This window comes from Hyperoodon ampullatus (genome assembly GCF_949752795.1).
Source record: "Hyperoodon ampullatus genome assembly, chromosome: 7".
Lineage (NCBI taxonomy): Eukaryota > Metazoa > Chordata > Mammalia > Artiodactyla > Ziphiidae > Hyperoodon > Hyperoodon ampullatus.
In genome coordinates, this window is record NC_136920.1 from 5,081,985 (window position 1) to 5,222,767 (window position 140,783).

At 57.9% G+C, this 140,783-nt stretch overlaps 2 protein-coding genes across 2 annotated transcripts; both read right to left on the minus strand.

Annotated features, from left to right (window-relative positions):
* Positions 1-580: 580 nt before the first annotated feature.
* Positions 581-42,811, minus strand: CARS1 (cysteinyl-tRNA synthetase 1; the record flags this gene model as incomplete). The annotated part of the gene is made up of 27 exons (XM_079709458.1): positions 581-894; positions 1,473-1,556; positions 1,953-2,012; positions 4,474-4,541; positions 5,087-5,167; positions 10,869-10,950; positions 13,077-13,145; positions 13,643-13,832; positions 14,006-14,103; positions 14,484-14,587; positions 14,673-14,802; positions 15,067-15,195; positions 15,607-15,719; positions 19,135-19,256; positions 20,877-20,965; positions 21,153-21,293; positions 32,102-32,251; positions 33,098-33,196; positions 33,613-33,709; positions 34,457-34,545; positions 35,430-35,521; positions 39,581-39,829; positions 40,333-40,421; positions 40,513-40,574; positions 40,747-40,853; positions 41,038-41,356; positions 42,692-42,811. The coding sequence occupies 27 exons, from the start codon at positions 42,809-42,811 to the stop codon at positions 760-762; spliced, it is 3,168 nt and encodes a 1,055-aa protein (XP_079565584.1). The 3' UTR covers positions 581-759.
* Positions 42,812-69,765: 26,954 nt separating this feature from the next.
* On the minus strand, positions 69,766-100,280 carry OSBPL5 (oxysterol binding protein like 5). The gene is made up of 21 exons (XM_079708548.1): positions 99,789-100,280; positions 98,461-98,543; positions 91,823-91,903; positions 91,449-91,550; positions 90,120-90,323; positions 88,653-88,737; positions 86,467-86,638; positions 85,880-86,072; positions 83,732-83,916; positions 83,037-83,118; positions 82,341-82,439; positions 81,810-81,906; positions 80,728-80,826; positions 76,549-76,646; positions 75,977-76,066; positions 75,749-75,885; positions 75,126-75,315; positions 74,767-74,889; positions 73,106-73,244; positions 72,556-72,658; positions 69,766-70,871 (listed from the first exon to the last, which is right to left on the minus strand). The coding sequence occupies exons 1-21, from the start codon at positions 99,922-99,924 to the stop codon at positions 70,733-70,735; spliced, it is 2,637 nt and encodes an 878-aa protein (XP_079564674.1). The 5' UTR covers positions 99,925-100,280; the 3' UTR covers positions 69,766-70,732.
* Between the last annotated feature and the right edge of the window lie 40,503 nt (positions 100,281-140,783).

Below are 140,783 nucleotides of genomic sequence, written 5' to 3' on the forward strand. Positions count from 1 at the left end.
CATCGCGGGTTCTCGCGGATCTAAACTGGCCCCGCGCTTCTGCAGGTGGAGCCGGTCCCGGCTTGCTGCCACCCTGCTCCATCCAGGCCTGGAGCTCCAGTGGGGATTCTCAGCCCCGGGAGTAAGAATGCGAATGCGATAGCAGGGTGGTGAGGCCACGCTCCCCTGGCTGGGACCTGGGGACTTCGCTGCCCTGTGCTGCTGAGATCCCCCCTCCTCCCATCTCATCGCCAGCCGTGCTGAGCCGGCCCGCCCGCCCGCGGAATCGCTGTGGAGACAGGGCGCCGAGCTGACCCAGCAGGACCCGGGCGCTCAGCCGAGCAGGCTTTGTGAGCGGCGCCAGCGGGCTCTGCCAGTTTGAGCCTGTCTTTTTCCTACTCAAATGCCTCCGAATGTGCCTACACAGCAGAGATTAGCCGATAGCCATCTGCACGGGGGCAGGGTTGGGGGCGGGGGGGACAGTCCTCGGCTGAAGCCGCTCAGTGGCCTGAGCTCCTGTGTCGTGACCCGCTGACCAAGCAGCCCGGCCAGGCCCCCTCAAGCGCTGACCATGCAGGGTGACGGCAGACAGAGCCCGGCCTCGCATTTGCAAGATTTTATTACTGACGTTTCAGAGCCGAAGGTGGCCCAGACCTCTCCGGATAGAATCCTTAACTTAGGCCCGGAGGAGCACTGTAAACACGCCCGGAGCTGGGGGCAGAGTCCCCGGGGCTGGGGGAGCTGCTGCCCCCGGTGGGGTGTAGAGCCTCGGCCCCGCCTTCACGGGACGCTTCCGTTCTGAACCAGCTGCAGGTATTCCTTGTGCAGCTTTTCCTGTGCCTCGAAGAGCTTCTTCAGCTTCTTGGCCTGCCCTTTGCTCAGCTCTTTGCCTTCCATGTCGTGTGTAGGCAGACCCTGAAAGGCGAAAGCACGGGCGGTCACCGCCCACTGACCAGGCCAGTCCGCCTGCCCGGCATCCACTCCCCGCCACGCTCTGGACCCAGTGTGTGCTCCGAGGTGCCTGTCCTAGCCTCTGGGAAGCGATCATCCTGGGGTGCCCCCCTGCCTGAGGGGTGAGGGGCACCGTTCCCCACCAGGGTCGACATGGTTCTGATACGCGCAAATACGTACAAGACCAGTGAGGGAGGCCTGAGGGTCTCGAGGCCAAGAGGCCATGAGTAGCCACGCTGAAGAACCCCTGGAGCAATGGGCACATCTGTGCCATGGCCCTTCTGGATTGTCTGTGGGGTGAGTCCCTGCAAATCCATCAACCGGCCCAGGCCACGACGCCTGGCACCAGAGCCGCTGGGCCGCGGTGAGGGAGGGGCGGCCCCGGGCACTGGGCTGCACGTGCTGGACCTGAAATAGCCCCACATAAGCCCGCCTTCCTGCAAACAGCACCCTGGACAGAGAATCTTCTCAGCCAAGTTTGAAAACCCCTGTCATCCCAATTTAATGGTCTAACAACGTTCTGAAAAGAAAGGATTTCTTACGTTTTCATCGAACTTGGAATACTTGTCGCTTTCTGACAAGAACATCTCGCTGGGCGGAACCTTCATCTTGGCCAGCCTCGCCGCCTGGAACACAGACGTGGGGTCGCTGCTCCAAGCCCGCGTGGGGACCCACACCCGTGACCCCGTGTCGGCTCCCACCCCAGCCCCCAGGTTCAGGGAGCGACAGCTGGGCAGAGGGAAGTGAAAGGAGGGAGCCAGGTGTTTTCTGCAGGAACAGGGGGACGGCCGTGCACGCAGCGCAGCAGGATCAAGGCCACAGAAGCCGTCCTGGAGCTCGCGGCCACGTCTGTCCCTGCCCAGGGCTCCCGGCCTCCCTGGGGCACTGTGTGACGGGGTGAGGGGGCACCGCTGGGGATGGAGACAGACGGGGCGCCCGGCTGGGCCCCAAGGAGGCACAGGGGGCAGGGCATGGGGTCAAAGTGCGTTTCCGCCAGGAGCCCTCCCCCAAGCAGACGTTACTTCCTGCTCTTGTCTCTTCCTGGCGGCCTCCTCTTTCTTCCTTCTCTTTTCTTCTTCAGCCTGGGGGACAGCAAACGCCCCGTGAGCTGGAGCTTCCCAGGCCCCTCTTGGGTGGGAGGGGGACAGGACAAGCCCCCTGCTGTCCCCCCGCCCATCCCTGTGAGATGGGCTCTGACCCAGCCCTGCTCTCGACGCGGGGCGGTGAGTGGACACCACGCATGAGGTCACCTGCTGCACAATCAACATGAAGAAAGAACCAGACCTGCCCGGCAGCGGGGGGGCTGCGGTCGGGTGCGGGACCAGGGACAGCACGGCGAGGGCCAACCCTGAGGGGCCCAGGCACCTGGGGAGGGCGGGAGGGGGGCTGGCTGGAGGAGACGGGTGGGAGCCAGAGCCCACTTCCCACCAGGCCGGCAGCATCCGGGCAGGAGGCAGGGAGGGAGGGAGGGCCTGGGGGCTGGGCTGGGTGCCCGTGAGGAGGGGCCCGAGGCTGCCTCGGGAGGTTTGGGCTCGGGCCACCATGTGGACAGCGTGTGCCCGGACAGGAAGGAGGAACGGGTTTGGGGAATGAAGGTCACGCGTTCCCTCTTGGATGTCTTGGGTTTCGGGTGCTTCCTGGCCAAGCGGAGCCCCCAGGTAGGTGGCTGGACACAGGAGTCTGGGCCAGAGAGAACTCGGGGGTCACAGGCACACAGGTGGCAGAGGGGCCCTGGGATGGGGTGAGGTCACCTGGGTGGAGGGACGCCAGAGAGGCGGGAAGTGCGGGCAGTGCAGTGGGGGAAGCGAAGGGAGGGTCCCAGAGAGCAGGGGTCAAGGGCGGGGACCCCCCAGGATGCGCCTTGTCACCAGAGAACCTGAGCAGAGCCGGAGGGGTAGAGGGTGGACGGAGGAAGAGGGACCCGGCACGGAGTTCGGGAGGTGGGACGACAGGTGCCAAGGGCTTTTGCTTTTCCACTTAGAGACCAGAGGTGCTTATCCCGCTGGGGGAGCAGAAGACAGCCTATGAGGCCATGGTCCCAGGTGCCTCCGCACACGGGGGTTGGGGTGGGATTCCCTTGGCTGGAAACTCGAGCTACCGGAGGGAAGGTGTATGGCAAATCCCTCCCACAAAGGCCTTGCGGCCAGTGAAGACATGGGCAGGGGTGGCCGATCCGAGTTCACTGCCCTGTCTTTACGCCCCGGGCCGCCTGGGGGGAGAGCGGGAGTGAGCCCCACGTCACCTCCGGGGAAGGGCCGGGGCGGCCCACACGCTGCGGTGTCTAAGGATGGGGAGAACCCGACCCAGGGGACGTGACACCAGCGGGGGTGACCGAACAGGATGGAAAGCGGGGGAGGGGCCGAGAAGGGCCTGGACGGGGGTCAAAGCCCAGCTCCCGGAACCTCGCACCAGCCTGACTCCAGCCAGAGCTTCCCTGGCACCCGGGCTCCTTAATTCTCATGCTCGGCCCCTCCTGGCGTCCACACCAGCGTCCATGGTGCCCAGGGCCAGCCTCGCCACTCTTCTCCCTGACCAGCCACCCACCCGTCAGTTCTCCTTGTGGACACCTGTCGAGGCCCCTTCCCAGTCTCCCAAACTCCTCTCCCCGGGGTCTCTTCTTAAGGCCTCTCGGGCCCTGCACCCAGTGAGCTGTGCCCAGCAGTTCTGACACGTACTACGTCTGTTCCTGCTTCTCTCTTTCTATGGGACGCTGAGGTCCCCGAGAGCAGGGACTGTCCCACTTCACGGAGCCCCCGGCTCAGCCCTGCTCACGGAGGCGTAGTAACATCTGAGGCATGAGAAGGACTGTGCTGGGGGCGGGGGTGGGTGGAGGTGTGACTGTGACACATTCAACCCCAGGACAGGGAGACACCACTTCAGGTGAGAGCGAGCTATGGCCACACGTGTCAGCTTCGCAGTTTAGCAGAGGTGAAAAGGGTTCCCTTGCACTCCGGGCCCTTCACCAGGAGCTGGATCTTGTTGTTGTTGTTAGAAAACTGCCAAGTACTTAACTGTCTAGTCTCTCCTTCTGACGTTTATAAACACTGGCACTATTTAATAAGAGTATAAATGCTAACTCCTAAAGGTGAAGTATATAAACTCCAGTGATATTTACATTTTCAATAAACACCCAGCTCAGGGGCTTCCCTGGTGGCACAGTGGTTGAGAATTCGCCTGCCAATGCAGGGGACACGGGTTCGAGCCCTGGTCCGGGAAGATCCCACATGCCGCAGAGCAACTAAGCCCATGCACCACAACTACTGAGCCCATGAGCCACAACTACGAGCCTGCGCTCTAGAGCCCATGAGCCACAACTACTGAAGCCTACGCGCCTAGAGCCCGTGCTCTGCAACAAGAGAAGCCACCGCAATGAGAAGCCCGCGCACCGCAACAAAGAGCAGTCCCCGCTCGCCGCAACTAGAGAAAAGCCCGTGCGCAGCAACAAAGACCAAACGTAGCCAATTAAAAAATAATAATAAGAAGAAGAACTTAAAACAAAAAACAAATAAAACACCCAGCTCAGGTCACTGCAGTTTTACTCACCCTTTTTTTCTCTTCTCTCTCTCTCAGTAAGGTATCTCTGTCCACCAACTTGACCACAGTGGGCAGTCCTGAAAGGCCAACAGCCGTGAGACGAGGCCGAGCCCAGCGCTGCCCACACCACTCCCACCCACGGGGCCCCTGAGAGAAGCCGGGGCCTCCTTCCTGCTCGCACAGGTCAAATGTTAATTGTGCTGTGGGGAGGCCTTGCTGCTCAAGACCGAGCACCCAGGAGGCATAAAATAAGACACTCATCTGTGTGTTTAAAATCCAATAATTTTCGTGCAGCCCAAACTCCCACCAAGTCGAAACACAAGCTGTGAAACTTGCTGACGATCCACATGACACAGGCTGCCTCCCAAGTGACAGGCCATGAGAAAAGGCGGCCAGTGGCCCCGCAGAAACAGGGCCGCCGGGCAGTCAGGCCGCAGGAGAGGAGGTGCTGGCAGTGACACCCAAGAAGGTACAACTACAGGTCCCCTGGGACCACGCATCACGGGGGGTTCACCACGTAAAAGACGAAGCGTCCTCAGACCCATCCCGGGGTTCTTCCTCTCAAAAGCAATCTCCACCCTGTGTCCCTCCCCCGACCGGGTGTCACGTCCAGAGAACCCACCTTCATGGTCTTCAAACCGCACTCCCAGCTCAGGCAGGACGTCGTCCCGCAAGGCATCGCTGAGCTGCAGGACCTCGGGGACTGTGGGCAGAGGAAGCGGTTCGGTCCACCAGGCCCGGAAACGCCCGGCCCCCACGGAAGAGCGCCCCCCTGTGCCTCTGGAGGGGCTGGGCTGCTCCACTGGCCACAGACACAGGAGAAGCCGAGACACGGACGTCGCAGCCACTGGTGAGCCCAGAGCAGCCCCTGGACCCGTGGCCTGTGCACCGGCTCAGGGCCCTGCTCAGAGGCGGGCACTGACCGCAGAGGCGCACGGACTGGGCAAAGCCCTGCGGGCGGCAGGCCCAGAGGTACTAGGATTCTGCTGCACAGAAATGAGCTCCCCGGTCACTCGGGAAGGCGCGTGGGAACGCCGAGCCCCCGCGGCCCTGGCAAGGCGATCCTGAGAGAGGCGGCTGTGTCCCACCGTCCAGGGCCCCAGCCCAGCAAGGGATCAGAAGGGGCCAAAGGCCTTGGGGTGGGACCCACGCCCCACCTCGGCAACACTCTGCCTTGGGCAGTGGCGCTCCCGGCCAGCCTCGCCCCAGCCGAGGGAAGTGGCCACCCAGAGCTGGGCTTGAACGGGCAGCGGCCCAGGGAGCCTGGCCAGCCCACTGGCTTTGAAGTGCCTCTTCCAGGAGAGACAGCACACACGAAGCAGCCAGGGTGGGCAGAGCTGAGCAGACGGCTGGCGTGGCCTCTGGGCCTGACGGGACAGGCCCTTCGAGCCTGGACAGTGCTAACCTCTGCACCGCCTGGTTAGGGCCGGTGAAGGCCCAGGAGCTCGGGGGAGCCTGGGATAGTCCTGTAACGGCCACCACGGACGGCGCCCAGGGTGTCTGATGCCCAGCCAGACCAGGGAGAGGCCAGCCCGTTTGTACTTGAAGAGCCCATATGGGCTCAACCCCAACCAAACACGTTCGTGCAGACGTCAGGAGAGGCTCACCCAGACATTCCAGCTCTGAGACCCTGACCTCAGGGTGAAGCAGATTCAGCCTCGGGCTAAGAACTGGGCCAGTGGGAACTCCTGCTGATGCCAGCAAAGCAGACCCCTCCTGCCCTGCCCTGTCCCTCCCCGCAGCACTGACCACGGCCCACGTGGTCACTCACTCACCTGTCCTGTCTCCAGTGTGTCCCCAGAACCCAGTGTGCTCACGCAGCACTGTGCCGCTGCCCCACAGGTCCACTCACGGGTGAATGAATGAATGGACGGTGACCCACACATCTCAGGGGTGCCCGAGCCCCGGCCACACGTGCAGCCAGCCGCACAGTCTCCCGCTTCCCAACGCCAGTCAAGGAAAAGCCCCGTTCCAGCCCCGCAGCAGGGCTGGTGGGACGAGGCCCTTTATATTTGGTCCCTCCCCTCATTCTGCCCCTCGGGGCCCCTCGCTCAGACGAGTCCCCCCAGAGCCCTGAGGAGACCCCAGGGCACCGGCCCAGGCAAGTGCCCAACGGACGCCTGCTCACCATAACGGGCAGGGAAGCAGGCTGGCCCTGCCATCATTGCCACCAACTCCCCTCCACACCCTCAGGCCCAACCCCGCCTCCCCTGGGGCCCCTCAGGTGCCATCCTCTAGGTGGCCTCCACGAGGCTGAGAGAGCGACCCTCACCTCCATCTGAGACCTGCTCTGGTCCACGGAGCTCAAACTTGCCCCCAGGATTTCTTTCCAAACCTTTTTCTTACTTTAGGAGCTGGCTTTCTCCTCCACCCTCTCCCAACGTACATTTCTGAAAAGGGTCTAGTGCCCACAATAAAGAAAGAGCTCCTACAGCTCAATAAGACAAATGACCCAAATAAAAATGAGCAAAGGGGGACTTACTTGATGGCGCAGTGGTTAGGAATCCGCCTGCCAATGCAGGGGACATGGGTTCGAGCCCTGGTCCGGGAAGATCCCACATGCCGCAGAGCAACTAAGCCCGCGTGCCACAACTACTGAAGCCCACACACCTAGAGCCCGTGCTCTGCAACAAGAGAAGCCACCCCAATGAGAAGCCCGTGCACCACAACGAAGAGTAGCCCCCGCTCGCCGCCAACTAGAGAAAGCCTGCGCGCAGCAACAAATACCCAGAAAATGCAGCCAAAAATAAATAAATAAAAATAAGTAGACTTATTTAAAAAATTATTTAAAAAAAAACAAAAACGAGCAAAGGGCTGAATAGACAACTCTCCAAAGGAAAGGTTCAGACAGCCAAGCGGCTCGTTTTCACTACTCTTCAGGGAAAATGCAAATCAAAGCCGCAATGAGATTCCCCTTCACACCCACCAGGACGGCTGTTAACAATAATAGACAGAAAATAAAAGGGGCTGACAAGGATGTGGAGAAATTGGAACCCTCGCGCACCGCTGGTGGGAATACATAATGGTTCAGCCACCAAGCAAAACACTTTGGTGGGTCTTGAAAAAGTTAAACACAGAATTACCGGATGATCCCACAATTCCTCTCCTAAGTGTGTACCCAAAACAACTAAAACAGGGACCCGACCTGATGCTTACACATGCATGTTCACAGCAGGTTCACCAAAGGTGCAAACAGTCCAAACACCCATCAACGGCTGAATGGATAAATGGAAGCGGTATACGTATCTGGTGATTATTCTGCCCTAAAAAAAAGGAAGCACCGCCACGTGCTACAGTGTGGACAACCTCGAAAACATTCTGCTGAGAAGCCAGAGAAAAGAGGTCACACACTGTGTGACTCCATTTATGTGAAATGCCCAGAACAGGTCAATCCAGAGACAGAACACAGGTTGGTGGTTGCCAGGGGCTGGGGGAGGGGGCGTGACCTTGGAGGGTGGAAACATGTTGGGACCAGAAGGAGATGGTGGCTGCACAACACTGGGAAGGCACTAAGCGCCACTGAATGGTTCACTTTAAAATGGCCAGGTTTACGTTACGTGAATTTCACTTCAATAAGTTATTTTTATTTAAAGGGAAAACCCCAGTTGGATACTTCCGAGGAATTCAATAAACCAACTCTTAAACATATGGCACAAAGGTCTCAGAACAGCTAATGCAACCTTAGAAGAAGAGCACAGACGGAGAGCTTGCCTCCAGGGTGGGGTGGGGGGAGAAGCCTGTACATGGAGACAGAAGATGCTGTCCCCCACCCCGCCCACCTGCCATACCAGCAGGAGTGAAGCCAAGGCTTTTGGGGTCTTCCCAATGCTGTGCAAATCCGGGTCTGAAGTTGCGGCTACTGAGTCTGGGGCTGGGATGGAACCTTGTGCAGGGCCCAGACAGGCGCAGAGGCTGCCCCGTGGAGAAGAGGCACTGGGACAGCAGTGGGGATGGGCGGATCTGGGTGGACCGGCTCCCAGTGGTGGGTGCACAGAGACGGGGCGGCTGGTGGCTGGCAGGGCCCCTTCTGGAAGGGAGCAGCTGCACCACCACGATGGAGCCCAGCAAAGGAAAACAGGTTTCCCTGGACGTGGGTCAAGGGGGTGACCTTCCCAGGGCACCTGGCAAAGCGTGCTAGCCCCGGGGACCTCACAGCCCTGCAGATGCCAAGGGGCTCTGACTCCAGGCTCTAGAAGGGAAGGAGCGTGTCTCTGTGTGGCCCTCTGCTGGACGCCCCTGCCAGCACTTCCCCGTACCCTGCAACTGCGGTCCGCACCCTTCCCCGTGTGTACTGTCCACAGAGCCACAAGGCTCAGGGCGGGGCAGCCTGCATCCATCAGGGCTGGTTACTGTGGGGCGGGGCTGTGACACAGGAGTGGAAAACAGATGGGCAGTGAGCAGGGAGACCTTGTCGGGCGCAGGCTTGGAGATGCTGCAAAAGGAGACGGGACCCATGCACAGATGAATGGATGAGCAAAATATGGTCCATCCACACAATGGAATGTTACTCAGCCTTAAAAAGCAAGGGAGGGGCTTCCCTGGAAGGGTGCAGTGGTTAAGAATCCGCCTGCCAATGCAGGGGACACGGGTTCGAACCCTGGTCTGGGAAGATCCCACATGCCGCAGAGCAACTAAGCCCGTGTGCCACAACTACTGAGCCTGCGCCCTAGAGCCCAAGAGCCACAACTACTGAGCCCACGTGCTGCAACTATTGAAGCCCACACACCTAGAGCCGGTGCTCCGCAACAAGAGAAGCCACCGCAATGAGAAGCCTGCGCACCGCAACGAAGAGTAGCCCCCACTCGCCTCAACTAGAGAAAGCTGTTGTTGTGCAGCAACAAAGACCCAGTGCAGCCAAAAATAAAATAAATAAATTTTTTTTAAAAAAAGGAAGGGCCTCCTGACCCAGGCTGCAACGTGGATGAACCCTGAGAACATTACGCTCAGTGAAATAAGCGAGACGTAGAAGGACAAATGCTGTCTGATTCCACTCACATGCGGTCCCTGGAGGAGTCACATCCACAGAGACAGTAAGTAGACGGTGGGGATGAGGGGTTGGGGGAGGGGAGGGGAGTGAACGTTTAACGGGGACAGTTTTTTGGGAAGATGGAAAGTTCTAGAGATGGATGGGGGTGATGGTTCAAAACAATGTGAATTACTTAAGGCCACTGAACTTTACACTTAGAAATGGTTGAGGTGGTAACTCCTACATTGTGTATATTTAACCACAATAAAAAAACAATGACAGCTAATGACTACCATCTCTCCAGTGGCAGAGAGGCTCCTTCCCCCGCGCTGGTCTCCCAGTCTGACTGTGTGCCTGTCCCGGCCCTTCTAACTTCTTCCCAATTTCCCAAGCCTCTCCTGGTCACACACCCACATTCCACATCCCTGCTGGCCAGGCCTGAGCTCTCTGGCCAAATGGACTGTGGGCACTAAAGGCGAAACCGCTTCTTTCTTCTCTGTCGGTAGAGCCCTCCTGCTCTGCCGGCCCTGGGACAGGCCCCGGCCCGCTCCCGCGCCGTCCCCGGCCACGGCCAGATCCCGCCCCGTCCCGGGGCCTGCCCACTCCCCCCTGAGGCGCAGCTCCTCTGGAGGCTCCCTGACCGCCTGTCTGACCTCTGCCCGCTCCACCCTTGGGACACCCTGCCCGGATGATCTCCAGATGTGACTTCTCATCACACAGGGGACTGGGGGGGTGGGCACAGCACACCAGGCAACGACGGTGGCGGTCTGCCCCAAACCCCAAGTGACCCCAGGCGAGGCCTCTACCTTCCAGGGGCTTCGCTGCCCACCTCTGTCGAATCACGAGGATTAAAGAAGCAATGTGAGGACAGCAGCTGGACCAGGCCCGGCGCCTTGCAAGGTCAGTTTTAGCCGTGGCGGTCACTTGTGAGTCCAGACCACCACAGTAAGAAGCAGACTGCCTGCCTGACGCCACTCACTGCCCGCTTAACAACTGCTCAAAACTGGCCCCAAAGACAACACGTTTGATCCCAGATCATCCCAAGTCCCCAGGGCCGCTGGCGAGGCCCCGAGCAGAACCTAGAACTGGCCCCAGCAGAGGCTGTGCAGTCACCACGGAGCCTCAGTGGGGCAGGGACGAGGACACCTCCAGCCCTCACCCTGCAGACGCCCCAGAGAGCAGAACCGAGTCCCCACAAACAAAAGAGGTGAGGAAATGCTGGCCCCTCACAGTGTCCCCAGGCTCCGCCCAGCTGCCCTGTGGGGACACTTGGCGTCTAGACGTGTGTATGGCCACCATGACTTGATTGGGTGGGGGGGTTCCCTGGATCCAGTGATCAGAGGCCAGGGACGCCGCTCGTCACCTGCAACACCCAGGACAACCTGCAGCAGAGGACGGGCCAGGCGTGCCCAGGCCATGGAGCGCGTGACGGCCTCACCTCTGTGCTCACGGGCGACCCTTCGCACTCCTTCCCGGAACTCCGACAACACCTGAAGGTACGGCATGACTGTGGGCTCGAGCTGCGGAGAGAATACTTTGGGTCACTGAGAGACCAGCCGCCCTCGTGTTTATGAAGGACAGGGCCCAGTACACGCGCCGCAGGGCAGGGCTGCCGAGGGACGTGTGGCTGGCGGACGCCCCGCTGTGACCCACATCCAGGGTGCACGTGCCCATCCCCAACGGTCGGCTCATGGACACGGGGGCGCCCCACGTGGCGGCACGGATAGCACAGTAAGAGGGTCCCCTTCCCCCCAGCGAACTGAGTCCTGTGGGCGGCCCCGCCCAGTGGCTCACAGAAGCCCCTTTGTCTCAGGCAGACACAAGGCTGTTAAAAGCTGTTAAAAGCCCGTCCCTAAGGCGACACTGGGCGTTCCCAGGAGGGATGGTTTTCTGAGGCTGAGGCCATTCCTCTTGGGCTGGGGCCTCCCTTCCACTGGGGCCGGCACCACAGAGCCCGGCCGTGCTTGGGTCCGACCTGAGGCCACACACACGCCTGTGTACCATCAACTGTCTGCTGTCCACACGCACCCTCACGTCTGCGCAACACTGAACCACCCGTGGTGACGCAGAGGCCGCCATGGGACGCAAAGCCCACTGGAAAAGGAAAACCCAAGAGGGCGAATCCAAACCAGAAAAATAACAATTTTATGGAAAACCTTTTTTGTTACATCTACCATATTTTTCCACTAGACTTTTGAGCAAGGTCTCTGTGCCTCTTAATTAAGTCATTCGGCAGCTCAGTGACCAAAATCCCAACGATTAAATGCAAAGGCTGGTGAGGCCAAGCCCTCAGCGCGGCCTAAGCCACTTCAGGACCAATCTTGCATGCGTGGGCTGAGGACACGCCTACCGCCCGCACACGCACACGGCCGCAGGGGAGCCTCGCTGCGGGGAGCTGGCCAGCGTGCCTGAGGTCGGCCTGGAGGAGGGTCTCAGGCCGGCACCCCCAGCGGCCCAGCTGACTACACTACCCGAGCACGTGCTGTAGACCGCTCAGTGCTAGGTGGTTCAAGACCTGCTTCTAAAACAATGCAGGTCTGGAAGTAAATCTGTGAACTCTGAAAGGCGTGACCTCGGGCCCATCCTTCGGCCCAGCCGGCACCCACCACGCTTCTCGGGGCCACATATTCCAGGCAGCTGTCTTCAAAAGGCGTGCGAAGGTGGCTCGGGGGCCAGAAACACCAGGCATCCGATGTTGGACGCATTTTTTTAAAGCTCAAAGGCAGACTTCCTTTAACCGAGGTGTTGCTAGTGTGTGTGTGTTTCTCCTTAAAGAAAATACACGTCTAGTACTGCTTACACGAGCAAACAAAGCAACCGCGTGGGTTTCCTTCCTTAAAAGTACCAAGTACCACAGCAACAGCCACTTCCAAGGCTGACAAGGGGCCCGGGGACAGCGCCTGGCATTCTGTTTTCTGGGGTGGAAGCCGGCTCCTGGGGAAACACCCCTAAACTCCACCTGCAGGAGAGGGTGCCTCACACCGTCCCTCACTGGGTAACAGGACTTTTAAAAGGTTTTGCCTTTTTACTTTGGACTTGACCCATTACGTGTAAGCATTTACATGTGTCTTCTAACGAAATACTTAAAGAGCGTTCCTGACCAGGGGAGGAGGGCGAGCACGTCTCAGATGAACCTGAGTGTGTGCCTGTCCTACGTGATGTTCCTCCCGCAGCAGAAACCGTGTGTCTGCCCGGATGCCAAGTACGAAGGAGACACCGACAACCACCAGCGAGTTTTCTCACTTGCACGGACCCACGGACAGACGGTTCCACGTGTTGTCTGCCTACAGGTGCACACGTGCCGGTAAACACGGGCACGGGACTCCTGATGCCCTGCGGCCATAGTGATGCCCATGGCCGTGGTGATGCCCGTGGCCATGGCTCAGATGTCTGGGGGCTGAGGACCGTCCCATGCAGCCTGGTCTCCTGGGACCGAGCTCACAAAGACAACCCAGTGGTGGTGAGGACGGGGGCGGACTGTGCCCAACTCCCCAGCCGGGCTGAGACTCGGCCACGTGGGGCTCAGGCTGCAGGGGCCCAGGGCAGGCTGGGATCTAGTGCTGGTCTCAGATGCCCCAGGAGGGAACACCAAATTGGCGGGGTGGCCAGCAGGGAGCTTCTCTGGGCCCAGGTGTGCTTTACTCACATTGAGGCTGGTTCCAGGTCCTCCGATGGGGAAACCCAGGGAGCTTTCCTCTTCTATGGCCCCGAAGATCTAGGGAAGAAACAAGCATGCAGGACAAGAGGTCCTGAGAGATGGCAGGCAGGGACCGGTCCTCGAAACACGCCGCTGCGCCGGTGGGTTAGGGGTGGGGGCGGAAGTGCCGACGGCCTTGCCGGGTGGGGAGAGATGGAAACCCAGGCCTGGGTGCCCCCGCACCTGCCCCAGGACGAGGTCTAGTTCCTGCTGCCCCTCCGGCCCCTTCCCAGCCTGAGCCGCTGGACCACGGAGCCCCCTGCAGAGGAACCGGGACTTGTCAGCATGAGGCGGGTGTGGTGAACAACATGTTAGGGCCACTTGTGGGAAAAAGCCCTTGTGCTTTTCAAACCTCCAGACAGGAGGGGAAAAGCTGAGGCAAACAGGCGAAATTGCTCAGAGCGTGGGCAGGGGCGGGGGGCTTGCTGTCTCGGGCACAGGCGCGGCAGGACCTGAGGACAGCGCGGCTCCCACGACCCGCGGGCCAGCACTGGCACCATGGCAGGGGGGCTCACCTTCAGCATGTGCGTGAGGTACCGGGCGATGCTCTCCAGCAGGGTGCGGTTGGGCCTCCTCCTCGCGGCCTTCCGCGCTGCCATGTAGTGGTTGCACTGGCCGACTAGAGCCCGCATCTCCTCCAGGACGGTGCGCGTGTCGACGTTATCACAGAGCGCCTCGTGAACCGCGGCCTTCTTGTCATAAAAGCTGAACGGGAAGCGGAAGAGGAAGGCGGGCGGCGTCAGACGGACGACCTTCCCGGGGCGGCCCGTTCTGAGTGTGGCTCTGCACGAACGGGAGGGACGGCGCCACCGGCCTCCCCGCTGGCGGGCGTGCTGCGGGGACCGCCCGTGTGCCCCAGAGGGAAGGCGCCGCCTCACCTCTCGTTCAGCTCTGTTTCCTTGTCTTCCCACTTCTCAAACTGACCGGCTACCTCGACGGGGGCTCGGAGGAGGTCTTTCACATTTAAGAAAAACTCCTAAAATATGAAAATTCCTTTTAAGAACATTCAGACCTTTCCATCCCAGAGAAACCTGGGAAAGAGCCGTTCTACTGACGTGCCTCCACTGCAGGTGCGATCTGAATGTCACACAGGTGTAGGAAGGGAAGGGAAAGGTTTTCCTGTGAGACAAGTGGCTCCGGTTTCAGCCTTCGGGGCCCCTGAGGTGCAGCCAGCGGGTGGGGCTGAATGAAAGGTGCCACACGTGACATGAGGTGTCTTGGGAAGGTGGTGTGGAGCTGGCCTCCCCCCAGAGCTTAGTGGCCTTGGCCGCGTCCTGTTCCTTCTGGGGGACGCGGGGAACGGGCACCACCTCCCCCTGTGCTGGACCAGAGCTGCCTCGGGGGGGCGGGACCCACGTTCAGGAGCTTCTCGTACTGCAGCGCCGACTCCATGGTGTTGGCCGAGTAGTCCAGCGCGTCCTTCCACGAGTGCATGAGGAAGGCCAGGCGCAGCTGCCGGGCTGGGGAGAGAGGCGCGGGGCTCCTTACCTCCCGAGCGGCTCCGTCCCCGCACCTCCGACAACAAAAGCGTCCACGCCTCTTTACCTGAGTGCTTCTTCAGCGCGTCTTTAATGGTGACGAAGTTCTTGAGCGACTTGGACATCTTGCAGCCGGCGATGGTCAGGTGGCCCGTGTGCAGGAAATACCTGACCCAGCAGTCGTTCTCAAAGTAGGCCTGAGCGGACAGGGCAGGTGTGGGGGTCAGGGGCACTGCTGCGGGCTGGACAGAGGGCGCCGGCCGCTTTCTGGGGACCTGACATGCTGAAGCAGTGCCGCCAGGTGCGAATCCAGGCCTGTGCTGCCAAGGGCCGGGCCGCTCACACGCGAGCCAGACTTAATAATGCGGTTCAGAGCCCCTGCCGTGGAGGCCAGGCTCTGCTGGGGAGCCCCTCGCCGCCCCCCACCGCCGCATGCCCAGGACGGTGACCTCGGCCCCTACCTCCGACTGCGCCAGCTCGTTGTCGTGGTGGGGGAAGCGGAGGTCGAAGCCCCCTCCATGAAGGTCCACTGAGGCTCCGAGGAGGGTGCCCGCCATGGCCGAGCACTCGATGTGCCACCCTGGACGCCCCTAGGGACCCAAACGTGGTGAGCGCCCTGACCGCCCCGTGACGGGCCAGGACTTGCTCCCCTGTCCACGACCCTCAGAACCCCTGAGCTCTATGGGAACGAGGGTCAAGTCCCACACACGAAAAGACGAATGGGGCCCCAGGCTGTAAAGGTCACAACAAGCTTCGCGAAGGCCGAGGAATCCCCCGCTCCCGACACCCCTTCCCGCAGCTCTGGGCCACCAGGACTGTTGTCACAGGGGATGTCGGAGGGTGGATCTGTCCCCTAGTATCCCGGGTCAGAGACTGTCAGGACAGAGGGGCCTCCGAGGCGGTCCAGTGCCCCCACCCCAGCCATGCAGCGGAAGACGCAAGTCCCAGGAAGGGAGGGAGGTGACGGCCCCAGGCCCGGGCGCCCCATCCCAGGTGCTCACCTTTCCCCAGGGGCACGGCCAGGATGGCTCCCCGGGCTTGGAGGCCTTCCAGAGGGCAAAGTCGCTGGGGGACCGCTTCTCACTCAGGCGCTCGGCCGAGACGCTCAGGTCGCCTGCGGACACAGGGGAGGCGGGTACTCGGTGGATGGAATTGTCTCGGTCCAGGGACGATTCAGGTACTTGTTTGTTCACTTGGTCAAGCACTCCTTCAAGTTGACTGTGACCAGATTTTGGAGTTGCCCAGGGTCTAGTTACGAAGCCCTAACTGCAAGCTCAGAAGCCATGGCCTCACGAGTCGGCGTCCAAGGGCGACGACCCCCACACCTGGACCTGCACCCCCCGCCTCCACTGCCGCCCCACCTCGGCCCCTCGTCTAGGACAATGACAGTGCCTGGCCCAGAGTGTGAGGCGCTGTTCTCATGGGCCTGCCTCGGGGACCTGGGCTCGTGCAGGCGGGATCTTGTACTAACACCCGGCGGGCCTCTTGGCAGTGGTTCTGGGGGGCATAAGGGCGACCAGGCTGCTGTGTGTGGCCTCCCCAGCCTGGAGGTGGCAAGTCAGGACACTCGCTCATCCTCCCGTGTCCGTACGGGGCAGTTGCGGGAAGGAGGCTATGGACCAGTCTGAACCCAAGAGCGAAAGGGAGCACTGCTCCCGGGGCCAAGTTCAGTTTTTTTGGGAGATCCTCCCCCTCTCCCTCCCCACACCCCCGTGAACACAGACGAAGCCAGCCAGAAAGGGAATCCACGGACGGCCCCACGGGAGACCTCCACAGACCACGTGCTGGGGCCGTGGACACATCAGCCGCCTGAAAATGAACACCCACTGGTCAGCCCAGCCTGCAGGCAGAGCATCCCCGAGGGGGGAGGCAGGGGGGGCTGCTTGCTGGGTGATGGGGCCTCTGCCCGGCACTCAGGCCCTAAAGGGCCTCACCAGGGCGCCTGCTGGAAAACTCCAGAACAGGAATGACTCTCATTCTCCTGTCCAGGCTGCAAATGCAGGATGACTGGAAGAAGGCCACTTTGGGAGGGACACAGTGCGGACGGAGGCACCGCTGAACACAAAGACTGGGACGGTGAAACAGGCACTAAATGCAGAATACTTGGAAAACACGACAAAGAACCAGGAAAAGGTGCCACAGTTGGAAACGCAGGGATAACTACTATTAACATGTTGGCGTCTTGATTTGTGGGTTTGTGGGGTTTTTAATCCATGTAAGAAGAACAGAAGACACATCCAACAAACAGGACAAGCGCCACCCTGGTCTTGTATCTATTTTCTCACCGTGCGCATTTTAACCACGGCGTCGGCGAAGGCAGTTATTCAAAAACGTAATCTGACCTGGCGCCGGGACCTTCTCTTTTACCCGCCCTTTACTGGACAGATAACTGTACCTTGAGGCTTTAAACTTTTCTTTATAATGAACACAGTTACTCACAAATGTATCTAACTTTAAAAATTAACTTTGAAAAATTCTGTAACAGAGGATCTGCTCTGTCTCACACACCCTTCCCCCACTCTGCATTTCACACAAATGTCACTACCTGCTAACACTTGCTATTTGCTCCTGATTTTTTAGGGAAGAGAGATAAACCACACGATCCCTCTGCTTCCCCTCTTGGTGTCATTTCTGGTCCCCTGACATGGCTCTCCCACCGTGAGCCCCATGATCTGAGTGGTCTGCCTCTGATGCCTGGCCCTGCTCAGTGGCCGTGAGTCTGAAACGCCGGTGGGTCGGATGGTCACACTGTTAAACTAACTCGGTCTGTCTTTCCTCCATGTTTCTGTGTCGTCCTATTTTAGGTTCTGATATCTCTTTAGAACAGAGCCCTTGAGGTAAAGATACTTGATCAAAACGTATGAACATCGTACAGTCATACGTTGACGGCACTATAACCTGTACGGTGAAGCTGCCTTTGTGTCCTAACAAAGACTCTTGAGTCTGTCTAAGGCCTGAAGTCTGGGGAGACTCTGTCAGCAATCCAGGACTTCAGTTCAGTCCTGGACAGTGTCTCCTCCAACCGCAGCCCGGAAATTCACAAGTCTGCCTGGCCGCTGACCGTGAAAGGGCATACAGACAGAAGTTTACCACCCACTAGACGCTCTAATTGTTTAATATCTTCTACAACGTCTAATACATCACATCTTTACAGCTACCTGTCCATTTATCTTCACATTTTGAAAATATGGACATAAGGCTGGTATATACTTACGCTCTAAGTATACCTAATGGTGAAATTTAAATAAGGACAGGGACTTCGCTGGTGGTGCAGTGGTTAAGAATCCACCTGCCAATGCAGGGGACACGGGTTCAAGCCCTGGTCCAGGAAGATCCCACATGCCACAGAGCAACTAAGCCCGTGCACCACAACTACTGAGCCCGCACGCCACAACCACTGAAGCCCACGTGCTTAGAGCCCGTGCTCCGCAACAAGAGAAGCCACCACACCGCAACAAAAAATAGTGCCCGCTCGCTGCAACTAGAGAAAGCCCACGCACAGCAACAAAGACCCAACACAGTCAAAGAAAAAAAAAATCCTTTATCTTAAATAAATAAATAAATAAATAAATAAATAAATAAATGTAAGGACGATAAAATGCGAAAACTGTACCCGTGGTTAAAAAAAGATGAACATTTTTATGGCCAAAGTGCCTCCCAGAAACGCTGGTGGATAAACAGCATGTGTCCGGCAGTGTGAGAGCAGCCCCTGCACTGCTCCCCCCGATTCACTGAGGAGGTGAAAGTAAACACTTATGAAAGACAAGTAGAATCCCGCCTGGTCCAGAAAAGGCACTGTGTCTCTGTTTAAAATGTTTGAATCAAGATGGGCCTGGGGCTGTCGTTATACATGGTCACACTCGCTGCGCTGAGAACACAGCCGCTCTGAGCTGCTGCCCGAGCTTCTCACGGCAGGACAGCCCTGCCCACACCCACAGTCTGGACTTCTGGATACGGACCGGGCTTCAGTTCCCGCCAAACTTTTCCCACAGCCGCCTTACAAGTAACAGCTGCTCGCTCCTGCCCTGGGATGGGGGACGGCCCTTCCCCGCCCAGTGCCCACCTCCGGCCCTACTCGTGGGATCGGTAAGTAAACCATCTCGTGTCTACTCCCTCTCTGGGTGTGCTGCACGCCTTCGACCGGAGCACCCTGGGGTTTTCCCTCCACAGGCTCCCTGCTGCCCCGTGTGGGTACGTGTGCCCTCGTTCAGCACCGTCTGATTCCTCTCCACACACCCGCCTGCGTGTCCAGCACAGCCCACCCGACCCTTGGGTGCTCTGGGTGCTGAGAGATCAGCAAAGTCCAACCTCATGGCTGAGGCCCCGAGGTCTGTACGCTTCTCAGGATGGCACTGCAGCCACTTACTCTTCTGTTTCTTAAGTAATAATATATTTCAGAGGCTTAGTGTACAGAGCTCCTAAAATCCCTTTAGGTAAAAAACCACGGTCCCCGTGAACCTAGGTGACCCCGATCGTGCGGGGTGAGGCCGCGGCTCCACTTGGCTCTGACTTCGAGCCGGTCCGTTTACCTTCCCCCTCCTGCAGGGCTTTCTGATCCCCGACGGCCTCGGGCACCAGCTTCCCGTAGCAGTGTCCCTCACTGTTGGCAAACTTCACCGTGTCGAAGTAGACGGACCCGTTTGAAACGTAGCTGGAAAACAAAGCCATTGGGGGAGGTGTGACGAGGTGCTCACGGGTCGGCCTGGACACCCGCAGGCCGTCGGGGCATCTGCTCCAGCCGCGAGCCTCCCCTGGTTTGGCCACGCTGCAGGGCGGCCAGGAGGCTGTTCAAACAGAGCTGCTGTGTGGGCTGAGGGGCCGGGACAGGGACTCCACACTCCCCGACAGCCTGTCCCTCCGCCCTGCCCCTAAGCTGGGTGTCACCACCCCGAGTGCCGCCCTTGCCTCTGTCTACACGCCACCACCTGCCCGGCCCGCCAGGCCCTGACTCCTGGGAGCGTGGGGATTACTCCAGGCCGGGATGCCCTGTCTCCTCTCGCCGTGGCCCTGCCCATGTCGCTCAGCTGGGCAGTCTGGAGTTGCCCCGCGGCGACCGTGTGACGTTGGGGGGCGGAGGGGGTGCAAGGAGCTGCTGTCCTTCACTAGAACCCACGGCCTGGTCCCTGTGCCGGGCGCTTCCTGTTGCTCCAAGGCCCCCGCCCGCCTCACCTCGCGTGAGGCGGGTGGCAGCTCTCCTGGGTGGGGGCCTGGCATCAGCACACAGACGCCTGGCCCCCGTCCACACGTCCACTTGCTGCCTGTTTCTGAAAACGCTGACTCAGGGACGTGAAAAGCGTTCCACGCAGGCAGATGGTGAGGACGGTAACCTGGGGCCAAATCCCGGCCCGGCAAGGATAAAGCCCACCTGCCTTGGGACCCGACACGAGGAAGACTCTGAGTGCCCACACCATGTGGCCTGCGTCTCCAAAGACCTGGAGGTGCCCAAGGGCAACAGTGTGCTGCTTTGGGGACCTGGTGACGCGTGGCCTTAACTGGGAGCTCCCCAGTGGACCAGGGGCCAGGTGGTACCTACAGCATCTCTCACTGTAGTCCCCAGGGCAGGCCACGGGCCCGGGCAGAGGTGCTGGCCAGCCCCTTGGGCGGGGTGGCCCCAGGTCCTGGACTAGGCCCCAAGCTGTATGACCAAATCTGCCGGGGGCTTCGGGGACAGGCTGGGTGTAGCCAGCACCACCCTCTTGCTTCCCCTTCCTGCCTGGAACAAAGACATGGCCTCCGTACAGCTAAATAGTTGTTTGAACGGCCGCAAGGAAAACCCAGAGGGTTCTCTTACAGAGCAACTGGGAAGCTGAGAACCCAGTGGCACAGAGGAAAGCGGCCGCCGATCAGGTGAGGTTACGGCTCAACTGTGTCCTCCAAAGCCACATGCTGGAGTCCCGACCCCCAGCACCTCGCAGTCTGACTGTATTTGGAAAGAGGGTCTTTACAGAGGGAATCAAGTTAAAATGAGGCCATTAGTGTGGGGTCCTAATCCAGTACGACCAGTGTCCTTATAAGAAGAGATGGGGACACAAAGGGAGGGACAAGCGGCACATGTGCACGCACACAGGGACCCCTGGAGCTGTGCGCTGACACTTCTGTGGTTTGAGCTGCCCGCTGCGTGGTGCTTTGTAACGGGAGCACCAGGGCACCGCCACCTTGAGCAGCAAAACCGTGCGCTTCCCTGATCCTGGTCTGGAGCCGGAGGAGAGCCGCTGTCCCTGGAAAACCTTCCTGGAATGCTGCGCAGCCCTGAGCAGGGCCTCAAGCTCACCCGTAACCGTTGTCCACGATCTTCTGGACGAAGTCCACGATCTCCGGCACATACTCACTAACGCGGGTTAGGACATCTGGAGGGAGGACCTGGGGACGATGACAGTCCTGGTTCAAGAAGAGCAGCAGCGCTGCTGGCGCCCAGAAACCACGCCGCCCCCCTCATCTTTAACCGAATTTACTTGCAAAATGAAATGGTCTGGATCCCACAAAGCCTTTTGGTCATGGGGGATCCTCAGCCCAAGACAGCAAGGTCAAGACAGTTGGCGACACTTACGTTCAGGGCTTCCATGTCTTTGTGGAACTCCGCTTCCCAGAACTTGGGCAGTTTGGAGAAAATAGAATTGTCGCTCACTTCACTGCCATGCATGGAATCCAGCCAGTCGGAAAGCAGATCCTTTGCTTCTTCCAACAACACCTGAAGAAAAAAAAAAATAGAATATCCGCACACACGTGCAAGTTTCACGGGCTCACAGCTGGTGCAGTCAATCTGTGTCAATCAAGGCCTCGGATGCACAGACGCGGACCCAGACCCAGGAGACCACGGTGCTCCCATGGATGGCCTGGCGGTTAAGAGGCCGGAGTGTTCAGAGCTCTGACCATGTCGCTGGAGGGTCAGGGTGGGCTTGGGGAGGCCCAGCAGTGCAGTGGGGCTGCCTGGGGCAAGGTGGGAGAGCACGTGGTGTGGTCACCCACAGCCTGAACACCTGAGTGCTCGATGGGAGGGTCACAACGGGAGGCGGAGCCACGGTCCCGTTGGGAAGTCTCCAAGGCCACGCCGCCCTGCCGGCCACATGCCATCGACCAAAGGCCCCGTGTCACGACCACAATGGTGCAGCATGAGTACGAGTCGTGTCCTGTCATCGCAGCACTCACGCCACGCATAGAAACGTCCATCTGAGACGTGATGTGACAGCATCAGGGCTGCAGCCCAAGTCCCGAAGGCCAGGGGGACCTGGAGCTCTGCCCTGGAGGAATCTAGTGTTTCTGCTCATTAACCGGAGCCGACAGAGACGTGGGGACAGGCAGGCGGTTTGCGGTCCCCTGGCAGGGGTGGAGGCAAAGACCAAAGGGTGGAGGGAGAGGGCGCAGGGAACCTGGGCGTGGAAGTGGTGGCAAGGGCACTCCTGTGGCAGCTCCCAGACAGAACAGAGCCACTCATGTGCTGCTGCGCTGGGGGGCAGCAGGGGAAACCTCCCAGGACCAGGCTGGTGCCCAGGGGCAGGGCCTGCCCCATGCGGAGGGGCAGAAAGCCCACCCCTGCCCTCGGGATGACACAGATCATGACCAAGCAGAAGAATGAGATTCCAATCAAACCAACTTCTAGATAATTCTTGGGTTTCGAAACAAGAAATCAAAATGGAAATAAAAAACCATTCAGAAGCAGATAATGTCAAAATACGTGGAAGTAGCAAAAATGATACTTAGAGGAAAATTTATGGCCTCAAATGCTTAAACCAGAAAATGAGCTGAACTCCTAAGCTGCCACTCTGTCCCGACAATGAGTGAAAGGCTGTGCAACTACTCCTCTTAGATCCGTAAGGGAAAGAGGCCCAGGGCAAACTGCCGCCCCGAGAACTGGAGAGAGACGGGCAGGTACAGAGAACTGCCACTTACCGGGGCAGAAAGTGCCTGGGACCCAGTGACGGGCAGGGAGGCCGGAATTGAAACTGACCACCCGGGGCTTCCCTGGTGGCGCAGTGGCTGAGAGTCTGCCTGCCGATGCAGGGGACGCGGGTTCGTGCCCCGGTCCGGGAAGATCCCACATGCCGCAGAGCGGCTGGGCCCGTGAGCCGTGGCCGCTGAGCCTGCGCGTCCGGAGCCTGTGCTCCGCAACGGGAGAGGCCACAGCAGTGAGAGGCCCGCGTACCGCAAAAAAAAAAAAAAAAAGAAAAGAAACTGACCACCCGCTGGAGGCTCAGTGTGGACGAGTCCGAGATCAAAACTCCAGGGCGACCCAGCCTTTGGGGCCCCACAAATTTGTGAGATTTACCTCTAGGAGCCCTGACGGTTACTCACAGTAAATATTGGAGAAAAATCCCCTCATGCTTCCGGCCGGGGGAGAGGAAAAGGAACTGCCCTGAAATATGACAAAGCATTCTGCTCCTAACAAGGCTGCCCTCAGGAGGAACCAGCTAACCAGAACCTAAGCTGCTGGGGTTCCAGCAGAGCCTCACTGACCTGGGGGAGGAAAACGTCCACCTCCAGGCCCCTCCACACGTCTTGTCCCATCTAAGGGGGAGGGGAGGAAAAACTGAGAAACACCTGTAATGTTCACAGTCCACGGGCACAGGCCACTGAAGGACTGAGACCCATCACAGGACCACAGAGGGCGTCCTCCCCACACCTCGCCACACGACTACTGACGGCAGCTCCTTCTACCCAGTGCATCATGTACTAACTATCATGAAAAAAAATCACAAGGCGTACCGAAAGCCGAAAACGCCACTTTTCTGAAAAGACAGAGAGAGCATCAGGACCAGACGTGGCAGGGATCCTGGGATTATCAGACCAGGGATTTAAAACAACCATGACTGATATACTAAGGGCCCTAGTGGACAAAGCAGGCAGCCCGTGAAAGCAGGTAGGGAACGTAAGCAGAGAGAAGGAAATCCCAAGATAGGACCAAATAGAGATGCTAGAGGTGAAAGCGCCTAAATGGAAATGAAGAACGTCTCTGATGGGCCTGACTGGACATGACTGAGGAAGGAGTCTCTGAGCTTGAGGAGATCTCAGTAGCAGCCTCCAAAACTGAAAACCAAAAAGCCTTTGTTCTCAGAGGCTGACAAAGAAAAACAGAACAGAGATCTCACTTGTCGCGACTAAGACTCGGCGCAGCCAAAATAAATACATACATACATACATAAATAAATAAATATTTTTTAAAAAAGAACTGTAAGACAATATTTTTTTTAAAAAACCAGAACAGAGTATCCAGGGGCTGTGGGACAACTACAAAAGGTGTAACATATGCACAACAGGAATACCTGGAAGAGGAGAGAAAGAAACAGAAGACATATTTGGAACAATGACTGAGAATTTCCCCAATTAATGGCAGACACCAAACCACAAATCCAGGAAGTGCAGAAAACTCCAAGCAAGATAAATGCCAAAAATACTATACCTTGGCATATCATTCTCAAAATGCAGAAAATAAAAGATAGAACGAAAATAACATACGTCAGAAACTCAGATCTACACAAAGAAGAGCGGCGAAAAAGAAATTAGTGAACCTTACATTTACTTATTTTTTTTAATTTTTTATAAATTTATTTATTGATTTATTTTTGGCTGCTTTGGGTCTTTGTTGCTACACGCAGGCTTTCTCTAGCTGCAGTGAGTGGGGGTTACTCTGTTGCGGTGCGCGGGCTTCTCATTGTGGTGGCTTCTCTTGTTGCGGAGCATGGGCTCTAGGCGTGTGGGCTTCAGTAGTTGTGGCACGCAGGCTCAATAGTTGTGGCACACGGGCTTAGTTGCTCCGTGGCATGTGGGATCTTCCCAGACCAGGGCTTGAACCCGTGTCCCCTGCATTGGCAGGCGCATTCTTAACCACTGCGCCAACAGGGAAGTCCTACCAGGTTCGATCCCTGGTCCAAGAAGATCCCACATGCTGCGGAGCAACTAAGCCCGTGTGCCACAACTACTGAGTCTGCACTCTAGAGCCTGCGAGCCACAACTACTGAGCCCACATGCCACAAATACTGAAGCCCGCGCACTCTAGGGCCCACGAGCCATAACTACTGAGCCTGTGCACCTAGAGCCAGTGCTCCGCAACAAGAGGAGCCACCGCAGTGAGAAGCCCATGCACCACAGCCAAGAGTAGCCCCTACTTGCTGCAACTAGAGAAAGCCTGCATGCAGCAACGAAGACCCAACACAGCCAAATAAATAGTGATAATAAAAATAAAGATAAAGTTAGCTTGTTGCCAATTTAAAAAAAATTCAAAGTAAGCAGAAGAAAGGATATAATAAAAAATTAAAGCAGAGGGACTTCCCTGGTGGTCAAGTGGTTAAGACTCCGCACTCCCAATGCAGGGCGCCCGTGTTTGATCCCTGGTCAGGGAACTAGATCTCACGTGCGAGTCGCAACCAAAAGTTCGCATGCACAACTAAGGAGCCCACGTGCTGCAATGAAGGAGCCAGTGAGCTGCAACCAAGGAGCCCTCGAACTGTAACTAAGGAGACTGCCTGCCGCAACTAAGACCCAGCGCAACCACACAAATAAATAAATGTTTTTTAAAAAAAATTAAAGCAGAAACCAGGAAATTAATAGAGAAAATCAACAAAACCAAATGCTGGTTCTTTGAAAAGATCAATAAAGTTGATAAGCCAAGCTAACCAAGAAAAAAAGAGGACACAAATACTAATATCAAAAATGAAAGAGGGGACATCACTACAGATCCCATGCAAGTTAAAAGAAGAATAAAGGAATATTATAAACAACTCTGTGCCCCTAAATTTGATAACCTGGATGAAGGGACCAATTCTTTGAAAGACATAATCTGCCAAAACTCACACAACATGATACAGAGAATCTGAATTAAGCCTGTATCTATTAAAGAGATTAAATCAATAATTAGTAACTTTCCAAAAAGCACCAGGGCCAGATGGATTCACTGCTGAGTTCTGCCAACACTTAAGGAAGAAATTGTACCAATTTTCTACAGTCTCTTTCAGAGGACAGAAGCAAAAAGAATACTCCCCAGTTCCTTCTATGAGGACAGCATTACCCTAATACCTAAACCAGACAAAGACATTCCAAGAAAACCACAGATCAACATCTCTCATGGGGGCTTCCCTTGTGGCGCAGTGGTTGAGAGTCCGCCTGCCGATGCACGGGACATGGGTTCGTGCCCCGGTCTGGGAAGATCCCACATGCTGCGGAGCGGCTGGGCCCGTGAGCCATGGCTGCTGAGCCTGTGCGTCTGGAGCCTGTGCTCCGCAACGAGAGAGGCCACAACAGTGAGAGGCCTGCGTGCCGCAAAAAAAAAAACTCTCATGAATACAGATGCAAAATCCTTAACAAAATATTACCACACTGAATCCACAAAAGTATAAAAAGAATTATATACCACAACCAAGTGAAATTTATCACAAGTATGTAAGGCTGGTTCTACTTTATAAAATTAATTAATGTAAATCATCATATCAACAGACTAAACAAGAAAAACCACAAGGTCATACCAATAGATGCAGAAAAAGCATCTGACAAAATGCAACACCCATTCATGATAAAAACTCTCAGTAAATGAACAGAGGGGAACTTCCTCAACTTAATAAACAAACAAACAAAAAACAGCTACAAAAAGCCTACAGCTAACATCAGACTTAATGGTGAGAAATCGGAAGCTTTTCCACTAAGATGAGGTATAATGCAAGAATGTCCCCTCTCACCAGTCCTTTCCAACATCATAGTGGAAGTCCTTGCTAATGCAATAAGGCAATAAAAGGGCAAAAAAAGAGGATTATACAGGATTATAAGCCCATCATAAGTTGAAAATATCATTAAGCTGAAAGTGCATTTAATACACCTAATCTACCCAACATCATAGCTTAGCCTAGCCTACCTTAAATGTGCTCAGAATACATGAGCCTACAGTTGCGAAAAATCATCTAACACCAATCCTATCTTATAATTAAGTGTTGAAATATCTCATGTAATGTATTGAATACTGTTCTGAAAGTGAAAAACAAAATGGTTATCTGGGCACAGTGTAATTGTTAAGTGTGTCATGTCAGTTGTTTACCCTGGCTACCTGAGGCTCACTGCTGGTGCCCCGCATCCCAAGAGAGTACTGGACTGCATATCGCTAGCCCAGGAGAAGATCAAAATTCAAAGTATGGTTTCTACTGAATGTTTATTGCTTTTGCACCATCGTAAAGCCAAAAAATCCTAAGTCAAATTGTCAGAGGTCGGGGACCGTCTGTATATTGACTGGGAAAGAAGACAAAACTATAGGCCAGGAAATAAGAAGTGGAATTTGAAATTAAAACCACAATACCATTTACATAAGCATCCGAAATGAAATACTCACATATATGTCTTACAAAATACGTACAAGATTTACATGAAAAAAACTACAAAACTCTGATGAAAGAAAGGGAGAGACATTTCATGTTTGGGGATAGGAAGGTTTAATACTGTCAAGGTGTCAGTTCCTCCCAACTTGATTTGTAGATTCGATTCAATCCTAATCAAAATCCTATCGAGTTATTTTATGGATATTGACAAACTGATTCTAAAGTGTACATGGAGGGACTTCCCTGGTGGTCCAGTGGCTGAGACTCCACGCTCTCAACGCAGGGGGCCCGGGTTTGATTCCTGGCTGGGGAACTAGACCCCACATGCATGCCGCAACTAAAAGATCATACATGCCGCATCCAAGAGCCAGCGCAGCTAAATAAATAAATAAATAGATAGATAAATATTAAAAAAAAAAAAGTGTATATGGAGAGGAGGCAAAAGACCCAGAATAGTCAACACAATATTGAAGGAGAAGAATAAAGGTGGAGGACTGACACTCCCTGACTTCAAGACTTACTGTAAAGCTACCGTAATCAAGACAGTGTGGTGTTGGTGAAAGAACAGACAAACAGAGCAATGGAACAGAACAGAGCCCAGAAACAGACTCATATAAATATAGCCAACTGTTCTTTGACAAAGGAGCAAAGGAGCAAAAACAGTTTCCAACAAACTGTGCTTAACAACTGGGCATCACACGCAAAAACCATGAATCTAGACCAAGACCTTATGCACTTCAAAGATGACCTTGGCTTTGGCAATGACTTCTTCCACACAATACCAAATGCATCATCTATGAAAGAAAAGAATTGATAAGCTGGACTTTATCACCATTAAAAATTTCTGCTCTGGGAAAGACACTGTCAAGAGAATGAAAAGACAAGCCACATACCGGAAGAAAATATTTGCAGACACATCTGATAAAGGACTGTTATCCAAAATATACAAAGAACTCTCAAAACTCAACAATAAGAAAACAACAATAAAAAAAGGTCCAAAGACATTAACAGACACCTCACCAAAGAAGACATAAAGATGGTAAATAAATATCAAGAGATGCTCCACATCGTGTGTCATCAGGGAAATGCAAATTAAAACAACGAGATACTCCATACATTATTTCAATGGCCAAAATCTGGAACACTGACAACACCAAAGGCTAGTGAGGATCTGGAGCAACAGGAACTCTCATCCACCACTGGTGGGAATGGAAAAGGGTGCAGCCACTTTGGGGGACAGTTTGGCGGTTTCTTCAAAAATTACGCGTTTCCCTGGTGGCACAGTGGTTGAGGGTCCGCCCGCCGATGCAGGGGACATGGGTTCGTGCCCTGGTCCAGGAAGATCCCACATGCCACGGAGCGGCTGGGCCCATGAGCCATGGCCACTGAGCCTGCGCATCCGGAGCCTGTACTCCGCAACGGGAGAGGCCACAACAGTGAGAGGCCCGCATACCGCAAAAAAATAAATAAATAAATAAAAATTAAACCTACTCTCACCACATGATCCAGCAGTTATGCTCCTTGATATTTACCCAAAAGAGGTGAAAACTTATGTCCACACAAAAACCTGCACATGGATGTTTACAGAAGCTTTATGCCTAACTGCTAAAACTTGGAAGCAGCCAAGATGCCCTTCAGTGGGTGAGTGCGTAAATACGCTGTGGTCCGTCCAGACAATGAACTAACCTTCAGTGCTACAGAGAAATGAGCTATCAGGCCATAAAAAGACACGGAGGAACCTTAAATTCACATTACTAAGTGAAAGAAGCCCATCTGAGCAGGGCACATACTGCATGATTCCAACTCTGTGATATTCAGAAAAGGCAAAACTATGAAGACAGTAAAAGGATCAGTGGTTACCAGGTGTTGGGGTGAAGGAGGGATGAACAGGTGAAGCACAGAGGACTTTTAGGGCAGGGAAACTACTGTGTGTAAGACTCTAAGGGCAGATACGTATCACTATACATTTGTCCAAACCCACAGAATGTACAACACCAAGACAGAACCCTAATGTAAACCGTTGTGTGGGTGATGACAATGTGTCAGTGTAGGTTCACCAGTTGTAACAAACATACTGCTCTGGGGGGGATGCTGACAGTGGGTGTGGCTCTGTGTGTATGGGGGTGGGGTGGGGGGTACACAGGAAACCTCTGTTTTGCTGTGAACCTGAAACTGCTCTAAAATAATAAACTCTTTAAAACAATTTTTTTTTAAGTAGAAAGAGAGAATAGAGAGGATCAACACATTCAAAGGTGGAGCTCTGAAGTGATCCTTCAACATATAACATTTAAGGGCTTCCCTGGTGGCGCAGTGGTGAAGAATCCGCCTGCCGATGCAGGGGACACGGGTTCGTGCCCCGGTCCGGGAAGATCCCACATGCCGCGGAGCAGCTAAGCCCGTGCGCCACAACTACTGAGCCTGTGCTCTAGAGCCCACGAGCCACAACTACTTTGCCCATGCGCCACAACTACGAAGCCTGCGTGCCTAGAGCCCGTGCCCCGCAAGAAGAAAAGCCACCGCAATGAGAAGCTTGCACACCGCGATGAAGAGCAGCCCCCTCTCACCGCAATTAGAGAAAGCCCGCATGCAGCAACGAAGACCCAACGCAGCCATAAATAAATGAATAAATAAATAAACCCCAGCAGTGTCTTGTATGGGACTCGACAAGCAAGGAGCATTCAAAACGTACCTGGACGGACTTCCCTGGCGGTCCAGCGGTAAAGAATCCGCCTTACAATGTAGGGGATGTGGGTTCAATCCCTGGTCAGGGAAGTAAGATCCCACATGCCACAGGGCAACTAAGCCCGCGAGCCACAACTACTGAGCGCACACACCCTGGAGCCAGCGCCACAACTAGAGAGAGAAAACCAGCATGCCACAGCTAGAGAAGCCCACGTGCGGCAACGAAAGATCCCGCGTGCTGCAACTAAGACCCGACGCAGCCAAAAATAAATTAAATAAATAAATAAATCTTAAAAAAAAAAAAAAAAAAGAAAGAAAACCACACCTGGAGAACAAAAACAAGGTGAGGCTTCCTACCTCTCCAGGCATCGGTGACAGACGCAGTGAGACTCACCCAGGGTGGATAACCTGACCTATGGAACAGAACTGAGACACGACACACGACAGAAAGGGGCTGAGGAAAGGGGGACCGTATCTGTGCGGGGGAGAGGGGACTGGATCTCTACTCACACGACTTACAAAAACTAATTCTGGGGGATCAAAGACTTAAATGTGAACCGTACAACTTTAAAATCCTCCGAAGAAAATACTGGGGAATATATTCACGTTTCAGGGCAAGAAAGATTTCTTAAGGCACAAAAATGCCAAGTATAAAAGGGAAAACTGATAAAGTTGAATACATTAAAACTAAGACCCTCTGTTATTAAAAGGAAGTGAAAAGAAGAGCCACAAATGAGGAGAAGGTGCTTGCAACACATTTAAATGAGAAAGGATGAGTGTCTGGGGAAAACCTAAGGATGCTTACAAACCAGTAAGAAGACAAACAGCCCAGTGGAAAACGGGGCAGAAGATGCATGTGCAGAATTACAGCCAGCAAGTGAACATGTGAAAAGATACTCAGTCTCAGGAGAGGTTGGAGAAATGCAAATTCAAACCACAGTAATTACCACTTTACAGTATACGTTCCAGTGATAAAAAGGAATGAATCCAGCAACACAAAGTGCTGGTGTTGAGGCAAATTAACAGGACACTGGAAGCATGTTAGTAGGAGAATACATTTACATGTAAGACATCTGGTCCATAAGACGTTTGGTCCACACCAAAAAGTCTTTCAAGTGTGGTCCTACCTAAAACCATTTGGCATGGACCAGATATAACCATGGACGTTTTGGATGGGACCAAATTTCAAGGACCTCTTGGCATGGACCAAATGTCCTGCAAAGTCAGGAAAACAGAAAAGCACAGGGGTTGACAAGGATGTGAAGACACTGGAACCCCTGTGCTCTATGGAAAACAGCACGGCAGTGCCCCTCAGAATATTAAAAGTTGAGTTGGTGTACAACCTGCTTTTGGGGGTATACTCACAAAAGAATTAAAAGCAGGGACTCGAACAGATACTTGCACACCCATGTTTATAGCACCATGATTCACAACAGACAACGCAAACGTTCATCAAAGGATGACAGGACACACAAAACGTGGCCCACCCACATCACGGAGCAGTACTCAGTCTTAAGAAGAGACGACATTCTGACACAGGCTACAACATGGATGAACCTCGAGGACAGTTTGCTGAGTGAAATAAGCCAGTCACAAAAGGACAAACACTGTGTGGTCCCACTTGTACGAGGTCCATGGAGGAGCCCGATTCATGGGGGCGGAAAGCAGACGGTGGGGCCCGGGCTGGGGTCGGGGAGGGGAGTGAGTGTTACATGGGGACAGAGAATCCCTTTCGGAAGACGAAAAACCTTCTGGAGGTGGATGGTGGTGATGTTTACACAACAATGTGAACACACGTACTTAAAAATGGTTAAAGTGGTAAACTGTATGTTATGCATATTTTACCACAATTTTAATAAAAAGGACCTTACTGGAATCGTTGGGGAGAGAATTCCCAGCATCACTGCTGGTAACACGGAAACGTAACCAGCTTCCCAGGAGAAGAAACAAACGGCTGGGCCCGAGGCGTCCACTGCAGGGAGGGTGGTACCTCATGTGGCCTGTCCCAGAAGCGCGCCCGCAGGAAAGCCCTCGTCCCCAAGACCCCGTGCGCCTGACTCCTCACGAAGCTCAGGACAAGCACACCAAGCATCCTGCCCGGCGAGGCCCCAGAAGAGGGGGGGCCCTGCCGGCTGGCACCCCCTTACACGTCTGCGCCCTCGGCCGCAGCCTACCTGGCTGCGTCCTTCCCGCGGTTCTGCAGGCGGCCAGCAGGGGGCGCCGGCGCAGAGGAGAAGGGCCATCGGGACCGGAGGAAGGCCGGGCACCCCGAGCCCGCCCTCAGGGGCGGAAGGCCGCCGCGGGGAAGGCTCAAGCCCAGCGGGTCCCCGCGGGCCCGGAGCGCAGGTCCAGCGGCATCTCTCGCTCCGCCTGCCCCAGGTGCTGCCAGTGCCCACGCTGAACAGAGTCCCCGGCAAGTGTGGGAAACACCTCGAGAAGCCCGCTCCGCCCCAAGAGCACCTGCTGGTTCCCGGAAGGCAGTGGGGCAAAGGCGAGGGGCCGGCGGGACCCACCTCAGCCTCACCTGCACGCGGCCGTCCAGCTCCGCCCCCGCCAGGCCGCGCCGCGCCGGCTCCTCCAGCGGCTCCGCCGCCAGCCTCACCGCGCGCTCCAGGCGCTCCAGCATCTGCCTCTTGTCGGGATCCGAGGTCTCGCGTAACTTCGCTGAAAACGGCTGCGGGCGTGAGGAGAGGCCACAGCTGTTATGCCCGCTCAGCAGAACCCCGCGTCCAGAGGTGACTCCACGCACGAGGCCAGTTCTGCCCACTGCCCGTGGCGACCCAGAGGTCTGTGTCCGTGGAGTGTCACCCCAGAGGGACCCTGGCCCGCGGCCCAGGCTGTCCTGTGCTGCCTCGTCTCTCTGAGTGAGCCGGGCGTGGCAGCGTCCTAAGGCCGTGCCCAGGACAAACGGGTGTCACCTGCCACCAAGAAGGCGCCATCGCCCAGTGGGCCGCCCCCCGTCTGCCTAGAGGATTGCTAAGCCCTAATTTTATTCCTACTTTTTTCTTCCAGAGATAAAACATCAAAAGCACAACAGCAATTGTTACTGCAGTTACTAAAGATAACAATTATGGAAAAGAAGAAAATGCCTTTTCCTGACCTCACTGTATGACACCATCATTTGTAATACTGTTTATTCAAAACAAAAATATTAAATTGGAAAGAACTAATTTCTTAAAATAATTCCAGAAATTTCCAGCACCACCCACTGGAGAAGCTTAGCACAGCTTCTGCATCTTGGTCACACGCGTGTCATTTGCTCGTGAGCTCCACGTGGAAGATTCATAAGTCGGTGCAGATCGCCGTGACCGGTTTTTAGGTTCTCCCGTAAGCGGCAGCAACGGTCACCCACCCACCCCCCGCCCGTGTGCATCTGTTCTGGCGGCTTTCCCCGTGGGCCAGGGGAGCACTGCGACCGAGACGTCATGACCTTACACTTTGTGAAGCGCGGCAAGGACAGCCCCTGCGCTTGGGACGGGGACGTGGGGATGCAGGGACCCAGGAGCGGCAGGGGGCCCACCTGCAGGGCGGCGCGCACGTCCTCCAGGAGCTGCACTGCCTGGGGCTGCTTCTCACGGTACTGCTCAAACAGGTAGTTCTGCCGGGCCCTCTTGATGATCTGGGAGCAGAGGAGGGAAATGGGGGTCAGCTCGGCACCTGCCGGGTCCCTGTGCAGAGTGCCGGGCGGTGCCTGAGCTCACACCCACACACACCGCCCCGCCACCGACGCCGGGACTGTCCGAACACGTTGAGCCGGGCCCGGCCTCCCCGCAGCGCCAGACACTATAGCACGCGCCTACCCTGGAGCATCGGGTGTTATTAACATTTCCCCAGGTTTCCCGACAGCATCCAAACAGCTGAATACAGGACAACATCATCTGCATAAACCGTGATACAAGTCCCGGAGGGGATTCAAACAGCATGTGTTGGGCTGAGGGCACTCAAGCCGACGTTACTTTATTAACTTACCCAAAGTCATTTCTTCCCTTGTATCGTCCACTGTATTTAAAATTTAACCTTGAAAACTCCCTTTACCTTATCATCAATGTCTGTGATGTTCATGCAATAAAAGACGTCAAATTTGAAGTAATCTCTCAGCACTCTTCTCAAGATATCAAAGGAGATGTAGGACCTAGAGCAATAAAAAGACAAACCTTTCCACACGGCACATCACGCACATCAAAACACGTACAAGGAAAAAGATCCCCCGCATTTCCCCTGAAAGGCGCTACTCTCATGCCCACCCCACTCGTGACTGCGGGGCGGGGGGCACTGCACACTGGCCGTGGGTCTGGGTGTCAGGGATCCCAGCACCGGGCACCCCCCACCTCCAGAGCCTTGGATAAGGAGGAACTGCCAGGCACACGGAGGAAAGTATCTGGTCAGAGTCCAGGAGAGGAACATTGGGGCTGTGGGCTTTTTCTTTTTGGTTATTTGGTCTCTCTAGTTTTTCTACAGTGAATATGTAGTACTGACGGAATGAAAATTTTTCTTCTTAAAAATAAGAGGAGGGCTTCCCTGGTGGTGCAGTGGCTGAGAATCCGCCTGCCAATGCAGGGGACACGGGTTCGAGCCCTGGTCTGGGAAGATCCCACATGCCGCGGAGCAACTAGGCCTGTGAGCCACAACTACTGAGCCTGCGCGTCTGGAGCTTGTGCTCCACAACAAGAGAGGCCGCGATGGTGAGAGGCCCGCGCACCGCGATGAAGAGTGGCCCCCGCTCACAGCAACTAGAGAAAGCCCACGCACAGAAATGAAGACCCAACACAGCCAAAAATAAATAAATAAATAAAATTTAAAAAAAATAAGAGGAAAGGCTGGGCACTGAGCTTCCTCTCAGAGCTTGGGTTCCTGTAGTGGCGCCCAGGTGTAGCCTTACCTGGCGTGTCCCATGTGGGAGGCGTCGTAGACGGTGGGCCCGCAGCAGTACCACGTCACCCTCCGCCCGTCTTGAGGTACAAACACGTCCTTGGTTGGAAATGAAGGAATGACCGTCACAAAGGATGCAGGAGGCACCGGGCAGGACCACAGCCGCCAGAGACAAACGGTTCATACACATTCCACGAGGACTGCTTAGCTTTACGGGAAAGTCACAGTCATCTGGGATGGGGGCAGGCCTCTTCCTCCCTGGGATCCCACTCGTGGACGCAAGCTGGGGGTCAAGGAGACAGACGCTCCTGCTTTTGCTGCTCTAACAAGAGCAGCTTCCGTTCATCAAGCACCTGCTGCGAGCCAGGCCCCGTGCTGAGCGCAGGGACTGCCCTGCCTTTGCCCCCAGGAACGATGTGAGCGAGGAGGTTTCCTTTCACAGATGCCCGGGGGTCCGCACTCCCAGAGGAGCTGGCCTAGAGAGCGAGGCCTCCCGCCGACGGCCCGATGGTCTCAGACCAGTTCAGGGGCCGCTGTCACCAATTAAGTCCATGAGGGGGACCCCGTCTCCCATCTGCTCAGGGTGCTTGCTGACGGCAATCCAATGAGCCCTCGGCCGGAGTCCTTTTCAAAATCTCTGGAACCACTGGCCCTGCTGAGCGACCCTGGCCAATACTGCCCTCGTCCCCACACCTGCTGGGCCCCCGACAGCAACAGGCCCTGCCTGGCTGGCACTGGGACACCAGCTGCCACCACAGGTCCCCTGCAAGAGCACGCTGGCTCCTGGCCTGGCTCAGAGCAGCCACGAGCATCTACACTCGGGCCTGGCTCCGAGCACAGCCAGAGCCAGAGCCAGAGCGCCGACGGGCAGGCCCCTTGAGGTGTGCCAGGTGTGCTTCCGAGGACAGCCCTGTCCCGGCCACACAGAGGACGCTCGCCGACTAGCTAAGAGCCGCCGCCCCTGCTCCCCGGGCCCCCCCTACCTTCCTCCGGGTCAGGCTGTTGTACAGGCGGAGCTGGCACGGCTCGGACCCGGCTGGAGGAGACCACGGGGGCTGCGTGCGCCGGCCTCTGCCTGCCAGAGAGAGAGCACAGCTTGGTCATCCACGGGACAAGGGGAAAGTGGACCCCGAGAGCATCGCCCACGTCCACCCCTCTCTGCCTGCTCACGTCTGAGCTGTGGCGCATCCCACAATCCCAACCCCACGGGGCGGGAGAAGGGCCATTACACCCAGCCTCCCCTCCGCCGGCTCCGAGCACAAAGCGCCCGACCCGGCCGGAGGGCGCACGGGAGGCGCGGGCCCTGCACACGGGCCGGCCGCACGCCTGGACCTCAATGCAGCTGGCCACCCCCCCAGGAGGACGGCCTCCGTGGAGGCTTCACAGGATGTGGGCCGCCTCCGGGCGCAGAAGCCAGGTCAGGACGGAAACAGCTGCGGGCCATTGGCCGGCTCCCCGCGCAGTTCCTGTCCCCCACCCGGGCGACACGTAGACTCCCGGACTCGGTGCTGATGCCGGCACTCATGGCTCCGCATGGACCCCGGAGGCCTCTGGGAGCAGCTCTGGGTCCTCCCCACGCTGAGGTCAGGGGCTCACGGAGCCGAGCCTCGTCTGATCAGAGTCCCCCGGCAGCCCCACCTCCTCCTCCTCCAGCCCCGCCCCCTGCCCCTGCTGCTCATGCGCCCACGCCTCCCGCTGGGCGAAGGGCAGGCCTTACACAGCCTGCGCCCCGAGAGCCTGGCGGGGTGCAGCTCCGTCCCTGGGCCGGGAAGAGCTACCAAGCTGAGTCTTCAAACGCCCTGGGCATCTGGTGACCTTCCAGCTACCCACAAGGCGCTGCTCCTGCACCCAGAACCCAGCTGTGCTCCGCAGCCCTCTCCCGGAGCCAGCGTAGGCTGCACACCGCCTGCACACCTGAGGGCACAGGTGCCCACTCTCGGCACCACCCCCAACCCCGACCCCTGCCACTGTGTCTGCAAAGCGATTCTCCCTTCTCCTGGCACAGAATCCACGTCCAGTGTGGCCACCAGGCGACCACCCGCTGCTCCCTACTGCGGGTCACGGAGCACTCAGCCCTGGGCCTGGCCACGTGCCACCCAGAGGATGCACGTAACTGACCGGTGAAGGGGGTGGGAGGTGGCTGTGTGTGTGTATGTACATGTGTGCAGGCGGGCGGACAGCGGCAGACGGGGAGGGGGACAGATAGCGCTATCCAGCAGCTCCTGACCCCAGGGAGTGCCAGCAAACTCTCAGGTGGCCAAGCCCCAGTCCCCCTGACACTTTGAATGCCTCCTGTGGTCAGGCGTGGTCTGAGGGTTCACAGCAAACGATGTGATGATGCTCCACCTGCCCCCTTAAGACTCCATCAACCCCTCCCCTTGCTTAGATGCTGCGGCTCCCGACACAAAGACAGAGCTGCCACCTGGGACAACAGGGGACGCCGGCGAGAACTGCCCACACACTGATGTGAGCCTGACGACCACCGTGCTCGCCCTGAGCCAGGGGCCGGGGTGGGGGCTCGGGGTCCGTGAGACCGAAGGCTCATCCGAAAAGACGGCAGTGACAGGACACAGCTGAGGGTGCAGCCAGGGAGCCCGGCCAGTGGGACACTGTCCAGGACACCGGGTCACACCTGGGCTTTCTTGCTCCCCAAAGCGTGGCTACAGCCACACAGCCGGTGACAGTTCAAGGAAACCGGCACACACGATCCCCATCTGCCAAAGGGGAAAATCGGGAGGTGTTACCTCGGTTTAACAAGAAGGAAGCTTCACCAGAGTCCCTTCACGATCCCCTGCCCCAGACACCCGGCACTGACAGTACCCTCCCCCACCCCGACACAGACCTCCTGAGGCGTCAGCCCTTCCTCTGGTTTGTCTGAAACACTGCGCATGCCTTTGCCCGCTAGCACCCCCAGTCCCGCCCTGGCTCTGCCCCAGGCACGTGGCTGCTGTGGGGAAACAAACCCCTGACCTTTGACAACATAACCTGCACGTGCCGCTCAGGGACGCCCTGAGAACAAGGCTCTAGGCAGGGAGGGTGCCGAGGGGAGATGGAGGGAGATGTGGCAGCCAGGTGCCCGGTCCCCTGGGTGCCACGTGCACCTCAGCCTCGGAGGAGGGGCGGCAGAGAGGTTCACATCCCTGAAGACCCCACCCAGCCGCAGACAGACCCACCCCCCGGGGGACTTAACACGCCTTCTTCAGTGAAAGGCAGGCCCTGAAGATCCTTCCCAGGAGGGCGGGTAGGGGGTTGAGGGGGGCCCAGTGGCAGAGGGCGCCCCTGGAAGGAGGAGCCGTCTGGACTGAGCCCTGCTCCGGGCGAGGGGCGGGCGCTCCAGACAGAGCACAGCAGGGCTGAAACCCTGAGCACAGCGGACCCTCCCTGCTGGGGCCACAGAGAGGAGGCGACAGAGAGGAACAGAGAGGTGGGGAAGGGGCTTAGGCAGAGCTCTGGTCCACCTCCTGTGTCTGAGTGGCTCCCCGGGGCTGCTGAGGCCTGTGGCCACGGCAAGAGGCACAGGGACCTAGGCTGGGCCAGCACAGAGGACGGTGACAAGCCAGTTGTGGGCGTGTCGGTGCTGAGATGTCCAGCTGGGGGTCTCGAGCACGAGTGGGACATGGAGGGAAGGCCGGCGGGGCCTGGGGATCGCGGGGCTGGGAGAGGGGGCACTCCCGCCCAGGACAGGCTGGAGAGATGTCTGAGACGGGCCAGCAATGCGGGGAGGCGGACGCTCGGCCACTGGCATCCAGGATGCGGCCTAGGACACTGACTCCGGGGGTTCTGGGCGCCAGGCCACCCGCCGTCCCCGGCCACTCGGGGTCCCTGCCGGCCCACGGGAGGCACTGGTGACGGGGGACTTGGAAATGGAAGGAGGTGAATAGTCCTGTCAGCGCCGTCCAGGTGCCTCCCTCACCGCCCTGGTGAACCTGTAGGCCCCCCGAACTGGCAGGGCAGAGACCCGCCTTTCCCTCACATGTGTCTGCATCACTCTCTCCACAAGTTCCCCGGACGGAACACCAGACAGGCCGTGCCCCCAACCCACCCTGACTTCCACCCCCGGAGGCCGTGCCTTGGGAGGGGGGACCTGGGGGACACGCTGACAGCTGAGCCCTGGGAGAGAAGCACCTGCCACCACAGACACCCCTGGGTCACCACCTGGAGGCACGGGGAGGAGGCGGTCTACACAGCAAGGCTCCCACCTAGGCTGGGGAAGGGGTGTCTGCTGCAGGATCACCGAGAAAACCAAAACACACCCCACGCTTGGAGAAACGACACCCCACCTCTACCCCGTTACAAAGGGGGACCCAGCAGAGACCAGGCAGAGGTGCAGGAGTTGGGAAACGGTCCAAACGTCCCAGCCGAAGGGATCTGGAAAAGGCCCCCACGGGCTGCCCAGCCCAGCAGGGACCACTCAGACGGCACTGGACCCCTCGCTGCTCGGGTGCGTGCTCGAAGCCCCCCCAGGGAGGCTGAGCCTCTTGAGGGCACCGGCGATTATGGGAGAAGCACCTCGATTCACCGGAGGAAAGAGACCACCCAGGAACCATGCGCCCCAGAGACCTTCCAGAAGCGCCCCCGAAATGACGGGGTCCAGACACGTCACACCGACAGGTGGGGGCCAGAGCTGCAAGGCTGGTCTTATCTCAAAGCCCAGAAACGCCTTCTCTCTGGTTTCCAAAGAGTTCATGTCCATGAATACTTCCTTAAAATCCAGTAATTCTAAATCTGGTGGACACACACCCTGCAATCTTAGGGAAAGAATAAAGGAAAAGAAGCCAATCAAATCCGAGCCAGGTCAGGAGTGAGCTGACGGCCAAGGCTGGCCCTGAGACGGGCACAGGCCTTCCCCCCTCCCAGAGGCTCTGCTACAGCAGCCGCCGGGGTCGTGATCCTCGGGGGCTGACCTCTCAGCGTTCTGTCCTCATCTCCCCTCGGGGGGCGCTGGCAGGCCCCCCAGGCTGCTTGCTCGAGTGCGGGGACAAGCGCCAGCCCCGTGGGCTCCCCCGCGGGTGCCTCGCACCCTCAGGGCCCTGACCTCAGAGGGAGGTCACCCTCGTGGGCTCCCCTAGCCCACGAGTGTGAACAGAACTTCAAGGGGAGGTTCTCACGGCCGGGGAGCCGCTCTGCTACTCACTTGCTTGGAGCCCACGGGGCGGGGCTGGGGCGCGGGGGCTGCCCAGGATCGCGGCCACGTGCCTGAACCACCGAGCCACGTGGAAGAGCTGCGCGTCAGCAGGAGGGCCTGAGAGCTGCCTGAACGCGTCCACGTCCGCCTGGGACAGGGCGAAGCCCTGGACATAGCTACGCGTGCTCAGGTGCTCGTTCAGGGCCCGCACCCTGGCTGCCTCGTCACTAATGCTCAGGACGGACCTGTAGTCGGGAGCTGCAAAGACAGAGGCACACGCGTCAGGGGGGCTGGAGGCCTGGGTGAGTCCAGAGAATGGGGTCCCAGGGTCACCCTTCCGGCTGGGAAATGTCCAGAACGGGCGGGTGTCCAGGGCTGGGGGACGGAGCGGGGAGTGACTGCCAGTGGGTTCCCATCTAGGGATGAAAATGTTTTAGAACTAGACAGAGGGGGTGGTCGCACAACATTGTGAATGTTCTAAATGCACTGAACTGTACATTTTAAAATAGCTAGTTTCATTGTTGGTGATTTTCACCTCAATTAAAGAGAAACACACACGCACACACCCTTTTGTGCACTGGGTGCTGGGAGGGCTGGTGCTGACCAGTCCCTGGGTGGGCGATGGGTGGCGCGTGAGAACTGCAGAGCTCTCCAAACCCGGCACCGGTGAGGCTTCTAGTGGCCAAGGCCCAGCTCCTGGGAGGACCACAGCCCCGCCCCCGGAAATGCCTGCCAGAGGGGGCCAACCGTCCAGCCAGCACCTGGCACAGGCCTGCCCCCCTTCAGGGACCTGAGGCCACTCCTCTGCCTTGGAATCCTCAGGAAGGATGTGGGAGGACAGAAGCCCAGCCTGAGCGGGGACCAGGCAGCAGGCACAGCCGGCAGACGGCACTGACTCCACTGAGCCCCTCCTCCCCCACTGCTGCCCCTGAGACCCTCACCTCCTCCCTACGTCCCCGATCACTGCTCCAACTACCCTGCGGATGCGTTCATCACCTGCTGGCTGGGGGGGGCGCAGCAGGAGATCAGGGGGAGGGGCGCAGACCAGCCCCTGAAGCTCCTGGTCCCCTAGTCCACCAGTGTGAACAGGGCTCAGCGCCTGTTCCCTTCCACACAGACACACCCTGAGCCCCGGAGTCGGCTCCGAGTGGGACAGCACGAGCCTGGCTTCTCACTCTCCCTGGGAACGGGGCAGACACCCTGACACCACAGCCCTTCGCAGCCAGCTGCCTGACACCACGAGGTCCCTGGGTCACCGTGCTGGACCCAGAGCGGGACGGCTCTGAGCGGGGAGGAGATGTGGGCCGACAGCGGCCAGGCCTGGCACAGAAACAGGAACCTCGCCCTGACCAAGCCCACAGGATGCCTGCAAACAGACAGCAGAGCACACGTGTGGGGAAGCAGCTGTGCACACGAGACCCTCCTGCACGGTCTCCACCACGGGAAACCCTTCCGTCAGGGCCTACCTGGAGCTGCCTTCCTGGGCACGGGGGTGAGACGGAAGGAGCCAACAGAAGGACCAAAGCCGGCAGCATCTCCGACGTCCTCAGGTGCCCCAGGGAGGGGCTGCGACCGTCCAGGGCCCAGCCTCCCGGAGGCTGGCTTCTCAGGGACCTCCTGAACCCCGACCTCTTCATCCCCAGGAAAGGCGTGGGCACCCGGGAAACGTCTTCCCTGGGCTCTCAAGCCCAGGCTTTCCAGGAAGACCGGCTTGCTTGCCTGCCCACCGCACCGCGGGGGCGCCAGCCCAGGGTGGCCCTGAGGCGCACGGCTTGGAATACCCTTCTGCCCGTTACAAAGCACCCTCAGAACACCCAGGGCCACGCCCTGGGATAGTGCAGGCCTCCACCTTTAAACGTACCCGGAACCCAGCCCTCTCACCCCAACTGCCATGGCAGGTCCAGCCCTTCTCTCGCCTGGACCCCGGGATGCAGGCGCCCCCGCTGGTATCCAGGCTTCGCAGGGCGCCGTGGCCAGAGTGGCCCACGCTCCTTCTCTAGACACCCCCCCACTCCCACCAAGAGCCGTCCTCGCGCCGGCCAGGAGGGCCGCCACACCCTCCTGACCTCAGCTCCTGCCCCCGCCCCTCATGCCCCCTGCCCTGCCCGCCTGGAAGCCTCCCCCAGACACAGCCAGCCTCCCTCCCTTTCTCGGGGCTCCACGAGTGTCCCCTTTTCCGCTGGGTCCTCCTGGGCGCTGTTCCAAGTGACCCCCCCCGCCCCCTCCTGCTTTATTTCTCCGTAGCGCTTATTCCTAACACACACACTTCCCTGCTTTCTTTCCTTTATTGTTTGCCCCACCCCCCGGGATTTTATCCGATTCATTCACTCAGCATATGCTCAGCCTCTAGAACCAAGCCTGGAACGTTCGGAAGACACTCAGTGAATTTGCTGAACGAATGGGTGGGCGGCAGATATATCTCGAAGCGCAGGCCTGCCCGCGGGAGGCCGGCTTCACCTGTCATTCCGGGGCCTCGTAAGCCCTCTCCCAGGAAGCGCCCGGTACACAGGAACCAGGGTGGGGACCCGGGTGAGTCTAAGAAGGCTTCTAACCCCTGTGGCGGGCTGAGCTGGAGCCCTGCTGCCCGAGGGCGCACACCTACAGGGGGCTCTGCTTTTGTTCCACGCTTGACCTACAAGGAGAAGCAGCTCCCACTCCAGTTCTTGGAAGTGTCGGAGGAAGCAAAGAGAGACACAGAGGCGGCCCCTCGCGCCCAAGGTGCCGGTGGGAACCCTGGGGAACCCACGAGGGCCCTGGAGCAGCGCCAGCCAGCTCGCCTTCCTTCCCGGGAGCAGGTGGCTGGCTCTAAGGACCCAGCCCGAGGGCTCAGATCCCCTCAGAGACAGTGAAGGAAGGCCAGGCGGGTCTGTGCCCCCCACCCCTCTCTGACAGGACAGCTCTCTCCCACCCAGGGAGAAGGAAGCAGCGCCTGCCAGGGCGGCCCTGGGCACCGGGAAACCTAACTCTACATAAAGTCCTTGGCACGGAGTCTTCCTTCCAGGGAACTTTACTGCACCTGGCACGGTTCCCCAGCAGCCCTGCCAGCCTGTCAGGAGTTGGGAAGCATGCTCCTTTCTCGTGATGGAGAAAATTCAGTTCACAAAAGCTAAGTCAGAGGACCTGCCAGAGCCAGGGCGGTGGGTGGGTGGGGGAACGCATCCCGGAGTGGGCCAGGCTGTCCTTCGGCAGCTGGTCACCCAACACCGACCCTCCAAGCTCCCTCTCCCCGTCTCCAAGCATCTCTCTGGTGCAGCCATCTATGCCAGAACACAAGAGGGAGGGGAAGGAAGCAGAGGTGACAGCCCCGCTCTGAGAAGCTGTGTGGTCTCCCAGCTCCCCCTGCCCCTTTACCCCCGGGACAGCACTGGACAGACAGACTTCCCTCACTCCGGAACTACTCCAGGGAACAGAGACCCCCGGGAACTTGCCTGACCTTGACCTTGGCTACCCTGCAGGAGTACGCTCACAGGGCATTTTACCTCCCTCTTTTTTCTTCGCTGCGCACATTTTCTACAATAAGCATATGTTATTTTTACAATGAGAAAAATATGTCAAACATTCTACCAACACTATGGCTTTAAAGCACTAATGAAGCAGTTCAGGGGACAAGGGCTCAGCGGGGTCTGTACCCCTCCCTCACCCGGCGGGATCCTCTCAAGGGTAAATCAGGCTCACACAACACACGCCTGGTAAAGCTGTTGAGCATTAGTGAAATTACTCTTGTAAACTGTTTGAAATACTGCCGGGCACACAGCCAGCGCTCAGCAGTTGCCATTACTATTATTTTAATCGCTCCTGTATTACTACTGTTGAAATTGCCCTGGAGGAGTTTACCCAGGGTTCACACACGCATTTAAAAAGCCCCGTCTGGAGCAGGGAGCCCACAGGGCAGAGGGGGACAGTCATGGGGTCACTGTGGCAGCTGCGTCTAAGCGTAACTTGAGGAAACAAATTTAAAAATTGGTCAGCTTTCAAGTGGCCCTGGGTTTGGGCCAGACTGCGGTCTGGCTATCAGCCCGTGACGTCAAGATGAGAGGAGATGGTTCCCGAGCAGGGCGCCCACTGGCCACGCTGGCCCTCCCCAGGGAGCCCCACACACGCGCCACGCCCACCGCCAGGTCCACCGCAGGTCCATCCAGAAACGCATCACAGGACACACACCTTCTGACTGTGGGAAGGCCCTAAATGTGGACCGTGGTCTTCACGGTTTAGAAAACGCTTACTGAACTCGCACAAACGCAAGAACCAGGTAAGTAACCGAATTCACACCAAGCCGTCACCTCCTCTGGCCCCTTCCCATCAGCATTCACACCTGCTGGACAACAGCCCGTGGCCTGCTTTCTCCCACCCCCTCCTCCACTCCAGCCAGGCTCCCGCTCAGTGAGGCTCCAGCGCAGTGGCAGCAGGGCCAGCTCCTGGAAGCACCCGTTCCAGGCCCACCTGAGACCTTTGGGATCGGAACCTGGGTGGGGCACGTGCAGAGCTCAGCTGCTAAGAACCCCCGGGTGGCTTGCTGAAGCGCAGGCCCCCCTTCACCGCAGGTCTGCCTTCCTCCGAAGCTCCCAGGCCCGGCGCCACGGGGGTCTGCACCCCTCCCGCACTTGCTGAAGGCCTCTCGGGTCCACACCTTGTGAGGCCCCGGCGGCACCCAGCCCTGTGGATCAGGCGCTTTCTGCAAAGGCTCCTCCAGCTCCCCTGGCCCGCCTCTGCAGCGACCCCTCCCCCTGGGTCCCTCTTCAGGCCCACTTTTCTTTCCTGTGGGGCTTCCCAGCCTGCCCAGGTGGCTCTCAGAAAGGGGACTGGAAAAGCCTTCTAGAACGAACGCACCCCCTCCCCACACGAATCTCATAAAGGAGAGAGGTACATGCACCTGGTGGCAATGCCACCCACTCCTGGAACTCAGGGCCTCCTCCCACAGGCCCTCTCTAGCGCCCCCCTCTGTCCTGAGCACCAGCCCCGGAGGTCCAGCTGTCACTTGTCCACAGGGTGCTCCCAAGCATCATGTCTCGCCCTCCACCTGGGTGCAAGTCCGGGAATGGTACAGCCATCTTCCCCGCTGGGTCTGAAGCTGGGTGGCTGTTTCTTCCTTCCCACGGCAAACCCAGCACCTGCCCCGGTCCTCCCCAGACTGTCCACTTCTCACACCCACCACTGCCACTGGCCCAGGCCACCGGTCACCACCGTCTTGCGTTCTTCCTGCTCTCCCTGCCTTGGTACACGCGGGGGCGGGGGTGGGGGTGGTGCAGATATCTTGCCAGAACGCAAAGACAAGACCCAAATTCCGTAAATGTGCTCAAGGCCCTTGCAGACCTGGTCCCGCGGCCCACCTCCAGCCCTCCTCCACCCTCTGGCCTCAGGAACTTGCTGGAAAGCAATGCTGCTGGTCCTCAGGTCTCAGTGCACGAGGTGCTCTCTGCCAGGGCTCCCGCTCCACTTTTTTCTCTAGGATCAGCTTCCAGCCTCTCTCGGGAGGCTCCCCACCTGCCCTGCAGCCAGGCCCTCCCTCAGAAGCAGAGCACAGGGGGCTCCCCAGACCCAGGCCCTCTGGCTCGGGGCTCCGGGACTCGGCTTGGCCAGTAGGCTAATGCCCACAGCAGCGTCCAGACCTGACCCGGCAGGGCCTCTGGCGTGATTCCCTGCACTCCACCCTGCCCACGGGGCAGCTGGCAGAGGAGGACTCGGCCAAGTTTCTGGCAGATTGTGGAGCCTTAGAGGGAAGGGGCCTGGGCCCTGAACCACCTCCGTAGACTCAGGCCACCCGGCAGCACACGCACTGGGAAGTGACCAAGAGAGGAATGGCCCATGCAACCTGGGGAGGCATTGGGCTTCTGGGCTCCGGCCACCCCGCCCCGCTGGACGGAAGGCCCAGGAAGGCCGAGATGCTCCTCCAGGCATGCTGCATCTCCACGCCCAGCAGCGTCCGGCAGAGCCGGTGCCTGAAGCACACCTACTGAATAAATAAAGTGACAGACCTATTTAAGGAAATTATTTTGAACCACTCAGGGGCAATTTTCCACTGAAATAGCAGATGTGAATCTTTCACATGGGATTTTTGGGTCATGAGGAGCATCATGATCTGATGCCCTGAGGTCACACAGGTGATCAGATGGCACCACTGCCCGGGGACAGCAGTGTGGACACTGGGAGCGGTTTAATCTCCCCCCGAGGGCACTATCTCTCACAACTCTTAAAATGTAAATACCGGGAGACTGTGGGTTCAGGGATGAGCAAATGTCTGTAGTCTATAAATACGTACATTTCATTTTTTCTCTGGGAAACACAGGAAAGTGTATCACCTCCCTCCTCTTGTCTGCCCTGACGCACTCTGGAATTGGGGAACTTGGTGTTCATCTGAATAGAGTCATCAAAGGCAGCAAGGCAGAGTAGTCAACATCCCTGCTGCAGTCACACAGGCCCTGGCTAGCTGTGTGACCTTGGACAAATCACTTCTCTGAACCTCAGGATTCTTGCCTGCACAGGAGGATAAGGGCAGTATCGACCACAAAGGGTTGCTCTGAGGATTACAGGCCCCCCGCATATCTATTTAGCGCAGACTCATGCTAAGAAAAAAAGCTAGCTGTATTGTTCTTACAAAGAACCTTTGAATTAAACTGCATAAAAAATTAAACTGCAAATCTGACCTAACACACAGCCACCGAAGAGGCCCGATCTGCAGGGCAAGGCCTCTGAGACGCGCTCCATCCACCTCGGGGTCCTCAGGGATGAGACTTGTCTTTCTGAAAAAACTGGGCCCTGGAACAGGCTGCACGTTCAAGCTACAAAGGAAAAGCTTTAACCCCAGTGGCAGGGAACCAAATGGACATTCTGAGCCAACTTAAGGAAGGTGATCAGAAATGGGAAGAATATTCTAAATGAACGTCTCCTTAAAAAGTCTGGAAAGATGGTCACTTTCGATAAAATCCAACCTTGAGAATAAACAGCATTCAGAACCCGGAAACCAAGAATATCTAGAACTCTGGTATCAATCTCCAGAAACAGGCCAATTCTTACGAAGGCTCTGAAAACCTCAAGTTCTGAAGCAATTAAAAAAACCAAAACCCAAAAATCGAATACGTCATTTGTGTTCACAAATGAAGAAGGAAGGAAGGAAGGAAGGAAGGAAGAGAGAAAAGAAACAAGCTCGGGCTTTCAACCCGGACACAGCGCCCGTTTCATGCCAAGTGTTCTTCTAAACCCTTAACCTCTACCTGCCCCTTTAATGCCCACTACATCCGCTGAGCGGGGACGTGTTACCCTGCTGCACGTGAGGAAGGGGCAGCGGTGGGTCCCCAGCTCGGCTCGCTCATGCGGTGTCAACCACGCTGCTATTTTACAGGAGTCTGGGTGCACTTCCGAGGGCCGAGGGCCGAGGCTCCAGGTGGGTAGAGATGGTGCTGGAATCCAGGCACACCTGTCGGGTGGAATGCGGGGAGCCCGGAAGGTGGGTACCACAGCAGCCCTGTCATCAGGGGCCTCCCACGTCACTGGGTTACCCAGATGGTCAGAGCTCCCCGCCTGGAACCCCAGGAGCAAGAGGGATCACAGGGCTCCAGGAAGCCTGCACAGCCTAAACCCGGCAGCCCGGGGAATAAAAACTACACACTGAGAGTTCTTCCTGAAGAAAGTCTGCTCCAGACTCGGGAATCCAGGGACAACCTCCGGTCTGTCTGGCACCTACAATCTTGCCTGAGGGAGGGGAGCAAGGGCCCAGCGCTCCTTGGAGTCTGCCTGTGGGCGGCGTGTCTACCAGCTGGCGACACGAGTGACTCTGGTGGGCAGAGCCAGAGCTGCTCACGGAACCGCGGAGGCGGCGATGAAGTGGGACAATAACGCTGTGACCACGCAGGTCCCAATGGCCACTGTTTGCAGCCGCAGGTGAAAGTCTTCGTAAAACCCCAAGCCCTTTCCTGTATGTCCGCGCACCCTGCTTCCTCGGCCCCATTTCCCGAAGTGCCAACCCGGGTGCTGCCCGGGCTGGGCGGAAACGAAAACAACCCTAGGGCTGTGCCTGTTCCCCAAAGTCCAGGGGACAGGAGGGGCGAGGTCCGGTCCAGGGACCGGCGGGGGAAACGCAGGGCCACGTCCTGGGGTCGAGGCGCAATGGAACCTGGAGGACCCAAGGAGGGGACCGGGGCTGGGGACGGGGTGGCCTCGGCAGTTCCGGGGCCGAAGCCGGGTCCCCGCGAGGTTGGAGGAGCGGAGCCTGCCGGGGGGGCCCGGGGGTCGCGCCCCGCCCTCTGCGCGCCCTCAGACCCGCCCCTCAGGGACCCGGCGCCCCCTCAGATCCCCGGTGGCCCCTCCGCCCCTCGGTCCGGGGTCGCCCCGGCTGCCCCGGCCGCCGCGCGCACTCACCATGCTCCTCGGAGGAACCTGCCATCGTTGGAACGCCGCACTTGCGGCCGCGCCGACAGCTTCCCAGAATCTGACGCAACCACCGCCCCGGAAGTCCCGCCGGAGCCGGCGCGCCTTCCGGGACACGCCCGGTCGCTAGGCAACCGCCGCGAGCTCGAGACGCCGCATTCCGGGGCATGCTGGGAGTTGTAGTTCCTACTGCGCTGCGGCCAGTGCCCTTGAGCCGGGGTCCCCAGCTCCCGGGTTGCGGACCGGTAGCGGTCCGCGGCCTGTTGGGAACCGGGCCGCACAGCAGGAGGTGAGCGGCGGGAGGGCGAAGCTTCATCTGCCGCTCCCCATCGCTCGCATTACCGCCTGAACCATCCGCCCACCCACCCACTTCCGTGGAAAAATTGTCTCCCAGGGTCCGGGGAGGGAGGACCAGTTGGAAGGAGGCTTAGAGGAGGGGATTGGGAATGGGTGGGAAGTGCATTTCATGCAGAGAGTACTGTCCTGCAAGTGACACCAACAGAGAGCAAGCCACTGAGAAATTCAGCCTGACCGCAGGGCAGGCTGGAGCAGCCCTGGCGAGAGATGGGGCTTGGGGCAAAGGCTAGGGCTGGCGCTTCTTGAAGCATCCTGTAAGCAAAGTCAAGAATGGCAGAGACCCAGCAGTCTTGACTGGATTTGTGCTGTAGACCTCTCATTCCAGCTGCTGTGTGGCCGTGGAGTGGATTAGGGAAAGCCAGGAGGAAAGCAAGACTTGACAGGAAGCCTTTTCCATAGTCTGTAGGAGAGGAGACGGTGCCCTGGACCAGCAGGGTGAGCAGGCAGATCTGGGAGAGCCATGGGGGGCAGCAGATGCTGGGATGGGGGGGTGAGGGAGGCGAGGGCCGGGGATGACACCCACGTTTCTGTCCTGAGAGAGACTGGTGGTTATGGCATTTCCTTTAATAATGAACTTGAAGTTGAAGATACTTGGTGCTGGGTGGAAGAGAGCAGCTGGTTTGTGAGCATTTCCAAGGACTGATGATGTTTGGGGTGAGTGAGAAAGGGGGGCAGGGTGGAGCACACACTCTGGATGGACAGGGTTGTCATTCCCAGAGACAGAGGCCCCGGGGTGAATAACACAAACCAGGAGAAGAGGCTTCTCTGGTGTTTAATCCCCATTCTAGAGTCCCTCAGCCCACAGATCACATCCTCAGGGCATGTGCCTTCCTCTGTGTAAGATACCATCTCCCAAGGACATCACACTCAAGCTTCTGCACACGCAGGGAATGAAAAGAAACACTTAGGATGGAAATTTTATTAGGTAAAGAAAAAGTATAAAAGCAAGTATTGCTAAATTGTACAACTTTTTGGCAAAAGCGTATCTTTGGTGTTAAAACTTTAACAGTTTAAGCTACTTTTCTAAAGAAATATGCTAAATGCAAAGAAAAAAATCTCATAACATTACATACTGTGTGATTCTAGTTATTTAACATTTTGAAATGGCAAAATCATAGAAATAAAAATAAGTGAATACCAGAAGTTAATGCGGGAAGAAGGTGGATGTGGCTACCAACACCTGAAACAAACACAACGTTGTTAATCAACTGTACTCCAATATAAAATAAAAAGTTAAAAAAAAAGATGAAACATTTAAAAAAAAAAAGGGGCAACATGAGTGGTCCTTGTGATGATGGAAATGTTCGGTATATTCACTGTGTCAGTGTCGTTATCCTGGCTTTGATATTGTACCATAATTGTGCAAAATGTTAGCATTTTAGGAAACTGGGCAAAGGGTGAGGAGATCTCTCCATATTATTTCTTACAGCTGCATGTAAATCTATGATTATCTCAGAAAGTTTATAATGATATCCATTCCTTAAAAAAATAGTTTCAGGTACTTAAAAAAGGTCTCTGTGACTGTCACCATGCCCCACCCTGGCTATTCCTGGTTTAGGAAGCTGGGGCCTTGTCACATTCCAATCTTATCCTCAGATACAAGAGCAGAGGGATAGTCTTAAGTTTTTTTCGGGGGGGAGGTTGTTTTAATTGAAGTATAGTTGATTTACAATTTTGTGTTTCAGGTGTACAGAAAAGTGATTCAATTATACATACATATATATATTCTTTTTCAGATTCTTTTCCATTATAGGGTATTACGGGATATTGAATATAGCTCCCTGTGCTATAGAGTAGGTCCTTGTTGTTTATCTATTTTATATATAGTGGTGTGTATCTGTTAATCCCATACTCCTAATTTATCCCTCCCCTCTTTCCCCTTTGCCAACCACAAGTTTGTTCTTTGTGTCTGTGGGTCTGTTTCCGTCTTGTAAATAAGTTCATTTCTATTATATTTTAGATAGCACATATAAGCGATATCGTATGATATTTCTCTTTCTCTGTCTTACTTCTCTCAGTATGACAATCTCTAGGTCCATCCACGTAGCTGCAAATGGCATTATTTCATTCTTCTTTATGGCTGAGTTAATATTCCATTGTATGTATACCACATCTTCTTTATTCATTCCTCCGTTGATGGACACCTAGGTTGCTTCCATGTCTTGGCTATTGTCAATAGTGCTGCTGTGAACATTGGGGTGCATGTACCTTTTGGAATTAGAGTTTTCTCCAGATGTATGCCCAGGAGTGGGATTGCTGGATCATATGGTAACTCTATTTTTAGTTTCTTAAGGAACCTCCATACTATGCTCCATAGTGGCTGCATCAATTTACATTCTCACCAACAGTGTAAGGGGGTTTCCTTTTACCTACACCCTCTCAAGCATTTGTTATTTGTAGACTTCTTGATGATGGCCATTCTGACCGGTGGGAGGTGATATGTCGTTGTAGTTCTGATTTACATTTCTCTGGTAATTAGTGATGTTGAGCATCTTTCCCTGTGCCCATTGGCCATCTGTTTGTATTCTTTGGAGAAATGTCTATTTAGGTCTTCTGCCCATTTTTTGTTTTGTTTTTTCTTCTGCCCATTTTTTAAAATTTAATTTATTTTTTTATATTGGAGTATAGTTGATATACAATGCTGTGTTCGTTTCAGGTATACAGCTAAGTGATGCAGTTATACATATACATATAAGCATTCTTTTTCAGATTCTTTTCCCATATAGGTTATCACAGATTACTGAGCAGAGCCTTCTGCCCATTTTTGATAGGGATAGTCTGGTCCCAGTGCCAGGTATGGACTAGTGTCTCTGACTACTCAGAGCGGCCTGCGGGTTGCCTGTCATCGACTTCCTTGTACCTATTCATGGAGCACCTGCTCGATGCCACGCCCTGTCCCAGGTCATGCAGACGTCACAGTGACTCTGAGATCAAGGAGTTGGTGGGGGCAGAAAGACAACCACCAAACTCTCCTGGCCGCAGAGCCTAGGGAGAGGCTCCGAGGAATGTGAGCGCACCCAGTGCAATCAGCAGTCCCCTGGGATCCCATCTCTGCCACACTGGCCACAGGCAGTGCCCCTGACAGAGAAGCACCTTTGCTTGCGGGCAGAGCTGATGTCCCCATTGGAAGTTTATAGAGAATCCATTTGGATAAGGACTGCAGTTCCATCCGGGATTCACGAAGTTTCTGACAGGATCAGAACTGGAAAAGAAGCTCAGATCCTACCCATCCAGGACAGTGCGTAAAGTAACAGCCCTGTGTCAAAAAAGAGTTTATTGGGAGCTCTCTGCGTGCCTACCTAAGATATCTTCTGCAACCGATTTGTTTATAATTTGCAAACATATATGTAGCTCCATGTTATGGAGGGCAGCCATGAGTTTAAATACAGAAATGTCCCTCCCTAGCCCATTCCTCCGCCTGAGGAGCTCTTCCAAATTTCCTGGATGTTGGGGTTCCCATATCTCGTTATTTTCTTCAAGTCCAGTAAACCCCATAACATCTTCCAGTTACTTTCTGGAACCTCATGTCTGAATTCACAATAGATCTTATTGATGGCTGAAAAAAATAAAAGCAAAAAGGGAGAGTTTGTTTACATTCCTGGAAGGCCCGTGGAGCATCCTCTGTAACTCTGCTCCCAGGAGTGTGGCCCTAGAGGTGTTTCCACCTGCCCTGAGGGCTGGGTGCCGGGCAGCATGCCATGGCCCACGACCTGGGAAGCCCTGTGCCAGCCCAGATGATCCCACAGAAGGGATCAGGCCCAGGGGCCAGTAGGCCAAGGTCTGGCCATGACCTGCTGTGTCTCTTGACACATCTGTTGCTCATTCATTACTGGTGCCAATGAACCTGGGAGGAGGAACCAAGGAACCCCAGGCAAGTCAGAAGCCCTGTGGATAAAGCATCTGCTGACATCCACCCTGCCCTTCCCCTCTCACACGCCACGCAGCCACGGGCTCTGAGGTGCTCAGGATGGGTAGGCCTCCTGGTGTCAGCAGGGGGACCAGGTTAGGCCTTGAGACCTGGGCAAGTTTTGTAGCCTCTCTGAGCTTCAGATTGTCATGTTTTAAATCTGTAAAATGGGGCAGTCTCCCAGAGCTGTTAGAATAAGATTATAAAAAGCACCTGGCACGCAGCACGTGCTCGATAAATCTTGACTTTTTTGCCCCTAAACCCGTAGCATCCCAGCCGCGGGGACCCACTGATCTAGGGCTAGATAAGTATTCCTATCACCCACTCATACTTTCTCTTAAAAACAGGAATGTATAATAAAATAAAACAACATCCAATCCTTCTTTATGAACCCCACAAAACTTATATCTGACAAATATCTGTTCCTCTACTGTCATTGGTGAACGTGAAAAAGTGGACCTCAAGTCCACAGGAAAGTTCCCTAAGCTTCGGGTAGGCAGGTGGTCCCCCGTCTCGAAAATAAAGACATTAGGCCTTAGCATTCATGTCAAAGAAGGAAGACTTTTTAAAAATACATATTTATTTATTTGGCCGCACCAGGTCTTAGTTGCGGCACATGGTCTTTGTTGCAGCATGCGAGATCTTTAGTTGTGGCATGTGGGATCTATTTCCCCAGTAAGGGATCGAACCCAGGCCCCCTGCATTGGGAGCATGGAGTCTTAGCCACAGGACTATCAGGGAAGTCCCAACAAGGAAGATTTAGGCTAAACAAATAAATGAGAAAATTTGTTAACAAAAAGAAAAAAAATGTTAACAAGTAAAAAAAGAAAATGAAGAATTTAGACTACTTACCATCATAGGAAACGTCCTTCAAAAAATACTTTTGTTCATATTCCTGCAGAGAGAAGAGAATAAAATGGTTCCAGGAGCAGAAACCTGTGCAGCCTCTTAGAATTCTACTGAAATAGAACCAGAACCTGGTTTCTTGTGGGAGCAGTGGGTGGGGGCCGGTGGGCCTCTATGAACATGAGAAGACCCCTGAGTCAGCCCGTGGGGAGTCCCCCATCCATCCCCCCACGGGTAGCAGAGAGCTCACAGCCCAGCGTGTCCTCTGGGTCACGCTCCCCCAGGACACGGCCTGGGCGTGCGGGCGACACCGTGCCGTCACGGCTGCCCCTGCTTGGGCGGGCGGGGGTCCCTGCTGCTCTGCATGTGCTCCTGACTCTTCCCAGACCCAGGCCCTGCTCCTTCCCCCCTGGGGGGTGCGGGTAACAGCTGAACGATGTCACCTGGCGGTGACCTGCTCTCTAGATAAGACAATGGAGAGGACACAGGTCTACACACATGCACTGTGGACAAATATTAGTGACTTATCCACACAGCCTCCTAGTTCAGGGAAATCTGAGCGTGGACGGGACACCAGACAGATGAAAGCTGACCACCCGTCTGAAGGAGCTGCCACGAGCACGGGGTTCTCCCTGGACCAGGCCAGGCGTTCCTAAAGATGCCGGGGCCTGAGGCCAGGAGCCTGACCACGTGGTTCAAATCTCAGCTCTGCCTCTGCCCACGGCCGGCAAGGACTCACCGCTCTGTCCCACGGCTGGTAAAAAGGGTAAAAACAGCTGCCCTGTTACAGCACAGCCCCAGAGGGACACCCAGGGACCAGCAGATCACCCTGACCTGACCCTCCGCAGGGGCCCCAACTTCTGCATTTTATTCGTCTCAGGAGCCCTGGAGAATCCGACAAAATCACAGGCCGGCTCCCTGAAATGATGCATAAGGGCGCATGACCCATGGAACCTACAGTCTCTGGACTTCTCAAGCCCCGTGGCTGGGCAAGGGTGGCCCAGGGGTCCACGATCTGTTCCCAGTCTCCCCTTTCTTCAACCCCGACCTTGCCCTGCCTTAGGGTTCCTCATCACTCAGCAACCCTGGCCCTCCCCCACAGGGCCACTTAGTGGGTGTCTGATCATTTGTCAAATCCCATTCAGGTGTCACCCACTCGGGAAAGCCCCCAGCAGCCCCACAGTGGAGGATGGGAACTGTCGCTTCCTGCTGTGCACGGCTGGACACGGCCCACCAGGGACAATCCCACCCATCTCGGGATCCATCCCACACCCTGCCCCTGCAGCCCCGTGTTCTCCAGATGCCAAGCCTGGCACCCAGGAGGTGCTTGGCCCAGTTCTGCTGACAGCGCAGGAGGCTTCAGGGTCCAGCACCAGCAGGCTGTGCCTCCTCGGTTCTGCTGTTTCCCAGCCCTGGGGCCCAGCGAGGACACACGCTGAGCCTCTGCCCCGACTTGGTGCCATGGTCCCCTTGTTACCGACTCCAAGCTCGCGCTGCTCATCGCACACAGGCCAATAAGTCAGACATGAGGTGTTGAGACAAGAAATACGACTTTATTTGGAAAGCCGGCAGACCAAGAAGACGGCAGACTTGTGTCTCAAAATAACCACCTTATCGGGGTCTGGATGCCAGTTTCTTCTATAGAATCAGACAGGGAAGTAAAGTAAAAAGGCAGAATAGGGCTTCCCTGGTGGCGCAGTGGTTGAGAGTCCGCCTGCCAATGCAGGGGACACGGGTTTGTACCCTGGTCCGGGAAGATCCCACATGCCGCGGAGCGGTTGGGCCTGTGAGCCATGGCCGCTGAGCCTGCGCGTCCGGAGCTCCGCAACGGGAGAGGCCACAACAGTGAGAGGCCAGCATACCGCAAAAAAAAAAAAAAAAAGGCAGAATAGAGAGGGAGAGGTGGTGGGGAAGTAAAGTAAAGAGGACCATCAGTCTTGCAAATCATCTCCTGGAATGACCATCCCTGAGGAGGGGATGCATTAATTTCTTCTTTCTTGCAGCCATTCACGTGTGGGCAGGGTCAGATTGTCTTCCTGTGAGCTGAACAGAGGCACTTTAGTTTAATATTCAGGCAGAGGGGCGGGGTTCCCTGAGGCAGGCCATTATGTATGATTATAGTAACAAAAGCAATGAAAAGCAAAGGCTAAAGTCAAAGAAACAGATAAAACATGGAGTCAGAATTGGCTCTTCCCTGTTACACCCTCAGACAGCAGGTAGGGTTGGGGGAGGTTATGGGTTGAACTGTGTCCCGGCAAAGGTTCTGAAGTCCTCCCAGTACCTGTACCTGTGACTGTGACCGTATTTGGAAACAGCATGGTTGCTCACGATAAAGTTAAGATGAGGTCACTAGGGTGGCCTCTAATCCAGTATGACTGGGGTCCTTATAAAAAGGGGAAATTCGGGCTTCCCTGGTGGCGCAGTGATTGAGAGTCCGCCTGCCGATGCAGGGGACGCGGGTTCGTGTCCCGGTCCGGGAAGATCCCACATGCCATGGAGCGGCTGGGCCCGTGAGCCATGGCCGCTGAGCCTGCACGTCCGGAGCCTGTGCTCCGCAACGGGAGAGGCCACAACAGTGAGAGGCCCGCGAACCGCAAAAAAAAAAAAAAGGGGGGGTGGAATTTGGAGAGGGACTCACACACAGGGAGAAGGCCACGTGAAGATGAAGGCAGAGATGAGGGGATGCTTCTCCAAGCCAAGGAATCTCAGATTGCCGGAAACCACCAGAAGCTGGGAGACGCCTGGACCAGATTCTCCCTCACAGCCCTCGGCGGGAAGTGACCCTGCCGACACCTTGATCTCCAACTTCCAGCCTCCAGAACCATGAGACAATAAAAGTCTGATGTTTAAACACCCCCCTCCCTGCCCCTGGGCTGTGGGACTTTGTTATATCAGCCTCAGGAAACTCAGACAAGACCTCTGCAAGAGCGCCACACACAGCCCCGCACGCAGCAGGCGCTCAGCGAGCAGGGCCTTGGTCATCATTCAGACCCTCCCAACGGTCCACTTACCTGCTCCAGGCTGTGGAGGGAAGGGGACACCTCTGCTTGGCCTGGGGGCCTGGGGGCAGCTTGAGTCTGTTGTAGTGTCTGCTCTGGGGCTGCTGGACTTCCTTCGGCCCCCAGCTCCTGTAGCTCAAAGATTTCCCCAGCGTCCTTGGAGGGCCCGGGGCGGGTCCTGGCTTCGGGCGCCAGGGCTGAGTCCTCCACCTCCGACAGCGGCCTGGTCTCCACACCAGGGGCTGGTTGGCCCCTCTCAAGGTCCATGGGCATCTGCATCTCCTTGGGCTGGATGCTTCTGGGTGACTAAAGAACAAAGTCATTTCTTCTGGTGACAGGAGCCTGCAGGACAGGCCCTTCCCAAGCCACTTTTAGGGAAAGAAATGCCAACTGTCTGATAGGTAAGCAAGGCCTGTGCAATTTTAGAGAGGAACACTGCACGGGGTCAGGTCCCTGCTCTGCCACCGACTCCTTGGGGGATCCCAAGAGAAGCCTGTGGTGTGTTGAATGGTGGGCACCCAAGGATATATCCACATCCTAATCCCTAGTACTTGTGAATGGGACCTATTTAGAAATAGGGTCTCTTCAGCCAAGGTCATACTGGATAAGAGTGGGACTGGTATCCTATGACTAGTGCCCTTAAAAGGAGAGAGATTCAGAGACACACGGGGAGAGGCTGTCTGAAGACAGCAGAAATTGGACTGACACGCCCATAAGCCAAGGAGCGCCAAGCAAGTCCAGCCCCAACCAGGGTAAGCAAGGAAGGACCCGCCCCTAGAGCCCCGAGGGGACCAAACCCGCCAACCCCTTGATTTCGGATCTCTGGCCTCCAGAACTGTGGGACAGTAAGCTCCTAATGTTTTAAGCCCCCCGTCTATGGGGATCTGTCTCAGCAGCCCTGGGATACCAAAGAAAGCCTTTTGTCCCCTGTGCCTCAGCAGAATTTAAATCTTCCAGCACAGATGATCCAGGGCTCTGCTAAGGTGGGCGCAGACACCACTGCACAGGCTAAGTGTGGACGCAGCGGGGAAGGCCTGGGGCTGTCCCCCACCCCTCCACCTCCTGGGGCTTCACTGGACAAATCCCAGGGTGATACTTACAGGGCTGCCTGGCTCCTTTGGATTTTCTGCAAATCAAAAAGAAGAGAGAGAGCCGAAAACAACTGATATTAACTATTACAGCGACTTCTGTGAGGAGAGGAAATGCCTTGAATTCACAGTCAAGAAAGTGGACTTAGTTTCCCAAAACCGACAACCGACTGGAAAAACCACGCAGCTGGGAAAACACAGGAGGGGCACTTACTTGGTAAGCTTCCCCAGCACCCAGGGACCGCCTCCTCCAAGACCCCCTGGCTGGAGCTGCACCCGTCTCTCCTGGCTTCCCGGCCCCCGGCCCCCTGGACACCTGTCCCCAGCAGCTGCCCTGAGATTTTGGTCTCAAGCCCTGCACGTCGGGGAGCACGCCACAGGCGGCTCCGAGCCCAGACACATGCAGGGCCCCCAAGATGGAAAGTGAGCAGAGCTGTGTTCAAACGAGAGGCTCCGGTCAGGAACCACTGACCCCAAGCCCCCATTTCTGAGCTCCTGATGCTCTTGCTGACCTGGTTTCCTCAAGGATCAACGTGACTCTGATTTACCTCTTCTTCTGTAGTAGAGAGTGATGGTGGTGATGATGGCCGTGGTGATGGAAAGGACCACAGTCGCAGCAAGGAGGATCCACGACCACTCTAGGTTTCCTGCAAGGAGGCAAAACAGAGAATGCTGTCGCAGTGTCAGGCACGCTCACCTCATCCAAGTGACGTGCTGCTCTTGGGCGTGGTGGCAGCACCGCCATTCTCCAGGCCCCGAAGTGCTCTCTTGATGACTGTCGCCACGAACCTCCCTGGCAGGAGGCACGACAGGCTCATCCTTCCTGCTCAGACAGGACCTGGGCTCAGAGGCCCTGGGCTGTTGCTCACATCCTTGGAAGCAGCAGGAGGTCTGACCTGCCAGCAGAGCAGCAAGAGGCCCTGGCATCCCGGGATGGGGCTCAGGTGTGAGTGGTCGCAGCTGCAGGATTTACTCCTGGGCCAGCAGCACGCAGAGCCCGGAGGAGGCTGGGAGGAGGGAGTGGATGGCCAGTCCTCATGGCAGTAGGGCCGGGCCACGCTGGCCCAAGGGACAGGGCAGGGTCCACCCTGGGGAGACCTCTGGTGTGACCACTGGGGTGTCTCTGTCTCACCCTGCTGAGCTCCCAGCGCCGACAGGAGCCGTGGTCGCACAGACATGGGGGGCGGGGCGGGCCCATCAGAGCCATGGACGCTCGGCCACCCTGATGCAATCTGTCACCAAGGACAGAGGAGGAAGGAGCGAGTCTTTCACGTGGTGCCACTGTTCTGCTTAAAGGCTCTTCTTTATTCTCTGATCAGGCCCTTCCTCATTCTGCCTTCTGTTTTGGTGTTATAATAGCCTTTAAAAGTGTTTGCGGGTTATAGAGGGAACCTACCTCAACATAATAAAGACCATATACGAGAAACCCACAGCAAACATCATACTCAATGCTGAAAAGCTGAAAGCACTTCCTCTAAGATCAGGAAGACGACAAGGATGCCCACTCTCGCCACTATTATTCAACATAGTCTTGGAAGTCCTCACCATGGCAATCAGAGAAGAAAAAGAAATAAAAGGAATAAAAATTGGAAAAGAAGAAATAAAACTGTCACTGTTTGCAGATGACATGATACTATACATAGAAAACCCTAAAGATGCTACCAGAAAACTACTAGAGCTCATCAATGAATTTGGTAAAGTTGTAGGATACAAAATAAATATACCGAAATCTCTTGCATTCCTATACACCAACAATGAAAGATCAGAAAGAGAAATCAAGGAAACAATCCCATTTACCATCACATCTAAAAGAATAAAGTACCTAGGAATAAGGAGGCAAAAGACGTGTATTCAGAAAACTATAAGATGCTGATGAAAGAAATCAAAGACGACACAAACAGATGGACAGATATACCGTGTTCTTGGATTGGAAGAATCAATATTGTGAAAATGATTATACTACCCAAAGCAATCTACAGATTCAATGCAATCCCTATCAAATTACCAGTGGCATTTTTCACAGAACTAGAAGAAAAATTTTTACAATGTATATAGAAACACGAAAGACCCCGAATAGCCAAAGTAATCTTGAGAAAGAAAAATGGAGCTGGAGGAATCAGGCTTCCTGACTTCAGACTATACCACAAAGCTACAGTAATCAAGACAGTATGGCACTGGCACGAAAACAGAATTATAGATCAATGGAACAGGATTGAAAGTGCAGAGAAAAACCCACGCACCTATGGTCACCTAATCTATGGCAAAGGAGTCAAGAATATACAATGGAGAAAAGGCAGACTCTTCAATAAGTGGTGCTGGGAAAACTGGAGAGCTACACGTAAAAGAATGAAAGTAGAAAACTCTCTAACACCGTACACAAAAATAAACTCAAAATGGATTAAAGACCTAAATGTAAGGCCAGATACTATAAAACCCTTAGAGGAAAACACAGGCAGAACACTCTTTGACGTACATCACAGTAAGATGTTTTTTGAGCCACCTCCTACAGTAATGAAAATAAAAACAAAAATAAACAAATGGGACCTACTTAAACTGAAAAGCTTTTGCCCAGCAAAGGAAACCATAAACATAACAAGAAGACAACCCTCAGAATGGGAGAAAATATTTGCATATGAATCATCAGACAAAGGATTAATCTCCAAAATATACAAACAGCTCATGCAGCTCAATATTAGAAAAACAAACAACCCAGTCGAAAAATGGGTGGAAGATCTAAACAGATAGTTCTCCAAAGAAGACATACAGGTGGCTAAAAAGCATATGAAAAGATGCTCAACATCACTAATTATTAGAGTAATGCAAATCAGAACTACAATGAGCTATCACCTCATACTGGTCAGAATGGCCATCATCAAAAAAATCTACAAACAATAAGTGCTGGAGAGGGTGTGAAGAAAAGGGAACCCTCCTACACTGTTGGTGGGAACGTAAACTGGTACAGCCATATTGGAGAACAGTATGGAGGTTCCTTAAAAAACTAAAAATAGAACTACCATACGATCCAGCAAACTCATTCCTGGGCATATATCTGAAGAAAACCATAATTCAAAAAGATACACGCACCCCAGTGTTCACTGCAGCACTATTTACGATAGCCAGGACATGGAAGCAACCTAAATGTCCATCAACAGATGAATGGATAAAGAAGATGTGGTATATATACAATGGAATATTATTCAGCCATAAAAGAGAACGAAATAACGCCACTTGCAGCAACATGGATGGATTTAGAGATTGTCATACTGAGTGAAGTAAGTCAGACAGAGAAAGACAAATATCATATAATATCAATCATATGTGGAATCTAAAAAAAGGGTACAAATGAACTTATGTACAAAACAGAAACAGAGTTACAGATGCAGAAATCAAACTTATGGTTACCAGCAGGGGTAAGGCGGGGGAGAGATAAACTGGAAGATAGGGATTGACACATACACACTACTATACATAAAACAGATAACTAATAAGGACCTACTGTATAGTCAGGGAACTCTACTCAATACTCTGTAATGCCCTATATGGGAAAAGAATCTAAAAAAGAGTGGATATATGTATACGTATAACTGATTCACTCTGCTGTACACCTGAAACTAACACACTGTAAACCAACTGTACTCCAGTAAAAATTTAAAGAAAAAAGGTCCTTGCATGTTATTTAAAACAGAAGGAAATTGACAAGCTGATTTTTAAATCTCAGTGGATGTGCTGAGTCCAAGGGTGGCCTGACGACCTTGTGGAAGGAGGCAAGGGGGACTTCAGCTCCAACGTCAAGGCTGGCAGGAAAGTGGCACTGGCCCCAGAACAGACAGAGAGGAAGCCCAGATGGACACAGCGCTCAGTTATGACCAAGTAACACTGAGGGCGGGGAAGGGATCGTCTTCAAAACACAAAACGGGGTAGTCGATATGTGCAGTGGGAAAACATACACCAAACCTAGACCCCTACCTCACACCTTGCAAAACACCAATTCCAGGTTCGTGTAGAGTGAAAAAGAGAAAGGTAAGACCACGAAGCTGCTGGCAGGTCACAGAGCAGAAAGAATACTTTCTCCGGGTGAGCAAAGATTTCTCACCCGGGACAGGAAGAGCACCAACCATAGCAGAAAACAGCCACAAACTTGACCTCATTAAAATGAAGGACCTCTGTCCACAAGAGACCCCATAAAGCGAGTAAAAAGGCACCCTCTGGGGCAGAGGTGGGTGCAGATATCCGATACAAAGGGCTTGTATCCCAAGCTTATAAATAATTACCAATGTTTATAAGTAATCATCAAAAATAAGAAAATGAAAACCCCAGACAACTGAATATAAAAATGGGCAAGACATCTTCAGCGACCTGGATGGACCTAGAGATGATCACGTGAAGTGAAGTAAGTCAGACAGAGGATGACAAATACTGCATGAAATCACTTATCTGTGGAATCTAAAAATACGACACAAATGAACATGTTTAGTAAACCGAGGCAGACTCACAGATGTAGAAAACAAACTTATGGTTACCAAAGGGTAAGGCGGGATGAGGGGGGATAAATTAGGAGTTTGGGATTAACAGGTACACACTACTATATATAAAATAGACCAACAAAAAGTCCTACTGTAGAGCACAGGGAACTATGTTCAGTATCCTGGGATAAACCATAATGGAAAAGAATCTGAAAAGGAATACGTGTATGTATATATAAAACTGAATCACTTTGCTGTACACCAGAAACTAACACAATATTGTAAATCAACTATACTTCAGTAATAAATAAAAGAATAGTGCCTGAGCCGACACGGCCCCAACATGGGGACAAGGATGGCAGAGCCACAGCTTGTCCCCAAGGATTCCATTTATTTACTCAAGACAGGAGTGTATGAACGGTGACCCATGGGCCAAATCTCGCCCACTGCCCGCTGCTATAAATAAAGTTTTATTCACACACAGCCAAGCAACAGCAGCAGAGTTGAATTGTGACAACAGGGACCTTAGGGCCCACAGAGCCTCAACTTTTTACTTTTATGGATTTAAGAGACAGAATCAGATCCTTACCAGCCTCTGGATGAATTTCTATGGCACAAACTGTATCCCTTGTGGCGTTGCAGGGTTGAAGGATGGTGCTGTCTTCACACCTGAGAGGAAGAATAAAGAAACCCTGAGCATTACTTCTCCCCACCCAGGCCCAGCCCAAAGCATCCTTCTTAAAACCCACCGGTCAGGGGTTAGAGGGACCAGCCCTGGGTCCTGTGCTGCCCCACCAGGCTTCAGGCCATCAGTGTCTGGCACTTCCCGGGCTATCTGGCCCAAATTGGCTCAATGAGAACAAAGCTTGGGGATTCTCTGATATACAGGGGAGGGGCCTCCCTCTGTCTCTGTTCCCGGATAGAGATGTGCGTGGCTATGAGGACTGGACCTGCTGTAGCCGTATCTCTACCAAGAGGGAAGTCAGCCTAAAGATGAAGCTCATGGAGAAGGGACAGGCAAGCAAGTCCAGAGAAGCCAGAGCCCTGATCAAACCAGACCTGAGGGCAGTCCTTACTTTGGACTTGTCCGGTTCCCAAGCCAACAGTTCGACATGGTCTGAGTTGTATTTAAGAGTCTACAAATGTGAGCCATTTTACAAGTGGCTTTACCACTGTAAATGTCTTCCCCAAAGTCCCCCCAAAATCTATGCCCACCCGAAACCACAGAATGGGACCTTATTTGGAAATGGGGTCTCTGCAGATGTAATCGTGTTAAGATGAGGTCATACTGGATGAGGGTGGGCCTGAAGCAATGACCAGCGTCCTTACAAGAAGGAAATTGTATGCAGGCAGAGGGAAGTCCACGTGAAGATGCAGACACACAAACACACAGGGAGAAGACCACTTGGAGGCGGAAGCAGAGATTGAAGCGATGCGTCTACAAGCCAAGGAGCGCCAAAGACGGCCGGCAACATGGAAAGCTGAGGAAGCGAGGGAAATTCCTCCCTGAGAGCCTTCGGAGGGTGCACGGCTGCTGACACCTTGATTTCGGACTTCTGGTCTCCAGAACCGTGAAAGAATACATTTCTGTTGTTTATTAAAAGGCACCCACTTGTGGTGCTTTGTTGCAGCAGCCCCAGGAAAATCTTACTGTGACAGTGGGCATCCCACCCTGCCTCAGGGCGTGGTACTGCCGTCCTCTCTGCCTGTGGTTTTCTTTACCTGGAGCTTCCTCCCTCCCTCCCTCATGGGGCCTCTGCTCTAGAGACCTGTCTCTAGCATCCCCTCTGTCCCTCATGGGCTTGTCACTGTATAGGTGTTGGGATGGTCTCCACCATGGCCGGGGGTGCCAGGCCTGCCATAAGACCTGCAGGCCACAGCGGGGCTCATGATCACACCTGAAGGAAGGAAGGAAGGAAGGAAGGAAGGAAGGAAGGAAGGAAGGAAGGAATGAGCATTGACTCCAGTCCGTCACCAGGCGGAAACATCCAGGTGACCTGTCTGACTTAATTTCAGGACACCTCTGTGGGGCAGGTGCTACCATTAGCCCCATTTTACACATGGGAAAACAGAGGCTCCGGGAAGGGGGCGGAAGAATAAGTGACCCAAAGCCAAACAGGCAGTGAATGAAGGAGGGGAACCCACGCGCAGGCCTGTTTGTTCCGCTCACACACCCCAGGCCAATACCTTTTGCACCGGAAGCAGCTCTCTGTGCAGTCCATGGAGTCGCAGTAGAAGCTGCCCTGCTTGCACTGGCATAGCCGGTCGCTAGTTGGGAAGCATTCAGTCACCACCTCCTGATCTGCCAGAGGGAAGGCCGAGGGTCAGTCACAGGGGCCTGGACTCTGTCCTGCCCACGCCGGCCACGTCCAGGTTCGTAGTCAAAGCCTCAGAATCTTCACCCCCCTCCTTCCCCAGCAGGGATGGAGACGGGGACCAGCCAGACCTCATCCCCTGCATCTGGAGTGTCTGTGGAGGGGCCCGTGGGTGCCCCTGCCATCTGGGCTGGGGCACAGGGCCAACTGCTCAGAAACACCCCCAAATCCTTCTGTCCATCTCGTTTGCCCCACAAAGAACAGAAGAGCACTACTCAGCACGGACAGTGAATGGTCTCTTCCAGCATCACTGGGGAATTCCGCCCTTTCGCCTGTGACGGGCTCGGTCATGGGGCCACACCCCACATTTCACATCTATGGGCCTATTTCCACGCAGCCCACTGTCCACCCCCACGTGAATATCACACTGCTGAACTGTCTCTCTGTACAGAGTCCTAGTACTTGGGGGAGCCAGTGTGCTATCTTGTTTTCCTCCTTTAGGAAAGAAGGAGGTTGTTTTGGCAACTGTCAGCACAGCCAGTTTTATAAAATCTCCTATTGGGATAGTTTCCTTTCTAAAATTAAAAATTGTATCTACTTAAGGTGTATGGCATAAGCTGATACATTCATGATAAGTTGATAAGTTGATTTTCATTGGGAATGCACTACATCTAAGAACCATTCCTGGGAAAACTGATACTTTTAAAACACTGAGGGAGTTCCCTATCTGTCCAGTGGTTAGGACGCGGCGCTGTCACTGCCGTGGTCCAGGTTCAGTTCCTGGTCAGGAACTAAGATTCTGCAAATTACACCGTGCGGCCCAAAAAACCCCCCAACAAAATATTGAGCCCTCTTGCTTACTATCTTGTGGTATTCCTCTCCATAATTAGATTTCCTTAAATGGTGTTTGTTCACTTATACATTTATACATGCTTTGCTAGATTTATTCCAAAGAATCTTGTTTGTTTGGGGTTTTTTGCTAATGCAAGTGGTATTTTTCAATTACATTTTAAAAAACAATGTCACTGATATACAGAGATTTAGAAGAACTTCTGTATATCATCCTTATACATAGCAACTCTGAAATCCTAATGACCTGTAGGTTGATTCTTTAGCCAATACACACAGCATCATGATAAAAACAAGCACTTTGTGATGTCTGCTCTAGCAGCCTCATCCCCGTGTTCCTCTGTGATAATTTCCTTTGGGGAGGTTCCCACAGGGCCCGTCAACGGGGGCACATAGCCTGGACGGCAGCCCACTCACCCTCCCGGCACTGGGAACACGGCATGCAGCTGCTCTCCTCACTGGGGTGGGCCTGGAAGGTTCCAGACTCGCACTCCCTGCATTCTCCGACGCTGTGGTCCTGGTCTATATATTTGCTGACGTAGTAGCCTGTGGCAGGTGGTACATGGAGGGGAGATGGGTGTCCAGGGCTGTCCTGCTCTGCTGCAGACTCCGCTTGGTCTCTGAGGCCTCTGCATGAGGAGGTACCAAGGCACCTGGAGGCCAGACCCCCTGCACAGTACCCACCCCTCTCCTCCCATCTCCTTGGAACATTCTGGACTGATCCGAGGCCACACGTGTCCCAGAAACCGGGGACCTGAATTGCCCCTTGGCTTTTACTGGTGCCATGCAGTATGTGGATGCTGGGCAGAGGTCACAGGATTTCATGTTGGACCAACTGTGTCCCTTTCTTTCCTACATGTGGTTCATGTAGGTGTGCGTGTGAATGCATGGATGTGTGTGTATAAATGTATGTAGTGTGTGTATTGGTGGGTGTGCACGGGTGTGTGTGGGGAGGATACGGGGCTGAGTGTCCAGGTTTCTGGCGTTTGGTCTCTGAACCAGGAGCCCCGGAAGGCACACTTTCCCGGATAAAATGAGGCACGTGTGCAGGTGTGTGTGAGTGGACGATGCCCATAGTGATGGTACAGGTGTGTGGCTGGACCCTCACAAGAGGAGGTCGTGAAGGGACTTTCATTGATCATGTGGGCACACCTGTCTGAGTGTGGATGGGGTGTGGGTGGGAAGGTGGGCGTGTCCAGCCTGGGCACGGGCCCCCACTTCTGTCCTCAAGCCCTGCTGAACTCACCTCACCCATCTCAAAACAAGCACACACCATTCTGTTCACATGAGAGCCCCCAAGGTGGGTGCAGAGGTGGGGCACTGGGCAGCTGCCCAGGAGAGGCCCTCCCACCCACAGACAGCCAGGTACTCCCCACAGGCAGCCCCCAGCTCTGCTCAAAGGGACTGCGGCCTCCCTCCTCCCAGGCAGGGTCTGCCCCGGAAGGCTCTGTAAGCAGTCCCAGACTCACCAGCCGGGCAGAGTTTGCTGCAGCGGCAAAGGCTGGTAACCTTATACTCGCCCGGGTTACACCGGGTCTCCCCAGTTGCCATGGTCACCTTCAATCAGAAAGAGGAGATTGGCGTTATCAAAAGATGCCTCTGCTCCTGATGGAAGCAGACACCGAGACCCCTGAGCAAGGAGTGGCAGTCACCCCCCAGCCCGGAGCACTGCCTCCCCCGTGGGAGTGGGCTTCCTCGGGGCAGCATCTCCGTGCTGTTCCACTCGCGATACAGAGCAGTATTATTTGGGGAGAATATGTTCTTTAGTTCCCAAATGCATGTGGATCTGTTGGCTACTTCGATGGTGGACGCCTATTTTATTTGCATGGCCAGAACTAGACGCTTTGTGGTAGTAATCCTTTGGAATTTAGTATTTGATTGTTTCTAGTCTATAGTTAATTTTTTCACCTGTTGCATATAGACTGTGTTAAGAAAGGATATTGTCTATGGGTTGGGAACGGGGATCTGAGTATGTATGTGTATCTGAATGTGTACACACACACACACACACACACACACACACACTCAGCCCCCCGCAGCCCCGGCCCCCCGCAGCCCCGGCCCCCCGCAGCCCCGGCCCTCCGCATGCTCCTCCCCTCCTTCCACTGGGGCTCCCCGTGCTCAGTCACCAAGGATGTGCAGCGGGCTCGGCCCCGCCTGGGGCTTTGGGTGCAGGAAACTTCCCGTTGCGACCTGCTCGGGATGGGAATCCGGATGCGGGATGTCCCGCCGCCCGCGTCATCCTCGCTCTGGACGCGCGCCCAGGCCACAGCCCCCTTCCCGTTCTCAGAGTCCTCCCTCCCCCAGGCCCCTCCGCCGCCGTCCCACCTGAGCCGCGAGCAGCAGCAGCACCGCCAGGACAGCGCGCGCCCGGGGCACCATCGCGACGCCTCTGCGGACGAGCTGACAACCGCGGTCACACTTCCAAGCCTGGCTACCCGTCGACCCCCGGGCCCCATTCACTAAGAAGTTTCTGACTTCACAGCCAATCGGAGGGGAGCTTCTGACCAAAGTACCCAATCGGAGCGGACGGCCTTCCCCTCGCCCCACCCACGGGCTCCTCCTCCCAGTTGCCACGCCTCCCTTCTGGAACCGGTACTCTCCGCTTCCCCGAATTCCCGTAGGTCGTCCTCGCGGAGGAGACGCCTAGGACCGGTGGTCCTAGACTGGCGTTTCGGCCCTGCCCGTCCCTGGCCCCCGCGTCTCCCGCCTCAGATGCCAAGGTCTTCAGCCCAGGCCGTCGCCGCGCCGGGGCCACCGATGGGCTTCGGGCTTCGGCGCCCCCGGGATGGCCATTCCCGGCCCTCCCCCCAAGTTTAACTTGTTGCCCAGTCGCTTCCGAGGGGGCGGGGGAGTGCAGGGTGTCTGCACAGACCCCGCTGCAAAGGAAAGGACGGAGCGCCTCGCTTGCCGCGCCCCCCTCCCCAGCCCCTCCTGGGCGAGCGCGCTGCCGACCGCCGGTCCCCCCTCCACCTGCCCCTCCTGCGCCCTCGGCCCCAGATGCCCCAGGGGCTCCGACCTGGGCTCGGGTGGCCGCCGCACACCGAGCGTCTGCCTCTCCCTTCCCGCCTCAACCCACAGCATCTTTTTTTTTTTTTTTTTTTTGCATTACGCGGGCCTCTCACTGTTGTGGCCTCTCCCGTTGCGGAGCACAGGCTCCGGACGCACAAGCTCAGCAGCCATGGCTCATGGGCCCAGCCGCTCCGCGGCATGTGGGATCTTCCCGGACCGGGGCATGAACCCGTGTCCCCTGCATCGGCAGGCGGACTCTCAACCACTGCGCCACCAGGGAAGCCCCACAGCATCTTTTGAGTTGCCCGCGGGAGCGACGTTGATGAGGGAGGCGGGTGAGGTGGATGAGAGGGATTCAAGGGGAGGAGACCCTTCCTTCGTGGGGAGAGCAGGATGCAGCCCAGGCACATCCACAGGGAGCTTTGCGCCCCTTCATCTCCTAAACCTCCTCCAACGTCCCCCGCCCCCACCCGGAATCCCATACTCCAGGGGGCTCGCTCAGCTGCTTGAGTCTCTCAGCCCTGCCTGGGACCCAGGTCGCTTCTGCTAGAAGTTCTTCCTACTAGAGGTTGCTGGCTGTTCACCCAAGGAGGTGACAAGGTGAGGTGACTGTCACCGTGTCCCCAGGAAGTGCATCTCCTCGGCCTCTCTGCTGCTCTGGGTCTCCTAGAGGGTGAGGTGGGGACCCCGCACAGGCCCTCCTGAGCTTCCACTCTCCTAGTCCAGCTGCAACATCCTCTTCCCGCCCAGATGCCCTGGGAGCCAAGCCAGGCACACTGTCAGCGGAGTGGGGAAATGGGTGCTGAGTGGACGTGAGGGTGGGAGGCCCAGCTCTGGACCCTACATCATTCTAGATTTAACCACCAGCATCTGGACACCCAAGAGGTGGCTGATGGACCCTGAAACCACGTCCAGGTTTTTACTGCACAGAGGGGCTGCGTGATGCCCTTGCAGCCACCCCTCTGGGCATTGGCCACCTGTTCCCCTGGGACGATGCCCACCCAGCTTTCTTTTCCTTGTTAGAGTAGTTATTGGCCTACCAAGGACATAAAGAGAATTCTGGAGGAGATTCTGAGGCTGCAGGGACCAGGGGTTGGAGGGGCTGGTGGATCAGGCTGCAGCAGGGTGGCCCCGTCTGGCTCTGAAGGGGCCAGGGGTGCAAGACAGGTGGCCCAGGGCTTTGGGTCCAGAGCAGCCTGCCTCAGTAACAAGGTGCAGAATACTTCCACCTGGAAAGCACCCACCCTCAGCAGGGAGTGACAACCACATGGGGATCCAGAGCCACTCTAGGAGGACTGCCCTCGATGCGGGATCCTGGGAGTCCCGTCTGCCTAGTGCAGGCGTGAGGGCTGGGATGGCAGTGCCCACCTGCCCCTTCCTCGGCCCCAGTCCAAGTCCATCCTGTTCTGCGGCCTCTCCCTCTGTGTCTTTCATCCTTCATGTACTGTCAGGGCTGGGCTGCAGTCTCCCTGTACTGTGGTGCGTGGGGTCTGCAGTCAGCTGTCCCCACCCTCCCCTTCAGGGGCATCCTGGGCTGTCCCAGAAAAGGGAGGCCCACTCACCTGGCCCTGGTGTTTGTGAGTACTGGGAATGGTGGCCACAGTGGAACTGAAGGGCTGGGCTGGGGGCAGCAGGGCAGGGAGGGGGCTGTTATTGTGGAGAAGGGACCAGGCCAAATGGGCTTGAGGGCCACCCTGGAGGCCCCGGTGGGCAGCGCCCCTCCCGTGTCCTCAGCTGCTTCAGCAGCTGTTTGACAGGACCCCAGCTTCCTGGCACTGGCTCAGCAGGGTGGGCTGCTTCTAACGGCTCCCTGCAAACTAACTGCACCCCCATCCTCCACGGACCTCCTCCCTCCATCCTCAGGACCTCGGACCCTTCCCTGGGCCCCTCCAGCCCCAGACAGCTTCTGCTGGCATTGAGTTTCTCCCCTGAAAGACATCCCACCCCCGCCAGTTTCCAGAAGTTCCCCAAGAAGACAACACACACAATATGTGTGTCTGTTTATTTCAACGGATGGAGCAAAGACATGTCCCCAAACTGGGGGAGGGTAAGAACATGGGTACATAAACTGGACAATCAGCTCAGATGACACCGCCACAACATAGTTTAAGGCTCCGTGTGTATCTATATGTGCAGATGCTCACACACACACACACACACACACACAAACACACACACACACCCTGGCATTTGACACAGGAATGGAGGCCAGACGCCAGGCGCTGTTCGCAGCCTGCCTAAAATATTGCGATTGCGTTTATTAAAAACGTGTGGGAGAAGAAGACCGTGCATCAATCTGAGCAAAGTGTCCAACTCGGGCTCCGGGCCGGGGATGCTGTCCCCAGGCACACCGTGCTCACATGTGCCCGCCCCAGCTTGGCACGTCCTGGCTGAGGGAGGTGGGGCGGGTCCTGTAGGTATGTGAACTGGGCTCGGTCCAAACAGCACAAAGGCAGAATAAAGCCCCAAGCGCCTTCTCCAAAGCAGCCCAGCTGGCGCCCCCAGCCCACCTGTGGCCCCTCCAGGGCAATGTGGGCAGGGTCTCAGGAAGGGATGACCTGTGTGCTAGGCCCAAGGAGGACCTGGGGTCCCGGCTTGCTCCTCAAAGCCCCCCACTCACCCCTGCTGGGGAACAACATCCAGAGCCCTGCAGGCCCTCCTGCCTCTCCGCCATCAATCCCCTGAAGCTGACCGGGGATGATGGGACGAGGTCACCAGGGAGTGCAGTGCACGACGAATGTGGCATTTGGCTTCAGCATTAAGGCCAGCGCCTCCCCGGGAGGACCCCGTGTGGCCCCGCAGGTCCCTCCTCCTGCTGTGCCACCGTAGGCCCCTCTGTCCACAGCGGCCGTGCTCGCTGAGTCTCTGCCTCCACAGGGCTGGCTTAAAGTGCGAGGTGCCTGGGAGGGAGGCTGGGGCTGTCCGAGTTCTGCAGGCGATGCCCACACCGTCCCCAGAGGGCTCTTATTTGAGGATGTAGTTAATGAGCAGCTGACACGCCAGGAACATGCAGAGCAGGAACCAAGAGCGGGGACTGTGCAAGAGGCCCGGGGCCGGTGCCTGCCTGGCCTGTGCCGTGGAGCTCAGCACGGCCGAGAGATGCCTGGAATGACAGGGTGCCGCATTTCAGCCAGGGCCAGCCCAGGCAGGATGGCACATCCCTGCCCCGGGGTGCACATGGGGGTGGAGGGCTCGTTTACGGGAGGGACCCAGGGCACAGTGGCTGCACATTCCAGGGAGGGGGTGGGGGTCAAGGCTGGGGGAGCTGGGCCTCTTACATCCTCCCTCCCACCTCCATTGTTATGGGCTGAAATGTGTCCCCCAAAGTCCTCTGTTGGAATCCTGACCCCCAGCGCCCCAGAATGCAACTGTATTTGGAGATGTGACCTTTAAAGAGGTGAATAAAGTAAAATGCGGCCACTAGGATGGGCCCTAATCCCGTTGGACTGGTGTCCTTATAAGAAGAGGAGGTCAGGACACAGACACACACAGAGGGACAACCCTGTGAGGACACAGGGAGGAGACGGCCGTCTACACGCCGAGGAGAGAGGCCTCAGGAGGGACCAGCCCTGCACTGATCTTAGACTTCCAGCCTCCAGGACTGGGAGAGGTAAATGTCTGTGGTTGAAGCTGCTTCCCTGTGGTACTCTGTATGGCAGCCCAGGAAACCCACAGCCCCGCCCTGGACTTTTGACGTCATTGTGTGTCTGGACCTCAGCAGAAGCTCCCGGCCACCCGCCTTGCAGCTAGTCTCCTCCTGTGGTGCTAGACGGCCACCCCGACCGTCCCGGCTCCCACGGCCTCTGGGCTCAGCTCCACCATCTCCGCCCCCTCCCCTGACTCGCCCTTCTCCCGGCAGCGGCCCACCTGTGGTGCCCTCTGCTCTCAGTGCTGGCCTCTGCTCTCCCCCTTTGCAGCTCCTCCCTGCCCACCTGCATCCTCCTCCAGGAAGCCCTCCCTGACCATGGAGACAGCATTCCTCTCCCTCTCCCGGCCCCACACAGCCTGCAGTGGAGTGGGGTGCTAAAAAGGTGTGAAACGCCTCTATGCCACGTATGGGTGGGTCACAGGCATGAAATTCTAGGCTTCTGAGGGCGACTCAGATGCTAACAGCTGGTTAAGCGCTCGCTGGGTGCCAGGCACAGAGCTCAGCCCTGTGCTCCATCCTCCTCCCGCCCCAGGGCCACTGCTGTCACCCCAGTTCACAGATGGGAAGACTGAGGCAGGGACAGCCTGAGGTCCCACAGGCCGGGAGTCCTGCAGCCCTGCTGGAGCCGGGAGCCTGGCTCTGGGGCAGAGCTGGCAAGCAGTGCTCTGCCTCCTGGTGCTGGCGAAATAGAGTGTGTTCCCAGTCTTCCCCGAGATGACTCACCCAGCTGTTCCTGAGGACCCACTATCCTCGGAGCTGGGGCCACCGCGGGGCGGTAGGAGACATCCTCGGGGGAGCCGGTGCTGGCAGCACCTCCTTCCAGCTTCTGTCTGCTCCACCCGCCACAAGCACGGGCAGCCCTGCCCTGGTTCACCTGGACTCCATCAAGCCCCCGCCAGACCCAGCATCCTCCTTGACAGCTCAGCCTGTTCACACGCCGCTTTCTGCCCTGCCCGCCCCTTGCAGAGGGCAGAACCCAGGAGGTCCCCTGTCCTCGCCCCGTAGCCAGACCGTCTGAAGTCCTGAGGGTTCTAGCCCAAGTAACAGTGCAGGTGAACGCCTGCCCTCACCGCCCGCCGGCTCTGGCTCTCCTGCTCTCTGACCCAGAGCCCCGGCTGGACCCCCGAGCATGGCCCACCTATGTAGCTCCTGCTGGGCCTCCCGGATGGACAGGATCCCCTCGTGCAGCAACTGCAGCCGCCACGCCTCCTTCCCACAACGAGGGCACGGGCTCTTGCAGCCTGGGACGCAGGACCGGGGGGGGGGGGACAAGGGAACACGGGGTTGGCGGGGGGAGAAGTGAGGATGAGCGGGGATGTCTGGGGAGCCAGCAGGTGGGGTCCTGGGGCCGTGTCCCGCCTCACAGAAGCCTTCAGGTGAAGCTAATAATACAGGGAGGCGGTGCCGAGGGATGTTTCCAGAGGGAACCCCGGGCTCAGCTGGCCTCTGATTCGCCCAGAGGCGGGGACCAAGCTGGGGAGACAGGCACCCCCTTGAGGGCAGGGGGCAGACAGGCAGGAGCCAACCCGGAGAGTCACAGACAGATGGACAGGGCACAGCCTCGCCCCTCGCACGGGCCCCGCCCCCTGAGTGCAGACTCGGGAGCCCTGCCCCCTCCCACACCCCCATCTGCCCTTCGGCTTCTCTGTCCTCGCGCCCTGAAGAGGGCCTGGCCCAGGAGGGCTCACCGGGAGCGAAGTCACGGTCCTCCTCCTCGTCAGAGAGCTCTGGACAGGACTCGGGCGTGGAGCCGCTGCTCTCGGTGGCCTGGCTGTGGCCAGACGGCTGGTCGCTGGCCTTGCGGAGCCGCCGGCCGGGGCCAGACGCCTGGAGGGAGATGGAGCGGCTGTGGCCGGGAGCTCACCCACACCCACCGCACCCTCGTGCGCCCGCTGTGCCCTCGGGGACCTGCTGGGGTGTCGCTGGCCTTGGGGACGTGGTGGTGGGCTTATGCCAGGGCAGCTCCAGAGGAGGTGGCCGGCAGAGGAGGGAACTGCTGGCTCTGGGTGCACAGAGGAGGTCTGGCCCTGGCCTGCCTGGACTGGAGCCTCACTCCCCCGGGCCTCAGTGTCCTCAGGGGTAATGCAGACTGCTGGCCCCTCTGTGCTGGCCTGGGGACCGTCACGAGGTCCTGCCCAGTACATGCGGAGATGATGGGGGTGGGGCCAGGGACCCGCTCAGTGTGTGAGCTGAGGGCTCCCCCATCGTGGAGGGACCCCCAGGCTGGCTGGCCTCAAACAAGCCCCCTGAGTACAGGAGTGGCCAGGTGACAGCCGGCCTGTGTCCAACAGACGGGCCCAGGATGGTGCCTGGACGCTCTGCATTAGGGCCCTGTGGCTCTGATGTGTATCAGCGATGGGGGGGTGGGGTCACCAATGGGGGTGGGGTCAGTGCTGGGGGTGGGGTCAGCGATGGGAGGTACAGACAGAGATGGAGGGTGGGGCAGTCCACCCAGGTGGACTTTGCCTCATGGACAGGTTTTGGGGTGTGGTGGGGCCTGAGCCGACTGGAAAGGCTTAAGTGAAGGAGGAGGCTGCAGAGGGGCGTCAAGTGGACACGTGTGCGAGGGGCTGGGGCCATCTGGTCGAAGCCGAGGGGCCGCGGGATGTGGCGGAAGGGTGGGTGGGACACACGTGGCTGGTGAGATACTGTGGCCCCTGTTTGCTGGGAAAATTGGGGCCCCTGGGCAAGATGGGGAGTCCGCCCCTCCCTGCCCTGGGTGGGCCGTGCCCCCCGGCCGTGTGCACAGTGGGTGCCCAGCTGGTGTAGCGTGTGCTGTTCCACAAGTGGAACCTGCCCACGTGGTGGGGGCCACTCCAGGCTTCCCTCAAAAGGCACCTCTGTCTGGAGCTCTCCTTCCTTGTGTCTCCTGGAACCTCCCACCTGCACTCCCACCTGCCCTCCCAGGCACCTCCCACCCTCTCTCCCACACTTTTGAGGCCCAGGCATCTGGGTAAATGCGCCGCCTCCTCCTCCTACTTGGGCGAGTCCCTGGGCTGCCCTGAGCCTCCGTTTTTTCATCTGTGGAATGGGATAGCATGCTGCCCGCACTGCAGAGGGCGGCTCTGGGGGGTGATGGGCCAGGACCATACACCCCGGCACAGTGCCCTGAACACGGGGGTGCCCTGGGAACTGAGCATCCTGCAAATCCAGGCGTCCAGACCCCATGCTGGGCAGGGAAGGGCAGGGCAGGGACGCAGGGGGATGCCAGAGGAGACCCTGCTAGGACGTGGGTCAGAGTGTGCCCGGATGGGGGACCCAGGGGAGGGGGGCCAGGCAGGTGGGTGTGAGGGTGGGCATGGGGCCGCAGCTGGAGGGACCCAGCAGGGGCCCTGGGGGTGGTGCTGACCTGGTGCCTGGGCCCCGGGCTGCCCAGGAAGGTGGTCTGGCGGGCCATGGTCTCCCGCTGCAGGGTGTGCAGGACCCCGTCTTGCTCAAACTGGGCAATGTCCTTCAGGGGGTCCCAGGGGCTGTGGCTGGAGGGTCCAGAGAGTGTCTGTTGGCAGGGGCGGTGGCCCTCGGCGTGAGGGGGCCCCAGCCCAGCCCAGCCCTCAGCCTCCCAGCAGGACTGGAGACCCCCAGGGGAGTGACCGTTGCCTGCACCTGTGTGCAGCCCCTGTGTGACCCTCCCTCCCCATCAGCCAGGGCCAGGACGGTGGGGGTCTGCCACCCAGCCCGCCGAGGGGCCCAGGCTGCGTCTGCCAGCACTCGCTTCTCGTATCGGTAGCGCCACTCCTGGGTGGCAGGGTCCAGGTGGAACAGCTGCGGCGTCCAGGGCACCAGGTTCTGCTGGCGCTCTCGGGCCTGCTGCCGCTGTGCCTCCTCCAGGGCAAACTTCTCCTGTGTGGCTTTGTGCTGGTCACCCTCGCTGATGGCCCTGGTGACGTGCTGCCAGAGCCTGTGAGCGGAGCACATGCTCTGAGCTGGGGGACCTGGGCAGTCCCGTCCCCTCACACTAGAGGGGAGCCTCAGAGGAACCTCCACTTGATTGCCTCCAGTGACAGGGAGCTCACTGCCTCTCAAGGTGCCCGGGTCTCCTGGGCACTGTTGATTTACCCTGAGATGGTTCTTTCTTATGCTGGACGCACACCTGCCACCAGCAGGGCCCTCCCTGTGGACTGCAGGTCATCTGCCCCGGAGGCTGCTCTTCCCCAGGCCTCCCCTGCTCTCCCTCCAGCTGCCCACAGCTGGACGTGTCCTCTGCCAAGAAAGGTCCGCTCAGGTCCATCCTCCCTGCCACGGACATCCAGGGGACGTGCATCCAGGAGACAGCAGCTGCCGGCCCGGCCACCCCAGCCGGGGTCAGGGGTCCTGCGGCGCCCGGGCCTCACCTCTCCGACTCCAGCTCTGTCTGCTCCTCCAAGGGCACCGTGTGCCGCTTCAGCCGCTGCCTGCGGACCTGCTCGCTCGGGTTCCAGAAGAGCTCGGCGCCTCCTCTGCCCTCCTCCTTGATGAACACTTCCCTGTCCTGCCCCAGACGGCCGGGCAGGTCAGAGGTACCGGCCGTGGCCTCTGCTGCCCCCGGGCCCACCCGCACCTGCCCGGAGGCGGCCTCTCACCCAGTGTCCCGTGAGCCGCGCCAGGACCTCCTCGCCCGATGTGATCTTCCCAGAGATCTGGTTGATGCTCGTGCTGCCCCCGAAGAAGGGCTGTGGGGACATACCCGAGACGATGCCCTTACGACGCTGGTGAGGGCGGCAGCCACACCCGCCTCGTGGAGCTGGGGAGGAGGGGCCCCTTCCTCACGGGTGGAGGGGAGGTGAGCTCCCAGCCCCAGTGCATGGGGGGCCGGCTGGGACGGGACTGAAGCTGGAGGTGGCCACACTCGCCCATGGCCCAGCCTGAGCTCAAGGGTGCTGGGTCCCCGCCAGGCCTTTGTGCCCCGTGGTGGGGAAGGGGCCTGGGCCTGTCCTAGCTCTGCTGTGTGGCCTGTGGGCAGCCCCTTCCCCTCTCCGAGCCCCGCTGTGCTACAGGGAAGCCAGGAGCTGCTCGTCCATGTGCACCTGCTCAGGAAACCATCCCTGGGGCACTGAGAGGGCAAGAGGGGGCCCCCCAAGGCCTCGCCTCTCCCCGGCCCAAGCCCCACACCCCCCAAGGCCCCGGGTGGCCGAGGTGCTGTGGCCAGGGCTACCTTGAGCTTGAATTCCAGCTCGGCCTGGAAGTTGTTTTTCTCACACTGAACGGTCACTCTGCCGCCCAGCTCCATGGTCATGGTGCCGTAGAGAATGCCTGCAACACAGCCGCACTGGGGGGTCAGGGCCACCCCCCGGCCAGCCGAGTCCCGAGACCTCTGCCGAGTCCTGGCCCAGCAACACTGAGCCGGGGAGGCCCCTGTCAGGGCCTGGAGGGCGAGATGGGAGCAGGGAGGGGACAGGCGCTCTGTGGGCAGTGCTGCCAGGAGGGGGAGAATCTCGTGAGGTGAGCAGAGCCCGTGACCGGGCCTGATTCCGCAGTGACCAGCTCCCCGCAGCAAACGGGGTCTCTGGCCCCAGGGCCTTTGCTCATGCGAGTTGCTAAGTCTAGGCGACACCCCCACCCTTTACTAGGTCACCTCCTCCAGCAGCCCCTGTTCCGGGCTCCCAGGAGCCCCACTGCCCCAAGGAGACCCTCGTCAAGGTCTGTCACTCCGCTCTGCAGTTCCTGCCCCGATGTGGGTGCCTGCATCTTCCCTGCTCACTGCTGCGCCCAGGACAGGCCCATGTGGTTTTATTTTATTTTTTTAACTTAATACATATATTTTTTAATTACTGAAGGAAAGCATGAGTCTTCTATTTCTGGTCTTACGGAGGGTTTTCTCTAAAAGAAAAAAAGAACTGAGGGAAGGAAGGAAGGAGAAGGAAGAAAGAAAGGATCATTCTCCCTCGGAAACACCTAGAGATGTGGGATAAAATAAGTCTTTCAAAAATTAAAAAAATGGACTTCCCTGGTGGCTCAGTGGTTAAGCATCCGCCTGCCAATGCAGGGGACATGGGTTCGAGCCCTGGTCCGGGAAGATCCCACATGCTGCGGAGCAACTAAGCCTGTGCACCACAACTACTGAGCCTGCGCTCTAGAGCCCACAAGCCACAACTACTGAGGCCCGTGTGCCTAGAGCCCGTGCTCCACAACAAGAGAAGCCCCCGCAGTGAGAAGCCCGTGCACCGCAACCAAGAGTAGCCCCTGCTCACCGCAACTAGAGAAAGCCAGCACACAGCAACGAAGACCCAACGCAGCCAAAAATAAATAAATAAATAACTTTATTAAAAAAAAAAAAAGATTTAGCACTAATTAAAAAAAATTTAAAAAGACAAGCTAATTGAAATCGCAAAAAGGCTGGAATCACTTCCAAATCCCCCTGTGCACAGGGTGGAAAAGCTACATGGAAGGGAGTCGGGCCTCTGAGCTGCTCTGGTGTCTCTCCAGGAGACTCCAACGCAGAGTCAGAGAAGCAGCTGCAGGGCCGGGTGTGCAGGGCCCGATTCTCTACTGTGGGGGGTGGGGGAGGAGGTCTGAGGGACCCTAGAACCGTCTATACCTTGTTATGTAGTTTTGACTTTGGAACCAGGTACATATTTCATTTACAAAATTATTTTAAAAACGAAGTTAAGAAAACAATTCGTAAAAATCCAGAGTGAAATGAAACAAAAGACCAGAGTGGGCGTGATCCCAGAGGGGTATATCTGATGACCTTACAGATCCCAGAGGGATCTACTCAGGACAAGAAGCACAGACATCACAGCCCACGCTGCCTTCAGCCATCGCCCTGTTGGTGGTGGGGCTGAGTGTCACTCTGAGTGCTGTGTGTGGTGCTAGGACAAAGAGCGAGCGTGGTGAGGTCACGGAAAGTGGCTTTCCAGCGTGGGGGGAGACATTTCACATGTGAGGTGAATGGGGCGTAAAAAGACCCGCCGTCTTGAATCTGGATTGGAAATGTCAGTGTGAACTCACCTATTCTAATCTTAAAAAAAAAAAAAGAAAAGATTCTATCTTCAGCTCACTGGGCCAAAGCCCTAGAAACGATGATCAAACCACTCGTAGGAAGCAGATCTCGCCTCCAGACAATGGTGTCTAAATACCATTTCCTACTGGAAGGAACCTGGGTCTCCCAGGAGAAATGCCCGATTCAAGGTCTAGAGCAGGAAACGTCAGGGTCTCCCGGGGTCACAGCAAAAGGAGGCAGGCCACTTGGGCTGGGTACAGAGGACACAGGGGCCAATCCGCGGGCTCCCGCTGGTCAACATGGCACAAGGAGCAGCAGTAGCAGTTCTAGCTGGAATGTTCTGTGTCGATCATGCATGTTCTGATCAAATAATACTCAAAGCAACAACGACCTCACCAAGGACCCCCTTTGGAGGAGACAGGGGCAGGGGAAGGAAAGCTCATGAGTATTTTGAAGAACTCTGGCATTTATCCTACAGGTACTGGCCTAGCGGGTAAGCACATGGTACGCGAGGGCGACTTTCTCTTCGCAGGAGGCTGCCTGCTGGCTGGATGAAGGAGCGATGGACTGTCACCAGGTCAGAGGGACCAGGAGCTGAGAATCCACGTCACTTAAGATCACAGACGTGGAGCCAACCCGACGTCACGAACCTCACGGCAGGAAGACGGGAAGCCACCTACTGTCGTCTTGGAAAAACTGTGCCTGAAGAGTGATCAGACCTCCAGGGATGAGGTCAGCTTCCAGTTTACAGAGAATACGTTCAACTACACCACAGACACAGCCAGTAAATCCAGACTAGAGGAAACCCCACAAGAAAATGACTTTATTCCCTCCACAAATACAGTGCAAGGGGAAAAAAGGTAAAGGTGGGCTTCCTTGGTGGCGCAGGGGTTGAGAGTCCGCCTGCCGATGCAGGGGACACGGGTTCGTGCCCCGGTCCGGGAAGATCCCACGTGCCGCGGGGCGGCTGGGCCCGTGGGCCATGGCCGCTGAGCCTGCGCGTCCGGAGCCTGTGCTCCGCAACGGGAGAGGCCACAGCAGGGAGAGGCCCGCGTACCGCAAAAAAAAAAAAAAAAAAAAAAAAAAAAAAAAAAGAACAGGCAGGTTTGAAGTGGAATCAAGTAGAACTTCTAGGGGGGAAAAAATCCAAAACTTCAAAATTGAACTCAGTGGATGAGTTAAATACTAGGTTAATCATAGTTAAAGGTAGATCTAAAGAACTTATCTAGAATGCAAAGACATAAAAGATGTCAGATGCAGGGCACGGAATGTCTGAAGTTCTAGAAAAAAATTGAGAAATTCGAGTGAGGCAGTATTAAAAAATAATGGCTTAAAAACTTCCACACTTGATCAAAACCATGAAATCGCTGCTTAAAAAGTTCAAACAAACAAAAGCCCTTACAAATAGAAGAAATAAAGAAATCCAGAGCTGTCAAGCCACCGAAAGGCATGGAGGAATCTTAAATGCATATTGCTTAGTCAAAGACGCAGGTTTGAAAAAGCTACATACCCTGTGATTCCAACTCTATGACATTCCAAAAGAAGCAAAACTATGGAGACAGTTAAAAGATCAGCGGTTACCAGGGGTTGAGGGGAGCGGGGAGGGATGAATAGCTGAATTCATCTATTCACGTCTAACCATGAGAGATTTTTTAGGGTGGTGAAACTATTGTGATGCTGTAACGGTAGAAACATGCATTTGTCCAAATCCATATAATTATACAACACAAAGTGTGAACCCTAATGTAAACTATGGACTTAAGTTAATAATAATGTGTCAATATCAGCTAACCAATTGTAGCAAAGGTAGCATACCAATGCAAGATGTTAACAGTAGGGGATCCGTGTGTGTGTGTGGTTGTGTGTGTGTGTGTCTGTGTGTGTGTGTGTTGGGATGGGGGGGGGGTATATGGAACTCTCTGCACTTTCCACTAAAATTTTTGTAAACCTAAAACCACTGTAAAAAAGAAAGTCTGTTCATTAAAAAATAAAAAAGAAATCCTATAACTGAATCACTTTGCTGTATACCAGAAATTAACACAACATTGTAGAGGGAAAAAAAAAGAAATCCAAACCTTGAACTACTACAGTGAAACTGCAGAAAACCAAAGACAAGAGAAGATCTTAAAAGCAGCTACAGAGAAAAGCAGAACATGTCACAAACAGGCCAACAGCTGATTGATCGCCAACCACAATGGAAATTAGAAGGTGGTAACAAGCTTCCAAAGAGGATAGAAGGACAATCTGCCTGGAGTTCCATACCCAGCTAAAAAGTCATGGAAGAGTGAGGGTCAAATAAGATACCTTCAAATAGACAAGAACCAGGGTGCTCTCCCGGAGGGAGCCGGCCTGGGCTCTGCCCTCCAGGGTGGGGGTACCAGGGCCTCTCACCTTTGCAGTGGGCGTAGGGCATGGTAAGGGTGTAATCCTCCACCCGGTTCAGGAAGGTGAGGGTGGCCTTGCCGTCCAGCAGAGCTGACAGTGAGTTCCCTGCAGAGACGGGGCAGTGGGACCAGTGAGATGAGACTGATCCTCGGCACCTGGGCCCCCGCCTCCACCCCAAGTCACAGGACCTGAGCTCCCTTCCAACAGGTGGAAAGAGTCCCAGGCACCTCCAGCTGTGTGACTGTGGAAGGGTCGCTTAACCTCTCTGAGCCTCAGATTCTGTAAAGGCCCCCGTCCAGGTCGTACAAGTCTTTCATCCTGAGGAGTTACCTAAGTTGCCACGTGTTCATGTTTATTTCACTTACTAAAGCAGGGATTCTTAGGGTGGAGGCTTCGAACCTTTTCAAACTGGGGCCTCTGCTCTGATTTTAAACACCAGCGGAGAGGGGGTACGGCCCGGTCAGGGCTGAGCGTCACAGCCACAGTCAGTGATGGGAGCACAGGGGTGGGAAAGGTGGGCCGAGCCTGTACGCCCTCTGCAGCCTGCTGGGCACACAGAGCCACTCAGAGCACCTGCCCACCAGTGGGAACAATACGAAGGTCGACAGGACGGAAAAATGCAGATGGACCCACGGTGCCAGGCTCTGGAGGGGTGCTGCCCGATAAGAGTGTCCTGTGATGATAAAACTGCTCTATCCCATGCAGCATGTGGCTATGTGCACGGTGGCCAGAGCAACTGCGGAGCTGCCTTTTAAGTTTTATTTCATTTGAATCAATTAAAATAGCCACATGTGGCCAGTGGTGCTGAACTGGACAGCCAGCTCTAGACGGCACCTTCATATGGTTCTTTCTCGTAATCTCCCAGCATCAGTGCAAACTCTACGGCTGAGGGATGAGAGGCCGGGGGGAGGGGGCTTTGGAGGGCTCTGCCTGACCCCAGGTTCTGAGCACTTTACCCCTCGTGGTCCCTGGCTAGGGGAGGCAGAGAGGGACACGAACATGGCCACCGTGGGAGGTCTTGGTGACCACCGAGTCCGGCAGGTCAGTCCTCCCCCCATTTCCTCGAGGCCCAGGGGAGCCCCCCTCACCGTAGAACCGGGACTTGGCTGTGATGCTGCCACTGATGCAGAAACCGTCCTTTCGGTTGCTGACGTGGAAGGCGGACACGGGTGGGTGGTGGGACACCTGTGGGTGGAGAGGTGGCTCCTGCGACAGCCCCGGTAGCAGGCAGGCCCGGTCCCCCACCACATCCCTCCCAGTGCTGGGAGCAGGCGTTGAGGGCAGTCCCCATCTCTCATCCCCAACGTCCAGCGAAGCCAGGCCTGTGTCCTGGGGCCCGGGGGGAGCTGACTGCAATCCCCGCATCCCCCCAGGGTGCCCCCCAGGAAAATGGGATGCGCTGTCCCCCTCCCTAAGGAAACACTTTCTGCTGTCACAGCCGAGATGGTGCCTGCGCCTCCTGGGAGAATCCCCGCCGCAGCAGTGAGGCCAGAGCTCTTCCAGTGGTCGAAGGTGGAGCCACCCAGAAACGTGCCTGGGGGTCAGACACCCCCTGCCCCCTGCCAGGGCCCCGTCCGCTGCAGAGCCCAGCAGCCAGCCCAGGGTGGCCGGGCCCTTGCCTGCTCAGCTATGTAGAAGGTGTGGCTGTGGTTCTGGGGGTGGAACCAGCAGCAGCGGAAGGTCTCCCCCAGAATGGGGTTGTAGGGCTTCTTGATCCCCTGCAGGCGGTGAACAAAGAGGCTTGTGTGAGAAGCTGGGGGTGGGGCACAGATGCCAGTTGGGACGGGGTGTGGACCGAGGGACAACAAGAGCGGCTGCCTACTGCCCACAGCCCCGGGCACCTGCAGGGAGGAGGTCTCTAGAAGGGATGCCTAGTTTCCCACCAGCATCTGGGAACAGCGCCCCACTCCTGCTCTGGGGAGACTACGCTTTACCCTTGGTTTACACTCCGGGGGGACGGCCTACGAGGTGCCCTGTCCACTTCTTGGCTCTGAGGGGCACATGAGACCCTAACCACATCAAGCTCTCCCCGGACCTCAGGGGAAGCCAGTGCACAGCCCACTTAAAACCCCCTGTGGCTTCTAATGACCTTTCAAGTAAAAGCCGAAATTCTCCAGCCCTGCTATTTCAGTCACTTCCCTGGGTGGGAAGTCAGGGCTTGGTCTCCCATCTCTGAGGACCTGGGACCACTGTGGGGATGATCAGGATCCTTCAGGGTCACGCGGGGTAGGGGATGGCCTTGGACTCTGGGTGGCGTTGGGTGCCAGGCGCAGGGCTGGGCTGTAGTTGCGCCCTCCCCGGTCAGTGCTTCTCACCTTGGGCTTCTTGTAGAAGCCGGACAGGTACCATTGCAGCACAAGCTTGATCCGGCTGTAGGCGTCCTCCTCCAGTGCAGCCCTGCAACGGGGTGGGGGATGCCCTCACTCCAGATCCGGGGACCTGGGCCGCCCTCTGCCCTTTCCCGGCGCCCTCTCTCCCTCCGTTTCAACCTCCATCCACTTGCTGAAAACCCAGGCCCCTCCCCAGCTGCCCAGCCCCCCAAAAGGAGGAGTTTCCCACCCTCCCCCACCACTCCGGGAAATCAGGTTTTCCACGGAACTGGAAAATGTCAGGGTGGCTCCAGTGCTGGGGCAGAGAGGGTGCTGCTGGCTCGAGGCCGGAAGGGTGCCGCCTCCAGGAAGCCCCCGGGATGCTCTCGCCCTCACCCAGCTCCTTCTGCGTGGGCTGCTGAGCCTGCAGCCCCCCTTCCAACCTCGGCCTTCTTCAGCCTGAGGGCGCCAATGCCAGGGCTCGGGTGCACAGAAGGTGCTGGGCTCAGCTGGGATGCTGGCCCTGACCGGACGTGGGGCTGCCCCGTCCTCCCTGTCCACCAGCTCCTCCCATGGAAGCCGGGCCCCTTAGAGGCAGGGGCTTCAGGGACAGTTTCCTGGGGACCCTTAGGACTCTCTGTGGGGCAGGCAGGGGCTGAGGGAGCCTGGGGGGTGTCTCTGGGCACCTCCCCGTCGCTCACCTGGAGAGCAGGTCGGCGTGGTAGTAGTAGTCGGAGAGCTTGTTGAGGAAGGAGCGGGGCTCCAGGATGAAGGTAGGCAGCACCACACGGGACAGGTCCATGCCCGGCCGCAGCTGCTTCAGCAGGACCCACATCAGACTCTTGTGCTCGTCAGACACCGTCTCTACCTGCGATGCCTCGCCCAGCTGCCGGCAGAGGGACCGCGGTCAGGCTGCAGCCAGAGCCGGGTGGGGAGCCTGGAGGGGGCGGGATGGGGGGTAGGGCGGCCACGCGTACCCCCTGGCCAGGCCGCCACACCCAGCGGGCCTGTCCCAGCCCCACCTGAGCCCTGCATTTTCCAGCGGGCCCAAGGGGCAGCTGCTGGCCCAGGCCGGCTCCCGTCTGCCTCTGCCCCTGGCCAGCCTGGGCCCTCCCTGCGGTTGGTGCACATCCACCGTGGCTGCCGACACCTGTCCGTGGACTTTGCATGATCTGTGCCGTGGCAGCAGATGCCACATGCTCGAGGAGACCTCCTCCCACCCCCAGCCCATCTTGTCTTCATGGGGTGACACAGGTGCTTCAGGCCTGCACCCCCTTCAGAAGGGGGTCTCCACTTGTCCAGGATCGCACGGCTAGAGGGGGCCGCCCTGGACCCCTCTTCTCTTCCCTGAGACGTCTCACCCTCACCGAGGCTCCAAACACGTGCCACAGAGAGACTGAGCCCCGGAGCTTTGGGCTTTGTCTGGGCAGGGGCCGAGGGGGCAGGGTAGGGGGCGTGGGGGGCTCCATCTCCCAGGCCACACCAACCAGCAGACCCGCAGGTGGGCAGAATGATCCCAGAAAGGGATCTAGCTGTCTGAAGACAGCTGGCTGGCGGGGCAGGTGCTCCCAGGCAGGGCTGTGCGTCGGGGACCCTCCACTCTCGGGAAGTGCCATCAAGCCACAGCCCGGGCCAACGCCAAGCCCCTCTCCCCTCCCCATGGATCCCCCTCCCCACCCCCCGGTCTATGGCTCCAGGGCCTCGGACCTGGGGTGTGGCTAGACTTGGCTGTGGATCCCCATCCCCTGACCCCCCAGGGAGGCAGCAGAATGGGGTGCCAGCAGCCAGCGCTGCATCAGGGCCCATCACCACCCTGATGGGCCACCTTAGGCCGTCACTCTGCCTCTCTGTGTCTGCACAGCTGTGGCAGAGGCCTAGTGGCACTCGCTTGGACAGCTCGCCCGGCACCGAGGGGAGGGGAAGCCCCCAGAGGCAGCGGTCATATCTGACCCCCTTTAGGCTGTGGCTCCCTGGCTTTGATGTCCAGGCCAGCTTTGGGGCGCGCATGGCAGCTGCCACAGCTGGGAATCCCCTGCCCCCCATCCCACCCGCACTCCCTCTAACCCTCTCCCTCTGGCTCCTGCCCCTCTTCTCCGGCAAAAGTGCCCCGGTGAAGGCCACCCCCCACCCCCCGTGTCACCCTGTCTCTCCTCCAGCTCCCAGCACAGCTGCCTCTGAGACCACCCCTCCCCTCCCTGCCACGCCTCCCAGGGTTCCTCTGCAGAGCCCTGTCTGTGCTCAGTCTCTGAAGGCTGGGGTGCCTGGGCCCCTGGGCCCCTTGGGCTACCCACCCAAGCCCTATGTCTAGATGCTCCCCTGAGCCCCAGACCCTCCCGTGCAGCAGCGTCTCCCCTGCACGTCCAAGCCTGGGACACAGCCGGGTCCCACCCCCAGCCACCAGCTCTTTCTTCCAGAGCGCCCGTCTCACGGGTGGCATCGCCGTCAGGCTGGGTCCTGCCCGTCTGCCTCTGGACGCGCCCTGAACCCCTTCTCCCTTCCCCACCCCGACCCGGGTCCAGGGCGCCGTCAGCTTTGTCCAGACAACAGCTCCTCCTTAGGTCCCAGGCTCCACCTCTGCCCCCTGACCTCCTGAAGGTCTCACCTGGACCCCGGCAGGCCGCCACCTGAACTTCCCCTGTGGCCCTCCCTGCACCCTCACCAGAGCCCCGCGGCCCTCCTGGCTCTCCCTGAGTCCCGGCCATCCTGGTCTTCCCGTGCCCCTGGCCCTCTGGGTGTAGCAGGCCCTGCGGGCTCTCCCTGCGGGGAGGGCCAGGCGTCGCCTCCATGGCTTCAGGGATGCGGGGTGGGTGCTGGGCGGCGCCCGAGCTCCAGGCAGGGCGGGCTCTCACCTCCCCCAGGTCCTCGTGTTCCTGTACCACGTACGTGGTCCCTCTGCGCGCGGGGCGCCCCGGGGCCTCCGGCTGCTCGCTCCCGCTCTCGGCCTTCCGCCTGCCTTCCTGGGTCTCCTTATCCGAGTCCTCGGCGTTCTCTCTCTCTGACTTGTCTGAGAAAGCATCGTTCTCCAGGGAGGACCCGTTCAGTCTGGAAGGTGGCAGCGCCCGTGGGTCGCTGGTCACAGGTGAGGCCCAGGCACGCCCACCTCTGGGCACACCCCCCAGTACCCTCACCCGGGGCACCCCTCGCTGCCGGGCGCCTCAGCCCCATCCCTGTGTTGAAAAGCCTCAGCGATGGGCATTTGACACTGTAAGTCCCAGTTCACAGGTGAACACCCTGAGGCTCCCCGGTCCACCTTGAGGGGAGGAGGCCTGCCTCCTGGCCTGGGGTTTGGGCAGCCAGACCTCGGCGGCATTTGTCCCCCATCCCCTCCCCACGTACGATGAGACCCCGTGCGGTGGTGCCGGGGAGAGCCCGGGCCCAGGAGTCCCCAGCAGGCTCCCGGGAGGGGCTGGTCCCTGCCCGCCACGCCCCTGCTCACGGGAACAGGTCCTGGTCGTGGACGGTGGCCGAGGGGGGCAGCCCGCAGAGCGAGGAGGGTGATGCGTCTGGCGAGGACCCGGTTTCCCCGTCGCGGCCCTGCCGGCACGTGCTGAGTCGCAGGAGGCTGGAGCAGCGCAGTGCCAGCTCCAGGGCGTCCAGCCAGCAGCGGCCTGTAGTTGGGGGGTGGGGGTCAGGGGCGATGAGCAGCCCCCAGCTGGGGAGGCACCCACTGCACACTGGGGAGCCTCCTTCTCCTCTGCCAGGGAGCCTGCCCGCCCCCATCCCTCCGTTCCTCAACAAGGAGCCCCCCACCGGACCCCCCACTCCCAGCACACTGTCAGTCACCTATGTCACAGACAAGGGCTAAGGCCAGGATGGGTAAGCGACCCCCTCAAGGTCATACGCGTAGCAAGCTCAGGCCACTCTGCACCCAGAGGCCCTGCGAGCTCCCACCTGTGGCGTCAGGGCGAGGACCCTCCCTGATGGAAACTGGCCCCCACAGGTCGGGGCAGGAGGGGGTCTCTGCGTTGAGGGCTTTCCTGGCCCGGAGCACAGGGCAGGAGGGGGGCTGGCAGGCTGGGAAAGGGGCTGCTGAGCCAAGGCTGCAGAGAGGCAGCCCCTGGTGCTGGAACAGCTCCGAGAGGAGGGGAGGGCCAGGTGGGCGGGGAGTCAGGGTGGGGTGGACAGAGGCAGCCGCCTCCAGCCCCCAGCCCTTGTCCTCAGCCCCCTGCGGCCCTTCTGGTAGAGGCCGCCCGCGGGCTGGACCTGGGATCAAAGGACCTTGAACTCGGCTCTTTCCTTCTCCAAGCCTTCAAAGTGTCATCCTCTTGGAGACAGAAAGTTTCCTTCCCTAACTCCCTGTGGTGCATCCCTGGGGCCTGGCGTTGGGAGGGGCGTGCTGGGGACCGAGGAGGAGGGGCTTGCAGGGATGGTGGCTCCTGGTTCTCAGGAGGACACCCGGCTTCCTGGGGGGGTTTCACTGCAGGCTTGGTTGGATACCAACCTTCCAACTTTCAGCCAGGGCTGAAAGGTCATGGCGGTGGAAGGTGGGGAGCTCATGGGAGCAGAACCCGCAGGCGAGAGCTGGGAAACCCACGCCTGCTGAGTGGGGCCTGGGCCCTGACGTGCGATTTTTGTGGTTGCCACAAGGGACTAGACATCCTGAATAGCATGCATCCTTCGAGCCCATTCCTCCTCCTCCTCCAGGAAGCCCACCCTGATACCCACAGGGGCTGTGGATGCCCTTCCTCCCTGACCATGGCCCCCGACCCCATCAGGGACTCAGCTCCTGCTTCAGCCCAGTCGGCCTTGTCTGCTGGTTTGCTGGTGTTCTCCCGCACTAGATTGCAGGCTCCATGGGAGCACTAGCTGCCCAGCCCATCCCAGGGCCCACGAGGAGCCTGGCACCGAGTGGGGGGCTGGGGAAATGAGAGTGGCATTCAAGGGACTCAGGACGGCCCCCTGGAGCGTGGATGCGGCGTCTGGCCACCAGGGGGTGGTGTGGCACCTTAGGGACGGCCGCCTGCCCCAGACTCCCAGCCAGGAGGGCCGGAGCCCAGTGGTCAGGCCAGGCTGCTTCGGGCAGGGCCTTGCTTGCCCTGGACCGCTGGTGGGGTGGGAGTCTTACACCAGATCCCTGGGAGGCGCCGGCCCTCAGGGCTCGGCGATGGGGCGGTGTGTGTGTGGGGGGTGGGGGGGTGGGGGGGTGGGGGGGGGGAGCCGCGTTTACTCGCGGCAGCCACTAGAGGGCGCTCCAAACACGTGCGCTGATTTGGGAACCTGGCTTCGTCCCCGGCTCCAGCACTTTCTCACCTGCAGTTCACCCAACCTGTCTCCGCATGTGTCAGACGTGGACGGTAACGGTAGCATCTGCTGATTCAGTGGTGCCTGGCACGTGCTTGGCACCCAGTAACTGTTATCTGGTTGCTTTTAAATAAGGTCATCAGATTCGCATAGCAACTGGGGAGATAGTGCTACTGTTCATCTTTTGCCCATGGGGAAGACTGAGGCTCCAGAGAGGGGGCTGGTGAATGGCGGGCTCGTCCCCTGACACCAGGCTGCCTCCTTGGATGGCGGTGGAGGGGTCCGAACCGGGGTCCCATACACCCGGCCTAAATCCCGCCAAGGGGAGGGGTGCTTCAGGTGGGGTCACCGTGGAGACCAGCAGGGCAGGCAGGTACTCACCGTCCGACTCGGAGGCGGCCCTGAAGATCAGGTAGCTGCTGGGGAGGGGCTGTGTGATGGAGCCCACGCTCTCACCTTTGGGGCCCTGGAGAGGCAGAGACCCGGCGTCACCCGAGGGATGGGCCGGGGATGGGTGGAAACACAGGTCGTGCGGTCATGTGGACCCACACTCAGACAGGCGTGGACGCTTCTGGGGCCTCAGGACCCCTAGGCAGGGTCAGGCACCTGGCCACGCAGACGTGGCAGGCAGCAAGAGAGGTGAACGGGTGGGGTGCTCGGTCCCCCTTCTTAGCTGGTGGTCCCACCCTTGGCTTTCCAGCTCTGAGCCCCCCACTTTAGGGTGGCCAGAATCAGCACGTGCAGATCCAGGACACCCAGTTAAATCTGAATCTCAGAAAAATTACATATATAGTATAAGTACACCCCATGAAATATTGGGGACATAGTTTTTTTTTTTCTTAGATTCCATATATATGTGTTAGTATACAGTATTTGTTTTTCTCTTTCTGACTTACTTCACTCTGTATGATAGTCTCTAGGTCCATCCACCTCACTACAAATAACTCAATTTCGTTTCTTTTTGGGACATACTTATCCTAAATAAACTTTTTTTTTAAAAAGATGTATTTATTATTTATTTATTTTAATTTATTTTTGGTTGCGTCGGGTCTTAGTTGTGGCATGCAGGATCTTCGTTGAGGCGTGCGGGATCTTTCATTGCAGCGCGCGGGCTTCTCTCTAGTTGTGGCATGTGGGTTTTCTCTTCTCTAGTTGTGGCGCACAGGCTCCAGAGCACGTGGGCTCTGTAGTTGTGGCGCGCAGGCTCCAGGGTGCGTGGGCTCTGTAGTTTGTGGCATGGGGGCTCTCTAGTTGAGGCACGTGAGCTCAGTAGTTGTGGCGCGCGGGCTTGGTTGCCCTGCGGCACGGGGGATCTTAGTTCCCCGACCAGGGATTCAACCTGCGTCCCCTGCATTGGAAGGCAGATTCTTTACCACTGGACCACCAGGAAAGTCCCTAAAAAAACTTTTTGATCTTCCTCTGAAATCCAAATTTAACTGGGTATTCAGGATTTCACTTGGCAACCTGACCCCCTTTGGTCCTGGGCTGGGCAGCCCCCAGGTTATGAGGGTGAGGTCTGGGTTCAGAGCAGCTGCCCTCACATGGCTGTGTCCCTCAGCCTCTGGACACGGCTCAAGGTGTGATCTCATCCCATGGGGCCCCCAGGCCCTGAGCGCCCCCAACCTCCACATGTGTTCCACATTGAAGGCCAGTGACCACATCTGATCCCCTGGCCACTGAGTGACTTAACCCTTGGAACTGTCAGCCCATTTCTGGACTCCGTGCCGCTGGGGCCCCAGGATAAGCCTCCTGACTGCCCGTCTGTGCTCTTCTCCCACACAGCCACCTGCCCCAGGGGGGTCTCTCCTTGCCTGGCCCTCCCGAGCCCCAGGGCTCGCACTGCGGTACCTTCACGGCCCAGACGGACTGGTCCAGTGGGTGGAAGAGCTTGAAGCAGAAGCCGTCCTTCTTCGAGGGCCTCTCAATGAGCTCGCAGCAGTGCAGCAGGACCGTGCCCACCCACTGGCCCACCTTGGGCGTCTTGTAGATGAGCAGCACTCCCGGCTTCAGCACGCACCACAGTTTGGTCCAACTCTTCAGGGTCCCGCGGATCTGGGGGGAGGGGCACTGCCGTCCATGCCTGCCCGGGACCCAGGGGCATCTGGACGGCTGGGGGAGGGGCAGATACACAGAGCTTTGGGCTCCGGGCAGAGTTCTCTTTTAGGATTTAACGGGAACTCTGAATGATGGTGAATCCAAAGGAAGATGCTGTAGCCAGATTTACTGGTGAAGGCCACGGAGCTCAAGTTCAAGGCCCTGCCAGGGCCCTGGGGGGAACTGGCAATCGGATGTGACTATTGCAATTGTCAACTTTGTGATTTTGAAACCTGTGATCATTTCTTTTCTCATTCTAAATATTCACTTTCATACTTAATTTTTTATTCATAATTTTGTGGAGCAGAAAAAAGGAGCCACGCGGGCCCAGGGCTCTGTAGACGCCCAGGCTCCCTGGTCCCCTTGTCTCCTCTGCCCCTCGTGGCAGCCCTGGGATTCGGCAGCTTTACCCTCTCTGTACGGAGGGACAAAACCGAAGCTTGGGAGCTGAGGGAATCTCTCGCTGCCTCAGTGAGGTCTGAACACAGGCCTCTGACCCCAACCCTGGTCCTTTCTTCCAAAGCCCGAGTTTCACCTCCCTCCTGTATCCCAGCAGGGGGCTCTATGGGCACTCTGGGACCCCCGGCAGCAGGTCAGGGCCCCCCACCTTAATTAGAAATAGGGTTTCTGCAGATGTGACCAAGTGAAGATGAGGCTGCACTGGAGCAGGGTGGGCCCTGGTCCAATGACCGTGTCCTTATAAGAGGAGGAGAGGACACACAGGCACAGGAAGAGGCCAGGTGACCACAGAGGCAGAGGCTGGGGGGACGCGGCCACAAGTCCAGGGATGCCCGGGTTCCCCAGAAGCTGGGAGAGGCAGGAAGAACCCTCCTTTAGAGCCTTGAGAAGGAGCCTGGCCTTGCCAGGACCTTGATTTTGGACTTTGGCCTCTGGACCTGGGAATCATCTTTGGTTGTTATGAGCCACCAGCTTGTGGTCATTTGTCAGGGCAGCCCCAGGACACATACAATTTGCAGCAGCCAGCATGCCTAACTGTCTCCCGAGTGGCTGGTGACCCTGCACTGTCCCTGGGGGAGGCCTCCCGAGGGAGCCTGGCCAATGCTGGAACGCACACGTGCTCACCTTCAGGCTGTCGGCCATGATGACTACGCTGGGGTCTGTCAGGGCGCTGAGCAGCTGCTTGGTGGCGCGCTTCTTCTCCTGGCGGTAGCTCTCCTTCTGTGCCTGGGCCCAGGGCACCCGCAGGTGGGTCAGGGGAGAAGGCCCTGGGCTGGCCCTCCCCGGGGGGGCCTTCTACTCGCGAGGGCCTCCACCGTCTAGCCAGGGGACGAAGAGGGGGGCCGGGAGAGGACAGGAAGAGGGGGTGTGGAGGTGGCCAGGGTGCAGTCTGTCCCCCTCCCTTTGGCAGGCTGGGGTGGAGGTGTGGCCTCACTGGCTGGGGTGCCCATTCATCCAACAAACGACACACCGTGCCCCCTCCCCAGGCCTGGGCCCACCTTGAGAGCTTCCTTCTTGGTGACCTTGGCTGTCGGGGACACACATTCCCTGTCGGACCCATTGCACAGCCTGTATTCTGCCTGCAAGAGAGACTCAAGTTGCTGGAGGGAGGGGAGAAGAGGGCAGGTGTTCGGCGGTGAGGGGTGGTGCTGGGGCGCAGGAAGCAGGAGGTGGGAGAAAGGCGTCCCTCCCCCTCCCTGCCCCGGGGGGGATGAACAGGCCTCAGGGGGTGGGCACGTGAACACGAGCTGGGGTGGGTCACCGGGGGCGTGTCTGCGGCGGACCCCCTCCCTGGGGGCCTGCACTGGGCGCATGGCAATGACCCTCCCCGTGATGCCCAGCAGGCATCCATCTTAGCCACCACCTGGCGCCCAGCCTCTGGTCAGGGAGGGCGCACGTGTGCAGTGGGGACCCCCATCCCTAGTGCCCTGACAGCAGCTGCTGGGTGGGGCAACGCCCAGGCCCTCTCCAGAGCTCCCGACACTTGCAGGGAGGAGGCGCAGCCGGCCAGGCCCACCGGGCAGCTGCATCCAGGGATCTGGGAGCGGATGGGGCCTCGGTCCTTTAACAGACGGGTAAACGGCAGCCGGGGTTGGGGAGTAGGGAGAAAAAGCCAGGCCTAAAGGCTATGGGCCTGCTTCTGTGGAGCTTGCGAGCCCAGAATAGGGTTTACAGTTGGTTTGTTTGTTTTGGCCATGCTGCGCGGCTTGTGGGATCTTAGTTCCCGGACCAGGGATTGAACTCACGCCCCCTGCAGTGGAAGCCCAGAGTCCTAACCACTGGACCACGAGGGAAGTCCCGGGTTTTACCTTTTTAAGGGGATGGGGGGGAAAAAATCAATGTGAGATGTGAAAATGATGAAATTCAGATTTCCGCATCCACCAATTAGGTTATCGTGGCCACCGGACGTGCCCACCGGACGCGCCCATTGTTGGCCTGCTGTCGTGGATGCATTGGCTCTAACGGCCGCGGCAAGCTCTTGCGACAGAGCTCGTGTGGCCGCCGAGCTTAAAACGTTCCCTTTCTGGTCCTTTGCAGAAATTTGCCTGCCCTGCTCGTCCTGTGGGCTGAGTGCCTCCACCCCGGGCCTCCAGGCAAGGGAGGGAGGCCCGGAGGACCAGAGGCCAACGGCCCTCGGCTCCCTCCCTGACGAGGTGAGCAGCCCTGGCAACGCTCTTGACCGCTCCGCCACTGCCAGGTCCTCTCAGGTCTTTACTGCCTTTGCTCACCTACTTCTCACGACCACCCAGGAGGCGGGCCCCGTGACTACCCCCATCCGATGGATGAGTAAACTGAGGCACAGAGAGGTGCAGTGACCCCCGAGGCTGCAGAGCCAGGGGCAGGGCCGCGGCCGGAACCGTCCCGGGGACCGGCTGTCCCCACGGCACTACGTGCCAGGCATGGCCTCGGGTGCTGGGGTTAGAACAGAGCGACAGGCCACCCCCAGGGAACAGGGGGTGGGAGAGGGGGTTGGAGAGCACGTGTGTGCACGGGAACCACCGCAGCTTCGGTCATTCTTACTACCCACGCCCTGCAGGTGAGGAGGCTGTGGCCCAGAGAGGCTGAGAACCTGCCAGAGGTCACACAGCTCGCGAGGGGCCGAGCTGGGGCTGCACGCGGGCAGTCTCACTCTGAGTGCACTCTCTGAGACACGTGAGGACATTCGGGATGCCAGGAAGACAGGGACGTGGGACGAGGCGCCTGGGGGACTCTGCTCTAGAAGCACCCTCTGTGTTGAAGCAGGAGTGGTGAGACGGAGCCGAGTGACAGGCCTGTGGGGGCTGGGCTGACCCTCCAGCTCCTGGGGAGCTGGGATTCTTGTGCCTGGTGCCCCAGCTTCCTTAGCACATGCTGTTCCCCCAGCCTGAATGCTCTTCCCTGCTGCTGAGCAACCGCTGCTCCTTCCTCAGGCCCCGCCGAGCTGCTTCCCCGGGAGGAAGACGGCTCTGCCCACCCTGCTGGCATCAGACCCTGATGACACCAGCCACCCCTGGCCGGCTGAGCATCTCCTGCAATTATAGCCACACAGACGTTTCTGCTTACTGTCGAGAGCTCCACTGGGCTTGGCTTCATCCCAGCATCCCCTTGGCACCAGCAGCTGGGAGCTCGGTAAGCATCTTGGATGAATGGATGAATGAAGGAATGAGTGAGTGAACCCTCTGCCAATTCCCTGCCGCCCAGCTTTCCACCAGATGCGGCTGAAAGGAGCTTGTTTGGGGCAACAGAGGAAGAGAGAGGTGCAATTGGGGACAGCGGAGCTGGGGGGTGGACGGGATGGGGCGTCTGTGCCCTGCGACCCTCTGCTCCTGGGCCCCCCAAGGCCCACTGGGCCGGGTCACTGCAGACAGTGCCCCTACTCCTCCATCCTAGAGCCATGCTAGGGACCCCGCCCAGGCCCACCAGACCCTCCTGCTCGTTCCCGAGGGCCACTGAACCTCAAGGCACAGCAGGGCGATAATGCAGCACCCCCAGGAGTGAGACACACTGCTCAGAACCATGAACGCGGGAGTCGGACCAAAAACGTAAAAATTCCTTTAAAAAAGTGATTTAGGGGGCTTCCCTGGTGGCGCAGTGGTTGAGGGTCCGCCTGCCGATGCAGGGGACATGGGTTCGTGCTCCGGTCCGGGAAGATCCCACATGCCGCGGAGCGGCTGGGCCCGTGAGCCATGGCTGCTGAGCCTGCGCGTCTGGAGCCTGTGCTCCGCAACGGGAGAGGCCACAACAGTGAGAGGCCCGCGTACCGCAAAAAAAAAAAAAAAAAAAAAAAAAACCCACAGTGAGACATCACTTCACACCTACTGGGTTTAAAAAAGAACAGAAACAAGTGTTGTTGAGGATGTGAGAAACGGGAACCCTTACTCTTTGCCAGTGGGGCTGTAAAGTAAAACGGGCAGCCACTGTGGAAAACAGTTCAGCACTTCCCCCAAAAGTTAACTACAGAATTTTCTAGAATTCCATCTTGCCACAGAGTTACCATGATGGCCCAGCAATTCCACTCTGAGATATAAACCCAAACAACTGAAAACAGGGACTCAGATACTTGTACATGCGTGTTCGTAGCAGCTCTGTTCCCAACAGCGGAGAAGTGGAAACGGCCCAAATGCCCCCCCACTGATGAGTGGACCAGCCGACTGTGGTCCATCCATCCAGGGGCACTGACACCTGCCACAGCCTGGATGGGGCTCAGGGAGAGAAGCCCGGCACAAAACCCCACACATGCATGGCTCCGTTGATATGAAATCTCCAGAATAGGCAAATCCGTAGAGAGGGAAAGCACAGTGCTGGCTGCAGGGATGACTGCTAAGAGGGCGTCTGCTTGGGGTCATGGAAACCAGACAGAGGTGGTGGCTGCACAATATTGTGAATGCAGTCAATGTCACTGAATTGTTCATCAAAAATGGTTAATTTTGTGTTATTTGATTTTTATCTCATGGAAAAACTATATAATATGTATACACATATGTGTGTATATACATAAAGAACTGCTTGTATATTACATATCTGATATGTTACTATACGTGATATTATACTGTATTATGCTATATTATATTGTCTATGATATCTAATATTAATATATTAAATACTTTATATTTATCATATATATATTAGAGTTTGTATCTTTCCCCAAGCTGTGCCTTTTAGAACAGTCTCAAGTCGCTCTTAACAGTCTGGGGGGTGGGTTTCCCTGGTGGCACAGTGGTTAAGAAACCGCCTGCCAGTGTAGGGGACACGGGTTCGAGCCCTGGTCTGGGAAGATCCCACATGCCGCGGAGCAACTAAGCCCGTGCGCCACAGCTACTGAAGCCCGTGCACCTAGAGCCCGTGCTCCACAACAAGAGAAGCCACTGCAGTGAGAAGCCCACGCACCGCAATGAAAAGTAGCCCCTGCTCGCCGCAACCAGAGAAAGCCCACTCGCTGCAACAAAGACCCAATGCAGCCAAAAATAAATAAATAAATACATTTTAAAAAATTGTTAAAAAAAAAAAAGAACCTAGGGTGTCCAGAGCTGTCCTTTCTTTCCTCCCTCAGCCTCTGACATGTTCTAGACTTTACTTGTTTTGTCTGGTGCCTGTCTTCCCTCTAGAGCATAAGCTCCAGGAGAGAGGGACTTTGTTTTATCCAACGACTCCATCCCCAGCACCTACAGTGGTGTGGGCCTTGCCCAGAGAGGATGCCCAGACATCATTTCTGAATGGGTGAAATCTGAAATTTGAACCGAGTGTTCCTGATAACATTTGATGTGGTTTTATTGGGTTTAATGTTTTATTGGGTTGTAGAAGGAAGAACCATGTTTTCATGAAATAAATCTGTCTCAAAAAAATAAATGTGGCCGTAGACAGATGACTGGATAAACAAAGTATGGTCCAGCCACACAATGGAATATTATTCAGCCTTAAAAAGGAAGAAAATTCTGACCCAGCTACAACCTGGATGAACATGAGGATATTATAGTAAGTGAAACAAGCCAGACACAAAAGGACAAATAATATGTGATTCCACTCATAGGAGGTCCCTAGAGTCATCCCACTGATAGAGACAGAAAGTAGGACGGCGGGGCCCAGAGCTGGGGAAGGGGTGGGAAGTGAGCGTTTAATGGGGACAGATTGTCAGTTTTATAAGATGAAAAAGTTCTCGGGATGGATGGTGGTGATGGTGACATAATAATGTGAATGTACTTAAACTGTAGACTTAAAAATGGTTAGGATGGTAAATTTTGTTATGTGTATTTTACTGTAATCTAAAAAAAAATTTTAATTAAAAAAATTCCACACACACAAATGCAGGCGCTCCAACTGCACTCCCAGCAGCCGGCAGCCCTGGGGACCGAGGGGGGGAAACGCTGGCTGAGGGGGGACCCACGAAAGGGCTGGTTTCTTCCTGGCCGGAAGTGGACACAGGGAAGACCATGAGGACCACCACACACTCCTTGTTTGACAGAGGAGGGCGTGGGGTCCCAGAGGAGCCAGGCAGTTGTCACTCTGGGTCTCACGGGGCAGCCAGGGTGAGGAGAGCTGGCCTCTATGTGCCCCCAGCCCCCCAGTCGCACCGCCAGAACAGGGGCCTCCAATCCGGGGGCCGTGGCTTCCCTGCTGAGGCCCTCGGGGTGGGGGGGAAGGAAGGGCGTGTCTACAACCCAGCACCTGTGCCTGGGGCCCCACACCCTCCCTGGACCAGAGCTTCTGCCTGGAGGTGCACCGCTGGGCCCCAGCTGAGAGGCGCTGGGCTGGGGAGCACGTGGGATGTGTGTGTGTGTGTGTATCTGTGCGTATATGTGTGCATCTGTGTGTATGTGTATCTGTGTATGTGTATATGTGTGCATCTGTGTGTATGTGCATCTGTGTTATGTGTGTGTCCATGTATGTGTGTGCATCTGTGTGTGCATGTATGTTGTGCATCTGTTTGTGTATCTGTGTATCTGTATGTGCATTTGTGTGTGTATCTGTGTGTGTATAGCTGTGTGCACCTGTGTATCTGTGTGTATCTGTGTGTATATGTGTGCATCTGTGTGTATGTGTATCTGTGTATGTGTATCTGTGTGTGCATGTGCATCTCTCTGTGTTATGCGTGTGTCCATGTATGTGTGTGCATCTGTGTGTGCATGTATGTTGTGCAACTGTGTGTATCTGTATGTGCATTTGTGTGTGTATCTGTGTGTGTATAGCTGTGTGCATCTGTGTGTATCTGTGTATCTGTATGTGTATTTGTGTGTGTGTACAGCTGTGTGCATCTGTGTGTGTGTAACTGTGTATGTATGTGTGCCTCTGTGTGTATCTGTATGTGCATTTATGTGTGTGTGTATCTGTATCTCTGTGTCTGTATGTGCATTTGTGTGTATCTATGTGTGTATGTGTATCTGTGTGAGTATGTGTATCTGTGTGTGTCTGTATGTGCATTTGTGTGTGTGTACATCTGTGTGTGTGTCTGTGCATTTGTGTTGTGTATCTATGGGTGTATGTGTATCTGTGTATGTGTACCTGTGTGTGTCTGTATGTGCATTTGTGTGTGTGTACATCTGTGTGTGTCTGTGCATTTGTGTTGTGTATGTGTGTATGTGTATCTGTGTATGTGTACCTGTGTGTGTGTCTGTACGTGCATTTGTGTGTGTGTGTACATCTGTGTGTATGTATATCTGTGTGTGTATCTGTATGTGCATTTGTGTGTCTGTATGTGCATTTGTGTGTATCTGTGTATGTGTATCTGTATGTGCATTTGTGTGTGTATCTGTGTGTGTGCGTGCCCTTTCCCGGAACTCAGCGTTGCCCTGTAGAGGGTGCACGGATGGAGGGCACAGCACAGACAAAGGCAGAGGGAGGATGCGCTCATACCTGGGTGGGTTCCCTACGACAGAAGAGCCCGGGGCCTCCTTTTACCATGATTTTCTCTCCCTGAGGCCCCCTGGCAGCCCCAGCCTTCTCCGGGCCCTGCATCCCCGACCTGTGTTACTCAAGAAGGTGGCTTTGATAACTCACAAGCTCTGTGACTCCGTCCCCGGCTCCAGCAGCCTCCCTGATTCAGAGCCAAGGGCTGGGAATGGTGGGTTCGGCCTGCGGCCCTGCTGTCCCCTCCCTCCAGCCACTTCCCATCGTCCCCAGGGCAGGCTCCCTGCCTTGGGTCCTCCCACAGCCGGGCTCCTACCGGTGGCACCTTCGTGGCAGAGCCTGGGGTCAGGGGCCCTTCATCCCTGGGCGGCGATGGGCTGTTGGGCTCCATGTCCTTCCCTGCAAGAGAGTGGCCGGCATGAGGACCGGGGCATGGCTGCCGGGCAGCCCCTCCACCGCTGCCCAGTGTGTGGCAGGCGAGGCAGGGCACCGGCCCGGGTGGCCTGGGTGGGGCAGGAAGCCAGCCCAGGCGGTGGCTGCGGGACCAGAGAGCTAACCAGCACCAGCCAGTGTCATGAGGGGGTGTCACCGCTGGGAGAAGCCCGGGTGCCCTGGGCGCGGCTGTGGCACACCCTCTGGGGTCTGTAAGACAGGCCCCCTGTTTTCAGTTCAGGGTACCCAGACCTCGCCTGGCTTCCCCCCACGCCCCAAATCCGCTGGCTGGAATTCCATTGCTCCCCAGTGCTGGGCTCTCGGAGGGAGGTGCCCCTCCCAGCAGGCTTCCTCTCCAGCTTACGTGAGGGGAGGGGGAGGGGGCGTGAGGTGTCTAGATTTGACCCCGGGGGGGAGCGGTTGCCCGGCCCGGCTCCATTTTTTTTTTTTAAACATCGTTATTGGAGTATAATTGCTTTACAATGGTGTATTAATTTCTGCTGTATCACAAAGTGAATCAGCTATACATATACATACATCCCCATATCTCTTCCCTCTTGCGTCTCCCTCCCACCCTCCCTATCCCACCCCTCTAGGTGGTCACAAAGCACCGAGCTGACCTCCCTGTGCTATGCGGCTGCTTCCCACTAGCTATCTAGTTTACGTTTGGTAGTGTTTATACGCCCATGCCACTCTCTCACTTCGTCCCAGCTTACCCTTCCCCCTCCCCGTGTCCTCAAGTCCATTCTCTATGTCTGTGTCTTTATTCCTGTCCTGCCCCTAGGTTCTTCAAAACCTTTTTTTTTTTTTTTTTTTTTAGATTCCATAGAGCTCTGTTTGTTTTGAAGCGGGTTTCTAAAGCTCAGGTTCACGGGCAGGAAGAAGAGGGAAATGGTCTCAGAGGAGGCCTGAGGCCGCCTGACGGCCACTCCCGCCCGCTCCCTGTGGCTGGTGGTTTATTGACAGGTCCCTGCAGGAAGTGGAGAAGCAATGACTAGGGGAGAACCATCCTGCCCTGGAGGCACCAGGGGCTGGGGTGTGAGCACAGCAAGGCCAACGCCCTCCCTCCCCAACCCGGACAGCACAGAGAGGGAAAGGGACCTGCCCGAGGCCACACAGCTGGGCTTCGAAGCCGAGGAGGGCCCAGGCTCGGCAGCTGTCCCCACCCGTGGCCCACGTGCCAGGTGACCGGGTTCCCGTGTGGACGCTGACCTGGACCCAGAGGGTCGAGCTCATTCTCTCCACCCAAGAGCAGGTTGCGGCTGAGTTTCCGGGGGTCGACTTTCTGAGGGGTGGAGGAGGGCGGACACAGTGAGAAGCGTCGTCGCAGAAAGGCCTCCTCCTTCATGGCGTGGGCGCTGGGGGGCTTCTGGAAGGAAGGAGGGGAGAGCACTGGTCACGCCTCACGCTGAGGCTGGGGCAGCCTGGGGCCTGGAGGTGGGCATCCTCCACCCGCCCCGGCAAGGGGACCAGAGACCCGCCAGAGAGCCAGGGCCGAGTGGCTGGGGCCACCGTGTCTTACAGTCAGGTCCCCACTCAGGGGACATCTCAGAAATGGGATGAGGGCCCGAAGGGCCTGCGGGTCACCCAGGGAAGGCTGCACGGCCAAGCTCAGGCTTTCCAGGGCCCATGTCAGAAGCCAGGCCCGGACCAGCCCCGCTGGAAGTTTGGCTGTCACAGCTGTGGCAGGACCCCCTGCCCCCCAGGCCCGGCACTAAGTCGGCTCTGTAGGACCCTGGACGCGGTGAAGTGGAGCTGAGGCGGGCCCCTGACCCATGCCGGGCCACCAGACTTCCCCCGCTAGGGGATGGAGCTCCGTGGTGGGAAGACAGCGACTGGTGCACGCAGGGGAGGGGGCCAAGAGCTGCCCAGAGAGGGGGACGCAGGCAGGCCAGACAGGCGGCCACAGAGCCCTCGGGGGAGCTGGCATGAGGCTGGGGCCGTCCCTGAACCTGGCCTGCCCATCCCACCTAAGGACTCCTCGACACCCCGCCTCCTGCCCTCCCCTGCTTCAGCTCCTCGGCTGGGTTTCTTTTTTTTTTTTTTATTAGTTTCTGTTTTATAACAAAGTGAATCAGTCATACATATATATACATCTGTTCCCACATCCCTTGATACCTGCACCCAAAGCACCTTAACTCGGAAAGGAAGTGCAGGCGTGCTTACGGTGAGGTGCACCCGAATCCACGCTCCGCCCAAGACATCACCTTCCTGCTTCACAGCACTGCCCAAACCAGCGTCCGGTCCCAACAGAAGCAGCGGCCCCAGGGGAGCCCCACGGCCCGTCCTTAAGGTGCCTGCCGTGCCCTCCCAAGCCCTGCCACTGCCCTGGTCTGCCCAGGTCAGGAAAGAGGCAGCTCCCTCTGTCTCCTGTCCCCGTGCAGCCCCACCCCGAGTGGGGCCGGGGCAAGCAGTTCCCAGTGGACAGCACCCCGCCACCGACGTCAGCCCATTTTATGGATGAGAAAATCATGGCTCCAAGAGCTGATGGCCTAGCCTTGTGGTCACGGCCTGGCAGATGCTGGCAGAGCAGGAACTCCGGCTCTGAATCCTGGGCTCTTTTCACTCCCCAAGGACGTGTTGCATAAAGGCCCAGTGACCGATTTCTAAAGGCACAGGGGTGCCTCCTGCCGCCGCCTCCCGGGTGGGCCGGCTGCCTCCTGCCAAGCCCAGGACAAAGTCCCCGCTTTCTCCCCTGGCCCCGGGCCTTCCTGGGCGGGGCAACAGACACACAGAGCCTTTCCTGCTGTGACAGGTAGGCGAGTGCACCCCGGCGGGGCAGCACGGCCCAGGGTTCCGTCCACAGCCCCAGAAACTCCTCTGTGCTCCCTGCCCAGGGGTCAGAGTAGGGGGGCTCCAAGGCTGCAGTGGGCCCAGGGGCCCCTCCCTTCCTAATTACTACCGTGTCACCGGCTGAGCTTGTTACCCCTGCCATTTCACAGAGGGGGAAACTGGTTTCAGAGAGGTTGGGATTTGGGGCCCCAGGTCGCACAGCTATTAATTGGCGACGGCTGTGCTTGAGTCAAGTAGGCTGATTCTCAATCGTGGCCCGAGTCCCACCCCTCTCACCAGTTCAGCTTAGCTTCTAGCAAACCCACTGCAGGGGAGGAGAGGGCGGGAGTCTGGAAGCCCAGCCCCTGCTTGCAGGGTCCCCGTGGTCACTCACTGACTCCCCAGGTGTGTGTCTCAGGCCAGGGAGCCAGCACCTGAGAGGAGGTCTGCCGCCTTCTTACTCATGTAGCTGAGATCTTCCAAGCACCCGGCTGGCAGCCAAGGTGAGTCAGACCTGCTCCTGCCCTGGAGGCCCCAGGACACGTGATGAGGGATGACACAGGTAGGCCTTCCTCACCTGGAGCTGCATGTCTCTTAGGGGTTGAGTCTTGCAACCTTGGGGCAGGGAGAGGGGCTCCTGCCCACACATCTCAGCTCCCCCATCTGGCCATGCGCCCCGGCTCTACCAGGTCAGGGTGGGGAGGGCACAGAGGTCACTGGCTGCCTGTCTTCTCCCCCAGAACAGCTAACAACCAGCGACCAGTGGAACTCATTAGTCTGTGAGCCCCACCATCTGCTCATACACACCATCCTCCCTCCCACCTTCCCTCCCGCCTTTCCATCCATCCAGGCAGCCAGCCAGCCACCCATCTTCCCACCTGCCTATCTGTCCATCCATCCATCCATCCAAACATCCAATCATTTAACCATCCATCGATCCATCGATCCATCGATTGATCGATCCATCCATCCATCTGTCCGTCCGTCCAAACTCTCTTCCTTCCCTCCTCCGTGCATCTCTCTTGTCAGCAGAGCAGCCTGATTTCCCTTCCCCGCTTCCTTCCTATTTGCCCAATAATCAGATACATCAGAGGTGACATCCAAATGGCTGAACGGCTGGTCCAGAACAGACACCCACAAATCCGAGTGCACTGCCGGCGTGCACCCGTGGATACCCCCTCTGTGTCCTGAGACCCCAGACCAGGCGCGGGCCCCCAAAGGCCTCCCTCTGACCCACCCGGACAGCGAGGTGGCCCCTCTCCTTCGGCAAGGCCTCAGGGTGTACACGCAGCCCCTCAGCCTTCCCAATGCCCACCCCTGGCTGCTGTCTATGATCTCATTTGGGGTCAAGGACGGGGGAGATGCTGCTTCGTTCATTTCAGAGCTAAATCCAGGGCCCCTCTTGCCAGAGGCTCCACACTGCATTTAGAACACAGTCCGGCCTCTGTCTCCTTGTCCCTGTTTTCCAGGCCATCAGGACCCCTGCCCGCTCCTCCCACCTCATTCCCTGCCTGGCTCTGTCACCCACTTGCCCCAGACACACTGGCCCCCGTTATGTTCCTTGAACATGCTAGGCCCGTGCCCACTGGTGCCTCTGCTCTGACGTCCCCCCCGAATGCCCTCACCCACATCTCGGTCCGTCCGTCCGTGGGGCTGGGTCCTTCTCAAATTCCACGCTCCGCTCAAATGCCACTTCCCAGAAAGTTGCCACCCCTCGGTCTCACACACAATGCCACATCCCCGTGGAACAGCCCAAGCTGCTGGACTGTTGCTCCTGCATTCCTTCTTCTGTGTCAACTTTCTTCCACCCCAGGATGCAAGTTCCAGGAAAGGGGACAGCACTGTCCCTCCCGTTCGCTGCGTCTCCCCAGGGCCGGGAGCAGGGGCTTGCAGCGGGCGTGAGCACCACTCCGCTCCAGGGCTCGGGGACCCCAGAGCCTGGGGTGAATGAAGGCAGCAAACGCCCCTGGGCTCCGTCCCTCCTTCTCTGCGGGTTCGGGGAGGGACCTCTGGCCAGCGTCAGCTTGGGGGCCGATCTTCACGGTAACCCTGGTGAGGTTCCTGTGCCAGGCCTCCTGCCATGCCTGGTGCAGCCGAGGACTGAGGCCCTGCCCTCCAGGCACTGGCAGGAGGCAGGAGGAATCCGGCACCTGGCGGGTCTGCGGACCCTTGGAGGCTCCAAGCTGGGAGGACCGCCTACCGGTGCTGGGCTGACCATGCCCTGGCTGCTGCTCCGCACGTCGCAGGGAAAGCTGAAGGCTCGTAGCCCAGGGAGCACAGACCCGTGAGGATGGGAGCCAGTCCATGAGGATGGAGGGAGGATGGAGGGAGGGAAAGAACAGGTGGATGACGAAACAGACCCCCAGGCTGAGCCAGCAACCAGGGACCACACCCACGGCGGGCAGCTCTCTCCCTCTGTCCCGGCCTGGGCTCCAGCTGCCCAAGCGCTCAGGGCACGCTCTCGCTGGGCCCAGCCCTGGGCCCTTGGAGCCTGGATTCTGCCCGCCTGAGCCATCTCGGGCCACCATGTGCCTTGCCCTCACTGGCCTCCCCAATCTCTGACGGCTGGCCTGTGCCTTGACCACAGTAACACCCCTCCGTTACCCTTGGTTACTGGGGTGATGCTTGTCTGGACACAGCTCGCCCTCGGCCTACAGTTGCCCAAATTCTTCCCCCGCTGCCATAAATGAGGCTGATTTGACATTCGGCTGTGGCTTCACCTGGTCTGTATTATCATGAAGTCCAGGTGTCTGAGGGGACACTGCAGGGCCTGGAGGAAGGAGCCCAAGGGCACCCCGACACGGTGAGACGGCCCCCGACACAGCACGTGAGGGGGTCTGAGCGTGAGGGGCCCTGACATCCCTGTGCGGGAGCCTCAGGTGTTTCAGCAAGAGGGGGCCCCAGCCCAGAGGCCCCCGGGCCCCCTAAGGGGAGCTCACAGTGGAATGAGGAGGGGCGGCGGCTCGGGAGAAGGTCGCTGGGTGTCTGTGGCCTGGGACTGCCCAGCCCTGGCCGAGCCTTGGGGGAGGGCTTTGCAGGCCTGGAGCTCAGCAGGGAAGCCGCTGCAGCCCCTGCTCAGACCCAAGACCAAGCCAGCCTCGGGGCTTGCGAAGGTGTGGCAGCGTTTCCCACGCTGACCTGCAGAGTTGAGGGCACAGGTGTGGCCAGCTTCCTGTAGGCCCTGGCAGTGGTGGCACCTCTGGGGTACGGTGGGCTGTGGTTTGCTGCCGGAGCCCTCGCGGCCCACCCAGCAAGCAGGAATCCCAGCCCTGGAGGCACACGTGCCCCTGGGGACAAGCCCCCTGCCGCTGGGACCACCAGGTTTGTCCGTCTGAGCGAGCGGCCGGGGAGCACTCCTCCCCATCGAGGCAGGCGGCCAGGCGGGCCCAGCCCTTGGCCTGCGAAGCTCCCGGTGAGGCAGGGCTGGCCTCCTAGCCCTCCTCCTCCCAGCTGGTCCCCGCAGCGGGAAGGAGCCCTGACGCTGGCTCACCCTGTGTGGCTGCCCTCCTCGGCCGCTGCTCTGTACAAAGTCAGACCCCGAAGGGCCTTTCGGGAAGGCGGGGGGCAGGCACCAAACCTTTGGGAAAGGAAACACTTAGAACTTGGGCCTGGGCTGGAGACTCACTGCCCGACGCCAGGCATGGCTCTGAGCGGAGATGGCGGTCCCAGAGCCCTCGCGGGGGCAGCACGTCTGCCCGTCTTGGGGCCCGAGGCACACACCCCTCGTGTCTTAGTTCGGTCCGTGCGGTAACCCCCTGCCGGGCTGGGCTTCAGCTGTGGGGCACATCCCAGCTGATTCCTCGACTGCCTGAACCCCTGGGTACCCACTCAGGCCGGGCACCCGTAGGGCCAATGCAGCATTTCCAGAATGAATTAGCTCACGTTGGCAAGGGGGCTTGAGAGGGGCCAGGGCTGTCGCGGGTCAGGGAGTAGCCCTGGGGGCCCAGAGCAAGTAGGGCAGGGGCCCCTCCTGCAGCCCTGCTCTGGGCAAGGTGGTGGCTGTCCAGGCATCCAGGGACGGACCTGCCTCCCCGGTGTCCTCTGAGTCCCAGCAGCCTCCTTGCAGCCTGCTCCAGACTCCTATGCCCCGCCTGCACCCCGAGGATGCAGAATGCCCGGGCTGATGGGCACCACGGGGGCCTCAAGTGAAACATCACTGCCAGTAGCCGTCAGGGTCCTGCGGCCACAGCCGGGACGTATCCACGGGTGGTGTCTGGGTGCATCCCTGCCTGGCAGCAGGGGGCTGGACAAGCTGACCTTCAAGTTCTACCCTGGCTCAGGAGCCTTCCTGTCAACCGCAGGCGCCTCCTGGTCCCCTTCCTTAGGGCTCCCCACTTCCTCCTGCCCCGTTGCCACTGCCGGGCCACCTGGGAGATGAGGGGGACAGATAGGGGAGCACAGGACGGGAGGCAGCTCCGACTTCCGGCTTGGCCGCCCTCACGCTGCACGGCCTGAGCAGGCTCCTCGGCTTCCGTTTCCCTTCTGGGGCATGAAGGCCCCCCAGCGTCGGGGGCAGACGGGTCCCACGTGGAGCTGGCCCAGAGTAGACGGGGTATAGGTCAGGCTCGGCCCTGCCCGGGCCAGCCCCGTGTCCCTGAGTTCCAGCACTTGCTCGGGCACCTGGTAGGTGACAAGCTCTCTGTCCCTGAACAAGGCCGCCTGGCCAACATCAAGGCCTGGAGAGCTGCACAGAGCCCACCCTGCCCCACCTGGGTGCCTGCACCCTGTCCCTCCCCTCCCCCACTGGAAGCTGCCTTCCGAGGGGTTATTTGCCTCTAAACGCTGTCCCCTTCCCCCACGACCAGAGGCCCACCTTCGGGCCGGAACAGTGTGATCTTTGTAAAGAAAGGTCATTGGTGCCTTATCGGGCAGCACAGACAGGATGCCCAGCCCGCTTATCTGGGGCCAGAATCCGCTGAGCCGCTTGCAGCTCTCGGTGGGAAGGGCTGAGGCTCTGAGAAGGAATCCAACAGAATCCCGGACTCACTTCACATCCCACCTGCAGGCGCGGAGGCGGGGGGGACAATTCTGAGCCTGGGAAAAGGTCCAGTCCTGCCTGTAATGGCTGTGTGGCCTCAGCTGGCCATGCTCGTCTCTGAGCCCCTATTTGTAAAGGGGGGGGTTCCTCTGAGTGAGGGTGGCAAGGTCCCCTGCAGAGGCCGAGACGGTGAACCCAGTGTGAGTTCCTGGCTGCCTGGTTAGCTTTCTCACCAGTGGCTGAGTGTCACAACTGGCCCAGCTGTGCTAGAGGGTAGGAGGGCAAGGGTTCCTGGGCAGGGGAGATGCGGCTCGGGCCACGGGGGGCTCTCTGTTAATTGGTGGGTGCAGGAGAAGCACTTGCAGCCCGGCCACCACCAATGTGCCTGCACTCACAGTGCACTCACTTCTGCTTGAACAAAACGGATTGTAAAAGGCGAGGGGAAAAATGCTCTGAAATCACAGATAAGCTCAGGGATGAAGCAGTGTGAACCCACCTGCTTGGCTCTCTGTCTGCACACCCAATGGAGAGGTCAGCAGATCCCAGGGAAGGACAGCAGCCATCAGTTAAAGTACAGTAGCCATCAGTTAAAGGACAGCAACCATAATGTCAACACCACACATTTGCATTCCAGAAACTTGCTAAGGTCCCAAGGCTAGTGACCATGAAGTCCCTGCCAAGAGGACCCTCATGAGGGTCCAGAAACATGTCCTAGCTACTGTCCCTCCGCTGGACCTAGCATCTGGGGCTCAAACTGGGCAGCCTGAGCAGCCCCCATGGGAGCAGCAGCCCCTTCAGCGCACCGTGGCATGTGGGAGCATCCCTGACGGGTCCAGACCAGTGTTCAGAACTATGGACCTGTGCTGATGGACCCCTGACGCGTCCCAGGCCCTTTCATATGTATTATTCCACCTGATGTGATTCTTATGATATCGGAGAGGTGAGGGTAGCAGATCTCATGATCCCATTTTAAAGATGCAGATCTCATTTTAAAGAGGCCCCAAGAGCAGAAAAGACCAGCCTGAGGTCCAGTGGGTTGAACCGTGCCCGGGTCCCCGCGAGGTGGCACAGCTTTACGCCCCCAGTCCCCATGCACCTTGAAGATGGCTGAGGGCAGGGGCAGAAAGGAAGTGGGGTACAGGATCCTGGGGGAGGTGGTGGGAGCCGGGTCTCCCCCAGAGAGACAGTTCCCAGACAGGCCACCTCGGAGTGCCTGAGCCCTGCGGAGAGGGGCAGGAAGTGGCCTGCCCTGCTCAAGGCCTTGCCTGGGTGTTCTCGGCTGACTCAGCCAGATCACATGGCCGTGGGTAGGGTCGGGCCCTGGCACCCGCCCACCTGGCTTCCTGACCGACATGGGGCCAACTGGCACACTCAGTACCACGATCGGCTGGCCTGGGCCCCGCCCACTTGCCACTTCCTCTGCAGCAGGCCCCTCCCGCCCAGTTCTAGGAAGCCCGGGCCACTGTGGCCTGATCGGATGTGGTCCCCGCTGCAGGCCTGACCCCACCCTGTCCTACCCAGACCCTGCCCGCCCACCTGTCCCAATGAGAGTTTGAGTTTCTGATGCAAACTGCATCCTGGTCACAGTGCTCTGGGACGGGGAGGGGGCGGGGAGAGGGCGGGTGCTGTGCAACCAGGCGGGAGTGCAGGGCAGTGGGGAGAACGACGTGGAGGGGGAGGCAGGAGCCCCCCAGGAGATGGGCCTGATGAGGATCAAGGGTCGGGGCTGCCCACCCTCAGGTCCAGCATCTGAACCAGGCAGCTGGATCTGGGCCCCGGAGCGACCTCACGCCCTAGTCACTGCCCGTGCTGTGGGGCTGGCTGCTGACATGAAGTCCTCCACACACTGGGGGGCTCTCTCGGGGGTGCTGATGTCTCCCGGACATCCCCCGTGGCCTGGCTCTCCCAGCGGGGTTTCTGCCCTGAGTGCCCCCTCCCCCAGGAGACACCCCACAGGCCGCTGCCTGCCTGGGTGGTGGCGGCTGACAGATGGCAGTTAGGCGGCTGCCCTGGGGGGCACTCGGCCACAGATGGGCACCTGCCATCTGGACCCCACGGCTGCCCATCTTCCCTCATTGCAGGGTCGAGCCTGGGCAGGAAATTCCAATAAGAAAAGGAGAACAAAGTGGGCCAGGGGCTGCTGTGGCCCAAACTCCCTCCCAGCAGGCAGGGAGGGGTGTGGAGGGGGTTGGGAGAAGAGGGGAAGTGGTGGGTCATCGCCGACCCTGAGGGGATCCTGGGGGCTCAAGTGAGCCTGCACTCCCCTCCCGACCCCTCCAGCCTCAGCCTCTCCCCCTGCCCACCCCCTGCTCCCACCATGGGACCTTCCGCAGCTGCTCCTGCCCTGGTGGCCCTGGGGTGGGCGCTGAGCAGGCCTGAAAACTAGGTAGGTAAGAGCGGCGGCCCCTGGAGGCGCAGTCGTCCAGTTAACAGAAGGAGCCGAGGCCAGGAGGGCTGCCAGCGGATGGGTGGGGCCAAGCCTGCTGGGGGTCCTTGGAGGGGGGCACTGGCCCTCAGCGGTGCAGGGCGGGAATGGGCACAGCCAGGGGTCTACCTCAGGGCATCTCTGTCAAGGATCTCCCTCCGCAGGGGAGAATCTGGCCCAAGCTCCCTGAGCAGCAGCCCCCATCTTGGACTGTATTAACAGAGAGTGAGGCCCCAGAAAAAGGGAGGGGATGATTCCAGTGGGCTCTCCTTGGTCAGACTGCTGGGTTCTGCCCTGTGCGTCTCAGCAAGGGGTGGCCCAGAGGAATGCTCTGTGAAGGGCCAGGGTGGTGCCGCCTGGGAGTGGTGCCACCTGGGAAGGGCACACACGGCCCAGCTCTCCTCTGTGTCCCTTGGGTGATTGATGGTGTGAGCTCCAGGCAGGGCCGGGCTCACGTGGGGCTCAGACAACCGGCATCTGGGGAAGGGGAGGTGTGGCGCTCACAGCCCAGGAAAAGGCAGAGCGTGTGCTGAGGCGGGTGGGCTCCTGACAGCACCTAGAAGCTCCCTAAGAGACTCAGCAATGTGGCCCCCCAACTGGGGTGGGGGACCCCCGCTCCCGAAAAGGCTCATGTCTCCCACAGAGGTCATGGTGGTGGGATCCAGAGGTGTGGGTGCAGCAAAGTCTTCCTCTTCCCCAGCCCCTGCCCGTGCCCCAGCCCTGCAGCGTCCCTGGAATTGGGTCGGGCACCCCTCATCCAGCACCTTGGCCACACCTGAGCAGGCATCACTGTAGCTCCTGCAGGGAGGTGGCTGCCCCATCTGCTGGCTGAGAACACTGAAGCACGGCGCGGCAGGGTGCCCCCAAACCTGCTCAGGACCCCACACGAACACCAGGAACTCAGCCTCATCGGGGGGGATGCAGCCTCCGTCTCCTCCCTCCTACCCCAGCCCGGCTGACCCGGGCCGGTTCTGAGTGCGGAGAAACCCTGCCTCTCGCCAAGAAGAGGCGCCCTCACTCACGTGCCACCTTCACAGGCTCGCTGGTGGGTCAGCTTAAATGCCAGCCAGCCTGGCCCCCGGCCGTTCGGTGCTGGGTCTGGGGCGCACGCTGGCTCGCTCAGGGGAGATGAGGGCCTGATCTCGCAGGACCCACTCTCAACAGCCCATGGTACTGTGTTCTTGGGTGCATGAGGTCCACGGAAATCCAATGCCCGGTTTTCCCACAAGTCGTGCAAAGTATACCCCAGCTGGACAGTGCCCAAGGCTGGTTCTGGGACATAAACGGAGCATAATCCCCTCACGGTGTCCACCAGCTCGGCCTGGCCTCGGGGCCCTCCCCAACCAGAGAGAGGGGCACCGAGGACCCAGCAAGCCTGGACCCCCGGGGACGGGCAATGTCTCCCCACCCACCATGCTATACGGCATCGAGCCGGAGACTGGGGGCCTGGCTGGGGCGTCCCGGCTCCCTGATCCCCCAGGCTTGCGGCAGCCCAGGGTTGGCATCGAGCCAGAGACTGGGGGCCTGGCTGGGGCATCCTGGCTCCCTGATCCCCCAGGCTTGCGGCAGCCCAGGGTTGGCTATGGGCACCTCGTTTCTGAGACCACGAGGTCAACAAGAAGGGCACCTGGTTAATTTTATGCATCCACTTGACTGGGCCACATGGGGGCTGACATTTGGTCAAACACGATACTGGGTGTGTCTGGGAAGGTGTTTCTGGATGAGACTGACATCTAAATCAGTCGACTCAGTAAAGCAGATGGTCCTCCTCAGTGTGGGCGGGCCTTGTCCAATCAGTTGAAGGCTTAAATAGCACAGAAGGCTAAGCCTCCCCAACTAAGAGGGAATTTCTCCTGCCTGATGCCTTCAGACTGGGGTGTTGGATTTTTTCTGTCTTCAGACCTGAACTGAAGCATCCACTCGTTTCCATGGTCTCGAGCCCGCTGGCTTTTGGAGTGGAACTAAACTATCAGTGCCCCTGGGTGTCCAGCTTGCCAACCACCCGTGGATCTTCAGACTGCTCAGCCTCCATGATGGTACGAGCCAATTCCTTATCATAAGTCTCTCCCTCTCTCTCTCTCTCTATATATATATATATATATATACGTTTATTACGTATAGATTATACGTCTACAGGTACACACACCAGAGAACCCTGACCGACACGCCCCGACGTCAGGCTGCCCTCTCCTCCTGCTATGATCACTGAAACACGGCACAGGGGCCCGTGATAAGAGCACAGGTGTAGCCGGCAGTGAGGCAGCACCACGGGGTGGGGAGACCAGCCACGCACCTACTCAGTGACTCGGTTTCCTCGTCTGTAACAGGCTGATGACAGCACCCTTCGTAGGGTTATTGTGGAGTCAAGGCTCGCAGAGGGTTTAGAATAGCAGCACCGACAAACATGAACTACTACCATTTGCAGCACCGAGCCCTGAAGAGATAAGCCTGACCTCAGGAGCGCAGCGATGGCCGGGGCCGGGGAAGGCTTGGCGTGGGGCCGGACACAGACAGCGCAGTCCCCTTTCCGGGGAGCCGTCCATGAGGAAACCAAAGCCCTCTGGGGGACTGAGGCTGAGAGGTGGGCCCCCGACAGAGCTGGGAAGACCAGTGTGACTGCGAACACCGCCACGGGGCCACGGAACAGAAATGTGAGAGGCGTGCACGCGTGGGCCCGTGGCCGGCTCCTCAGCTGGTTTACTTGACGGCCCTGGGGATCCGGGCGGGCAGACGCCGTGCAGTAATTATCCTCCAGTTTTGTCCCAAACCAGCCTCGGCCACGCTGCAGGCGGAAAGACTTTGCACAACGTGTGGGAAAACTGAGCATGTGATCTCAGGGAAGCGGATCCGCCTCCCTGCTTCCCACGCTCCGGAGGACGTGCAGCCCGGCACGCGGCTGCCACCCCTTTATTTGGTGTCGACGTTGTAGCCCCCGGAGGGCTGAGACAGAGAAGCATGATCACAGTCTGGGTTAAAATAACTGAACTTATGCCAAGAACCAACTATTTACAATACACACTATAACTCACAGAGAGAAAACAAACTTATGGTTACCAAAGGGGAAAGAGGGTGGGGAGGGATAAATTAGGAGTTTGGGATTCATAGATACACACTACTCTGTATAAAACAGATAACCAACAAGGTCCTACTGAATAGCACAGGGAACTCTACTCAATACCTTGCAATAACCTATAGCATAAAAGAGTCTGAAAAAGAATATATATGTGTAGAACTGAATCACTTTGCTGTACACCGGAAACTAACACAACATTGTAAATCAACTATACTTCAATTTTAAAAAAAAGTCTGAAATTAAAAAAAAACCAAACAACACTTACTATAGAAGCCACGCCACCTGGCTTAACATACAATTCTATTGCTTCCCCTTTAATGCCCAACTGGCTTCGGACTCCACAAAGCCCCTCCCTGGCCTCGTCTGGGTGGAGGGTGAAACCTCCTTTCCTAACTGTCCCCGCCGAATCTCTCCTCTGAAGGAAACGAGCTCCAGACCCAGGGCCGGGGCCCCCTCTCTGCCCCAGATGCAGCCGAGCATCCTTGGGCCGCTCCCTCTGCTCCTCGAGGCTGGAGGGGGAAACAGAGCCTCACTGGGAATGACCTGTCTCTCGGGACCCTTAAGAGCCTTGGTCCCATTCCTGTGCGCCCAGCCTGCTCGCTTAGGGGAAACTGCTTCCCCTTGAGCCTTCAGACGAGCAGGTTCCCCGCTCACGGGGGACTCACTGAGTGGGAGGACACCGCCCCTGGCATGACTGCTCCTGGAGAGGATGGGACGTGGCTCTCAGGACCCAAGTACCAGAGGACGAAGACCCCGGGCTTCCTGCTCACCTGGGAATGGCCGGCACCCGGCTTCCTCCAGGAGAATCTGCACTGGGGGAGGACACGGACCCCCGACACCCTCCCACCCAGCACTGGGCCAGTGGGGTTTCCAGTAGGGCTGGAGCTCATTCTTACATAGCCCTGGGGTGCAGGGCTCACCGAGGTTTCCAGGAGTCGGGTTTTGGGGGGTTTCGTCACAACTTGAGTGCATGGAGAGGGCAGGAGGGGGCCCGGCTTCTCTGATGTCCAGGGCGAATCCTTGCATAAACTGAAAACTCCCTCTTGCTGGACGGTCCCAGTCCTCACACAGCGGCAGCTCCCCCCAGGGCGCACGCCCCCCTGTATCGCATCCTGCAGGGCACTAAAGGAGTCAGCAGGTGGGCGGCAGGCACCATGCCCCTCCTCCCCTCCTGCCGGCCTCCCACCCTGTCCAGGGGCTGGGAGGATCCTAGGTCTTGGAAGCAAAAAAGACCGCAAGCGTTGCAATGCTGTTTTCCTGCCTTCTCTGCATTTTACAGATGCAGTAACTGAGGCCCCAAGGGTGAGCTGACTCACCCAGGGACATGTGGCCGGGTGGCACCACCCCTTCTACTCCCAGCTCACCTGGGGCAGGCATGCTTGCCCCCCGACCCCCCGCCCGGTGTCAGCCCCAGGGGAAGGGCTGCCCACATCTGCTGGGACTGCCCTGAGAGCCAGAACAGGGACTCCAGAGAGAGAACGTTTATTGGGCTGCAGGTCCGTACAGCAGGGAAGCCCACTGCCTCCTTGCCATGTCCCCAGCTTTCCTGGCCCCGCCGCCTGCAAGAGCCCAGGACCCCTCTGGGTGGATGGGCCGCCTTCTCTCCCCCACGTCCCGTGCTCCTCCAGCCACTTCCCCTGCAGCCCGATCCGTGAGCACCTACTGTGCGCTGTTCCGCCGCCCTGGCCCTCCTGCAGCCCAGCCCGCAGGTTTTAACTCGGGGAGGGGCTCTCTGCACTTCTGGCTGGAGCTCACGGGGTCTTCCTGCATGGCTCCTGGCGCCCCTTCAGCCTCCAGCTCAAGGCCTTGTTCAGCACTGATCCTCTGGGCGGGCAGCTGCTGGGGCGGGAATGGAAGCCCTGCCTTCCAGGCCCTTCTGGGATAACCAGTAGAGGCAGCCCCCCACCCAGTGACCCCCAAGTCAGGCTGTGGGCGCCCGGTCACAGCCTCCCCCTGCCACTCCCTGGTGGTTTCTGGGGAAACCTGCTCTGTCAGCTGTCATGCGCCTGGTGGAGAAAGTGGCCCTGCCAGTCAGGCAGGACCAAGCTGGCACTGGGCCAAGGGCCCCCTCCTTGTCCTGCCACGGTAGGGACAGTCCAGGAAGGTGACCTGTCATCTCAGGGATGTGGTCACCAAGCTTGCGGACCCCCAGCCCTGCCTCCAGACCCTTTTGCTCACTGGACCCTCCAGCCCACTGTCAGGGCCCAAGCAAACCCCACTTGAGGGCGTCTGGCTTCCTGGTGCCAAAGTGTCAGTGTGACATCGGCCTGAACCACGAGACATTGTTGGGGGGGGGGGGGGGACATGCCAAGGGCTCACAAAGAGACCAAAAGAGAAACAAGCAAGAAATGAAAACCTATATCCACAAGCAGCGTGCACACACATGTCCAAAAAGCAGAAGCAGCCCAGACTTCCATCAGCTGATCAACGGCTAACCAAACTGTGGTCCATCCATACCACGGAATATTATTCAACATGAAAAGGAATTCATGCTGAATTCATTAACAGGAAACATCTAGAAGGCAGAAGTGATGATGGACGCTGTTTCTTTAAAAAAAAAAGTCAAAATTTCAGAACTTATCACATTTCCATTAATCATAATCACAGTGGCCAGTGGCCCTGCCAGCCTCCGGCCAATCTTGAGCTCCGTGGAGTGGACCCACGGCCCTCTCACCAGGTGTGTAGTCAGCACGCCTGACCCGTTCTCCACAGACACTGAAGCCGCGGCTGCTCAGCCCAAGTCCCGCCACTGTGCCTTGTCCAGTGGAAACGCTGAGGTTTGGAGAAGGGTCCAGAGACCCCCGACGACCCCCGAGGTCAGGGCTCCCTGAGGCCACTGGGGCTGAGAAATGGTCCTGTGGGAGAGGTGAGAAGGCAGGGCTTATCCTCCAAGTTCTGAGACCTAAATCTAGGTCTGTCCCCTGACACATTGGTCACGCCATGAAATGACAAGTTCTAAAGCGTGAAGCTGCATCGGGCGCCTCGTGAGCAGAAAGTGACAGCTAAAAATAAGACCGAGAGTGACGGGGGACACAGCGACCGCTCGGAGGCCGGCTCCCGTGTCCCTCTGGGTCAGGATGAGCTTTACAGATACCTGTCCAGACAGGCTGCTGCCCTTTCGTCTATGCCTGCCTTCGGGGACGCCCCAGGGAACCCGGCCTGCCAGTCGGCGCTCCCTCCGGGCCCCATCATTCGCCCTAAAACACCTTCCCTTGGTTTCAAGAGACAGCCCCATCCCAGCCCCTGTGGGCGGCGCCCTCCCTGGTCCCATGAGAGGTCAGGCTCCTGGATTATGTGATGTGTGGGAGGGGCCCACATGCTGAGACCACAGGGCCACCCCCTCCAGGCTGTCCTCTCTGACTGGGGAGGAGGTTTGACATCCCCGCTCTGCCCCCCAGCCAGTGAAGGCCAGTCCAAGGAGACAGAGGGACTGGTGGCTTTACCCATCAGGGCCTGACCCAGAAGGGCCTTCTTCCTTCTGGAGGTTAGAGGTCACAGCAGCCAGTGTCCCCTGTCACCTGCTGACTGTAGAGGTGGCCGGTGACAGTGGCAGCTTCACTGGGTCCTGAGGCTTTTTGGAGAGAATTAACAGGTTTCCACAGAGAGGGGCTGTATCAGTGTCCTGGGGCGGCCGGAACAGAGGACCACACGCTGGGCAGTTTATAAACAACAGAAATGGACTCTCTCCCAGTTCTGGAGGTCAGAGTCTGAAATCAAGGTGTCGGCAGGGCCACACCCTCAGAGGCTCCCTCCTGCCTCCTCCAGCTTCTGGGGGCCCCAAGAACTCTGTGACTTACAGAAACATCCCTCAGTCTCTGCCTCTGTCTTCCCGTGGCCTCCCCTGCGTGTCCACGTCTCAAACCTCCCTCTCCTTCCCTTTCTCCTAAATCACTGGATTTAAGGTCCACGAGATAATCCAGGATGACCTCGGTCAAGACCTTTCCCTTAACCACCCCTGCAAATTCCTAAATCCAAGTAAGGATGCATTCACGGCTTTTGGGGTTAGGACTTCGACATATCTTTTGGGGGTCACCATTCAACTCACTGCAGGGAGTTTCAGGGGCACCCAGCCCAGCAGAGACCTGGGGTGGGGATGAGGCGTATCAGCACCTTGCAGCCACCCACGGGAAGGTACGCAGTGCTCCCCTTGGCCTGCAGGAGTCCCAGTGGCCCTCGTCCCCTTGTCCCCTCCGCTTGCACCTGTCCCTCCCACTCACCTGGGTCAGGTCGACACCCATCAGCTCCTCCCACTGTCCCATCAGCTCCTCCCACTGTCCCATCACCCTCAGCAGAGCCACCTTTTACCCTGTCACCCCCTTGACTAACCTCCTAGGGCTCCATCCCCGGCTGAAGCCTCAGACCCTCCAGCCCCCGCTCCTCCACCATGGAGCCCCCAGCGAGCTCCTGGGAGGTGGCAGCTCTCCTGCCATGCAGGCGGCCCCGGTACCAGGTCTCAAATGCCAGGCAGCTTCACGCATCCCTGCCTTTGGTCTCCCGGGTCCCTGGGCCAGCGGTGCCTCCCCGCTGCCCGACACCCCCCCTCCAGACCTGGCACCGGCCCCAGCACTCAGCTTGGTGTCACCCCCGACCCTGAGCCTTCCAGCAAGCTGGTCCTGCCCCCAGCTGCTGCTTCCTTTTTTCTTTTTTCTTTTTTTTTTTTAGTATTTATTTATTTCGCTGCGCCGGGTCTTAGTTGCGGCATGTGGGATCTAGTTCCCTGACCAGGGATCGAACACGGGCCCCCTGCATTGGAAGCGCAGAATCCCAACCACTGGACCACCAGGGTTCTCGAGGGTTGAGAAGATCTGTTCTGGCTCCGGCCCAGCACCGGCTGGGGACCCCGAGGCTGGGAAGGGCTGTGTCCCCTGGAGCCCGAGCATCCCAGGGGGTGTGTTCTCGGGGGCCGACTTCTCAAGGCGCTATCACAGACTCGAGCCCCCTACCCCGACCCAGCAAGAATCGAGTGTCATTTTACAGGTGAGGCCTGGGCAGGGAGGGGGCCCGAGGCTGATGGGGTCTGAATGGAACCCAGGCCTGTGGCCCTTCTGGAACGAGCGGTGGTCCATCACATGCTTTCTTTGTGTCATCACTGGAGGAAAGTCACACTGCCCAGCGGTGCTCCCCGATGATTCGGGTGGGCTGAGGGCTGGCTGTCTGGGGAGTCCCCGTTAGAGAACAGTGGAGGGGGCTGCCCGCTGCCCCCCTGGGTCATGCCAGCCCCAGCAGCATCGGCCCCAGAGCCCAGAGCGACCGATGATCATTTCTAACTGACGCTTACATCGGGGAAACCCGGACGGACATCTGGAGCTAGTGGAGGCCCGGGAGGTGAGCAGTGTGCTCTGTGGGAGGGTGGAAAGGGGTCTCTGAAGATCTGGGGGCCCTTGCAAGGGAGGGGGAGAGAAGATATAAGTGGAGACCCCAGCCTGAGAGGGGGCTGGGCTGCAGCAACATGGTGGCCGGGATCCCCGACGGGCATGGCTGCTGGACCCGGGGACAGGGCGTCTGGCTGGTTCCCACCGTCCGGCTGGTTTGGGCCCTGGGTTTCCACTGCACTTTGGGTTATGTGTCTTCGGCAGAACCACTGAGCCGCCAGCACGTGGTGATGGGGAGCAGGTAGGTTCCTCCTCGGGAAGGGGGCTGATCTTGGGGTCCGTCCAAGGCCCGGGAGAGGATGGCATTGGCCTTTGCAGGGCCTGGCACAGAAAAGCACGGACCGCGAGAGTATCAGGGGCGTGGAGCCCATAAACCGAGGGGGCCTGGTGCCTCTATTGCTCATGTGTCTCCTGCGCCCCTGTTTTGCGAGGGGAGCTGAGAGTTTAGACGTGGCTCGGCTGAGGACAGAGGGGCCTTGTTGCCCCAGTGCCCCCCAAAGCCCAGTGATGAGTAAGGACCGTGCTCCTCAGAGAGGGGACGGGCATGCATGGCGGGCCGGGGCTGGGGGAGGCCAGGTGGTGGGGCGGGTCCAGGCCCCAGCTCTGCCCCCGGGGATCCTGCCCAGGCTTCAGTTTTCAGGGAGGAGGACTCCACGGGCTCAGCCCTCCCCCCAGCTCCAAAGGAAGAATAATGAGTCACGGTCACAGGAAAGGTGGCTTCCGCACAGACGCTGGGCGTGTGTGACCAGGTGTTCGACTCGCTGGGTCCCCAGGGCATGGGGGGGCGGGTGTCGTCCTGCAGCCGAGCCTCGGGCAGCCTGCCCCCGGTGCAGCTTCAGTGAGCCCTTCCTTCTCCAGTGGCAAAGGTCTGGCCAGCCTGGTCAGGCCCGCTCCAGGGGCTGGGCTGGACAGGGGTCTGGAGGGGCCCAGGTGATCCTGGCAGAGGCCCAGGAGGAGGGGGCGCTCGGCTGCAGCCCTCGGGGTGGGATGTGTTTTACACTCTGTGTCCCCAAGGGCTGAGCACAGCACCTGGCCCTGCTGGTCAACCTGACTTGACCTTGAGCGCTCAGGCAGGGCCAGTCACAGACCGAGGCTGGCCCAGGGTGACAGACTATGGCCTGCTGTCAGCGGGAAGCACCCTGCTTTCAGGCTGCTCCTTTGTGCCCTATGGATCACCCCAGTGGACACCCCATGAGCACACAGCCCTGAGGATGGACGGAGGGAGGGAGGGAGGGAGGGCAAGGCGCACAGCCTCTTTGGAGGGTCGTTTGTGAGTGTGAATCCAAGCGTCAAGCACAAGTGTCCCTTGAGCCAATGATCCGACTTCCAGAAATTTACTATGGGGCGTAAAATCCATATAATCAATATCTGTGCCAAGAGACACATGTAGGAGGATTTGCTCTGCAGGGCTATTTTCAGGAGTGAAAAGACCCGTCAACAGGTAGGTGGCAAGTAAACGAAGGCATGTGGGTGCGGCGGATGCTAAACGTGGCCACGGAGACCACGCTGAGGACTCGAAAGGGATGCCAAGGAGTGGGCTGTGCCTCGGCGACTCCAGGGTGCGGTGACGGAAGCCATCAACCCGTGAGTGTGTAAATCAGTCCACGCGACTTTCTCCATCTCGTCTGCTCTCCACGAATAGGGCTCGCCACTTTTCCTGCGGAGCACGCCCCCAGCAGAGCTGTCAGCAGCCCGAAAATAAACAAGCAGCAGCAAGAGATGCTGGGCCTCCAGGGGGACAGGAGGAGCTCTTGCCCCGGACTCGGGGAACTCGGGGGAACGTGGTCTTGCAAGGGCAGGTGGCCCGAGGGCCTTGGAGGAGCGTGGGGAAGCCTGGGGTCCCTCTTGCCCAGCTGGACCCCCTCTCTCGGAGCCAACAATCCCATACTCCCCCCACTTGCACGGCCGCTCCACCTCCAGGCCAGAGTGGACCAGAGCCTGCTCTCCAGACGCCCATGGCCGCCCCAGTCTCACCGAGAGGCCCTCAGCTCCTAGCACCTGGCAGGGCCGGTGTCTGGCCCGGGGCCACTCCCCTGGGCTGTTCCCCCCATCCTAGCTCTTCGTCTCCTGTTCTTCACACAACCCCCCCTACCCCCACACCAGGTCTCAGAACCTCTGCTGCAGCATCTCCTCCATTCCTGGGGGCAGTACCCCAGGTGGGGCACCCGGCTTGTCCCTGCAGCCCCAGTGCCCAGGGAGCATTCGGCAAGTGGCAGGTACTAACGGTGATGCTCCGGGGGCGGGGGAGGATGGAGGTGGGGGTGATCTGACCGAGTGGGATGTGTATACATTAGGCGCTCAGGAGCCAGACTCGGCTGACTAAGGAAGTGACCTCTCCACCTTCAGAGCTGCTCCAAGGGGCCATGAACAGACAGGGGGCAGGGGGGACGCGGGGGAACACAGCAGAGGCAGAGTCTGGGGACGCACGGCCCAGAGGCCCATCCCGGGACTCCGCCAGGCAGGGAGGAAACAGCGCCTGGAGTCTCTCCTGAGGGTCTTCGGGGAGGGTGGGCTTGACCCCTCCAGGAGCTCCTCGAGGTCACGGGGGGTGTCCGGGGTGTGACCTTCCAGAACCTTCCCCACTGCCTTCTGCTCCCTAGCGCTGTGTGTGGATGGCCACGGGGCCCTGCCCTGGAAACCCCACACAGACAGACCTGGAGGGGAACCTGGGGACACCTCCACCCTGAACACGCTCTCTGACAGCGGTTATGAAGGCAGGCGACAAAAGAAGGAGAAAGCAGGGAGTGAAGGTCAGGAGGTGAGCACGAAGCTCTATTTTAAACCCGAGTTCAGGGAGATGAGGTGCAGCTGCCTGCGTCCGGGGTCGGCTCTGGGGACAGCGGGGCATCGAGGGAGCCTCTGTTACACCGTCCTCTCCGCCTTCGTATTTCACATTCTCCGTGATACAGAGTCAAAAAGGAGAGGCTCAAAGCTCTCTCTTGAAAGCTTAAAGGGAGAATTTAATAAAAGCCTTGAAGCGAGAGAAGAAATTCACATAACATTAGAGTCCCATCCTCACCCCACCCCCCAAGCAAGGCTCAGAGTTTAAAAGACTAAAAACAAGCCAGGTGCCTCTGAGGACATTGAAAAGGTGACAGCCAGCCGATCAGAGGCTGCACCCCGGGGAAAAGCCAGAGCTCCCTCCCCGAAATGGGGAAGGTTAGAGCCACAAGGTGATCCAGATTCAGAGTCAGCCAGGTAACGAGCGGGAAGAAGAGCGGAGGGTCCCCAGTGGCCGCCGCTCGGTGGGCTGCAGCGTCCCAAGAGCGCGGACCCCCAGCGGCTGGGCCCCCAGCCTGGCCCACTGCAGAGCAGCCTGGGGCCCTCCAGCCCCACCCTCGGCCTTTCACAGGCTCCGGCCTGATGATGCGGGTCTCCCGGCTGTCCAGGGCGTATCCCGTGATTCACAACAGCCCCCTAAGATCAGCAACACCGCACCAGAGGCCCCGAGCCGGGAACCTGGCAGAGGCTGGGAGCGGGGGCCCGGGTGCTGCCCTCAGCTCCCACCGGCCTGGGCTGGGGGCAGTCACCCCTTGGAGGCCACCTCTCCAGCAGGCTGCCCTGCCGGGCGGCCTGGACGGCACTACGACACGTGCTGGGGCAGGGGACTCTGGCAGCAAGCCTCTCATCACTCCCTTCTCCACCACCACCACCACCAGGACCCCGCGCATCCCGTACGGATGGTTCACGGCCAAACAGCACGCTTGTGCCCACTTTGGTCGGTCACACACTGCAGCCTCTCCCAGGCTCCTGGGTTTACGTCCTCTGGGACCTCCTAGGAGGCAACCCCACCACCAAGAGGTGAGGCCAGGCGCTGACCAGAGCTGACGGCCAGCGGGTCGGGTGGCTCGAGCCCTCGGCCCCCGCGCCAGCACACGCCCGTGTGCCCCCAAGGTGAGGGTAGCCCCCAACCCTGCTCCCTTTCTTCCTCTTTGATCATCAAAACGACCTGGCTCTCGCCGACGTGTCAACGGGCAGTCACTGCCCTGGCCAGGCACCAGGCAGCTTGGGGTACCGCCAGCCTGGTCACTGGGCCCTGCCGAGTGTGCCCTAAGTGCCAGGTGCTGGCACACAACTGTGCGAGGTCCTTGTCTCCCTTTTCCACCCTGAGTGCTCACCCCCCACCCCCCTACACGATGACGTAGGCCTCTGAACCCCATCAGCTGCCGTTTCCCCCGCTCGTGTCACCCCAGCCTCCTGAGTGGTCCCTGCTGCCCGGGGTGCCAGCGCCCCAGGTCTGGGCAGAAAGGGCTGCAGGACCAGGGAGAGGCGTGCCCAGGGCAGCTCCTACCGCAGCCAGGCAGCCAGGAGTTGCCCTCAGGAACCAGAGTTCCAGGGCCCCAGGGAAGGAGCTGGCACTTTTTTTGCCTTCTAAGAGGCTCTTTTGAAAGAGTGTTTTTCGGTTCCCAGGTAAACACAGGTGACACAAGCACAGGTGCTCTCCCCGGGTTCACTCCCCAGGGCCTGGGACCTGCTGAGAGCCTCGCAGGAGGGGAGGAACCAGGGGCCCTTGAGCGCGAAGCGAGGACCTGGCCCGGGGGTGGGCATGCCTGGTGCACCCAGGCCTGGCCGATCGCTTTAGCAGGACACAGGGAATTGTGGGCCTGGAGGGGTTCATGTCTCAGAGGCAGGTCAGCGGCTAGGAGGCCAAGGACCACGATGTCCCACCTCCAGATGCCGGGGCCAGCAACCTGTGCCCCGCGGGTGTGGGTGCTGTGAGAGCTCACTGGACAAACGCCGGTCCAGGGGAAGCAGGACACATCCCATCCCTTGGCGGGGAGGTCTCCCCAGCAGTCACACCCAGCTCAGCCAGGCACCCGAGCGGTCCTTGCCTCTCCGGAGGCCCAAACGATCTCATCTGTATAATGAGGCAGCCCCCTGACCCCGCATCCAGGATCGCTGGGAGGACAACGTGGCCACATCCGTGATGTCACCCGTCTCCAGAGTGCCATCCTCTCTCCTTCCCACCGTTTGGTCAGAGCCCAGCTCTTAACCACCACGTCTCCAGGAGTCTCAGCAAGCTCCTGGCCACTGCCCACTGTGGCCACCCACTCCTGGGTGCGGCGGGTGGGATGAGGCCCCCCCCAAAAGGTATGTCGACATCCCAACCCCCGGGACCTGTGAAGGTGACCTTCTTTGGAAATAGGGTCTCTGCAGGTGTGACCGAGTGAAGATGAGGCTGCACTGGAGCAGGGTGGGCCCTGGTCCAATGACCGTGTCCTTATAAGAGGAGGAGAGGACACAGACACAGGAGGCCAGGTGACCACAGAGGCAGAGGCTGGGGGGACACGGCCACAAGTCCAGGGATGCCCGGGCCCCTTAGAAGCTGGGAGAGGCAGCAAGTTTCCTCCCCCAGAGTCCTCAGAAGGAGCGGGCCCTGCCCACACCTTGATTTCAGAATTTGGCTTCCAGAACCGGGAGAGAACAAGTTTCTGTGGTTTTAAAGCCGCCCCGCGTGCGGGACCTTCACGCGGCAACGAAGATCCTGCGTGCCGCAACTAGAGACCCGAGGCAGCCAAATAAATAAATAAATATTTTTTTAAAAAGCTGCCCTGCAAGTGGTCCTTTGTTACAGCCACCCCGGACACTCACATTAGGGGTTCAAGACTGGCCTGAACCAAAGGTGAGTGTGGACACTGAAAGGACGCCGCTGAGGGCCCCTGTGCCCCTGGGCACTGCTGAGACTGCAGGAGAGTGACTGCTCCATGCAGCAGATGTGCAGACCTCGAGTGAAGCTGACCTGGGCGCCTCTTCCCTGTTCCCCATCTGAGGCACGTCCACGCCAGCCCCTGCCTTGTCTGTCCCCCATGAGAAGCGAGGCTGAGGGGGAGCACACCATCCCGGCACGAACCCAACAGAGGAAGCTGGTGTTCCCTGGAGAAGGGCCCACGACTCAGCAGATGCCAGCCCATCCCTGGGGAGGGGTCTCCAGGCAACGCGGCGACACTGCGCTGGGCACCCTGGCGGCCCCGTCGCAGAGGTCACCTCCTAGTCTCTGAGCAGCAGGGTCTCCGTCCCACCCTGTCTACTCCTAGGAAAAAGCCAGCTCTCAAAGCCCCTCGAATTGGCCACTGAAGCCCCCTCTGCGTCCTGAGCCAGACCTGAAATAAGCATGTCACACGTTTCTAAAACGTGGGCAGACACCAGATGCAGCCAGGTGATGCAGGGGTGCATTAGTCATCACTGGTCTCAGTGGAAAAGCGTCTCTTTTTTCAATTCTCTTTCCAGCCTCCTGAGGGTGTCAAGGGAGAGAAGTCTGGGTCTTTATTGCAGCTCCATCATCGCGAATCTCTCTACTTAACAGAAGCGGGGCAGCCTCGGGCACAAAGCTACCGCAGACAAAACGAGGAGAGCGACCGAGGGTACAGTTTGGGGTTTCGCGCTCGCTTGTGCATTTTTATATTACCTGCTATTTATTACATGTGAGGAAGACTTTCTAACTGCAGCAACAGTTTAAAGTTTCTCTTAGATACACATTTATTTAAGTACAAATAAGTGGGTGGACTTAACCATGTTCTAAAATAACAGTATAGGTGGTTTTGGACCACAGAGGTGGAACCCGGCAAGCTGTTCCAGAAATGCTGGAAGCTGCTCCAAGTGGGCCCATCCTGGTCAGGAGGCCCCTGTGGTCCCTTCACCCACAGCAGGGACCCAGCTTGGGTTGTCACGGGTCCCGTTCCCAGGCTTCCACCCAGAGCAGCTTCTTTTATAAGCTTCATTTATTATAAAATAAAATGTAAATACAGAAAACCACACAGACGTTCGGCTTCATGGGCTTCTCTAGACAAACACTCTGCAACCATCACCCAGGTCAGAAGTCAGCACTGCCCAGTCACCCCAGGAGCCCATCCGGCACGAGTCCTGGCCACGGCCCCCGCCCCCGGTCCTCCCAGACCCTCACCTTCATCTTTACGATTTCATCATCCAGAGTGCATCCCGAGGGTCCAACTGGGAGGCCCCCTTCTAAGTCTCTTAATCTGCGGTCCCCCTCATTCCCTTCCTTTGCCTTTCAATTGATCTGGGGCACCCGGTGTCCGACCTGCGAGGGGCTTCTGGACTCACCAGCTGGCAGAGCAGGCAAGGCATGGACCGTCTCTGAGCCCTGGTTTCACACCTGAAGATGGCACTGCCAGGCACCTCACAGCTGGTCCTGAGTTTGAACAGAGGGGGTGCCTGTACTATACCCCGAAATTCTGGGTTCCAGTGGGCACTTGATACCTATCGGTTATTGCTAACAACCCGGAAGAACCCTACTGGGTTTTGAACGAGATGCAGAACACAGACAAAAGCAAGCCTCTCAGCGCAGCGAAGGGAAGGATTACAGAACACCTCGGCTACAGTTTTGCTCACGACTCCCTGACACACCTCGGCCCTCCTTCATCGCCTACTCACTCTTGGTTTGCACACACTTCTAACAATCTTCTTCATCGAGTCCACCCTAGATAAGGGTGGACCAGAAGCAGAAACAAGTTTTTTTTTAAGAAAGGAAAGAACGGACAACCCCTCCAACAAGAAGTTTAAGAAAAGGTGTCTGGGGCCTTTTAGCACAGGGACAACAGCCCTGCACGAGGCAGCATCCCTCCAGGGCTTCGGTGTCACAGCAGCGTCATCAGGTGAGCTGGCTCCAATCCTGGCCTGTCATGTACCACGGTGCGGGGGTGGGGGTGACTTTGGCAGGCTTCCTCACCTCTCTGAGCCTCAGCGTTCCCACCTGTGAACTGGGGGTGGTAACAGAACTTACCACATACGGTGGTTTTAAAGATTAAAGGAGCTAGATCATTTCAAGAGCCTTCAACAAAATGTTAAGCATTATAAAAAATTAATCATTGTAATGACCCAAGTCACCAGGAAAAGAGTTAAATTATTTCTCATTTATACCTTAAGCCTGCAAGGCATCATGTGGGTAAAGCATTGTAGAAAGATTTCCCCTGAACACGATAAGGTTTTTTTTGTTTTGTTTTGTTTTTTTGCGGTACATGGGCCTCTCACTGCTGTGGCCTCTCCTATTGCGGAGCACAGGCTCCGGACGCGCAGGCTCAGCAGCTATGGCTCACGGGCCCAGCCGCTCCGCAGCATGTGGGATCTTCCTGGACCAGGGCACGAACCTGTGTCCCCTGCATCAGCAGGCGGACTCTCAACCACTGCGCCACCAGGGGAGCCCACGATAAGGTTTTTAAAGGTCAGGTGCTGAGCCGGGTAAGCTGCCCTGGTCAGGGATAGGCCCCCATGGCCTGAAGGAGCGGGTGTCCAGGGTCCATGGGTTCCACGGGGTTATTCCTGCCCAGCAGGCCAACTGGGGCCCAGCCAGAGTCGGGATGCTCCAGACTTGGCCGGGAAGTGATGAATGGTCACGTCGGAGAGAACAGGCTTGCCGGAGATAAACAGCATGTTCCTTGTGCTTTTGAGATTTAAAAATAAACTGAAAAGCAGACACAGTTTAAAAATAATGAACAGGCAGGAGGGGAGTCATTTGCCTGTGTGTCTTCCTCCCATTATTTGTTAAACCGCAGTTTAAAAACTGACCACCAGCCCGGCCTGCAGCTCCGGTGGACGGGGGGTGGGGGGGCACGAGGTGGCAGGGCGCTCAGCAGGGCTGGTGGTGGCCGCACGCGGGGGAAGCCCCTCACGACCCACTTGGCGTGGAAGAAGTCTTTTTTCCCTTTTCTGCTGCATTTGGAGCTTCAGTAGGAAGCCCATAAAGTCAGGCCTAGTAGGCACCCCTGGGACCACCTCCTGAAACAGCATCTGCTACCAACAGCTGAGTACCTGCTCCACCTCCTGAGTTCTGGGTGGAGGTCTCCATGGGCCCTACGTGGTGCCCAGAGGGCACCCATCAGGTCTGGTAACAGGGAGGGGCAGGGGACCCCTGGGGACCCCCGTCAGCACTGTAGAGAACAGGGCAGGAGGGCACACTCAGCCAGCTCTCAGGACTCTGCACACAGCTGCTGGCACAGGAAGGTCTGTGAGCATCAGAACGAATGGCCCACTGCTGCAGCGTCCCTTTGTCCACCCAGCCTGAAGGAAAGGCCACATTTGGTTTCCAAAGGGCCACTGCAGAGGGCGTCTGCTGAACTGGACAGCGGGCAATGGTGATGGGGAAGCTGATCCGGGCCTGGGATGCTGTGGCCGGGAGAGGATGGCCTGGCAGGTGGGAAGGCCAGAGGGCAGCAGGACCTGATGGCCACAGGCGTGCTGACCCTACAAATGCCCACGACTCCCCTGATTGGACTTCCTGCCCACAGGTGGAGCTCAGACCCAGGGAAGCGCAACTGGGTCTGTGTGTGTGTGAATCTCGTACCGTGTGGTGTGGGCCTCTGGCTCCATCCCAGGTGCACGCGCTGAAAATGCTGGCCAAGGGCGCCCGGGCAGATATAAAACAGTCAAGATCCAAGGGAGTGAAATCTGAAAACATTTCTGCACGTTTATGGGTGTTAAAGGTTCTGATGGCCTCAGAATCCTACTCCCTGCAAACATGTGGGTCTCACAGGAAATAAAAATAGAATTGCAGCCCAGGAATCTGTTGATGAGCCCTCCCATTGTGCTGGGCGCCCAAGGTTATGGCCACCCCTACCCACTGTCAGGGCTGAATTGTGTCCCCCAAATTCATTTGCTGGAGTCCTAACCCTCAGTCTCTCAGCTGTGACTGTTTCTGGAAATGGGTCTTTAAAGAGGTGATTAAGGTAAAACGAGGTCACTAGGGTGGGTCCTAATCCCACAGGACTGGGCTCCTTATAAGAAGAGGAGGTCAGGGGACTTCCCTGGTGGTGCAGTGGATAAGACTCCATGCCCCCAATGCAGGGGGCCCGGGTTCGATCCCTGGTCAGGGGACTAGATCCCACATGCATGCTGCAACTAAGAGTTCACATGCCGCAACTAAGGAGCCCGCCTGCCGCAACTAAGGAGCCAGAGAGCTGCAACTAAGACCCGGCGCAACCAAATAAATAAATAAATAAATAAAAAGAGGAGATCAGGACACAGACACACACAGAAGGACAACCTTGTAAGGACACAGGGAGGAGACAGCCATCTATACGCCGAGGAGAGAGGCCTCAGGAGGACTCAGCCCTGCCCACGCCTGGATCTGGGATTCCAGCCTCCAGGACTGGAGACAATGAATGTTTGTTGTTTAAGCCGCCCCGGCTATGGTGTTTATTATAGCAGCCCTGGCTGACCTACACACACACACAAGCAGGCTTCCCCGAGATGGATGGGTCAGCACCCAGCACCCTTGGGAAAAGGGGCATCTCCCTGGCCATACCTGGGGGATGGAGGAGATGAAGCTTCTCTCCCGGGATGGATGCCGGGCAGAAGGGCCCAAATCCTGCCTGGGCCACTTTCCAGCTGGTGCCTGTGGACCAGAGTGGCCCCAAGCACCCAAAGGGCTGGTGCATCAGCATCACCAGTGGTCTCTGCACCCAGGCCCCAGGAGACCAGACAACCAGGCAGCAGCCCTCCCGCCAGTGATCTGCTTCTGCATAACAGCCACGTGGAAATACCGTGGTCTGGGACTTGGCCGCCATCTGTGCCCCATTTTTGGCATGGGGGGGTGGGGCTGTGTTTCAAGCTGGGCACCTCTGTGCTCTAACCAGCTCCAGGCAGGACCTGCAGATCCTCAGCCAGACCCACCCTCCCCGGACCCTTGCCATCTCAGGTTCAGCCTATTTTTTTTCCAGCTTAATTGAGGTATAATCAGCAAATAAAATGGTAAAATATTGAAAGTGTACATCACACTGATTTGATACACGTTCCACTGAGAAAGGATTCCTCCCACCTAGTTAATTAGCACATCTATCAGCTCACGTTATTTACTTTTTCTTGGTGAGAACATTTCAATTCTACTCTCCTAGTGAATTTCAATTATACAATAGAGTCATCAACTATGGGCATCATGTTACATATAGTTCTTGTTTTTAATGAACAGAACCTGCTGCGACCCCTTGGGAGACCCTGGCAAACATCTTTGTTCCGCGTGCCCTTGGGAGTCGATGTTCAGCCTGCAGCCCAGGCAGAGGTGGGGAGAAGGACCTCCATCCAGTGGGATTCAAGAGGACTGACACAGCAGGTGGGTCCCCAAGGCCAGGAGAGTCAACGGGAGACGCAGCCCCTGCCCACCCACCCGGGCCAGGTCCTGGGAAGAGCCCCCCACCCCACGCCGGTGCTCGGAGCTTTGCTACTTCTCGCTCACCGGGTGTCCTCCTTCTCCATCTGCTGCAGGGGAAAGGCCGGCTCCCCCGATGTGTGCTGGGGCATCAGTGGCAGCCACTTGGCCACACCCAGTGGGCTGCTCACATGCTCACCCTGGGACCCCGAGACGCCACCGCAGGCCAATATCCCAGAGAAGCACCTGTCTACGTGGCCCAGGAGACCCAACGCAGTACATGCTCCAGGGATAAGACGGAAACAACCCAACGTCCTTCGACAGCAGAGTGGAAATAAGTCCTGACTTATATATAGAAAATAAGGGTGGTGAACGAGGCATGGGCACTCATAACTGCATGGCTCAAAAGAAGTTGCAAAGGCTGCGTATATGGGTTTTTGCAACTTCTCCGTGACTCTGACGTTATGGGAAATAAGCAGGGGCGTGAAGGGAGAGCGGCAGTCATGCGACGTCTGTCAAGGAGCCAAAGGGTCCTGTAGTTGTTTGTGGATTCATCCATATATAGCAAAAGCACAAAAACACGCTGGGATGTCAGCTTGGCAACCCCTGGGGGGAGGGCAGTCAGGGGCCTGTCCTGTGCTGGAACTTTGGGCTCCCAGCCTGAAGCAAGCAGAGCCAGAGGTCAGGACCTTGATGAGGCGGGATCGGTTTTATTCTTTTCTGTGGTTTCTACGTGTAAATCTTTCCCACTCATTAATCATTAATCAAAGCTTTAATCAGTGATAAGGAGATGGTTCGTCCCTGCTGGCAGAGCCTCAGCCAGATGAGGACCGGTGGCTGCAGCATCTCTGGGGGCCGGCTCTGGGCTTGAAACATATCCTCCTCTTGCCTCGGAGGCCGGCGCTGCCATGCCCATTTCACAGATGGGAAAACTGAGGCCTGGAGCTTAAGGGACTTGTCCAGGGCTCCCTGGCTAGTGACGTGTCCGAGTGGGGGGGGACTCCCACTGAGCCCACGCTCTAACCACCACGCCACTCGGCGTCCATGTGGTCAGACAGGTGGCTCCAGAGCCCCCACGGCAGGTCAGGAGCACTTTTCCAGGGGCGCTGTTTACAGACCCGGGCATCTGGCTTAACGCGCTCCCGCGACCCGCCTGCCTGCCTCCGCCTAAAAACGAAACACCCAAACCAAACCAACAGAAGCAGCAGCTCACTGACTTGCCAGGAAAACAAGTGACATTTTCCCAGCAAGTGGAAGGAGGCGAAGGCTTGGCCTGGGGCTCCGGCTGGAGACCCAACCCCAGCCCGTGAGAGGAAGGCTGAGAGGACAAGGAAGTGGTGTGTCCACCACGGAATGCTACTCAGCCACGAGAAAAGACGAAATGCCGCCACTGGAGACAACACGGAGGGACCTGAGGGCACTACGCTAAGTGAAACACGTCAGAGAGATAAAGACAAACACTGTAGGATCTCGTTCATGTGGAATCCAAAAAACAAACAAACCAACAAACAAAAAACCCAACATGAACGAACAAAGCAAACCAAACCCAAACCAACAAGTAGATACAGAGAGCAGAGCAGTGGTTGGTAGGGGGGAGGGGCACAGGGGTGCAAAATGGGGAAAGGGCATCAACAGTATGGGACCGGATGGAGACCATGTTTGGTGGTGAGCATGTGGTAGTGTATACAGAGCTCGAAATACAACGTACACATTATATATACACGTGAAACGTACATGCTGTTCTAAACCAATGTTACCTCAATTTAAAAAAATCTTTAAAATATTAAATATAGTATTTTCTAGCAAAAAAAAGAAGGGCAGATAAGGGGCGAGGTGGACCCATGCAGGGCCCACAGACAAAGTGCTGGCCAGGGCTGCGCTGGCCAGGCACCTGGTGTTCCCTGCACAACGGCTTGGTGCCGACCCCACTGTGCCCGAGACGGAGCCGAGGGAGGGCTTTCCAGGCAAGGGATCAGCATACGCTAAGGCACAGAGGTGCTGAGTCACATCAGAGTGAGTGCCCGGCAATCTGGGAGAACAGAGCAGAGGGCGGGGCCCTGCCCCGAGACTGAGAAACTCTTCCCTCTGATCAGGCGAAGGAAACCCGGCCCAGCCTGGCCAGCGCTGGGCAGCTGGAAGGTTCTCCTGCAGGATGGGCCTTGGCTGTTGCTGATGGTGGATGCCCACTGCCAGGGAGAGGAAGCTGCACGGCTGCATGCAGGGCATGGAGGGGGTCCCAATGGTCAGGCCCAGCACTGAGACTGCCCCTCGGAGGGGAACGCCTCTACCCCCCTCCCTGGGAGCCTCCAGAGCCAGCCTGCTGACCAGTAAGGATGACCCACAGTGGCCACTGGAATGGATCAGCAACCAGGCCCTGTCCCCGGGCGGCCTCACTCTCAGGATTGCACAGTGGGGCTGAAGTCTTACATTCTGAGTCAAGGTGTCATCTTCTTGCAAACCCAAACTAACCCAGCCTCCTGGGACCAAGGGCTGGGTCTCTTCCTGGCAGCCTTTGGGGTCCTACCCTTTGGGTTCTGCCCTTCCAGGGGTCCTGCCCTTCAGGGGCGGCTGCAGTCCAGAGGCAGCATGGAGGCCTCAGAGCAGGGGCCACCTGTGCTCTGTCGCAGGAGCCCAAAGCAGAAACAGTGTGGGTGGGCTGGAGTGGGGGAGGGCTCCTTCAGAGTGGGCTGCTCTCTCTCTGCTCCAGGAGAAGGGGGTGGAGGGTGTCAGAAGTGGCCCCAGGATCTACAAAGGGCTCACGCCGGGTGGCCCATGTGGGCGGACTGCAGGGAGGCAGGGGTGAGGGACCAGCAGCAGGCAGCCGCTTCGGTGACAGGAAGTCATGTGTGGTGCCTGAGGGAGAGGGGTAGAGTTTTCCAACCATCAGTCTGTGGCTTTCACCCTTTTTTTTTTTTTTTTTTGGCTGCGCTGCGTGGCTTGCAGGATCTTTGTTCCCTGAAAAGGGATTGAACTGTGGCCCCAGCAGTGAGAGCGTGGAGTCCGAACCATTGGACCGCCAGAGAATTCCTGTGGCTTTCACACTTTTAAAAATTGGTGGAAACTTTTTTCGGTATAAAACTTGCTGTGAGACGTGGATGGAGCTAGAGACTGTCACACAGAGTGAGGTAAGTTAGAAAGAGAAAAATATCGTAAATAAACACATATATGTGGAACCTAGAAAAATGGTACAGATGAACCGGTTTGCAGGGCAGAAATAGACACACAGATGTAGAGAACAAACGTATGGACACCCAGGGGCGAAAGTGGTGGGGTGGGATGAATTGGGAGATCGGGATTGACGTGTATACACTGATGTGTATAAAATAGATAACTAATAAGAACCTGCTGTATAAAAAATAAATAAAAGAAAATTCAAAAAAAAAAACACCACCAAAAACTTGCTGTGTAGCTTCAGGCTGTAAAACAGCTGGAAGGGCAGGGGCTGGGGACCTGAGCCCTCCAGAGAACCTGGGCCTCGGGCAATGAGCTGGGGCTCTGGACGCCCCTTCCCTCCCAGCTCCCGCCCCATCACCACCTGTCTGGGGGGCACAGGAATGTGGAACACAGGACGTCAGGGGTCGGGGAGCCTTGCGGACAGGGAAACGGAGGCCCCATGAGGACAGCATGGTGATCCTGCCATGTTCTGGGCTGCGGTCTCCTTGCCTCTCTAATGGAAGCTGGGTGGACCCTGTGAGCCCCTGGACCTCAACCTCAGTTTTGTTTGGGGAGGAGAGACGAGAGGGCTCAGGTGAGAGTTCTGCACTCACTCTGAAGCCAGAGAACAAAGCATCAGGACCGAGGCCCCTTTCTGTGGGTCAGTTTCCGCCCAGGAGATGGGCACATGCTAAAGGTCAGCTGGGGGCTGGAGCTCTCAGTCCTGGGGGTGGGGTTCTCACTCCACCTGAGCTCATCTTTGGGTGTTAATGTGAAGCCCCAGCTCCCCCTCCCCTCCCCAGCACCCCCAGGCCCTACCGTGCACCTGGCCTCGGGCTTACAAGGAGGTCTCGTTCCTAACCCACAAGGAGCTAACCCAGAGCACCAACATGGGCCGATGGTCACCCGTCTCGTGACTTCTCATGGGACTACTGTGGGCCCGGATTACAGATAGGGAAACAGAGCTTTAGGGGGTAGAGAAACTGCTGGCCCCAGGACTTGGGGTTAAGAATCCCTGAGCCGCTTCCTTGGCCTGGCCTCCAAATCCACCGTGATCCCTGACACCATCAGCCCCTGAGACCCTGGCCAGCCTCTGCGCCGTCCTCCAGCCCCAGGACTGTACCAGGGCACCAGGGGCCTGCTCAGTTCAGCCCAGGCCGGGCCGGCAGAGGGGGCGGCGGGCATCCAGGCTCCCCTCGGGAACAGGGTTACACAGGAGAGCCTGTCCTGTCGCTCTGGGTGGCTGACTGCTGACCCAGAGAGGGCCTCGGTCAGGGCCACTGCAGAGGTGGACACAGAGGCGTCCTGAACAGGCAGGGGCTCCGTCCACGGCCACCCCTGACCACGTTCTCAGAGCCCTGCACCAGATGCCACACTGGCCTTTAGGTTCCAACTGGGAGGCGTGGGGTTCCCCCCATCCCCTGTCTCCTGGGGCTGGGGTGAGAAACCCACAAGCCCAGGGCCCATCGGAGGACCTGCAAAGGCCCCCGACCCCTGGGTTGACCCAAGGGCGGCTGAGGACTGACCATGAAGCCCGCCCCACCCCCGGTCCAGAGAACCTTCTTGTCTCCGAAAGCAGCAAAGTGATAAAAACACATTCGGTAAACGTGCCGGTAAATAACAAAAAGCCTGTCCCTGGTCTCTCTGACCCAGAACGTTTGGTCCTCAAGTCTGCAGACCTCAGACACAGTGCGCACTCCCCCGCTCCACCCCTCCCCCCCACCCCGCTGGATTTGGGTGACTCCTGAGTGGGGTGGGTGGAGAGGAGGTTCATCCTACAGGGCAGGCAGTCGGCCTTCCCATCCCAGCTGCTCACCCTCCGGCCCCTCCCTCTGGCCTCCTGGGGAAGCGGGAGAGGACACAGCCACCTGGAGCCGCCCTAGCAGCCTCGACGCAGCCCCGGTGACAGACCCCGGGGAGACCCCCAGCCCTTTAATGGACTCTGCCGTATTCACCCCAATAGGCGGGCACCAAATCCCCCACCGCCCCATCCTCCCCACTCCTGCGCCGCCGCGCAGGCCTGGCCCTTTAAGCCACCTCCCCTGCGCCACATTCACCCCAATAGGCGGGCACATCAATACGGCCGCGTGATCCCTCCCCTTGGCGGACTGCTTTTCCTCGAGTGGAAGCCACTGAAAACGGGTTCATGGTGGCTGCGGCCAAGCCAGCCACCACCCCTGCCCACTGTTGGCCGAGGATCGGGCAGCCTCCCTCCCTCCCTCCTGGTTCAGAAGCCTGGCCCGTCCCTGCTGGGCCACCCCCTCCCTCTGCCTTCCTGGGGATTTGCCTACTCCCGGTCTCCGCCCCTCCTTGGCCTTGGACAAGAGAAAGTGACCCTCAGCTGGTCACAAGGGTCAGCAGCCTGTGGGACAGGGCGGCCCCAAATCCCCTCCTGATGTGCTCATTAAGCCTGTAAAATATCCCTCTCATTGGGATAGGGGCAGCACTGCTCCGTGTGAGACCTGGACACCCCGCTGCAGCCCTTCATCCCAGCCAAGGCCAGAGAGGCCCGGACAGTACAGGCCACCTCCATTCGCCCAGTGAACTCTGCACACGATACTTCTAATCCAGGAATGGCAGGACCCCTGGGAAGGCGGGCAAGCTGGGTCCATCTATCCTAGGACAGAGGGCACGGGCCGGTCAGGTGTCCTGCCTGTCAATGCTGGTGAGGTCCACAGACCCGAGGGAGATGCAGGATGGGGCATCCCAGGCAAAGACAATTCTACAGCTTCACATAAGCATCCACTGTGTGCCAGGCCCAGGGGACAGAGCCCTGAGCAGACATCCAGGCAATGAGTGAAGGATGACCCATGTGCCAACAGCGCCCGCCCGCTCGACTGAACAGATACAGGATGGAGATGGTTCCAGAAATGCATGGATCACGGTGCTAAGAAAATGAAACCCAGCACCTTCGAATGGAGGCTTCAGTGAGGAGCAGAGGCCAGTCTGGAGAGAAGAGTGGGTGTGAGGTGGGCTTGGGAGTTCAGCAAAGTACTGGCTCTGAGGTTTTCAACAAAGGCCCTGTGAGTCCCTTGGTGAGGGCCAACCAGGCTCATATCCTGAGTAGTGGGGACGGTCTCTCACTGGCTGGATGACCCAGATAACCTTGGCAATTCTCTGATGGCCCTGCACCTCCCCAGGGGCCTGGCCCGGTGGTTCCGAGGCCCCTCCCGATGGTCCTCGAGCCTCCCTCTCTGAATCCCAAGGGTGTGTGATGCTGGCGCAGGGATTCCCTTCTTGGGTATTCCTGGGGCACTTCCAGGCAGCCCCACATCTCGGTCCTGCAGCATTTCTTAACCTTGATGGCTCATTCCCCAGCTACCTCACTGGACAGAGAACTCTAAGCTAGAGACCTCGTGTCCCAGACACAGTCCCATCCAAGCCTGGCCTTCAATGGGGCAGGTCCTGACCACACAGCGGGTGCCCACTGCCCTCAGCATAGATGCCAATATATGCCAACTTCACATGTACGGGCACACAGGAGCCCTGCCTGGAGCAACTGTGATGCTAAGAGGACACATAATCCAAAATCCAAGTCCTTTGTCCTCAACCACCACTACCATCCCCTGGAGAAGTTTATCTGCTCACACGGCTGGGGAGCTGGTGAAGGTTACCGAGCCACCAAGGCCAGCCATAAACCCACAGAGAGCTCATCCCCCATTATAAGTTCTGTTTCCTCGACCTGCAGGCAGCTGGCAGTTCAGGGGCATCAAGGCTTCAAGCTCCAGATCCGTAATCCCATTGTCTGCTTGCATGCGTGTGGGGCAGGGCCCGGGGTGCCAGGAGGGTAGGCACTGAGTGTGCCTGTCTGGTCTGTCTTGCCAGCTGTGTTTAGAGATGGTGACAAAGCAGATGGGCCAGGCAAAGGCCCTCGAGTCCGGGCCTCGTCCTGGGGAGGAGGTTTGCCCCTCGTCATGGGGCAAATCCGGCACGGACAGCAATACTCTGTTCCTTGGTGACAGCCGCGAGCGGCACGCCTGGTGACTGTCCTTCTGCGCCTCCCAAGCCCTGGCCCCCGACCCCTCACAGTGCCCACCTGGGCTTCTGCCTCCTGAGAGCCGCCAGGCGGTTCCACCCAACCCGTGGACCCCCCCGGTGGGACCTGCACTTGACACCTCCTTTCAAGTTCAGACGACGGGGATCCTTTTGACGCACACCGTGCACCCCTGAACAGCCCCCAGTCCTGGGGTTCAGGTCTCACCCATGTAACCGTGAGCTACACCGCTTCCCAGCTGTGACTGCACACCTGTCCCCTGAATGAATGGGAAGGGGGCAAGCACGCTTCCATCACCTTGGGTGAGTTCTCGTCCACCTGTGCATTGTGTGTGTGTGTATGCATGCATGCATGCATGCGCGCCCACACTGGCTTAAGCACAGAATCAGCAGAAAGTGCAAGTCCCCCAAACAAAGCTGCCAAAAACACACCACAATCTTCAAACCACTGGCCTGTCACGCAGTCTTTCTTCCCACCCCCAAGTGCAGTTTGTCAGATGACTATCACAGCTCAGGGAGCTTCCAGGAAGAAAGATTTCAGGAGAGAAACTGATCCCGGAGCTTCTGAGCACAGTAAGGACCATTCTAGGGGAGAGGCTGCAGTCGGCATTCTGGAAAGAGCCGGGAGCAAACCTCTGGAGACTTAGCTGATCCCTGGCCCAACTCAGGCCAGCCTGACCCCCGGGCCCAGGAAGGAGGGGCTTTCATCTGACGTCCAGGAAGCACCGCCCATGGGTCCACATCTGCACAGCAGCCTCCCCAGGACGAGGCCCGGACTCGAGGGCCTTTGCCTGGCCCATCTGCTTTGTCACCATCTCTAAACACAGCTGGCAAGACAGACCAGACAGACACACTCAGTGCCTACCCTCCTGGCACCCCGGGCCCTGCCCCACACGCATGCAAGCAGACAATGGGATTGCAGATCTGGAGCTTGAAGCCTGACGCCCCTGAACTGCCAGCTGCCTGCAAAGCCTGTCAAGTTCAAGGAGCGGCAAGGCCTCACACAGCCAAGAAAGTGCGTAAAAGCCACCCGACAAACCACTCGGCCTGCCATTGTTGAGGGGAGGGTTTCTGCTGTCTGGGGCCCCGATCCACCTGGCGCACACATATCCAAGGGCGTACACATCCAACCCAAAGGCTGTGCCCACGGCCCAGGCTGTGACAGCTCGGGCCTGCCTCTGGACCTGGCCTGGGGGAACATCACAGGGGTCGGCCTGTGAAAGGTACCTTGAAGGCTCAGGCAGACGGGCAGACACACATATAAAAGATCTCTGGTGTAGACAGACCCCCAAATGGCAAAAGAGCAGAAATCCAACCAGCTGCTTGAGCTGGGCCTGGCTCAGACCCAGGATGAGCGGGGGCAGAGAAGCCCACCTCCCCATGGTGGGACCTGTCCACACCCCCAGGAGCCATTCAAAATCCCAATTCCAGGGTCTTCCGACAGCACACAGCCCAACTTGGGGGCTCCAAGTGGCAGTGGCTGGCCCCCAGGGCTGCTGACAGCCCCCTACCCCCACGTCCCACCCTCCCTTGGCCCGCAGGAATCCTCAAGTGCACGGTACCCTCAAGTAGACTCATGTCCCCTGAACAATTTCCAAGGCTCCCTGTCTTAGGGGCTCAGTGGCCTAGAGATGGAGGGTCCGGGGGGTGGGTGACAGCAGAGGTCCTCCCCCTCAGCTCACGCAGCCCCTCACTCTGTGGACACAGACCAAGCCCCAAGCTGGAAAGCCAGACGCTAATCCCAGACCCCATCCAGAGGCAGCAGGTCCCCTTCCCGCAGACCCTGCCCCTTCAAGATCCCCTGGGTCTGGGCTGAGCTGGGGACACAGACCCGGCTACTCCGCGCAGATGGACCCAGCCGCCCTCCCTCCCCTCCCTGCTCCTTCAAACCCCGAAACTGGGGAGCCCGGTTGCCCGCCGCTTCCCACACTCCGGCCCCACCCGCGCTCCAACCCGCCCGCCCGTGTCTGGGATCGTAGTCGCATCACTCCGGGCTCCCCGAGTGACGGGCCGGGTCGGGGCTCCCCAGCTCCGGCCACTGTTGGGGTCTGCCGGGCTACGCCCCAGTCCCCGGGGTCTGCGGACTCCGGCGCGGGGCTCCCCCAGCCCCCTCAGCAGCCCCCCAGCGGCCCGCTGGACGCTCCCGGCCCTCTGGGCCGCGGCCTCCTCCCCGCCCCCTCCCCGGTCCTCCCCACCCCCTCCTCATCCCCCGCCGCGCTCCTACCGTGAGAAGCTGGGCCGGGCCGGGCCGGGCCGGGCCGGGCCGGGCCGGGCGCGCGGGGGCTCAGCTGGCGGCGCGGCCCGGCTGCAGGAAATGCCAGAAGACTGATCCAACCGCGGGCGCAGAGGGAGGGAGCGGAGGAGGGAGGAGAGGAGGCGGGGAGGAGGGACGGAGGGCGCGGCGGCCGCAAAACCCGGGCGGGATCGGCGAGCGGAGCGGGCGCGCCGGGACCCCGGTCCCTGCCTGGCGCGGCCTTGCCTCGCCGCCCTTCTGCCTGGCGCGCTCTGGGGCTCCCGCGCACCGCGGCGCGCCCAGCGCTCGGACGTCCCTCCGGAAACGGGGTGAGCAAGCGGTGGTGAGTGGGGTCAGCCTCCATGGGTTAGGGGTGCGGGAGGGCACATGATCACAGATTCTTGCAGGCCTCCAGCCCACCCTAGCCAGAGTGGGGGGGGGACCCCTCTCTTTCCGAGCCCAGGAAACTGTCACCATTTCTCCCCCAGGCGGAAGCCACCAGAACACAAGAGGAAACCCAGAAACTTGAGCCCTTTGTCCTTGTCCCACGTGTGGACCCCTGCCTCACACCCATGTTTCTCACTGCACCTCTTTCTGAGGATTATTTTTTTTGGCCAGGAGCCCACCTTCTTGTGGATTTCCTCCTGTGTGTTCCCCTCACCGTTTCTGCCTCCAGGGAGCTTTTTAGACCCCTGAAGCCTTCCTGTATAGATGAGACACTCTCATGCCGCTAAACAACCGCGGGTAGGAGCCGAGGAGGTCAGGGGTCTCCCCCAGCGCCCCCACCTGTAGGCAGGTGCCCTGGGACTCGGTCTGCAGAGCCTGCGGGGGCTTCCTCCAGCCACTGTTCCCCATGGGCAGACCAGCTGGAGCTGGGCCCACCCACTGCTAGGCATCCCAGACCAGGTAGGGTGCGGGGACTTTTCCAGACGGAATCTGTCAGTTGCTCCCTTCCAAGGGACAGGACTGACCCTCAGCAGAACCCCAGCACCGTATGTTGGGTGGAGAGCACCTTAAGGGCAGCCCTTGAGACTGGTGGTCAGCGGGGTGCAGCTTGACCACCAGGCGGCGCATGGGGCCACCCAGGGAGGCCCCTTCCAGCCCCTCGAGCTGGAGCCGGCTCTCAGGGGAGCGGCTGCAGGAAGTCCCACCTTAGCTCTGCCCCAGCCAGCCGAGTGGTGGCCCCGGACCAAACTGCCCGCAGCCTCAGCATCATGCCCACCCCGTTGGGCCAGGTGGTGGTTCCCCCAGGGCATCAAAGCACCCCGGGTTAAGGGGTGGGGTGTGCTGCTTCGGCAGCTCTGGGCTCACCCCCAGGACCGGCCCCACCCCACAGTCACCTTGCAAGGCCTTTGGATGCAGAACTGCTCGGACAAGACGCTCAGGGCCAGGGCGGGACCCCTCTGCTTCTTCAGGGGAGGGTCTGTGCAGCGCGGGGGCCAATGAGACCTGGCTGGATGCTCTTTGAAGCCTCTGCATGGAGCTGGATGCGGCTGCTGGCAGCCTGGCCAATGGCTGGTTGTCAGGGCCAATCCACAGGGAATTTGAGGAAGAAAACAAAGCCTCTGTCCCCTGGGGTGGAGGTTTTAGGGCTAAAGTAGGGAAAGTTTCCAGTCGTTGTTGATGCTGGCTGTTTGACGCGAGCTTGAGTTTATGAAATGACACTGCTGAGGTCAAATGGACACGTGGCCAAGTGCAGGGATGGGACAGAAAAGGCACAGAGATGGGCAGAGCCGGGGGCTGTCGGTGATGGCTCTGGGGACGCACTGGGTGGGCTTCACCGTCTAGGAGCTGCCGGGGCTTGGGCAAGTGCGTGAAGCTCTGTGCTTAGGTTTCCTCACCTGTCAAGGGGGGCGGGGCACAAGAGCATCTCACCCTGCAGGCTGCTGTGAGTCCTCGGGATGAGAGGACTGGCTCCCCAAGTGAACCCGGGGGAAGAAGTGGCTGGTACCGTCTCTGAAGTATAGCCACTGGCTTCTCACTCGGTTCTGAATTTATGATAATTCATACGATCTGTCTGTGAGAGGTAAGATTTTTTTTAAAGTGCCTTTGCAAATACAGAGAACTTTACTCTTTCTCAGGTGGAATACAATTAAAGTTAAGACTGTATCCAAGTCTGGAGAATGGTGGTTCTCAGCTGGGCGAGTTTTGCCTCCCCTCTGGAGGTGACATCATGTGCTGTCTGGAGACATCCTTGGTTGTCACAGCTGGGGGTCCTACTGGCATCTAGTGGGTGGAGACCAGGGAGGCCACTAAACACCCATCCACACCCAGCACGGTGGCCCACAGGGGGAAGGATCAGGCCCCAAATGTCAGTAGTGCCGAGGCCGAGAAACCCTGCTCTAGAGTGAGTGCACTTGTCACCATTAGGGTCGCTCCTTACTTCTGGGTGGTCTGTCTGTGGGGATTGCGGGAGACCCACAGCCTCCTGTTGATGAATCCCCCACCCTGTCCCCGATTCCATGACAAGGGGCTCTAGACATATGGACTCAAATCCTCCCCACAGTCCCAGAGGGAAGGTCCCGACAGGCTCCATTTTACAGGTGGGGAAACAGAGGCACAGAGCCGAAAGGAAGTCGTCCCCCAGCAGCCTGCTACAGAGCTGTGCTCCGAGCCTCTGTGCTCTCCCACCCCGTTAATGAAGACCCACAGGCTCAGAGGGGAACCCCTGGGGGGCCCTGCCCCTTCTGCTGCACCGGCTGCCTCACTGGGAAGGGTGGGTAGCCAGAACACGCTGGCACACACACGCCCGTCTCAGAGAGGGCGCCTCCCGGGTGGGCTGTGGGGGCTCGGACCCCTGCAGGGCCAGCGCTGGCTGGGTCGGTCCACTGGGGCCCGAGCCAGGCAGGTGCCAGGTGCTTTCACACCTGCTGAGCCAACGGAAGCAGCAGTGACTATTTCTCCCGTTTCTCAGATGAGGAAACTGAGCCCCAAGTAGTAAGGGGTGCAGCCGGATCCCTGACTCCTAGTTGGGCCCAGGGTGGCAGCAGGGCGGCCCAGGGGTTCAGCCAGGGCAAGTGAGCCTGGGCCTGCTGTCCCCTGCTCGTCCTGTGCTGGGCACCATGTCCCCACTTTCCGCGCCTGCGGGATTGCATCCCCTCCTCCGCCTG

Coding starts and splice junctions, on each gene's coding strand:
- OSBPL5 (XM_079708548.1), bottom strand. CDS start 99,924: ATGAAGGAGGAGGCCTTTCTGCGACGACGCTTCTCACTGTGTCCGCCC. Junction 81,907..82,340: donor CCTTCTACATAGCTGAGCAG/GCAAGGGCCCGG, acceptor CTCCACCCACAG/GTGTCCCACCACCCACCCGT. Junction 76,067..76,548: donor AGCTGGAATTCAAGCTCAAG/GTAGCCCTGGCC, acceptor ATGTCCCCACAG/CCCTTCTTCGGGGGCAGCAC.